The sequence below is a fragment of the Dipodomys spectabilis genome, unplaced genomic scaffold (genome assembly GCF_019054845.1).
Source record: "Dipodomys spectabilis isolate Male_0828 unplaced genomic scaffold, ASM1905484v1 ptg000783l, whole genome shotgun sequence".
Lineage (NCBI taxonomy): Eukaryota > Metazoa > Chordata > Mammalia > Rodentia > Heteromyidae > Dipodomys > Dipodomys spectabilis.
The window spans coordinates 28,627,065-28,771,243 of record NW_024871460.1 but is presented as its reverse complement, the minus strand read 5'-3'; positions in this window follow the sequence as shown (position 1 = coordinate 28,771,243).

Below are 144,179 nucleotides of genomic sequence, written 5' to 3'. Positions count from 1 at the left end.
AGTATTTTTTAAAATATTGATAATGTCTTAGGAAAGAAATATGAAAACAAATTTCTCTATGACTAAGCCCCATAGCCTATCTCAACATATAACTGCAAATTCCAAACTTAATACTTAATACTTTTTATCCTTCTATGTCTGACTCTCAGAGACTTTTTTGTGAGGTCAGCTATGCATTAAAAACATCTTTGATTATATATTATTTAGCATCCACATTTATAAACTGCCAGAATTTATCCTTGTCTGTCATCTTGCTGGAAGGATTCATTTTTCAAGAAGGATATGGTAAAAGGGGACAAGAAGCAGAAATTGTGAATGGCAGCAATAAATAATTTCATCACATCAAAATTAAAACAGAATGCTCCCAAACAGCTTTAAAGAAATAAGCAACAGGTTATGTTTCCATAATAAAGTACCAGGCTTCCCACAGTATATAGAATCCAACAAATCAATAAGATCATTTAAAAAAAACTCAGTAGAGCTGGGTGCTCTTGGCTCATGCCTGTAATCCTCTCTACTCAAGAGGCTGAGATCTGAGGATCGAGGTGGAAGCCAGCCCCAGTAGGAAAGTCTCAATGAGATTCTAATCTCCAATTATCCACTTAAAAACCAGAAGTGGTGCTGTGGCTCAAGTGGTATAGTGCTAGCCTTGAGCACACAGAGGCTCAGGGATAGTGCCCAGGCCCAGAGTTCAAGCCCCACAACTGACAAAAAATGTAAGTAGGAAATATGAGCAAAGGAAGAGTTAGGAAGTTTATAAAATATGAAACTGTATTACTTAATTCCAATAAGAAGAAATCCTGGCCATATTGCTAATTAAAGAAATTCAATTAAAAACAATACTAAGGTACTATTTTTAATTTATCAATTATATCAGTCAGGCTACAATTATATGGCAAGATAATTCATTGGAAATTTTAATAAATCTATCTTAATGCAAGAATTAGGTTGAGTAGATATTGAAGGACTAGAAGCAAGAGAAGAAGGATTTGGCTTCCATGGAGGTTACAATTCCTAGAAGCAATAGCCTTTTCATAGTTGTAGAAATAAATAAACACATCAGAATATTAGAATCAAAGTATCTCAACCAGGTAGTGTAAAATTCTGGGAAGAATCTCTGAGGTAGTCGATTGGTGCCAGGTGTCAGATGCTCAGGAGAGGCCCTTGCAGCTCTAGAACTTAGACCTCTGTGCTGCCGTGGTGTGCATATTTTCCAAAACCCATGCATTCAAGGCTTTGTAGTTATTGGGAAGAGATGCAATCATTAAAAAGTAGAGCTTAGTGGCATATTTTCCAATCAATGGACGCATGCCTTGGAAAGAAATCTGGGAACCCCATCTCTTTTCTCTTCTATTTTTTTGTCATAATGTGAATAGTTTTGTTCCATCATGTGCTCTTTCCAGGATGCACCAACATACACTCAAAGCCATAAGTCCAATTTGGTCATGGACTAAAATTTCCAAAATCATGAGCCAAAGTAAGCATTTTGGGGTTAAATTGACTTATCCTATATATTTGTGTAATGATAGCAGACCAGCACCAATGAAGTTCAGGCCTGCTGTGTGTAGGACTTCTGCACGTACTCAGAAGCTGTGTGCCCTCAATAGGCAAATCTCTTGATGTACTGCTATTACTGAATTGGTATGATAGTGTTAGTTTTAAAAATATGGAATAAATGCTAAACAGGAACTAACTTTCATGCTAGGGTAACCTCTTTTTGATGCTAATAGAATAGTAAGCCCACAAGGAGAAACAAGATCATTTTCCTCCTCCAACATTGCAAGGTCTTTTAGTGCCTCTTGTGTGAGCAGAGCCTAACATCTCCAAACAAATATATTCCAGTTGGAATATATTCACGGTTGGTTTGGGAACTAAAAGGCTACAATTTAATCACCAGCATAAGAAACTTTAAGTAAAGTTTGAGGTCAAACCATGACAATAATAATGGTTAGAAAAGATGAGAAGTAAGATTTAAATACTACGGAAGTTGTAATAGTTTTCCTATAGTAAGACTTGAAAATAACTTGAAATATCTAGTGTAGAGTATGAAAAGTAAAAACTTTATAATGAATGATATTACATAATTTAAAGTGAATTACTAATTTTGAATTTGAACACAGAGATACATGATATTTATAATGTTTTTATGTAATAGCAGAAAAGGAAAAGGTAACCATGAATGACACTACAAAAGTAAAAGAACAAATGGATACATATTTTCTAATATATGATACCTAAAATGATTGGAATAAACATATATCAATATGTAAACAATTAGCATATATTTAATGTATAATTTTAGTAAATATACACAGTATTTATATCTCATGATACATGCAGGCCAATTTGAAACTTGAAATTTTACCACATTATACTATCTATATCCCTATGCATACATAGTTTATTATGCTTCTTGTTAATAAATAGCACTCTCAGAAATATTAGCAGAAATCGGTAGGAACATCAAATGATGCCATTGATCATAACGAGAGGTAAATATAAGCATGTTGAAACTATATTTACTATCATTGTTCTCAAGACATATAGAATTATGAAAATTCTGGTTATAAAATTAGAGAAAACTCAGTCAATAAACCCAAGTCATTTTGTTTCTTCAAAGTTTTGAAGCTTTCCAATTATTTTAGGTTCCATTTCCTATAAAGTCTCCTGCCAGAAATATCAAAGAGAATTCTGGCCTCCAGTCACTTCATTGACACAATTGTCACTCACATGGAAGAGACACATCTACTTTAAATTCATTCGAATCACAATGCCCGGTAGAACTATTCACTTTGAGAGATAACTCGTGCTGAGCACTACAATTGTCTATTGCACAAATGAAGAGAACAAAGAAGGCTAAGACAGTTGAAAAAGCTGATATCAATATTAATTTCAATCAAAAGTGAGTCCCTTTACTAGAACTTTTAAACAATGACAGGAATGTTTCATGAGACATAAAATCACTTGTAAAAATAGCTAATGATTTAACTTTCCATCAAGATGCCATACATGGTGGCTTAGAAAATGTTCTAAAGCAAATACACAGCAGTAATAGGCAAAATTATTAAAAAGAGAAAAAATAGAGGGAAATTAACATGTGCTTTCAAAAGCTAACTACTAATCATCTATCTCATCCTACAACTCAAGTTCCATGGAGCTAATAGGAATTAAATGTGACCCACTATTAATATAGACAGACACAGACACACAGAAACATATTCACAGACACAGACAGACAGACAGACAGACGCACACACACACACACACACACACACACACACACACCATACTATTCACATATGCTGATCACAGCACTGGTGGGATGGAATGAATCACCATTCTGTGATACATTTGAATGTATTTGTTTTTAAAAAGTGGTACCCATTACCTTATTTTAAAAGAAAATCTATGCACAGAGAGGTTGGGGTGGGGGGAGAAAACCAACTTCTTCAACAAAAACCTAGGTTAAGACATCTGTGCAATTAGCAATCAGTTTTGAATTTGAAATAAATGAGCTAGGAGAAGGCACTCTGAGCTGGTGATTTAAGAGCAACCTTCACTGCAGTCACCAAAATGAGTGGGTGCCAGGTGAGGCCACTGATACGAATGTGAGAGAAGAAGGAAGAAAGAAGAAGATATCATTGAAAAGTAAAGTTGACACATTTGTGTTAAATGTGACACAAACACATGGGTGTGTGTGCACGGACACACATACACACACACACATATGCTGCAAATATGTTGCCATAATCTGTGGTCATTTATTATATAATCTTTTCTGGCATAGTCAGAATTTTTGGTTATTTCTTTATAGTTATTGTCTTCTGAATTTCAGTTTGGACGCTGTCCTAGACTTTTTTATATTTTAGTTTTTAATTTTCATGCTTGCATGCATAGTATATTAATTATACTAAATTTAGGGTATCATTGTGACACTTTCATACATGAATACAGCCCACTATGACCATATTCCCCCATTACCATTTCCTGTCCCTGTCTTTCTATATATTTCCTGTATCTTGATAGTGACTCTCTTCTCTCCATGCCTTTCTTATTTATTCTGCATGTAATACTTATTTTTCTGAGTCTAGCATATGTCATTTATCCTAATGATCTCTGGTCCAATTTCTTTTCTTGAAAAATAGAAACAAAAATAGTATGATTTAATTTATTTAAATTAAATGTCTGTTGATAGACACATTGGCTGAGTCCACAGCTTGTTTATTGTCAGCAGTGTTGCAATAAACAAGGACATATACGTATTTGTACTTAGATTCCTTCAGGTTTACATCCAGGAACTTCTATTATTCATTTCTGAGCAACTTCGATAGAGTTCCTTAGTGACTGCACTAATTTATATTCCCAGCAACAGTGCAGAAGAGTGAGTCCCTTTGCTCAAGACCTCAACAGAATTTGTTGTTCTGAATCTGTTATCAGAAATTCTATTATGACTAGGGAATTTCATTATATTTTTTCATTTTTATTTCCTTCACTGCTAAAAGATACTAGATTTCCTTTCAGGTACTTATTGGACATTTATGCTTATTTTGATAATTGTTTTAATTCATTTTCCTATTTATTCACTGCAGTATGTATTCCATTGTTGTTTTGGAAAAGGTTTTCTTCCATTCTTTTCACTCTGATAATTCTTTATTTTGTAAGAGCTTTTTAATTTGATAAAAAAAATAACATTTGTTAGTGTTTACTCTTACTATCTGATGTTTTAGAGTCATGTCCATAAAGTTATTGCCTCTACCTATATCATGAAATTTTGGCTTTATGTTTTGCTCTTGCATTTTCAAAGTTTCAGGTATACTATTAAGGTATTAAAGTCTGCTTCAAACTGTTTCTTTTGGTTTTGGGTGAGAATATAACTTTTAGCATGTGGGCATCCAGTTTTCTCAGCACTACTTGTTAAAACTGAAGAATTTTCCTCCACAAAGTTTTTGGCAATTTTAAATCAGATTAAGCTCTGTGAGTTATTTCTTATCCTCCTAATCTATTTCATTGGTCTAATAATTGTTATTGCCATGTTTTGTTACTATGGCTCAAGAGTATAAGTTGAAGTCAGATATAATACATCGTAAATTATTCTTGTTCAGGGTCATCAATAGCCATTGTTGTGCTAAGTGTTAAGAAAAAGGGAGAGGGAAACAGAATAAGTAATAGGGTGAGGGTGAGCATTAGATTTAGATGTAAGATTAGTTTTTATATGTGCATTGATGATTAGGGTTAGGAGTAGTCGTAGAGTTAGAATTCCAGTTTAGGTTTAAGATATAGATTAGTGTTAAGGGTAGACATAGAGTTAAGGGCAGGAGTATAGTTAGGGTTAGGTTAAGGGGTAGGGCAAGTTTAGGGTTACTTGAAAGGTTAGAGAGGTGGTAGGGTTATTTTCATGGTTAGAATTAGAAGTAGGATTAGTGTTAAGGGTAAATTTAGATTAGAATTAGGTGTAAATTTATGTTTAAGACTAAGGATAGAGACACAGAGTTAGGCTATAAATAGGCATAATCCTAAACCAATGCTTCTTTCAAAAGACATACTGTCATAGGACAATATCAATGGCCTTTTCTGTGCTGTGTTAAGGGAGATAGAACACATTAATATTTGGGTTAGTGTTAGAGTTGGGGTTAGATTTAGGCATAGAGTTAGTTCTAATGTTTTGAGCAGCATTGTGGTCAGGGTTAGTTTTTATAGTAGATTTAAAATTATATTTAGTTTTAGAGTATAGGGTAGGTTTATAGGCACATATAAGTGTATGGGTATGAGTATGATTAGTGTTTGAGTTAGGGGCTGGGGTAACATGAGGGTTAGGTTTAGGGCCAGGTTTAGTTATAGAGGTAAGGGTAAATTTGGAGTTATGAGTATGATGTCTGTATATACATACAAACATATCTATATCTATATCTATATCTATATCTATCTATCTATATATATATATATATATATATATATACTTTATTCAGCTGCTTGTTTTTTATTCTTGAAGACACTAATTTTCCTTTTTGGAAATTAGCCTTTTGACTTAGGGCTTCTTTTCTGTTTTCATTTTCTTGTCTCTCTAGTTGAGATATGCTCATCTATTAAGAAAGATGTAATTTCCATATTTTTGAGGAGTCATCTTAGTGAGCAACCTCCCTAATCCATAGTGTGAGCAGAGAGGAGTAAACAAACGACTACAAGAGCAACCAACAAGACAGAGAAACACATAAAAAACCAGCTACACCACCAATAACCATAGAACATAAAAAGTGCAATAATTTAGAATAAATTATGAAGCTAATTATTAAATATATTAACGGAATAAAGTAGATTTAAAGGAGATCTCAAATAGTGTAATATTTAGAAAGTCAAAATCAAAGTTCAGGAAGCTGGTATTCAAAGGGATGCAGTGAGGTCAAGGACAAAGAGGTAGACAAATGAAGAGAGGACGACAGGGAAATGCAGGCAAGAATCCAATGTGTATCCTACGAAGTTAGCAAGAGTGAAGGAAGTGGTGAGTAGGATAGAGATGCGTGAGAATGTGGAAAGGGGTGACAATGTCAAGACAGATTATATTCATAAACTGCTTCGTTAAATGGAAAGTCCTTTGTACAACTGGTTAACGATAACAATGAAAAATATGAATAAAGTTTAAAATATTAATAATGAAAATATAAAATGTTACACGGTGCCATGAAGGAGAAAGAAAAGTAAAGGGAAAGAATGTGCAGAAGTAGAAAAGATGATGAGATTTTTTTAATCTCAGAAAAAGTTGATGAACACATATGCAAAAAAAATTAGATGAAGGTAGAAAGAGAATAAAAATAAAAGTTAAAAATTATTAAAAACAGTAGCTACGGTCAGCCCTCTTGTACCCAAGAAGCTGATGCAAACAGATTCTATTTGGCTGCACAGTAAGACCTTCTCTGAAAAATACCACCATCTCCCACAAAACAACCACCTCCCAAGACAACAACAACAACAACAACAATAAAATACTAAGTGACACACAAAAAATAGCAGTAATAGGAAAAAATAAAATAATTTAAAAGAAAAGGCAAAGAATTTTAGAAAATCCTCTTCGGATCCTCTAGCATTAGAATCTACCAAGTTTGTGACAGAGGCAAAGGATACAATAGGCAGAGAATCATACAGAATTGGAGTGTCTTGGGTCATAAGATGGGCTGATGCTATCTTAGCTGAGGGCTGGGCCAATAAAGGGAATGTTGTTTTAGAGATGCATTTAAGCTAGACCTCTGGTCTTTGCATACTGAGAGAGCTGCTATTGGTGTAAGAAGCATTGTGTCCTGAGAGCTAAAATGTTTCACTCGTGCTCCAGAGGAGCTCCCATGACTGTGAGGGTATCAATGTCAAGTTGAAGAGTGCACTGAATGTCAGGAAACAAGAAAAGCCCTGAGTTCTGTCTGCATTAGAGAAGAAGACTGAAGGGAACCAAGCAAGCTGCCTGTCAGTCTCAGTGCTCTGACCTCCTTCTAACAGTAAACCACCCAGTAAGACGGAGAAACTGAAAAAAATGTGCTTCCTGCTAAACAGGGCCTCAGAGCTCTCCGACCCATATGTTCGATGAGGAATCGCTAGAATTTTGAAATAGACTGATTTGGAGCTTACAATCTACACAGTAATGCAAAGGCAATGGCTCTCTTGCCCACTATGATTTGACAGTCTGATTTCTCTATGTTTAAATGTCTCTGAATGTTTAAATCATACCTTTCCCCACTCCACAATTTTCCCCTCTTTGCTATCTCTAATCTAGATACTGGCAGTATGGCTGTCTCACGATTGTTCCTTGTTTTCAAGTCCTCTGAGTAGCTCAGTGTTGATCGATAGCTTCCTCGGCTTAACACCTGGATGTAGCATTCTGAGAGATGGGGAGGAATATAGTAGATTTCTTGTCCAACGCTAGCTTCCCATAGACAAGGGGTCACTGTCAGACCAAATACCTCCACCAGATTTAAGTTTTATGAGAACGGTGGCTTTATTCAGGATGTAAGTTTGCCATGCTGTTTGCCTTAGGGCTGTCAGCACTCTTGAGGCTTATGTTGTGATTTCCTTCCTGTAGGTTTCTTTCTACTAAAGAACTTGGGGTTAGGATTGTGTCCTGTTTTGTATCTGCACTTTGTTTTATCTTTTTGTTTACTTTTGAGTTTAAGCTGTCTTGTCATATGTCTTTCCATAAGTCTTCCTCTTTTACTTTCCTTGGAATATAGTTTCATCTTTGTTACTTTTAGTCTTCTCGTTTGTAGATTCCCATAAAAGAACCTCTAATCGAGGAAGTCTCTAGTTTCTTTAAAAGAATATTCCTTTTTTTTCCAAATTGAAATTTTTTAATATTGTAACATAACATAGTCAAGTTATTTTCTTTTTTAGAGAGAATTTTTTTTTTACTGTGAAGAGGTAAAATTGCATGGGCAAGATAATGAGTACATTTCTTATTAAGCATTGTAGCCTCCTCCTTTGTTTCCCCTTCCCATCCCTTCCCATCCTCCCCCCAGCTCATCCTCCCCCCTCCTTCCCTACCAAAGTTATAAAGTTAGTTTCGACCTAACGACTTGTACATCTCATTGTTGCAATGGGTCCACCTGTATCCCTATTTAGACGATTTGTTTTTCCCCTACCCCTCCACAAATTATACCAACATCATATACAAAGAAAGCAGGAGTTATACCGTGGGGGAGGGACATACAAAGCAACAAAGAAATAATCTTATAAATGTGTTAGAAACAATCGCATGAAAGGAAAAAAAAACATTTAAATACATAACTTAGGGTTCATTTTCCTAACATCAACTTATCTGATCTTTTCTGCTTGACTCAGACATACACTAGATATTGCAAATAAGGGAAGCCATGGGACCTATGTTTCTTTGGGCCTGGCTTACTTCACTTAATATAATTTTTTCCAAGTCTTTCCATTTCCTACCAAATGGGGCAATGTCATTCTTTCTGATGGAGGCATAGAATTCCATTGTGTATGTATACCACATTTTCCTTTTTTAGTTAATTGTGTTTTTACTTTTTAGCAATTCTGGAATCAGGACCTCCCATTTGCTAGGCAGGTAATCTAATTTACCCCTGGAGTCACATCCCTCTATGTTAATTGGTAGTCAAATGATCAACTTTTGTGAAGAAGATTTTTTTTAGGAGTTTTAAGTAGTTCCTTAATTAGTTACTCACTGCTGGAATAATTAAGATTTGACTCAACATTTAACAAAAAGGTTTTGTGGACTATTTCTCTTCAAGGAACACCCCACTGACTAAAAAATATACTTTCATAACTTGTCAAAAAATATTACCATTCAGAAAAAAATCAGATTCTGTCCTATTTTTTAATATAAAACTCCCCCCCAAACTACAGCTCTTGCTTATTTATTCTTTAAAAAAACAGGAATTGGAGAAGTGGTATGCAGAATTATTTTAAAATTATTGTTAGTTGGAATCACCATTTTAAGAGTATTCCAAGTGTTGGCTACAAATATAAACTTAGAAACTATACTTGTTCTACTTTATTTATTTTGGGTAAATAGTTGAACAAATAGAAAATGAACTTCCAAATTTCGCATATATGTTGTAGCTATTAGAGGAAGCATGTTTTAAAGAAACAATATCTATATTAAAGCAAACCCTGGATGTAAGGCAAAAACTGCATTGTTGCAAAATTTGCCTCCTGAAGCAATCTGCATGAAAACTTCAGTGTTGCTAAGACTACATCCTAATTGTAGAAAAGTTTGAGAGAGCTTTCCAAATATTTTAAAAGTGCCACTGCAGTACACAATTAATGTATCACGGGCAAATATAAGTACCCATTTTTCTAAATAAGTTCCAAATACAACAGAATACTTCAAAGCCTGTAGCCTATTATTGAATCAATATTCAAATTAAAATATATTGCACATGGATGCAAGCATCAATTAGGATGATATATTAACATATAAAAAGAAGTTAAAAAATTACCATCTATGATATCATTAATTCTAATATTGTCATTTCCAAGGACTGAAGAAATTTTGAAGTAGGAAACTTGGAACTGACAGGGAATACTCTAGGAAGAATCACCCTGAAGAGGGTACAAGTGAGGGAAGCTGCCCAGAGGCACAGTCAGAACCCAGTCCAAACCAAAGCACAGACTTACGATTTCTGTGTCTCTTGCACAAATCATGGCTTTAATGAGGGCTGGACCTTTTATTTTAGTCATGAAATATTTGATATGTATATAAAAAGCAGCTAATGTATGAGCAAATGTCTGTTTCCATTCTATATAGAGAGATATTGTCGTTACAGAAAAAGTATTTTTATACTTTGTAATAAATTGAGGGAAGGTAGTACATATTTAGATTTTACTTTATTTTTGGCTTAACTTTATTGCATATTGAAGTAAAACTAGTGTCTTTTCAAGATTAACTTTTCTCATTTATTTTTGGTTTGGGTGCTGTGGCTTTCACTTGTCTTATTTGCTTGCTCAGTGCTGGCTCCCTACCACTTGAGTCAGGTCTCCAACCCAGCTTTTTGCAAGTGGGCTGGCTTTGAACCCTAATCCTCTGATCTCTGCCTCCTCAGTAGCTAGGATTACTGGCATGAGCAACTGGTGCCCAACATTTGTAGATTTCTATATCTCAAGTGGAGACTAAAACTCCTCTAAAGGTACTTTTCATCTTTGATACTGATAAAATTCTACCTCAAATCATATTCATAATTTCACATGGATAAATTATGATCCTCAATCTTATCCATTCTTGAAATGTCAATTGACAACATTAAGCATGCATGAATATTTTTCCCAAATACCCATATCCAAAAGAAGCTTGACTTTCAACTACAGCACTGAAATTTCGTAGGTTTATATCTCTCAGATATATGATAAAATTTATTTTGACCTTTACATATATTATGTACAACTATATTCTTTTTTCTAAACTTATTCTACAAAATGTAGGTACATTTTCCAGTTTGAAGTTTGTATTTTTGTGTTTAATGTGCAATGTTTCTTTTAAAACAACACATGGGTGGTGGTTACCTTGAGTGGTAAGAACTGTTAGCAACAATGTATTTGTTATGTAAATTCATATTATTTTGCCATTTAACTTCAAAATTAGTACTGAAAGTTAAAAACAGCTTTACATCTTCATTATGTTAGTGAAAACAAAACTAATTTTATAAATTGGCTATTAATTTCCTTTGGTTTGCAATTATATAACCGCATGATTGCAATAGTATAGTTTCATTATATTATTACGAGTACTGAGAGTACATTCATTTTACATAATTTGATTTTTTTCTATAACGTATTAAAATTTTACACCTCCACATTTCACAATAGAAATTAAAGAAAGAAGGAGAGACACCCTCAAAAACTCACCTCAACTGTGCATTAAATATCAATTTCAAAAATCCAAACACTGAGACTGAGGACTGTCATTTCAATCTACCACTTATAGCAAACACAATTCTTAGCAGAAAAAAATTAGTGCTGGAGGAATATCAATATCAAACTTCAAACTCTATTATAAAGCTGTAGTTATAAAAACAGCTTGGTACTGGCACATGAACAGGCCTGAGGACTAATGGAATAGAATTGAGGACCCAGACAGGAACCCAGAGACCCTATGACCAACTATTCTTTGATAAGGGAGCCAAAATTATCTGATGGGAGATAGCCTCTTTAACAAATGGTGCTGGCAGAATTGCCTATATGTATATATAGCCAATATAATCATATATATATATATATATATATATGTAGAAAACTGAAGTTAGATCCTTTAATATCACCCCACATGAGAATTAACTCCAAATGGGTCAAAAACTTTGAGATAAAAGCAGATACCCTGAAAATACTACAGGAAGGGTTAGGCATACACTAGGACTCCTTGGCACAGGTCGAAACTTCCTAAATAAAGGTCCAGAAATACAGCAAATCAAAGTAATGGATTAATGGGATTGCATTAAATTGCAGAGCTTCTGCATGGCAAAGGACATAGCAAGCAAGATAAATAGAAAGCCCACAAATTGGGAGAAGATCTTTACTAGCTTACAACAAAGGCCTCATAATAAAAATATACCTAGAGCTCAAAAAATTAAACCCCCAGATAACAAATCCTCAAAGAAACAATGACCACATTAATAAATGGACTAAAGAATTAAAAGGAGACTTCTCCGAAGAGGTAATGAGAGTAGCCAATAGACACATAGAGAAATGTTCAACATCTCTGGCCATAAAAATAATGCAAATCAAAACCACACTGAGATTCTACCTCACCTCAGTTAAAGTGGTCATTATCACAAAGACAAATGATAGTAGATGTTGGCAGTGATGTGGCCAAAAGGGACTGTTACTACACTGTTGGTGGGAGTGTAAACTTGTTTAATCACTCTGGAGAGCAATATGGAGTTTCTCAAAAGACATAGAGCTCCCTGATGACCCAGCAATCCCACTTCTAGGCAAATGACCACAAACAAGGCCATACTAAAGCTACCAGCATAATGTTCATTACAGCCTTATTTACCATTGTTAAGATAGAGAACCAACCCAGACCCCTCAGTAGATGAATGGATTAAGAAAATGTGATATATATATATATATATATATGAATATATACATATATATATATGAATTCTACGCTTCCATCAGAAAGAATGACATCACCCCATTTGTAAGGAAATGGAAAGATTTGGAAAAAAATCATTAAGTGAAGTAAGACAGACACAAAGAAACATAGGCTTCACGGTTTCATTCATTAGTAATGATTAGTATGTGTCTAGGATAGTCCTCGCAGAGGATCACAATAGCTCAATAGCTGTGTACATATGATGCTAATCAAAATGAACTCCAAGATATGGAAACAAGAGGTTTTTGTTGTTGTTGTTGTGCATGTACTGTGTGAAGTCATTTCTTTTTTCTTTTGCCTGATTTTTTCTTTTTTCTTTTCCTTTGGTTTATTCCCTGATGTCACTGTTTTTTATTTTGGTACCCTGTGTCTTATATATATGGATATCTATCTATCTATCTATCTATCTATCTATCTATCTATCTATCTATCTATCTATCTATCTATCTAATCTATATGATTATCTGATTTGGGGAAGGAAAGAGGAATAAAAAAGGTGAGACAAATGACAGAAGATGAACCAATGCAACAATGCTATTCACAAGACACTATGTTGAAAAGGAACTTTACAACTTGCAAGGTTTGTTTGGGGAAAGGAAAGTGGGAGAAAAAAATGAGAGAAGGGGTAACAATGTTCAACAAGAAATATACTCATTGCCTTACTTATGTAACTGTAACCCCCCTTTACAGCATCTTTACAATAAAATTTAAAAAATGCAAACTGTTAGAAAACAATCAGTAAGGTTGATAATAGAGCAGTAGAAACATTATCATCTATAATGTAATGAATTCGGATGGAAGGAACAAAAAGATTGTAAGTTATTGACATATAATGCAATGATTTAGGTTGCAAATGACAGGAGGTATTTTTTAACTCCCCTAAGATAAAGTAGAGACTCTGACACTTCCTTTGAAATATTTATGAAAGTTGTGACTACATGATCAGCAGACTAAGATGTCAGGTTACCCAGGTCTTATCCCATATATGAAGAGATATGTAGCTTCAATTTATTGTAACTTTGAATTTACTTGCCACTGTATAAGAAAATCAAGAGAGAACTGAGCAATTCAGGCCTTCAAACAATAATACTTAGCATGCCAAAGAGCCTTTGAAAGTGGCTGCATCAACTGCAGTGGAGCCAATCTCATCAGTACCATAAGGAAAGAGGTTACCATTTTCATTTTTCCAGATTTGAGAGCCATGTAATGATGCTTTAATCCTAAATTTTTGAAGCACAAGATAGTATTAGTGTCTTGCAAGGGATGTTCTCTGGAGACACCTGAAATTGACATGGGTAATCACACTAAGATTTACTAGGCAAATGTATCCCAATAAAAATGATCAGCCTGCTAAACTCATAGAAATAAAATTTCCTATGTGCATTAGGGAATAGGATAGAATCAAAAAGTGCTGAGACACACTAGTAGAAAAAAGACCTGAGTATAACACATACTTTAATTTGTATAAAAAGCAAATTAGAATTTGGCAGTAAGACATACTATGGCAGCAAGCATTAAACTAAATGGTAAAAAGATAAAATCATTTTCTCTAAAATCAAGAATGAGACAAGGATGTCCGCTCTCTCCACTTTTCTTCAATATAGAACTGGATACCTACCAAGAGCAATAAGGCAAGAGAAACATAAACAGGTTCCAAATAAGGAAAGAAGTAAAACTATCCATCTTTGCAGATGACACAATACTGTGTTTAAAGAACCGTGTAGATTCCTCCTCCAAGTTACCTGAGCTGATCCAAAACTTTGGCAAAGGTATAAAATTAACCTCCTAAATCAGTAGCTTTTTGCACACCAACAATGAGAAGAGCAAGATTGAAATGAGGAAAGCAACTCCATTTGTAAGAGCCTCACAAATATCCCTAAGAATTAATTTAACCACAGTTGTGAAGGACCTTTATTATGAAAACTATAAAAAGTCTACCATACTTTTCTGTAACACAACAAACATTTCTATCAAGTCAAAAAAACAACAGAGAATCAGTAGCATGTGCACATGCACGTACACACACAGTTTAAAGTATCTATATATTTACAAAAATGTTAACAGTTGGCACAATCTATAGCATTAATGGTGAATTCTGATATAAGGTAAAAATCGTTTTTTGCACTAAACATAACAGAGTAAAGTATATTTGCTCAAGGTATTTGTTAAAGATAATGATTGATTTAATTGGAAACTCAACTGATTTACAACCAGCATTTCAGAGAAAATATTAACAGCCTTACAAAACAATAGGACGGTGAAGATACAACATGTTTATTGGGACTATTTATTGGGAAGACTTAAACAAATCCAAAGAACAAGTATACTGACAAGCAGTTCATAAAAGAATAAATGCCTGTTCAACTCCTTGCCTATGATAGAGCCATTTACCAACTGAAATGGTTAAACCTGCAGGGAGTTTCCAATGCTGAGACATCAACCGCAGTTTCTTCCATACACAATAAGAATTTACGCTTGTAAAGAATGTGTAGTCCTGACTGTTTAAGATCTGTGATGAATTGTGGGCAGCTCATTGGTTTGTTTTGACTATTAGAGTAATGTATATTTTCAGGAGGCTTAGCACTACCTCTATTTGCCTTAGTAGGATGTCATTGTAGATCTTATATTCTTAATTGAATGACTATGAGTCCTGGGTTTCTATTTATGACTTTGTGAAAGCACAAAACAGGCATATTCTCTGAAGGACTCCTAAGCATCCCCCTTTTGGATGGTCTCCATTTATCTCACGGTTACCTTAGGAAAGAGGAAATACAATTTCATAGGTAGACTTATGAGCAAAAGTCTCATCTTAACTTGCAAATATAAGTTAATAAACCTAAGTTATCATGGCATTAATCTTTCTGACAATAAAAAATCTAAAGTATAAAGTATTCCTATAGATGGTGACTGATGAGGACTAGAAACATTATGTATTATGGAAGTTAAAGAATAATTCTACTAAAATATTCTTTTTGGAAAATAACAAAATGCCATAATGTGTTTAATGCCTCAAGCAAAGAAACACATTACTTCAGAAAAATCAGATTTGATTTGGGCTTCAAGAATCCTTAGAATGCATTGATTTGTATGCCGGGTGCACTTCAAAATCAGCCCATAAGCTTTATGCCTCTGTAGCTGACATCATTCCTGACACTCTCAATGTCTCTGCTCTGCTCTCTCCACACAGAAATGAAAGGAGTTAGAATGAAATGCTAGGGAGTAAATTGTTTTTAAGGAAGAATGTAATATTTTTAGCACTCTCTTGACTAAGTTCAAAGTAATAAATAATACAACTTAGTTTTTCATCTTCTGGGGAAAATGTGTGGCTTTCAACATTTTCTCAACAAAATTTAATTCGCAGCTTAAAAGAAGTAAATCTCTTTCAAATATTTTCATATGTTATTATTTTTATATTAAGAAATGGGACTAATCATTTTATACAGAAGGTTAGTGCTCATCCAATTTCATGCAGTTATTGGTTCAAATCGCTGATGTAAAAATGCAAGTGTTAGTTATTTCATCTTTTCTAAAAATACAAACCACTGCAGGTCTAAGTAATGGCATTGGCTTATCTCTCAAACACAAGTATAACTCAGGGAGCACTGAAGCATTTCAGGAAGAAGGGGCATTTCCTTATGTAAAACCCTTAAGGTTATTACTGTCTTCTTTCTATTGTTGTTCTTCCTAATAAAATATTATCAATCATCACTAAACTGCTCATCTTTAAATTAAAAAGTATGGGTATTACTTCTAACACTTCAAATCTCCAAAGGGTAATTCATTTACAGAAAAATATGGTACTTAAAAGTGGTAATAAAATCATACCAAGTTACATTTTTTAAATGTAAACCTATTTCACTATCAACATAGTACATCCTAGGATGGAAGTCAGTATGAGATTTATGAAAACTTAATATGTATACAGGTTTGTAGTAATAAATAAAAGTTAATGTTTATAACATAATAATAGCTGCTTTCATTAGACAATTTACAATCTGTCATTCAATGACAGGGTTCAAAGTGTTAGCTTACACATTATTACTTTGTTTCATGTCATTGTTTCCTCCCTCCTTTATTCTGCTTTCCAATGCACAAGTACTGCTTCTCAATTCTTGATATGGGCTTGGCGATAGAACTTGCTTTGGCTAGTTGAATGTGAGCAAACATAGCATGTCATATCCTTACAGAAAAATTAAATGCATAGATGTTTCTTCCAGCTCTCTGATTTCTATTCTCTGCCATGAGAATGTTATGCTCTAGATAGTAGCAATTTAAGCCATGCTTAAATTAAAAAGACAAATGGAGTTAGCTCAGCCTAGTTGGACTAAACTGGGCTGTGTGTTTATATATATATGTGTGTGTGTGTGTGTGTGTGTGTGTGTGTGTGTGAGTGTGTATATATGGAATATATTGGTTATATGGGCTATATGCGCTATATAAACATATGGAATATATGGTACATGTATGTGTATGTATGTGTGTGATATATACATATACATACATATACATACACACACACACACACACACACACACATAATTCCTTTAGGATTTTGGACTATTGTTCCAACAAAAGCACATATTGTACAAGGGTGACAAAGCTATACCGTGGTAGATAGAAAACAAATGTACTCAACTTGCAGATTCAGACATAGTTTTCTCTCCTTTAAAACTTTGTATAATGTATTATTTGACATGGTTCTATAAAAAGACACCAGCATAAAATAAATTGGTTTGCTTTCAAGTAGGAACAAATGAAAAAAATAGAACAGAGAAGTAACATTTGTCTTTTTGGAGTTGGAAGACCCTCCATTTCCCTACTCAATTAGAAAAAAATCTCAGTGATAAAATAGTCTGAATATGAAACCAAAGCTAGAAAATTATGTGGGATAAGGCAAAAATTAAATCAATGACAGTATCTCTAAACCTTTACTAGAGGTTTATGTGGCCATAGCAAGTATTTCTAGTTGCAAAATATGGCTCAGGATAAAAGCAACAGTGCTGTCTCACAGAAGTATAGTAATTTTCAATGATATATTCATAAGTTCAGAGAGACAAATACATCTCAGAAAATATGGACATATCTATTGGCACACAGTTTTTAATCAAAGAGATAAAAGAAATCATAGGGGCTGGGAAGATGGCTCAGTGGTAGAGCGCTTGCCATGCATGAGGCCCTGGGTTCGATTCCTCAGCACCACATAAGCAGAAAAAAGAGCCGGAAATGGAGCTGTGGCTCAAGTGGTAGAGCGCTAACCTTGAGCTGAAGAGCTGAGTTCAGGCCCACGACCGGACCCCCGCCCCGCCCCCAGAAAAAAAAAAAGAAATCATAGATCTGACAGAGTTGCCTACTTAGATTTGAAAGTACACTGAATTATACCAACATCAAATACAATGTATAATTTGTGGAAGGGAAGGGCAAAAACAAACCGTTTAAGTGGGGATACAGTTGGACTCATTGCAACAATGAGATGTACAAGTCGTTATGTTGTAAAACAAACTTTACAACTTTGGCCTTGTGGGGCCTGGGGTGGAGGGGCGGGGGAGGGGAGATGGGAAGGGATGGGAAAGGGAAACAAAGGAGGAGGCAACAATGCCTGATAAGAAATGTACTCATTACCTTGCCCATGTAATTGTAACCCATTTGTACAGTATTTTCACAATAAAAAAAAAGAAAGTACATTGATTGGGCTGGAGCTATTGCTCCAGTGGAGGAGCACCCACGAACTTTACAACTTTGGTGGAGGGGGGCGGGGAGGATTGGGTGGGGGGGTAGGGGGGGAGGGTGTGAAGGGATGGGAAGGGGAAACATAGGAGGAGGCTACAATGCTTGATAAGAAATGTACTCATTCTCTTGCCCATGTAATTGTAACCCCTCTGTACATTATTTTCACAATAAAAAAATAAAAATTAAAAAAAAAAGCAAGTACGACACTCTAGATTCAAATTCCACCATTGCTAACAAAGAAAAAATATATTACACTGACTAAGATTTAAAACACTTGCACATGCACCTGTTCAAGGCAGAAAATAGGCCAGAATGGCTGTTTATAGATAGAAGATGATATATTTTACATAGATCTTTTCAGTAGAAAAGAGGCTTATAGGAATAAAAAGACCTCCCAGAAGCAGAGCAAAATCTACAGAGCTCAATGAACTGGGAAGGTACTTTTAGGAATCTGTGTAGACAAGGATTAGACCTTACTCCAAGAGAGCCAGTCATTTTAGTTATGGAATAGATTCAAAATGTCTAAAGCCCAACAATTACTTTCCTTTCCAAGTAGAAGATATTATTGCTATGTCAATACTCTAATTTGTCTTGGATGTATATGGTATTAAAAGCTAAAATACATGAATTACAGTAGTATGTACATCTGGATTCTAGACTTGCATTGAGGAGGGACGCAATTATAAGATATATTTTCAAGGCTGAGACTAGAACCCGAGTTCTTATGAACTAGCATTAATAGATCACTATTGTAATACTGAGCCACATCTACAGGCATGAATAAGATTTTTAATTATTCTTGACAATGTGCTTCCTTGTTTTTTTGATTTGAGATGTGGAAGAAGTACATATTTATAAGTTAGAATATAGAATATAGTAGAATGGCTACTGTGGCTATGGTATTATATAAGCAGAATGTATACAGATTGGAATACTAATAGACTACCCATTAAAATTATCCACATAACCTGCTTTGACCAGTAAATGTGAACCACCAGAATGAAGACACATCACCCTATATTTAAAGGCTTTGGAGCATAAAAACAAAAATTTTACTTAATTGGAAATCTACATATGTAAATTTGAAAACCTAAAAAAAGATGACCAGATGGCCCCTAGTATTACCATTAAGGCTGCTATCCAATTATTGGAAAGTTGTTTGGAAGAAATCATTAAAAATAAAAGTTAAAATGAAAATTGTCAATCAAATCTTTTCAAAACTTGAGCCACAACTTGGAGTAATTCAATTGCCAGTTCCTATTCATCTTTCTATTCATCTTCCTTGTACTTTTGACAAAACAATTGTAGATAATGTGAAAATCCAAGATAGGGACAAAGAACTGCCCTGAACAAAAGAGGAGAAGAACTGAAATCAATTACTGCAGACCTCAGCATCTTCAGAAGGCACGATATTATTTTTATCCCATCATTATTTTATCACATCATTCCCATAAACTTCATCAAATGAGGAGGAGATTAGTCAGTCCTACCTTGAAGCCTGAACCCTACCTATATGATTACAATAAACCGAAATTAGGTTTGAATTTCTCTGCTTTCTAAGAAGACTTTATCTTTACCTGTCATCTCTAATTTAATCCAAGCTGCTGAATTTTCTGGTAGGCTATTTTGCCTCCCATATTGCCTCCAAACCACCCCTTGTCCTTTAACCTTGTAAGTCACTAGGCTTTTATTGGTCTCTGATTCTTCACCAAAAGACGTTTTTGTTAGAGACATAAAATTTCCTAGTCCCATATAGAAAGATGAAAAGAGCACGTTAATTGCCTTGCCTTCCAGCCAAACTCAGTCTTCATTCTATCTTTCATGGAGACTTCTTCTAATTTAAATTCCTCAGAACAAGATCCAGTTTTAAAGATGCTCCAATTAACCTTTAGGCTTCTGATGCTAATAAAGTTCTTCACATGAACAAGTACAGAAGCAAAATCATTGCAGAAGAACCCTATAGATTAATACCCCTTTCTCAGAATGAATATGGTGTAATGCAATTTATAGAAAGCTCTCTTTTTTAGCAGAGAGTTCGTATCTTTGTCTTCTAACTCTGCAATATACCAATATTTACAGTGGAAAAGGAAGGGAGAATTAAATAAGGAAGAAATCAACTCTACTAATTTATGTAGGAGTTAAGAGCCATGAATTTCTACCTCTTGCTTTCCCAACATCTTTAACCAAACCTCAGTCCCTACTAATGAATATTGGTTATTTTCTTTTTAATATAAGCACTCCCTTCCTCTGGGATCAACTAACATTTAAAAATAACAAGAGTTCAAGTATCTCAAGAAATGTGAAATGATCCTTAATAATTCTCCACGCCTCAAAGCTTACTTACTTACTTAGGCTCACCCAGGGCTTTGTTATTGTTCAATATGTTGCTAACTATATTTGCCACTAAATTGAACAGGGTGACTTTAAAGATTCCTTCATCTTTCTAAAGCTATTAACAGAGCAAGGCCATAAAGTCTTTAATTGACATTTTAGTAAATACAAACAACTATTATGTAGTTATACCATGACATACCTTAAGTCCATAAAAAAATACACTCCTCAAAGTGGTTGATTCATTTCATCCATTCCTTTCCCAGGAAAGGAATCATTACAATAAAACAAGTTATTTTTAGAAGTCAATGGCCCTGGAAAAGCTTGTTTGTGGTACCCTCTCAGATACAGACTTAGAACACACTTCCTGAAGATGCTGGCCCCTTTTGAAGCATTAAAGTTAACATGGTTGCCAGGTGCTGGTGGCTCATACCTGTAATCTCAAGAGGTTGAGATCTGATGTTTGTGGTTCAAAGCTAGTTCAGGGAGGAAAGTCTATGAGACTTAGCTCCAATTAGCCATCATCAAATGGGAAGTAGAGCCGTGGCTCAAAATGGTAGAGCACTAGCCTTTAGCAAAAAGCTCAGGGAGAGTGCCTAGGCCCTGAGTTCAATCTCTAAGATAGACAAAAATAGTTATGTAGTTATATAATTCTCAATTTATCCAACTTTAACAAATCTTGGAAAGATACATTTTTATAATCTTAGTAGAGTTACTGACACTCTGCTTCTCAGAAATACTATAGAATAGCTCTTTTCCAACTGGAGATGCCCATCTGCCTGTGTATAGGAGCTACAACTGACACCTTTATTGACAAAGTCAGTACTTTTATAGTAGACACTTCATCCACATACTTTTTACTCATGCTATGCCAACATGTTTAAAAGTCTCCCAAACACATTGCCTTTCCACATGGGCTCAGGGTACCTATAATAGAATTAATCACTTCTTTGAATACAGAGACACCCTCACTATTCTCTTACTCTCCAATAGTGGAGTGTGTCATTGTCTACCAGCCAAAGAAATATTCTGAAAACTATCAAATGAACTGTTGGTTACCTTTGCAACACAAACACTTCTATTTTGAGATGACTCATTTAAATAGAAACTTGCTTTGCCATATTTTCCTACATGAAATACTTATAGCCTACTATGAAATTAGTGTAAACCACTGAACTAATCATTTTTCCAAATAACACACATTGGCAAAAAGGAAAGCACCATTATTTACATTGACTCCAACTAAGCTTTGAAGTCTGGCATGTGAACACAATCTAAAAGTCCTATAGATTTTTGACCTACACTACACCCCAGTTGCCAATTGTTGTATAATTGCTATCCTAATATATACAATTGATTCCCTACTGAGACTACTTTTTTCCCTATTATTAGCCCACTACAAGATGACTGACATTATATCTCTGGGGAATCACAGATCTGATGCTGCTGCTAAATATAGCTTTCTCACAGTTTTCTCCCTAAAGACCCTGACTTCTTCTCTGACTGATACAAGCAATATCTGACAAATGCCTCTCAATCTGAAAGACAAATGTCTGCAAAAGAGTAACATAATTTTCATTTAAGTGAGTGAACTTACAATTGGTGCCATCTTTTGACTTTATTGCTTGCTTAAGTCTAAATAACTAGGACATACAGAACATAATCCAGCAGTTAAATGACAAGTGATTTTGCTCTGGATTCTAAAAAATGACAAAAATGACTTCCCATGTAACATTTGTAAATGTAATTACACATGTTTCAGTAAATCCTCTTACATGTAATTTTTTGCAACATTTGAAATGAAGTTTGTACTGACATCTGGCTTTTGACTATTCAGACTACTTGATGATTATCTGCTTAATTATTAATACTATCCACCTAGATGTGCTGATGCAATAACAGTCATGAACAGACTAACAACTGAAGTTATTCCATTTTGGCATTCTTAGATTAATAGGGTGAATCAGATCAAGGGTTTCCTTTTACAGCCAGGGCAAACCACTGGGTCACAAAAACTCTTAGATACTCACTAGATTTTATACTTCCTAATTTTCCCAATCCTCAGGACAAATTGAATGTAAAGCAAACACACAAAAGACAATTTGAAAAAATTTCTAGTATCTGGGTGATGGTGGACTCATGCCTGGAATCCTAGCCACTCAGGAGGTTGATGCCTGAGGACTATGGTTGAAAGCCAGCTATGGTAATAAACATAGCTGTGCTGGTAACCTTAGTATGGCTTTGTTTGTGATCATTTGGATAAATGCCCAATAGTGGGAGTGCTGGGTCATAGGGAAGCTCTATGTGGAGTCATACTGCTTTCCAAAGTTGTTGAACAAGTTTACACTCCCACCAACAGTGCAGTAGGGTTCCCTTCTGTCCACATCCCCTCCAGCATCTGTTGTTATTAGAGTACTTGATTATAGACATTCTAACTGGGATGAGGTGGAATCTCAATGTTGTTTTGATTTGCATTTCTTTTATGGCTAGAGAGGTTAAGCATTACTTCATGTGTCTGTTGGCCATTCTTATTCATTCTCAGAGAAGTTTTCTTTAGCCTACTTATTTATTGGGCAGTTGTTTCTTTGAAGATTTGTTGTTGGGGAATTTAATTTTTTGAGTTCCAGGTATATTTTAGGTATGAGACCCTTGTCTGTTTATGGCTAGTGAAGATCTTCTCCCAATCCTTGGGCTTTCTATTGATCTTGCTAGTTATGTCCATTGCCATGCAGAAGCTCTGCAGCTTCATGCAATCCCATTTGTCCACCTTTTATTTGTTGGGTTTCTGGGTTTCTATTAAGAAAATTTTGGCCTGTTCCAAGGAGTCCTAGGGTTTCTCCTATTCCTTCCTGTAATGTTTTCAGGCTGTCTGCTTTGACTTCGAGATCTTTGATCCAATTGGAATTGGTTCTGGTGCAGGATGGAATTCTATGCCTTCATCAGAAAGAATGACATTGCCCCATTTGTTAGGAAATGGAAAGACTTGAAAAAAGTTATATTAAATGAAGTAAGCCAGGCCCAAAGAAACATAGGTCCCATGGTTTCCCTTATTTGCAATAACTACTATATGTTTGGGGTAAGCAGAAAAGGTCAAAAGCTTTGTACATATGACTATATAAGATGATGTTAAGTGAAATGAACTCCAAGATAGGAATACAAATATCTTTTTTCTTTCTTACTATTGCTTCAAACAATTATAATGTTTCATGTGATTTTTTTGTTTCTTTGTGTGTTCCTCCCCTACAGTATAACCCCTGTTTTCACTGTATTTGATGTTGGTACCCTGCATCTTGTATATAAGCTTCTCTAATTCAGGGAGGGGAAGGTAAAAAACAATGTAACAATGACCCATTGTAACAATGATATGTACAAGACACTATGTTGAAAACCAACTTTACAACTTTGGCTAGGGGAGGAGGTAGTTGTGGAAGCGGGTGGGAATGTATGGTAGGGGGAAAACAAAGGAGGAGGCAACAATGTTCAGTAGGAAATGTATACATTACCTTGTTCATGTAACTGTAACCTCTATGTACAGTATTTTTACAATTAAAAACATACAAAAAAGCCAGCCCAGGTGGGAAAATTTGTGGGACTCCTATCTCCAATTAACCACCAGAAAACCAGAAGTGGAACTGTGGTTCAAAGAGATAAAAATTTATCTGAAAGGGAAAGAAGGATGGCCAATAGACACATGAAGAAATATTCAACCTCTCTAGCCATAAAAGATATGTAAATCAAAACAACATTGAGATACCACCTCATCTCAATTAGAATGGTTATAATCAAGAACTTTAATAACAAGAGATGCTGGAGGGGATGTGGACAGAAGAGAACCCTACTGCATTATTGGTGGGAGTGTAAACTTGTTCAACCACTTTGGAAAGTAATATGGAAGTTCCTCAAAAGTCTCCACATAGAGCTCCCTTATGACCCAGCAATCCCACTTTTGGGCATTTACCCAAATGATCACAAACAAGACCATACTAAATCTATCAGCACAACTATGTTTATTGCAGCATTATTTACCATAGCTAAGATATGGAACCAACCCAGATGCCCCTCAGTAAATGAATGGATCAAGAAAATGTGGTATTTATACACAATGGAATTCTATGCCTCCATCAGAAAGAATGATATTGCCCCATTTGAAAAAATTATATTAAGTGAAGTAAGCCAGGCCCAAAGAAACATAGGTCCCATGGTTTCCCTTATTTGCAATGACTAGAATATATCTGAGACAAGCAGAAAAGTTCAGATAAGATGATGTTAGGCAAAATGAACTCCAAGATAAGTATTCGAATGTTTTTTTTCTTTCTTGAGATTGTTTCTAACATATTTATAAATGATTTCTTTGTTGCTTTGTATGTCCCTCCCCTACAGTATAACTCCTGCTTTCTTTGTATTTGATATTGGTATAATTTGTGGAGGGGAAGGGAAAAAACAAATTGTTTAAATAGGGATACAGGTGGACCCATCGTAACAATGAGATGTACAAATTGTTGTCTAAAAACGAACTTTACAACTTGGGGGGCGGGGGAATTGTAGAGGAGAGGTGGGAAATATGAAGGGGAAACAAAGGAGGAGGCAACAATGCTTGATAAGAAATTTACTCATTACCTTGTCCATTTAATTGTAACCCCTCTGTAAGGTATTTTCACAATAAAAAAAGGGATAGAGTGTTATCCTTGAGAGAAAGAGCTCAGTGATAGTGCCCAGGGCCTGAGTACAAGCCCCAAGACAGACCAAAAGTAAAACAAAATAAAACAAAAAAATCTCCAGCAAGAAATTTGTCAAGAATCTGGACTTAAATGGCCAAAGCATTGCTTCCCTCTTTATCTGGAGTACTCCCAACAAAATACATATACCCTTTTAGAAATAATTTTTGCCTATTAGCCTTTCTACATGTTTCATTTCAGAGTTGAATGAGTCTTGTAGAGACAATTGTGATACAATGACACTATGGCTGGCTATGTAGGAAAACTAACTGCCATGAACAACATCAACATGTACTATGAGTCATGGTCTTCCCATCTTTAACTGACAAATCAACACCCTCATCCATCCTTTTTCCCAGAGACCTGATGTGCATCAAGATTTTTGGAAAAACAAAAACATATGCATCACCTGAATGGGAGAGACTGTATGGAGCATGGCTTACCATTTATACTGGTGTAAAAAAGTAAAAGAAAGTATGTCTTGTATTCCCAAAGTCTGTATCAATTTCTATATGAGGTGGAAAGTTTTATTTTATGTTTTGTTTTGTTTTTCCAATCCTAGAGCTTGAACTCAGGGCCTGGGCACTGTCCCTGAGCCTCTCTGTGCTCAAGGCTAGCAACTGAGCAACAGTGCCACTACCAGCTTTTTCTGTTTATGTGGTACTGAGGAATCGAACCCAGGGCTTCATGCACATTAGGCAAGCAGCCTACCACCAAGCCACATCTCAACCCTGTGAAGTGGAAAGTTTTAATGTTTTTCCAAAGACTTGAATCTAGTCACATTTCCACCTACTTTCCCCTTAAATTTTTCTCGTCTTTGATAATATATAATATAGATTACATACGTCTACAATATAGTTTATAGATTTTAAGCATATATATATATAGACACACACACATATATATACCAAAAACTTCTTTTCACTTTAAGTAAACTACACCCTTGTTATTTATTGAAAGCAAGACTAAAGCTTGCTTGCCTTAACTTGCTCTATTCTTTTTTTTGTATTTCTCCTTAATGTCTTCTCATTCAAATTGCCATTCTTCACCTAACCCTTTTGATGTTTTCAACAATGCTAACACAAATCCTGGACCGGCTTGAATCACACATATAACCACTGGTCTCTTTCACTAATCAATCTGACTGTTGTATATATCAACATACAGGTGATTCAGAAAAATTTGAACTAATTTTCACTTTTCTTAATAAAAACAACTCTCTGGCAAGACCGGTCAAATAGCGTATGGTATATATAAACAGAAAAGAATAATCACTTGCCCTCTCCTGCTAGTAGGTTTATTTGTAACTAAGAAGAATTTTATGAATAAAAGGTAATTTCTTTATGTAGCTAATGTTACTGAGTGGTTAAGTCTCCCTTTGAAACTCTTTTTAGGTGAAATACCAAGATTGCATTATAATCCACCCCCAAGGTGTGAAAGCTTTGATTCCACAGATTAGGTACTTTAAATACATGTCATTTTGGGAATATATGAATATATACATATACTATAAATATATTAATAATAAATGTTTCTATATAGGGAATCTATCAAAAATATTAAACATATGTACTATATATTATAACATATATTGAAATTCTAAAATAACTTGGTGAGGAAATAAGACCAATCTTCATAAACACCAAGGTCAGACTGTAAAACATTCCTACCTGGCATTTCAAGTTTTTTTACTCTTACAGTCTAAGGACATATGTAAAAATATAGAAATATAGATACCAACATGAGTGATGGATATTGTGAAAGGCAGCAGCAAATCTGTAAATCCTCAATTCCATTCAGAACTTGTTCCTAAACAACAGTGGTCTTTTCATTTATATGGCAACAAGTATGGACATAACCAATTAATTGCCTATGGCCATGTGGATTCAGATATCCAGTGCCCTCACTCCTTAGACATTCCACTTTGTAAAGATAATCACAATCTTGCTCTCTTGTACTAAAAATAATAGCATATATTTGAAGGATCTTAGGAAACCCAGTTATGCATCAAGGATCTAACATTTCTTCAGTGATAAGGACCCCTTTTCCAAGTATTTCAACTTATAATTTCAAAATAATGATTCTAAACTTTCCAAGATAATAAAATAATGAATAACATATTCAGTCTTGGGAATCATCCAAAAGTCAACAATTTTGCTCCATTTACTTAAAGTTGTCTGTCTCAGATACATTGCCCAGAAAATTGGAACTTGCTCAATCATTGCCAAACAATTCTTTTCCATGAGACAGACTGGGAAACTTGTGTCTTGTTTACAACTTAATTTTATATTCTCCATCAGAAGCAAGGCAATGTTTACTGAGCCCATTAACTCCCAGGAGTGGGTGACTGGTTCAATGAATATGAATCAATGTGCATAGGTGTCTAATTTCTACTTGCTCATTTTTCTAAGATGTTCTTCTTTCCCTGTGCACCCGTCTTATATCACAACTTCTCCACTCATCTCTCTACAAAACCAACACAGATTCTCATTTGTAAAGCTTCCCAGACATTTAAAAGTGGGAGAGAAATGTAGAAACCCATTTAAAAACGTTAAATTGGTATGAAAATAATTTACGGTGGAAAATAGTTGAGTATCAAAAGACTATTTCTCAACAACCTAAAAGAACAAACTTCTAGGAAATCAGCCTATCATCAATTTCTTCTTCAGGCTGAATTTTCTCCCAGAAAGAAACCAAGAGCAAACTTTCTATAATTTCCTTTCCAGTATGGATAGATGACCACAAAGAAGATAGAAACAGCCCTTACCTAGGTAAACAAACATTATCACAAGCTTCCTTGACTTAGCCAACTGACTCATCTTTGCTAAACAAACCCATTTTGTCTCCTTATACTCTCTTCCTTTTTCCTGCTGCCACTTCCTCCTCAACTAAGCTGGGTATGCATATGAGTCTCTAACCATAATCATTTAAGGGCCTTCTTGCTTTTCAAGTACTAGTAGTTCATACAAATAAGTGTTTTACCCCTTCATTAATCTCTTTTGCACTTTGATTTGCAGGTCACAGTATATGGACTTGAGAGGCCACACACAAAAATTTCCTTCCATCAATTTTCTTGTCCATCAATGATGACAGAAATAATGTATGTCACATTATTTTCTTTATAAATAACTGTGAAATGCATATTTTGATACCAGGAAATAATTATAATCACTAACTTTAATGCCTTGAGAACATATATGTTGGATTATATTTGCTCCTTTACCAATATTAGAAAGAAGGAATTTGAAATCTGTTATTTATTTCTAAGGAAACTTGTTTTTGGTCAAGGAACATAGTAAAAATTTTGCTTAAACAGTTGATATATATTCTCAGGACAGCAGTGCTCACCTTTAATAGTTCTCAAATTCATTTACTTATAACTATATTTCCTGCATTTTCTCTTACTAAACATCTGAAGAAAAACTGATAGATTTATTTTTAATGCCTGAAAGAAATCCTAAAATAGTCCATTTCAGCTGCTCAAACTGATGAAATTTCACTTACTTCCATCCGTTGACAAAGTCAACAGTAAAACTTGCAGCAAATCTAGAAAAAATAGCCACCAATTTAAAGGCCCACAGGGTCACATGTTTATTTTATAAAGGAATAAACTAAGGGTAAAAACATCATGAAGTTATTTGAAAATCATGAAGTAATAGTTATGTCTACATTTCTTATTAAAATGTAGAGTTTTAAATGGTTAAAGGACATATTTACATTCAAAGTTTCGATTGAGTCATATGATACTTTGCTGTATGGAACAAGAAAAACACAAACAGATGACTAAGGTACACAATACATGTGCTTATAGAGGGTACTTAGCAACCAAAGAGGATGAGTAATGATTTTATATGCTAAGTTTCTAGTGTGAGAGGTTACAGCATGAGCAGGGATGAGGAAAGAAATAGAATAATGCTGATGGCTTTGCAGATCACTCATGCTGACTGGAAATCAGAATGTTGGATGATGACACTGTCTAAGTCATCTGAACTGGGAATCTTGCCATGCATTATGAAAACACAATTGAAAGTTCTTTGAACTTTGATTATTGCTAAGAGTACCTGCTTTACTCACTATAACTTCCTGTGACTTTGATCCATCAAATTGACTTGGAAAACATGTTATGTTAACTGACTGTTATAACAATGTAACTGGGATAATCTACTTATAATTAGGACAGTTATATTTGGGCTCTCATTAGCCAGGTTTTAATGCATTACTCATTGACTATATTTCTAGAATCATGTTGGAGACTTGATTGAACACAACTGTTCACCTCATGGTTATAGAGAAGAAGGAACAGAGGGAGAAGAAAGAGAGAAAATATAAATCATAATATCAAGATCCCTCTTTACGGCCTGCCCCCACATAACTGAGAGTTACTCTAGACTTCACCATTCAAAGGTTCTGACTGTTCAAATGGCACCATGAGTCAAGGACTTAGATCCTGTGAAAGACTTAAAGTTCACAACCACTGACCAAAAAAGATAAGTATCAATGGGGTAAAATATCCTAGTTCCAGAGGAAAACAGCTGGGATGTCAAATTTCAGGATCTATTATAGTTATTGTTGTTGTTGTTGTTATTATTGCATCAGTCAGAATGAGTAGTCTCTGACATGATGCCAGTCTTTTTCCCAGCAAAGCAGAAAACTCTCATTGGCTCTTTAGTAAAAGATGAATGCTTGCAGTATAAATGGTTTTTGTACTAGTTCCAACCAGAAGAATATTTAACTATATCTTATGATGGCATTCAGCAATATGTGTCACATTCCTGTAACTATACTTCCACATGACTAATTCACTCTATTAGGCATTTAGTCTCTTAGTTAACATTTTACATTTTAAAACTCAATCTCATTTTTTTCCTTATTTCTCAATCTTGCGTCAATGACAATTGAAGCTAAACTTAAGTTTCTGTGGCTTGCATAAGTACTCCTCAAGTCTTATGCTTTTACTATTCTTTTTTTTAAATTTTATTTTATTGTAAAGATGCTGTACAGAGGGGTTACAGTTACATGAGTAAGGTAATGAGTACATTTCTTTTTTTTTTTTTTTTTACTATCATGTATTCTCCATTTTACTAACTTATTTTTTTATATTGTGAAAATACCGTACAGAGGGGAGTTACAATTACGTGGGCAACATAATGAGTACATTTCTTATCAAGCATTGTTGCCTCCTCCTTTGTATCCCCTTCCCATCCCTTCCCCCGCCACCCCCCCCCCCATCCTGGCCAAAATTGTAAATTTCGTTTTTCCAACATAAGGACTTGTACATCTCATTGTTACAATGGGCCCACCTGTATCCCTGTTTAAACAATTTGTTTTTTCCCTGCCCCTCCACAAATTATACCAACATCAAATACAATGAAAGCAGAGGTATATATACACAATGGAATTCTATGCCTCCATCAGAAAGAATGACATTGCCCCATTTGTTAGGAAATGGAAAGACTTGGAAAGAATTATATTAAGTGAAATAAGCCAGGCCCAAAGAAACATAGGTCCCATGGTTTCCCTTATTTGCAATAACTAGTATATGTCTGGGACAAGTAGAAAAGCTGTGGTGTTAAATGCATTGTTTATTATATACTGAATTAATTGAAAATATTTTAATTATGCTCCCATATTCTATGGTTATATTTTGATGTTAATATTATCTTCAGAAAAAGAAGATATACTGGATGTCTAATGAATTGCTAAATAAAATTTAGATTTGTTTTAGTGTACTATTGCAGCTAAGTATATTAACATACAATTTGACATAATTCCTGAAGACTCATGAGACTCTCATTCATAACTAATTTGCATTTTAAGCATTTATATCTAATGTTAATAACTCTCTCCAATGTGTGTATGTTATGATATTATATATATTTGATTTTTTTGTGTGTGCCAAACCTGGATCTTGAACTCAGGGCCTAGAAACTGTCTCTGAGTTTTTCTGCTCAAGGCTAACACTCTACTATTTGAGCCACATCTCCACTTTTGATTTTTGGTTCTTAGTGCAGTCATTAATATAGCTTTATGTGGTATTAACTATCCATTCATTAGGCAATATAGAGTTGTTAATTTGAAATTACCTACATATTTATAGGAAGGCCTCATTCTCTAGGCCAGAAAAAATTGGAAATGTCAACCTATGTTAATTTGGATAGCACTAATATTGAATTGATCTTGAGATAATGAGAACATATTTTTCTTATCTAAACTTTATAAAGTCTTGGCTGCTTTACTTTTATTTAATATGCATATTTCAATATATAATTTAAAAAAATGTTTTGTCAGTTGTGGAGGTTGAACTCTGGGCCTGGGCACTGTCCCTCAGCTCTTCAGCTCAAGGCTAATGTTCTAGCACTTAAGCCACAGTGTCACTTCCAGCTTTTTCTGATTATGTGGTGCTGAGGAATTTGACCCAGGGCCTCCTGCATGCAAGGCAAGCACTCTACCACTGAGCCACCTTATACTTAAAAACTTTTAATATACTTTTATATACTTAAAAGCCCATATATTTAAAAACTTTTATGTGAAAATGTATGACAGAATTTCTCCACTAATGGTAGGCTGCATCACAGTATTGATTTCTTTTTTGTTATTTTCACTGCCATTTACCCAGAAATTATCACAGTACTTAACAGATAATCAATAATATATCAATAATGAAATTCTTACTTAATTGAATAACATTTAGTTTATGCAATTGCCATATGGTTGATAGTAGTTTAATGACATAATAATAAATACATATATATGAGTAAAATATCTTGTTAATGTACACATGTTATTTTAAAGGGAAAAAAATCAACACAATGTTACATATCCCTAGTAACAACTTGGTAACAACTGTAATCAAAACTTTTTGGGGATTTAATTGTAGTGTTGTAAATTCAAGAGAGTTTTCTGACCCAAGATATTTATTTAAACATATTTATCACTATACTTCTCCCAAATCTCCTTAGAATAAGAACCTAATTTATTAGGAAATATAAAATAAAAATACACTCATACAAACAATCTACTGGTCTTAATTTAGAACACAAATATTTATCCTCCATGTGAATACTTTCTTTCATCTCCTAGAGATTTTTTATACATCATAATTTATACAGGGATCTCATGAACAGGGTAACTATCTCAATGAAGTAAGGAAGCTCTCAACCCACTTCCCACCGTGTAAGAATACAAGTCAGAAATCTCTAACCTCAAAGCAGGCCCTCAAACAGCCTCATGTTCTCCTGTTCAAAGCCTTCAGAATGCTGAGAAATATACTTTTCAGTTGATGGTACTGTGTATAGCTCTTTGAGCTAAGCCAGTCTTTTCAACATGTTGTAAGTCCTTACTCTCAAGAAAACTATGCAATGTAAAAGGGAATTAAGTTTGACAGAATATTTGGATCTGCCTCTGTTAGTGAGAAGCATAGAAGGCAGAGCATAGAGGAAACATATGAACACTCCACAATCTTCAAAGACAGTGAGTAAGATAGATACTTACAGGAACTTATGGATACTTTGGTTATGGCCAAGCAGATGCTTTACTATCCAGCTATCTTCTTCAGTCATCAAATACAGACTTTACTAATATTTATTTCCCATTAGAAGCTTGACTTTCAAGGCTCTATATTACACAAAATAACTCTGATCTTAGGGTCACTATGAAGTGCACAGTGTGCAGGTAAAGTTACTTCAGAAAATATTAGCTACAGATGGAACTTTCAAGTCCCTTCACTGAAAGATGTTGTACCATGAAATAGTTATAATTTCACTTTTGTAGCTCAGGCGGATTTTACATCCTGTCTCCTGTATTACTAGCCCTTGAAAGCCAGTGAAGATGCTATGAGAGGCACAAGTTATTCCATGAAGATGTCAATATGGAGATAAACCACCAAGGCCAATGGTGGAAGACAATAATAGCATTACGGTCCTGGCCATGTGAATGGATTTTTGAAAAGTAGATCCTGTAACCTGATGAAGTTATTCTAGCTATTACAGCTGACATCATAAGGGAGGAAAAAAAAGCAACAATGAGCCCCTCCAAAACTAAAAATGTATGAAAACATCAAGTAAAGATTGTGGCTTTAAGGTACATTTAGGTATAGCTGTTACACTGCATTAGAGAACTGGAACTAATGGCTGTCTAAACTTGCTCCAAAGCAATGGTCCAGAGAGCATACATATAGCTCTGCCAATAGAAGTAAGTTTCATCTTAATGTGAAATCATTTGCATGAAAAATTCAGCTATATTATGAATATACTCACATTAAACAATACATTCAGTATTATATTTATCAACAAGAGTTGTCATTTAAATATAATTCAATTGTACAGTTTTGAATAGTTCTGTTTTATAATCCCCTAAAAATAGTTTACCCTTTTCACAATGCATGCAAAGCTCTATACTGAAGGCAACTAAAAATATTTTGAATAGATTTTTCAGAAAATTTTAATGCAAGATATTACACTAAAAATATCAAAATAACCAGGTGTAGGTGGCTCACATCTGTAATCCTATGTACTGAGGAGGTTGAGATTTCAGGATCAAAGTTTGAAGCCAGTCCAGTCAGAGAAGACCATGACATTTCTTCTAATGTAAATTTTATTGTAAAGGTAATGTACATAGTGGTTACAGTTACATACAGTGTTACCCTCCCCCTCATTTTCTCTCACTTCTCTCCCACCAAATTGTAAAGTTCATTTTCAATATAGTGTCTAATAAGTATCACAATTGAATTGATTGAGATTCCTTTATCCAATTAGCTGTTAAACTCCAAAATTAGAGCGGTGGTTCAAGTGTTAGCGTGCTTTCCTTGAGCATAAAAGCTCAGGGACAGCATCCAGGGCCTGAGTTCAAGCTCTAGGACCAGCAAAAAGAATTAATAATTTTAAGTTCATAGGCCAAGGTTAAACAACCTCTAAAATTATTTCAAAGTGTTACTCAAGCTAAAAGGGTTGTGTTTAACAATATTTTCACTATATTTTAAATTGAATACATAACAGAACATAAAGATAATTTTTACCAACCACAACATAAATACAAAATTACTTCACTTAACTCATGAGCCTTGCATGAAAAAGTTTGCCAAATACTACTTTAAATATATTGCCCTCATTTTCAAGCTTAGGAAACTGAAAACATTCAACTAGAATTGGAAAAAAAAGAACAACTTGAACTCAAGCTTTTTAAAATTCCTGGCCTATGCCCTTTATGATATATTTTTACCTCTTGAATAATTTAGCCTTAAGAAAAAAATCCTTTGATCTTTGTATCACAGTATGTTTAAAATGCAATTATACTACCAGTTTGGGTCAGTTCATGCATCAAAATTGAAAATGAGTTCTTTTTTCTTGTTGAGTCTAGATATAGTCAGTGTCTTTGTAGGCTTAGCAATTCCCTGCTCCGCAGACACCTGATACTCATTAGACAGAAGAGGATTTGCCTCTAGTTTGGTTTTGATCAAAGTCAGTCACAACCACAGTCCACTCAGGAATATAAGGTAAATCCACAGGTAATGTTCCAAGTTTTATGCTGTTAAACCCTGGATTGAGACAGCTTTTGTGTGAGCTTTGTACACCTTAAAAAAACAGCATTTGTTCTGAGTTATAAAAAAAAAGAAATCTTAGCACATATAAGTAAAAAATGCATTCTGTAGTTGTAACCCAATTGTAAATTATATTTCTGAATAATACCACCAAAAAGGTATTTTTTTCATTTTTCTCAAATTAAATGACTAATAATGAAAGCCAATATTATAACTATCTTAAGGTAAACCTATTCTCAGATGTCTACTAACTTTCTATACTTTTTTTTTTATTGTTGTTGGTCATGGGGCTTGAACTCTGGGCCTGTCTCAGAGCTCTTCAGCTCAAGGCTAGTGCTCTACCACTTGAGCCACAGTGCCACTTCTGGTTTTCTAGTGATTTATTGGAGATGAGTCTCATGAATTTCTCTTGCCTGGGCTGGCTTTGAATTGTGATCCTCAGATCTCAGCCTCCTGAGTAGCTAGGATTACAGGCGTGAGACACCAGCACCCAGCTTCTAGACTTATTCTATTCTATTACTCTAATTTATACATCACACACATATTACAAATATCATATATTTAATATCACATTTTCTTTATCCTATCTTTATTGTACACATAGTGGTTTTATATATCTTGGCTATTGTAAATAGTGCTGTTATAAACACATATGAAAGTTGTTATCATCAAGAAAACAAACAACAAATACTGGCAAAAATTCTGAGGAATAGAACTCTATACCCTTCATCTACTTAGGAACATCTGGGATGGTTTCATATCTTAGTTATGGTAAATAATGTTGCAATAAACATGGTTGTGCTGGTAGCTTTATTATGGCCTTAATTGTGGTCATTTGGGTAAATGCCCAGAAGTGGAATTCCGAGGTCATAGGGGAGCTCTATGTTTAGCATTTTGAGGAACCTCCACACTGCTTTCCAGAGTGGTTGAACAAGTTTACTCTCCCGTGAACAGTATAGTAGAGTTCTCTTTTGGCTACACCCCCTCCAGCGCTGTTGTTATTAGATTTCATAATGGCCATTCTAACTGGGAATCTCAATAAAGTGGAATCTCAATGTGGTTTTTATTTGCGTTTCTTTTACGGACAGAGATTCAATGATCTCTTCATGATTCTACAGGCCATTCTTATTTCCTCTTCAGAGAAGTCTCTCTTTAAGTCTTTAGCCCACTTATTAACAGAGTGGTTGTTTCTTTGGGGATTTGTTGTTGGGAATTGTTTTTAAATTCAAGGTATTATTTAGACATGAGGCCTTTATCTGTTGTGTAGCTAGTCAAGATATTCCAATCTGTAGGTTTTCTATTTATCTTACTAGCTATGCCTTTTGCCAAGCAGAAGTTCTGCAGTTTCATGTAATCCCATTTGTCCAACCTTTCTTTGAAAATGTGGTACATATATACAATGGAATTCTATGCTTTAATGAGAAAGAATGACATTGCTCCATTTGTAAGGAAATGGATATACTTGGGAAAAAATCATACTGAGTGAAGTAAGCCAGACACAAAGAAACATAGGCTCTATGATTTCTCTCATTACAGTAATTAGCTTATGTCTAGGATATTCCTAGAAGATGCACAGTATAACTCAATAGCTATGTACATATGACTATATATATATAAGATGATGCTAAGTGGAATGAACTCTAAGCCATGGGAATGAGAGGTTTTTGTTGTTGTTGTTTTTAATGTACTGTTATAAAGTGACTAATCCCAGAAGCCACATTTTGGAAAGTTGGAATATTGAAGTCTTTATTATATAGTTAGCAGGCTGCAGGCAGCCAGTTGTTACAAAGGCTTACAACCCTCAAAAACACTTAATACAGTTAGGAATCAGGCTAAAGAGAAATAAAGAGCAAAAAAAGTACCAACAAAGCAATTCAGCTTTGATGGAGAACTGAATTGGGATGACCTGATGACTGGAGACCAGTCAGGAGAGCCAGGAGACCAGACACAAGACAGAACACAGGAGATGATCACAGAGGGGCATGGGTATACTTAATGGCAGCTGGGCTGGTCCAGGCCTAAATAGAGGGCAGGTCCTTAGGAAACTCCCAGTCCCAGGCACTAGACTGACAGGTTCAGTAACCTATCAGCCAAGTGCCCACCCCTGCCTCCAGGGACTGGGCATGTCCACCATCTGGGAGGCAGGTGATGGGAGGCAGGTGATGGGAGGCAGGTGATGGGAGGCAGGTGATGGGCAGGAGCTTTTCCTTCCCCCAGCATGAAGACAAGATACCAGACCCTATCATCCACCACGTGGCCAATATGGCACTGGACAGACTTGAACTCCTTACTTCATTATTATGTGATTTTTTTTCTTCCTATGTTTTATCACCTATTGTCACTGTATTTGATTTTGGTACCCTGGATATTGTATATACATTTATCTGAGTTAGTAAAGGGAAGGAGAGCAACAAAATGTGAGACAAAGGATAAAGAGGGAACCAAGGTAACAGTGATACTCACAAGACACTATGTTGGAAATAAACTGCACAACTTGGTGGGGGGGGGGCGGAGATAGGGGAAAGAGGAGGAAGGGAAAGTGGGAGAAAAATGAGGGTGGGGTAATATGTTCAACAAGAAGTGTACTCCCTAATTTTTGTATGCAACTATAACTCCTCTGTATATCATCTTGACAATGAAATTAATTCTTTTTATAAAAGAACTCTATACCCTGTTGGTAGGAATGTAAATTAGTCCTATCAGTGTAGATTTCATTTTGGAGATTCCTTAAAAATCTAAAAGCATAGCTGCCTACATGTTCTTGGAGATATAGTCAAAGGAATTTGCTTCTGTTTTCTAACTTCATTTACCTGAATATTTTTATTTTCAGATTACAGGAAAGATCAGAATAAACAATCAGGAAGTGCACTTTTCTGCTTAACAGCAATCTAGTAAGGATATCACATGCTTAAAGAATGATTTGGAGAGTTCATGGTGAAAGATAGGGAAATTATTTCAGCTTAAACAGGAAGATTTCTGGGACTCAGTAGAATTAAGTGCAAACATACTTTATTTGAGAGGGACCAAGATAAGGGCATATTTTTTTGTGTGTCCCGTCGTGGGGCCTGAACTCTGGGCCTGGGCGCTGTCCCTCAGCTCTTCAGAGCAAGGCTAGCGCTTTACCACTTGAGCCACAGCACCACTTCCAGCTTTTTTCTTTTTGCTTATGTGGTGCTGAGGAATCGAACCCAGCAACTCATGCATGCAAGGCAAGTGCTCTACCACTAAGCCACCTTCCCAGCCCCAAGATAAGGACATTTTAAAATTGTTTTTATTGTTATCATAAAGGTTATATACAGAGGAGTTACAGTTAGGCAAGTCAGATAAAGAGTACATTTCTTTCTGATGTCACCCTTTCCCTTACTCTCTTCCAGATTTTCCCTTCTGTTCCCACCCACAAGTGCAGAAGTTCATTTTCAACACAGTACTTAATGAGTATCACTGTGGGGGGCATCTTTTGACAAGGGATTAAAAATTTAAGTGGGAGGGACCCCACTCTTCTAACTTTAAATTAACCACAGCATTTCTATAATAAAAAAAATAGCTGAACCTAAATTGTCAAAACCCCTTTCTATTTCCTCTTTCTGCTAAGGTCAAGTTGAGTTGCCATCTAACAAGATCATTAAGTAAAAATATTTTATCATTAGCTGGAAGAGGTAACAAGGTTTTGAGCTGGGGAAAAGCCTTCATTGGTTTAAAAAAATGTATGTATTGAACTAGTCAGGTTCAGTGAGGAAATGCATTACATTGTCATTAAATTGGCCTCAGTTGGAGAAAGGACACTGACAATTTAATTAAAGTTATTAGGCTATGATAAGAAACTGTATGACATTTTGAAGCAAAAATCTTTCAGAGTTTGGAAACATTTCTAGGTTCAAATGACCCTGATAAGTTTAACAAGACTGGCTGAAACAAAAGCAATTACATAACTTACAGCTGGCATTGGCATCAGGCATCCAGAAAAATGGGAGATTTTGTTGAACTAAAAATAACAGCTGGAAAATATGCAGTTGGTTACAGGTGGAAACAAATAAAGATGTCATCCAGGCAGACATAAGAGCTTCCAGGAAAAAGGTATAGCTATATTATGTAAACAGGCAAGACACTAATTAGCCTGAAGTGGAGCACTAACCATAACACCAAGCTCGGGCTGAGACATCTATTCTACTAAGTAGTAGAATATTCACAGTCCTTTAAAAGACAGGTTCTAAGAAAGATGTTTGGTCATTCACAGTGGAAGCCAAAGGAAAATATATCTCTAAGATTAACTGAAAGAATCCACCACTCCCCGTGGAAAAAAGTCATATTGTGATGAAAAAATATATTCATTAAAAATATTTCCAACCTATCAATTAAGGCATCAATTATTGGAAATGAACAAGATTTATAAAAATGATACATATAGTAGATGATCATCCCAACAATGGTGTTTCATGAATTGTCTATCCATGTAAAAATAATAACGTGAGCCATGTACCAGTACCTGCTATCTGTAATGCTAGCTACTCAGGTGGTTGAGACCTGAGAATTACAGTTCAAAGCCAGGCTGGACATTCTTATCTTCAATTAACCACCAAAAACCCAAATGTGCTGGGTGCTGGTGGCTCATGTCTGCAATCCTAGTTACTCAGGAACCTGAGATCTGGTTCAAAGCCACCCAGGCAGGAAATCCATGAGACTCTTATCTCAAATTAATCACAGAAAAAGACAGAAGTGGAAAATGTGGCTCAAGTGGTAGAGTGCTAGACTTGAGCAAAAGAGCTCAGGACCACATCTAAGCCCAGAGTTCAAGCCCCACGACTGGCAAAAACAACAACAACAAAAATCCAGATGTGAGCTATGGCTCAGTGGTAGAGTGCTAGCCTTGGGTGAAAAGCTCAAGAGACAATTCCCAGACCTTGAGTTCAGGCCTCAGCACCAAGGAAAGTAAAATACATAATATCATTCAAGGAATTGTCTCTGGATTTGACTGTCCAAATATATTCATACCTTTTCTTCTCAAATGTTGAACATGTATTTGTCTGTTTTGGAGTGCATACAAATAAAATTGCATAATGTTACTTTCACCTTTTTAAATGTAAGTTACATTGTTAAATACTGTTTGGACATCCATCCTTGGTTTATGAAACTTATTTTAGCCCTTTTTAATGCTGTTATGATTCAATCTGTGCATCAAAATTTACTTATATATTTTACTAGCAAGTGATATTTATTTTTGCTAGATTTTTTTAAATGACAGTGTCCCAATGGATGTTGGTACTTTGGATCTTTTTTGTGACTTACATCTGAAAGAGTTTTTACACACTATATCTTGCAGTGGAGTTTTTTTTTTTTAATTTTATTTTATTTGAGAACATACTGTACAGAGGGGTTACAATTACATGGGCAGGATAATGCATACATTTCTTACCAAGCATTGCAGCCTCCTCCTTTGTTTACCCTTGACCTCCCTTCCCAGCCTCCCCCCTCCCCCCCCCACCCAATCATACCCCCCCTCCCCCCCCACACACCGACATTGTAAAGCTGGTTTTGACATGACATTTTGTACTTCTCATTGTTGCAACAGGTCCACCTGAATCCTTAAGCGATTTGTTTGCCCCCATCTCCTCCACATGTTATATTGACATCAAATATAGTGAAAGCGGGGGTTACACTGTGTGGGAGGGACATACAAAGCAACAAAGAAATAATCTTATAAATGCGTTAGAAACACATGCATGAAAGAAACAAAAACATTAAAATACATATTTGAGGGTTCGTTTTCCTAACATCACATTATCTGATTTTTTCTGCTTGACTCATACCTATACTAGATATTGCAAATAAGGGAAACCATGGGACCTATGTTTCTTTGGGCCTGGCTTACTTCACTTAATATAATTGTTTCCAAGCCTTTCCATTTCCTAACAAATGGGGCAATGTCATTCTTTCTGATGGAGGCATAGAATTCCATTGTGTATATATACCACATTTTCTTGATCCATTCATCTACTGAGGGGCATCTGGGTTGGTTCCATATCTTAGCTATGGTAAATAATGCTGCAATAAACATTGTTGTGCTGGTAGCTTTAGTGTGGTCTTTTTTGTAAACATTAGGGTAAATGCCCCAAAATGGGATTGCTGGGTCATAGGGGAGTTCTATGTGAAGTCTTTTGAGGAACCTCCATACTGCTTTCCAAAGTGGTTGAACAAGTTTACATTCCCACCAACAATGAAGTAAGGTTCCTTTTCTGTTCACATCCCCTCCAGCATCTGTTGTTGTTAGAGTTCTTGATTTTTGCTGTTCTAACTGGAGTGAGGTGATATCTCAATGTTGTTTTGATTTGCATTTCTTTTATGGCTAGGGATGTTGAACATTTCTTCATGTGTCTATTGGCCATCCTTCTTTCTTCTTCAGAGAGCTTCTCTTTAAGTCTTTCGCCCACTTACTTATTGGGCAGTTGTTTCTTTGAGGATTTGTTGTTGGGTGGTTTAATTTTTTGAGTTCCAAGTATATTTTAGATATGAGACCCTTGTCCATTGTATGGCTAGTAAAGATCTTCTCCCAATCCGTGGGCTTTCTATTGATCTTGCTAGCTATGTCATTTGCCCTGCAGAAGCTCTGCAACCTTATGCAATCCCATTTGTCCAACCTTTCTTTGATTTGTTGTGTTTCCGGGTCTCTATTCAGAAAATTTCGGCCTGAGCCAAGGAGACCTAGGGTTTCTCCTATTCCATCCTGTAATGTTTTCAGAGTGTCTGCTTTGACTTCAAGGTCTTTGATCCATTTGGAGTTGATTCTGGTGCAGGGTGATATATAAGGATCTAGCTTTAGTTTTCTACATGTAGTTAACCAATTTTGCCAGCACCATTTACTGAAGAGGCTCTCTGTCTTCCATTCTATTGTTTTAGCTCCCTTATCGAAGATTAGATGGCTATAGGTCTGTAGGTTCATTTCTGGGTTTTCAATTCTATTCCATTGGTCCTGAGGTCTTGCAGTGGAGTTTTTGTGTACAGGGTCTATGCATATGACATTTCAGTATAAATAGATGGATATTGGTAGCTCATGCTTATAATCAGCTATTCAGGAGATTCATGCCTGGAAAGATGGAGTTATGGTGCAAAATCAGTCTGAGAGAGTCTCCACAATTGCATCTCCAAGTAATCAGAAAAAGCCAGGCTGGAGGTATGACCCAAGTGGTAGAGAACCAGTGGTGATCAAACCAGATAAGCTATGGCAAAGCCCAGAGTTCAAACACTGGAAACTTTAGTACAAATTTCCTAACTTTTTCAATGATAGTGCAGAGCTAATCCTAATAAGCAAGATGGTTTAAATTTTAAACTTGGGAACTGTGATTCACCTATCTCACTGTAATGAGCAGAATCAGTTAGCTGAGGAAATTTTCTTGCAAACATATCCTTTGTCTAATCTCGTTAGATAGCTATACCATCGACTCAGAAACAATGGCTTTGTACTTCCCACTCAGCTAACCCCTATCATTCCATAAAATGATGGGCACATTTCTATTAATCCAGCCAACTGCATCTCTCTTCAGTCAATCACATCCCTCAATCATACTTATTCTTGCTGATTGAATGTGTATCCTGCTTTCTTCTGATCTCACACTTTGAGGTAGCATACTTACAGCTCTGCTTTATGTGTCCTTTGTTCTCCTGTCACTGACCTTTAACATTGCTACTACAATTCCATTGCAATGTTATCTCAGAATGAATACTCCTGCTAAATAGGAACATGATCCCATTTATGCTTGTCAAACAGCTAAGATAACAGTTGTACACTACTATGCACAGCTCTTTCTGCCTCATAAACTTGTTTCTCTGGAATGGACTTGAATTGAAATCCTCCTGACCTCACCTTCCCAAGTAGCTAGGGTTATAATCTACCTCACCTATCTTATAAGGCTAGATCCTTAAGAACAAGAGTTTTATTTATTGTTATTTCTTTATTGTCCTTAACTCGGAGAATGACTGGCTTATGATAAAAGTTACAGGTAAAAGTATTTATGACAACATTAATAATTTAAATGTCGAATTTCATTGCTGAAGATCAGGATAGCATTTATGGCGAAAGTTATTCTTTAATAACAGGGAGCCATTTCTATTCAGTTGACCTGTAGGAGAAGGCAACTCTTGTAATATTAAAGGACAGCCAGTGATAGCACTCACATTCAAATATATAGCACTGCATTAATGAATAGCAGTGATCCTTTAGAGCTTGTTGGGTAGAAGATAAGACTAACAAATGAGAGACAGATTCACTAACTGGAACTTAACTTAAATAAATAAGTAGAAAATTCTATTAGTTTCATGGATATTAAAATAGCAAATAATACACAGGACAGACAACCAAATTTGAACTTCAAATAAGCAGGGAACATATTAAGCTCAAAGTATATCCTGTGCATTATTGGGTACATATTTACATTTAAAAGGTCACGTTTTTAACAAGGATTTCTGCATTTTGGCTGGCAATGCTATTCAGTATGCCAAATTAAATTGGAAAAAGAATTAGGAAAGCCTTGGAAATACACTTGAAATCTAGCTGTTAGCTACTCCTGAGATCTTCATAAGTGTAATTAGAACCTCTCTATGTGAAAAAAATGTTTCTGAGAATCCCAAAAAGTCTCTAGAATTTTAATAGGGTTCTTTTTCATGCAACCTCCTCTCTCTTGAATTATTGTTTTCTGCTTTGTGTTTTATAGTTGCTCTCTCTGCCCCCCCCCAATAAAGTTAATTGTTTTTTGAGAGATTTTTATTCCATTTACAAATGAAATTTTATCAAAATATGCATTTATTTTTTCTGTGTTGTATGATTATATATACATATATATATTATTATTAAAGTATTGGTTCCTAAATCAGGTAATGAGTATATTTCTTTTTGGGGGCAATGTTACTCCTTCCTTTGCTTTTCTCCAGTTTTTCCCTTTCATCCCTGCCCACAAGTTACATAGTTCACTTTCTATCTAGTGTAAATACTGTTATTTAGAAAAGATAAAACATGAACTACATTTTATGTTCTAGAATTTATGTATTAAGAGAAATTTTCTCACACACATTGATTTGCCTAGAAATCCAAATATAGTCTGTTTTCATTGATTTTCCAACATAGTAGTATAGAACTTGAATAGAACTGTACTCCTTTAAGCCAGTATTTTTGTAGAAGGGGCCCTTTGGTTTAGCCTCCCAGCAGTCAGGACTTACGGATATGGGCCACAGCAGCAATATAGCTTATATTGATCTTCAAATTTGATTCCCTTGCCTCTACTCAAGAGTTATAATACCTGGCAGTGACACAGTTTTTAAGACCTGCTTTTAGGGTTGGGAGCATAGCTCAAGAGGAAGAGCAGCTGCTGTCTAGCAGTATAAAGCCTTGAGTTCAAACTCCAGTAACACAGAAAAAATCTGTTGACACACATATAAAACAACAGGAAATCATAAAATGGTTTAGTATATCAGAATGCAAATCAGGGATTTCTTTATTAACATAATCCTACACTTTCAAAAACAGCAACTATTAACTTTTTCCTTTGCCATAACACAGATTCTCAAGATTCCCAGAGCAAAAGCTTTCATGACAGAATCTTCTATAAAATCTGAGTTATTAATATAAAGGCAGTTAAATACCATGTATGCCAAAGCATGGCTTTCTAGCCATTTTATCAAACAGTAACAACACATACCATCATCCTATCAATTCAGACAAGAGATCTTTGATTTTAATGGTACCATCCTTGATAGCTTGTTCACAATGGAGAACCTCTCCATTCACTTGGTTTCCAATCATTTCATCTTCTACTTTTGGGATCCATCATTTCAATAGTAGACATGGTTTTTAAAAAGACCAAATGGTTTATCATGAAGCAGATCTCCCAACTTTAGTTTTTGACATGCTTCTTCAAAATCCTGTTATGACCACCCAGCTTGTACCGCTTTCTTCCATTATTCCAGGGACGCTCAGCTTCATCCTGAATCAACTTCTACTGAATCTTTCATAACCACTTTGTCTTCATGCTCTGTTGGTACTGCATCTGCAGAGAACCTGGGGCAAAGGTGAACACATCCAGGCCAGATTCTCTCACTGAGAAATGAAGTTGTTCAAAGACCTGAGGGAAGACAAGACAGTGGTGTTCTTCCCTTTGCTCGTCCCTGGCCAATATCCTTCTTAGCTATAGGCTCCATAGCTCCAGGCTCTGATTGCCACCTGTGCTGTATATTTTCTTGAACATAGGGCGGGAGAGGGGGAGGTTAAGTGTTTAACTCATTATATTATGGTAGAGTGAGTTTAAATCCTTGATTCCGGATGCATTTTGTTTATCTGATTTTTTAAATCTCATTTTCTTATTTTTAAATAAGAAAATGGAAAGCATGTAATGACAAGAGACAATACATCCTCCATTTTTCAAACATGGAACTATTTAAATCTTTCTTGTCCTGTGTTTCAATGTGTCTAGATATCATCTTTTGTAATTACAAAAAATCAGAATTAATGTTATTGTGTATACTGTCTGACTAAGCTGTTGTTTTTATTTTTCTTACAAAGGTGATGTACATAAGTATTGAGAACATTTCTTTTTGGATAGTGCCACCCTTCCCCCATTTTCTCCCATTTTTCCCTGTCTACCCCCTTTCTAAATTCTTTAAGAGCCTTCTTTCTATCCATTTTATGTTTTCATGAGTGGTGGTAAGGTTTTTTTTATGCTTTTGTTTTTGTTTTTCTGCCAGTGATGATCATCCATGAGGATTTTTCCTAAGATGACCAAATAATTTTCACTATGCAATACAACCCTTATGTACCAGTAAGTGGTCCAATGTCTTAAAATGCTTTCCTTAATATGATTAAGCTCCTTTCCATGCCTGAGATTCACCAATTCTGGTGCTGTCTGTCATTTAAGTGAGGACTAAGTAAGACAGGGTCTGATTTTGTGTGTCTGCTTGGAGTGATTTCCAATCTTATCATTCCCCAAAATAATACAAATCAATTGATTTGACGTTCTCTATGACTTATGTCTGTGAGATTTTGCGGAGACCAAGGACCATATTTAATTCTAGTATGTTACCCAAAAAAGAACTTGCTGGTACTGGTTCTTTATCCATCTCCAACCATGCTATATTATGAAGGTACATAAGGAAAAACTTGCCATCATGATTTAGCTAAAAGAATAAAGGCCATGTTTGGTGGCACATGTATGTGGTCACAGCTACTTCTTAAATAAATACAGGAAAATCATAATCTGAAGTCAATTGTGGCAAACTTAGCACAAACCTCTATCTGGAAAACAAGCTAAAAGCAAAATAATGAGGCCAAATTGCTTGCTTAGAAGTTTGAGACTTTAAGTTCAATAATATTAGCAGATAAATTATTAGATCAAAATATTTGGGGGTATTTAAATAGTATACCAAGTCGTTAAATGTCTACATAGATACAACACAGATTTTGAGTTTTAATACAATGTAAGAAACATCTTGGATTCTAACTAGAATTGTGCTATTTTGATTTATGTTAAGTTCTTAGAACACAAGACAAATTCATATTTTGTTCACTTATCCCTGCACTTTGAATATCGGAAAATGGAGAAAATAAATGGATAAAAGGTGGTAAAGGGGAATTGAACAAATCATTTTGACATTATGAGACTGAGATAAGAAAGCTGATATACAAGTCTAGGAGCCCCATCATTCATATACTTTTATTTCCACACATTTGCATACATCCACAATGTACAAACATCACTGATAAAAGCTGCAAAGTTTACATGACTATTGCCCATAGAAAAGGTCTTAAGGAGCTCCCAAGACAAATTTATGTTCCTTCCCTTTATATTTGGATTAATATAAGAGTTCTGAAGTCAAGAAGTAAAAGATCTATGAGGAATTAGATTTTGGAGTTGATTTTCTAGTACATATATTTTTTAAATGTTTGAAAAATTATATTCCAGTCAGATTTAAACAACAATGTCTGATTCCATCTGCCACAGATCAAAAGTTAATATCAAAAAAAATCTCATAGCCTTTTGTCAATGTCACTTTCTTACATTACATTTCTAAGAACTAAGCATGTACTTAAGTAATACAAAAACACATGAAGTAGTTTTGCATAGATTTTTTAATTACCTTTCACTGTCGTGATGCTTGCTGATTTTATAGAAAAGGAAGCTAAAGCTTAAAAATCTCATACTTAGTATGTCACAGAAGTTGAAGTGGAATCTAAATCTTTATACTCCTAATTTAGCTTATTTTTTCTCTTACAGTCTTTCTACAGTGTTACAAATTAGACAGTGACTGAGTTGTTTGTGCTAGTGATTTCAAAATACCGTGTTTAACCTGTCATTTTCTACAGTGGGAAAAATATTCTTGTGCTTTTCTTTTTCCACATTACGATTTCGTCATGTTCCAAGAAGTGATCAAACACTGCTTAATAAAATCATTAGTTTTTCTTATTAACATAATGAATGCATACATGCAGATATGTTAAAAAAGAGATATTCTATCACAGGGACAAATCTCATGTGTTAACTAAGAAGAGAACTCTAAAAATTAACCAATGGTCTATTATTCTACATTTCTTAGCATTGTAATATTTTATTCGTACCTGCTTGCCTCAGTCACATCTGAAGGAAAAAAGTTATGTTTTATGCTTCCTTATTCTCTCCAGAACAATGCAAATGCTGACGCATATAAAATTGTTCAGTGGAATTTATAAATATATGCTAGTCACAAACTGACCTGTGTTCTGGATACCAGCCACTTGAAGATGGCAGAAGCTCTCCTTTTTTAATCTAAATATTTTATTTTTTGAATATTTTTATGATAAGTACTTGTACAAGAAATTGTCATTCAACGAAGCAGTTTCTGAATCAGTGTATCTTGAAACACTCTTATTTTTAATGCAAGGAATTATACTGAATTTGCTACCTGCTCTGATTTCATTTCCTTTATTCTCTCAACTAGTTCCAAGAATTCCCCCTATGGTGTTCAAAGTCTTCTGTACTGAAGCACTTATCCACTTGGAAAGATGACATGTAGATTTATATCCAAAACTTGCAGCACATTAAGGTCAGTGATTGAGTAAAGCTGAGCTGACTGGAAGTCTAAAAATCCAATATGCCTGCTAGAGAAGTAGACTAAGTAGAAAAGAGTGAGGAGAGAAGGTTTAAGTCACTTAATTTTATTCATATTTAGTTCTTGAACCTCTCTGGCTGTGGCTCTTGCACTCAATCTTTTGGGAAATTTACTAAAGGAACATAAGCATATTCCATTACACCACATGATGATTGTAGTTAATCAGCCTCTTTTTAACAGTTTATAATATACGACATTCTTGAAAAACACCAAAAGAATGAATGTAAAAAAAATTCTCACTACAAAAGCAATAGTGTAAGATGATTCATGCATTAATTAGCTAGATGTAGTCATTCTACTATGTGTATCATCCCAAAGAGAGATGCTGTACATTTTAAATAATACACAATTTACCTGTTCTTGTAAAAAAAAAAAAAAAAGAAGAAAATCTGCAATGCTTTTAGATTTCTTGAACAAAGTACCTTTTAATTATTTAATCCACTCCTGGGTTTGATTTCAACTAACCAAAAAGCAGACCACTTCCTAACGAACTCCAATTTGCTTAATTAGCTTAGTAGACATATGGAGTTTGAAAATTCACCAAATCATTATATAAAAAGTAAAAAGCTATTTTTGTAGCATACATGGGGATCTAGGTCAGGGATACATATTACATTTGTCTACATATCATTTTGAAAATAATTTGATGTTATCTGTCTCATTCTTTTTATTTTATTTTATTTTATTTTTATTGTGAGAATGCCATACAGAGGAGTTACAATTACATGGGCAAGATAATGAGTACACTTCTTATCAAGCATTGTAGCCTCCTCATTTGTTTCCCCTTCCAATCCCTTCCCGTCCTCCTCCTTCCCCCCCCCCACCAATCCCCCCCAACAAAGTTGAAAAGTTCGTTTTCGACATAAAGACTTGTACATCTCATTGTTTCAATGGGTCCACCTGTATCCGTAGTTAAACGATTTTTTTTCCCTTCCCCTCCACAAATTATACCAACATCAAATACAGTGAAAGCATGGGTTATACCGTGGAGGAGGGACATACAAAGCAACATAGAAATCATCTTATAAATATGTTAGAAACAATTGCATGAAAGTAAAAAAAAAGACATTTGAGTATTTATCTTGGGGTTCATTCCCCTAACATCAACTTATCTGACCTTTTCTGCTTGACTCAGACATACACTAGTTATTGCAAGTAAGGGAAACCATGGGCCCTATGTTTCTTTGGAACTGGCTTGCATTTTTTTTTTTTATTGAGAACATACTGTACCTAGAGGTTACAATTACATGGGCAAGATAATGAGTACATTTCTTATCAAGCATTGCAGCCTCCTCCTTTGTTTACCCTTCACATCCCTTCCCAGCCTCCCTCCCTCCCCCCACCCAATCTTCCCCCCCCCAAAGTTGTAAGGTTTGTTTTCGACATGACAACTTGTACATCTCATTGTTGCAATGGGTCCATCTGTATCCTTATTTAAACGACTTGTTTTTCTCCTTCCCCTCCACAAATTATACTGACATCAAATACAGTGAAAGCAGGGGTTATACTGTGGGGGAGGGACATACAAAGCAACAAAGAAATAATCTTATAAATGTGTTAGAAACAAATGCATGAACTTTTAAGGGGACCTCTGAAATGTGATTTTCAATGTTTCTTTAAATTTACAATTACATAGTTGATCATCTGAATGTGTGTGTGCCTATGTTTTGAACATTTTCATTGTACAAGCCTTCATTAGTAATTCTATCAGCACTAGTTCAATAACTTAAAATCATAATATAAGGAAACAGTAGAAATCACTATCAATAGTGTATCTGTTGCCACTCTGGTGCACAATTGAGCTGTAATTAGTCTGACTAATGAGCTTTTCTGTGGTTTGGAATGCTCAGTAACTACTTTTCAGGAGGAAGATTACCAGTCCTATTTTTCCTGACCATCTCTAAAAGATTTTAGAATCCTTTTGTTTTTCACATGGAAGTTAAAGTTCAGTGGGAGGCCAGAGACAATCTATTCATGCCAGTCTTCATTGTAATACCTAAACTGCCTCCTCTATTGTCACTGATGGCTTCATGAAGAGGAGGATGCTTTGAAACAAACAAACAAACAAAAAAACCAAACGCTGAAACTTATTATTATTCTCCCTCTGTAATGCCAAATAATGGAATAAGTGTTTTTTCCTCGTACATGGCATTTTTCTTCTGTAGAACCTAACTGTATTGCTTCATTATCAATCACTATACAAGTCTGTAAAACAAATGAGAAGGTAAATATTACTCTTTTCAACATCTGAGTAGCAGAAGGGTTGAGCTTAAGCAATTTATTAGAAGTAAGACAGTGACTTGTTGATAATCTGTTGAAAATAAGAAAACCTGACAACATGATTTCCAATTCTGTGTTTGTAAATTAAACTGTGTGGTCTAGTATATTAAGAACCAACATTGTATTGAAGCTCATTAAAAGGGATAATAAAACTTAGCAAAGGACTTCTTACTCTCCATAATGCTCATGTTAGGTGACTTGAATATATTAGTAAGAAATATCATGAAATTTGTCTCAGGACATTCTTTTGTCAATTCTATGTACAAACTTGGAGGAACTTGCGTTGCTGCAAGCCTCTGAAGGGATTTGTGTGTTAGGACCCTTCTTTGTACCCATGTGCATATTATCGTATCCCTGTCAATTAAACATAGGATTGAACTCTGTTGTTGTTTGCTTATCTCTCTGTTGAAGGTCTGACTGAAAATGTATCATTCTCCTCCAAGCAGTTTGCATGGGTCATAAATGCTGCTCTTCACTCTGATTGTGAAGAATCCAAATAATAATCTAACACTTGTGCAGTAGAATGTACATTTTAAAGCCTTGAAAACAAATACTTTTTACTTCCAAGGCCCTGCTTCATGGCTTGTATGTAGTATTTGTTCAATAAATTTAACTGAATGTTACATACATATTAGATGTCCAGTCGAGAAGTAATGTTTCTTCTTTTCTTTACAATTTCAAAATTATAGCATCATTTTCCTCTAATTGTTGGAGGGAGGATCTAGTAGTTCAGATAAATAATGAATTGGGGCTGTCAGGGGGAAGGGGAAACAAAGAGGACGCAACAATGCTTGATACGAAATGTACTCGTTATCTTACCCATGTAATTATAACTCTATACTGTATTTTCACAATAAAGAAAAAAGAAAAAAAGACAACCAAAGAGATATTGTTCCTTGATGTGTGTTAAAAAATATCTACTTCTAAAAAATATCTACTTCATCAAATATCTATTTCTCCAGGATAAAAGTCTCAGCACTGTAGGTACCTTTTATATGTTTACTTTTATTCTTTGGATGTGCATGAGCTGTATACCTGAACATAGACTCAAAGTTACTCCTTCATCCTAAAACAAATTACATAGTCAAGAATTGAGAGAATAAAAGGTCCTGAATTTTTAAAATACTTTTTGCAAAAAAAGTTCTTTATATAGATAGGGTCTCTCAATGTTGAAATCAATATATAGCCTGGCTTGATCTATTGATTCCCTAGGGATCAGGCTGAGTTCTCACTTAGGTGTGTGCATCCATACCTGGTCCCAAAATAATTTTCGCCATAAATTTTTTTGAGGTCTTTTGTGGAGAATATTTTCTGATTTTTTGAAAATATTTACAGTAAATATTTTACTTCTTTCAAATGATTGCAGTGAATTTCAATGGTTATCTATATCATTGGCTAGCTTGAACTTTTATTCAAACTATTACTGTAAATATTCAATATTACTATGATATTGACACATACATATATGTATGTACATAGTGGGTGAATATACATACATGTATGTGTGTTTGCAAAATATACATATATATGTTGTATGCATATATGCACAGATAGATCATAATATTTAAAATTTTTCTGATTATAATACTTAGTAGCATAGTTTACCTAAATTTGCAGAAAGAAAAGTTTGGGTCTCGAAAATAAAGCATAATTGACAGTCATATCCTTTCTATTCAATAAAATTCATTACCTGCAGGAATATATTTTAGATTTCACATATAGAAATTCTTACTACAAATTAACTTTTGAAAAGCTATTTGGCATTAAGCTTTCTATCTATAAATATTAGATAGACATCATAAGTTGCCAAAATGAATGCATTGTTTTTACATTTACATGCTGGCTGTTTGCTTCCAATAATAACTGATTATAGAGCATAAAACATAGCTGAGGAAGGAACCTTCAAACCCACTGGGGACCCCATTGAATATGGTACTCTGATTCTCCCTAATATACAAAAGACATAGAAAGCTGAGCAGAAAAGTGACTATTTCCTCTGGAAAGTTTCTTTTTGATGAAGTTTGTTTTTGTAATAATCTAATGTTATGTCATCAACTTGATATCATGGTAGCAAAATATTATATCTAGTTCCAAACTTATTAACTTGTCTCCCTTCAAAATGTGTTGAATATTACTTTGACATATTATCTATACATTTAAAATATTTTCTTATCTTGTATTTTTAATTCATCCCTAAGGAAAAGAAAACTTAAATATAGGAAAATTGCAACATTTGGAAAGAAACTGAATGCACACACCACTGATACTTATCTATAATTTACATTCACAAGTAAAATGCTTTTCCACTTATTGGCTTTTATTTTACATTTGATAATAGTTACAGCCATCTTTGCTACCTGGTTTTTATGTAGAAAGCAAGCCTCAATGAGAACTCCAGAGATCGCATACTATTACACAGAGGTATAGCTTTTCAAGGTTTCATTCCACAGGAACTAGACTCTCAATGCCAAAAAAAAAAAAAAAAAGCAATTTTAAAATGTAGAACCAGTAAATTTCTTTTCTTTCTTAAACAAAAAAACCTTTAATATACCAAATAATCCTTGAGTACTTAACACAAGGAAATTAAAAAAAAAAAGACAGCAATCTTTAAAATGACTTTCGTCATCTCAAAGATGTGGAGAGTAACAGCTTCCCCTGGTTATGGACATTGTGAAAATTAGGTGGGATTGAGCATGTAAAAACTGAGACAGTGGTCTGGCACATGCTCAGTACATAATAAAGGGCTCTGTTTTTTTTTTTTTTAATTGCGTGTGAGGAAGCTTATCTCTCTTCCTTTTTTCTCACTTTAAAAAGTAACACATAGAGTTAGAAAATTTAAACAATTCTATGCCTCTGTGTAGTCTTTATGCCCCCAGTCAAAGCAGAGAACATTTCCATCTTTTAAAAAGTTACTGCATCTGCTTTTCTGGAGCAAGGAAGCGTGGTTCTACTTTTAGAAACATAACTTAAATTCATTTTAAAATTTCAGACAAATGAAATCCTACAATGTGTCCTTTCAGCCTTCTTTTGTTCCGTGTGTTTTTTACAACTTATTTATATCTTTGTGTAGGAGAAATTTGTTCATTCTTATTGCTGAGCAATAATTCATTGTTTCCATGAGGTTATTATTCATCCATCAATATATTAATGGACAGAAGGATACTTGTCCAGGTTGGGCTAGAATAGATAAAGTTGTTATGGAGAATTTTTAAACCAAGGACTTAATATGTTTTGGTTACTTTTTGGTGACTATATAGAAATAGAATGTGTGTGTCATATGTTAAGCTGTGTGTTTAATTTTGTAAGAAACTGACAGTTTACCTAAAAGACTACACAGTTTTCCTTCTTTTCCCACAGTATATAGGAATTCTAGTTTCTCCACATTGTAAACAAAGCTTCACAAAATCAGTTGTCATTTCCTGGATCCTAGAGTCTTATAATCGGCTATCGTATAAGTTTAAGAAATCATGAGATGGTTTTAAATTGTAAGAGTGATATACCAGAGGGGTCACAGTTATGTAAGTAAGGTAATGAGAGATTTCTTTTTTTTTAATTTTTTTTTATTGTGAAAAAAACTGTACAGAGGGGTTACAATTACATGGGCAAGATAATGAGTACATTTCATTGTTACCACTTCCCTCATTTTCTCCTACCTCCTCTCCCCCGACTCCCCACCCACCTTTAAGTTCATTTCCAACATAGTGTCTTGTGATTAAAATTGTTGCATTGATTCAGTGCATGCTTGTCCTTTGTCTCGCCATTTTGTTATTCTCCTTTCCAAATCAGATAAACATATCTACAAGACATAGGGTAACAAAATAAAAAAACAGTGCCAAGGGATAAACCAAAGAGGGAAAACCAAACAATGGAAAAATGAACCAACTTCACACAGGATATTAAAAAACAAACAAACAAAAACACTTGTTTCCATATTTTGGAGTTCATTCCACTTAGTATCATCTTACATGGTCATATGTACATAAATATTGAGCTATTGTGATCCTCTGCTAGGGCTATCTTAGACATATACTGATAATTACAAATGAGGGGAAACATGGAGCCTATGTTTTTTTGCGTCTAGCTCACTTTACTTAATATAATTTGTTTCCAAGTCTTTCCACTTCGTTAGGAGTGTGGAGATGTCATTCTTTTCATTTATTTATTTTTTTCAGTCACAGAGCTTGAACTCTGGACCTGGGTGCTGTCCCTCAGCTCTTTACCTCAAGGTCAGTGCTCTACCACTTGAGCCAAAGGGGCACTTCTGGTATTCTTGTGGTTTATTGGAGATAAGAGTCTCATGGACTTTGCTGTATGGGCTGACTTTGAACCACGATCCTCAGGCTCAGGCTCCTGAGTAGCTAAGACTACAGGCATGAGCCCCAGCACCTGGCTGGGAGATGACATTCTTTCTTTCTTTTTTTAATACATTTTTTATTATAAAGATATTATACAGAGAGGTTACAGTTACATGAGCAAGGTAATGAGTACATTTCCTATCCGTTATCTTCTCCTTTGTATTTCCTCTGCCCTGCCTTCCCACCCATTGCCACAATTACACTGCCCGCTCAGGACTCCCCCTACCCTCCCCACCTAAATTGTAAACTTCATTTTTCAACATAGTGTCTTGTTCATCTCATTGTTACAATGGGTCAAACTGTATTCCTATTTAAGAATTTTGGTTTTTTTTTTCCCTTTCACTCCCCAAGCTAGAGAAGTGTATATACAAGATGAAGGGCACCAACATCAAATACAGTGAAAACAAGGGTTGTACTGTGGGGGAGGAACATACAAGGAAACAAAATATCACATGGTATATTATAAATACATTAGGAACAATAGCAAGAAAGAAAAACAAATCTTGGGTCCCTGTCTTGAGGTTCATTTTGCTTAACATCATCTTATATGTTCAAATGTGCATAGCTTTTGATCTTTTCTGCTTATCCCAAACATATAGTAGTTATTGCAAATAAAGGAAACCATAGGACCTATGTTTCTTTTGACCTGGCTTACTTCACTTAATATAATTTTTTCCAAGTCTTTCCATTTCATAACAAATGGGGAGATATCATTCTTTCTGATGGAGGCATAGAATTCCATTCTCTCTCTCTCTCTCTCTTTTTCTCTCTCTCTATCCATCTATCCATCTATCTATCTATCTATCACTTTTTTTATCCATTCATCTACTGGGTTAGTTCCATATAGGTAAATAATGCTGCAATAAACATAGTTGTGTTAGTAGCTTTAGTATGGCCTTGTTAGTGATCATTTGGGTAAATGCCCCAAAATGGGATTGCTGGGTCATAGGGGAGCTCTATGTGGAGTCTTTTGAGGAACCTCCATACTGATTTCCAAAGTGGTTGAACAAGTTTACACTCCCACCAACAATGCAGTAGGGTTCCCTTCTGTCCACATACCCTCCAGCATCTGTTGTTATTAGAATTCTTGATTATAGCCATTCTACATGGGGTGAGGTGGAATCTCAATGTTGTTTTGATTTGCATTTCTTTTATGGCTAGAGAGTTTGAGCATTTCTTCATGTGTCCATTGGCCATTCTTATTTCCTCTCTTTTTAAGTCTTTAGTCCACTTATTAATCAGGCAGTTCTTTCTTTGAAGATTTGTGGTTGGGAATTAATTTTTTGAATTCCAAGTATATTTTAGATATGAGACTCTTATCTGTTGTATGGCTAGTGAAGATCTTCTCCCAATCTGTAGGCTTTCTATTGATCTTGCTAGCTATGTCCTTTGCCATGCAGAAGCTCTGCAGCTTCATGCAATCCCATTTGTCCAACCTTTGATTTGTTGTGTTTCTGGGTCTCTATTGAGAAAATTTCAGCCTGTGCTTAGGAGACCTAGGGTTTCTCCGATTCTTTCCTGTAAGGTTTTCAAGATGTCTGCTTTGACTCCAAGATCCTTGATCCATTTGGAGCTGATTCTGGTGCAGGGTGATATATAAGGATCTAGCTTTAGTTTGCTATAGGCATTTAACCAATGTTGTCAGCACCATGTACTGAAGAGGCTGTCTTTCTTCCATTCTATTTTTTAGCTCCCTTATCAAAGATTAGCTGGCTATAGGTCTGTGGGTTCATTTCTGGGTTTTCAATCCTATTCCATTGGTCCTCAGGTCTGTTCTTGTGCCAGTACCAAGCTGTTTTGATTACTATGGCTTTGTAGTAGAGTTTGAAATTTGGTACTGATATTCCTTCATCACTATTCTTCCTGTTAAGGATTATTTTTGCTATTCAGGGTCTTTATTGTTCTATATGATGCTTTGAATTGCTTCTTCTATTTCATTGGGGAATGCGGTTGGAATATTGATAGATATTGCATTGAATTTGTAGATAGCCTTGGGAAGTATCGCCATTTTCACAATGTTTATCTTTCCAATCCAGGACCATTGGAGGTTTTTTCCATTTCCTAAGTTCTGCTTGGATTTCCTTTTTCAGGTTTATAAATTTCATCATAGAGGTCTTTCACTTCTTTAGTTAAGTTAATTCCTAAGTATTTTATTTTTTGTGGGGCTATTACAAAGGGAGTTACTTTCCTGATTTCAGCAAGGCTCTTCTCATTGTTGGCATACAGAAAAGCCATTGATTTTTGAGGGTTAATTTTATAACCTCCTGCTTTGCCAAAGTTTTGGATCAGCTGGGTAACTTGGGAGTGAAGTCCATGAGGTTCTTTAAATACAAGACCATGTCACCCAGAAACAGAACAAATCAAAGAAAGGTTGGACAAATGGGATTGCATGAAGCTGCAGAGCTTCTGCATGGCAAAGGACATAGCTAGCAAGATCAATAGAAAGCCCATGGGTTGGAAGAAGATAATCACTAGCCATAAAACAGACAAGGGTCTCATATCTAAAATATACTTGGGTATATATACACATATATGTACATATACATACACATATAAATATACACATCTGTCCACAAAAACAAACATTCTGAAAGTGAAAGGCTGGAATAAAATATATCAAGCAAATGGCTTCCATAAACAAGCTGGAGTTGCAATCCTAATATCAAATAAAATAGACTTCAAATTAAAATTAGGAGCTGGGCACTGGTGGCTCACACCTGTAATCCTAGCTACTCTGGAGGCTGAGATCTGAGGATCACAGTTCAAAGCCAGCCTTGGCAGGAAAGTCCGTGAGACTCTTATCTCCAATAAACCACTAGAAAACTGGAAGTGACACTGTAGCTCAAGCGATAGAGTGCTAGACTTGAGCAGGGACAGTGCCCAAGTTCAGAGTTCAAGCCCTAGAACCGACCAAAAAAGCCACAAAAACCAAATTAAAATTAGCAAGAAGAGACAAAGAAGTTCATTAATTACATAGTGATAAAAGGATCTCTCCTACCAGATAATATAACAATTCTAAATATCTATACACCAAATGCCAGAGAACCCAAATTCATCAAACAAACACTATTTACCTTAAATTCACACGTAGATCCAAACACATTGATAGTTGGTTACTTTAACAAACCACTTTCGCCTCAGGGTAGATCAACCCATAAAAAACACAACAGAGAAACCTCAGAAATAAACCATTGCCTGTACCCACTAAAATTAACAGACATCTACACAATATTCCACCCAGCAGCATCAGAATATACATTCTTCTCAGCAGTACATGAAACATTCTCCAAAACTGACCACATTTTATGTCACGAAGTAAATCTGCAAATTGAGAAAAATTGAAATTATTCCCTGCATTCTCTCAGATAAGAATGGAATAAAATTACAGTTCAACATACAAAACCACTACAGAAATTTCTATAACTCATGGAGACTGAACAACACATTGCATATCATTAGTGGGTCATTGAAGAGATCAGAAAGGAAATTTAGATGTTCACGATATTTAACAAAAATGAACATACAAAATACCAGCTTCTCTGGGTCACAGCAAAGGCAGTATTCTGAGGAAAATTCATACCTCTGAGTTCCTATATTAACAAATTGGAGAAATCTCAAATCAACAATTTAATGATTCAGCTTAAACTCTTTGAAAACAAGAAACAGCTTAAACCCCAATCCAGTAGATGGGAAGCAATAATTAAAATTAAATCAGAATTAAATGAATTAAAGTCCAAAAAAAACATAGCAACTATCAACAAAAACAATTTGTTCCTTGAAAAAATTAACAAGATACTTTTTATGTGATCATTGATTATTTAAAAATACTGTATGTATGGGGCTGGGAAGGTGACTCAGTGGTAGAGTGCTTGCCTTGCGTGCATATGGCCCTGGGTTCCATTTCTCAGCACCACATAAGCAGGACAAGCCAGAAGTGGCACTGTGGCTCAAGTGGTAAAGTGCTAGCCTTGAGCTGAAGAGCGGGACCAGGCTTAGAGTTCAACCAAACACACACAAAAAACTATATGTACATCTGTTCAATTTTTTTGGTTTATTTTGGTTAGGACTATTGCTCTTTTATTATTATAGCATTTATTATTTTGCAAATACCAGATTTTTCACTAAATACATGCATTTTTTCCTCAACTTATATTGGCCCTTTTTATTTTCTTCAGGATTATTTTCAAAGAGCATCTTTTGATGCTCTTTGATCCTTTGAATAAAGTTAAATTTAAAAATGTTTTCATATGATTTCTACCTTTTAAACATTCCTATACAAACAGAATAACATTAGCTGGTGGTTCACATTGCTAACCTCCCTACTCAGGAGGCTGAGATGTGCGCACGTCCAGTCCAGGCAGCTCAATGTGACTCATCTCAAATTAACTACCAAAATCCAGAAGCGGTTGTATGGTTCATGTAGTACAGTACCAACCTTCAGCAAAAAAGCCAAGCAGGAGTACAAGGACCCTAAGCCCCAAAATTGACACATACACACAAAAGAATAGCATCAACAAACAATAACATTAGAGAGGTTGCTGAGAATTTTTTCCTAGTATGTTCCTTAAGTAAGGAAATACTGCTAATATCTGTATCTGACTGATGTCTCTTACCTATTCTCACAACAAAGTACATGTTCCTTTCTCACATTTCCTTAAAGCATTGAAAGAAAATGGACATTGAAATAAAATAGGTTCTCAAAAAGTGTTCCACCTTTTCAGAATTGTTTTGATTATTTCAAGATTTTGTATTTTTTATGAATTTTACAACCCATAGGACAATTTCCTAAACAAAATACACAAATACACAAATATTTTTACTAGTACTTTTTGACTAGTATTTTTGAGTAGACTCTAGACTGATTTTAATTAATAAAAGCTTTCCAAGTATATTTGCCAATTTATTAACTGTTCATAATAATATCTTGATATATAATAATAACAGAATTGATTCATATCTTTTATCAGTTATAGTATAATTTCAATGATACATTGAACAAGTCTTGTATCCATTTTGCTAAAATTATTTTGTGTCTAATGCTATTGTAAATGGTATTTTGAAATTCTTGTGGTTTCTTTTTTCTTCTTAGCTGCCAGTATATAACTTGTAGGAAAAGCAGATCACCTTGTACTCTAGCCACATTTTGTTCCTATTTAATGAGCCCTTGGAATTTTCCTCACATACAATAATGTCACCTACAAATAAACATAGTTCATTTTCAATTTCCAGCAGCTGTGATCTTTATTTCCTTTTCTTTCTATTCTACTCACATAACCTGCACTCTACCATTTACTAGAAGTTGTAAATGCAGACTTTGTCTGTTTTCTAAATTTAGGAGAAAATAAAACATTTACTCTTTCTCCATTAAGAATGATTTTTAACACTGGCTTTTCATGTCCTTCAACAGGTTAAAAACTCCATTATATTACTGTTTTTCTAACAATCTTAATAGGAATACATAATCAATATCAAATGTTTTTTCAGGATTTTGTGGGGAATTCTGTAGTTTTTCACCATTATTTTACTGATAGTGAAGAAGGGATTAGAAAGGATAAAAATGGAAACAGGCACCTCTGGACAATACATTATTTAGATGAGAAGTGGCTTTAGATTTATTTTACAAATGATTTAGGCCAGGACTTCTTAATGGAGAATGGCAACACAAGGGAAAAATGCAGTGCCTTTCTAGTTCTCTGATGACTGTGTGTGGATACAAAGCATCTAAACATGAGGAAGGCCTAGATTAAATTCAATTTCCAATGATACATGATAAATAATAGATAGATATGAGAAATCATAGGACACTTAAGTTGAAGTTAGATTAAAACACTGGAATTAAAAGAAGAGGTCTTAGCTTAGATTTACATTTGAGAAGTTTCAGAAACAGCTGGTATTCAAAACCATTCTAAACTGTCTGTTACCTCAGGGCATTGGTACTTTCTTGTTATTCTCTCATGTCCTACTTAATTTTCCAAGTTCCACATTCCCTGTCTTAGCCTATCTGTTTCTTACTTAAACTTTAAGGTATGACTTAAATATTTTCTTTCCAGGAAGTTCTTTCCTAAACGCTCTCTCTGAGTATTCATATACATGGCATGCAAGGCCAAACAAAAGGCTAAAGAATTTAAAAGTGTAGAGAAAAACAGGAAATAACCAAAAACAATTAAAAATGGGGGGGGGGTTGGGCTGATATCAAACTTCAAGCAGATTTTAACATCTAGAAGTCAGTTGAGGACAGTAATAAATCAAAGCATTACAGTTTCACAGAATCCACAGCATTAAGTGCTGTAAAAAGTAATATGTAAACAGATGTTTCCAATGCATTTAAAAAGACAAGACTAAAAAGTTTCCCACTTTTTAATCAGCTGTTTTCAGCTTTACCCTTTGAAATCCTTCTGAAGAAGCTTCACCATTTGCACCCATGACCAGTAAAAGAAGTGAGTTTATTTTTCTTTTATGTCATATATATTTTCTTTTCTTTTCTTTTTTGGTTGGTTGTGTGGCCTGAATTCTGGGCCACTGTCCCTTAGCTCTTCAGCTCAAGAGGAGCCCTCTACCACTGAACCACAGCACTACATCTGGCTTTTTCTGCTTATGTGGTGCTGAGGAATCAAACCCAGGGCTTCATTTGCTTATTGTTAGAGAGATGATATTCAAAACTGAAGATTTACACAATTTCCTTCTAGGAAAGGAATTAACATATGTTGAGAAAAAAGAAACATTATTTTGTATTTAGCTAAGGTAACTGCAGGAAAATAAGTAATTCAAATAAAAGATTTAAGATTTTACGTATTGATGATTATCTTTATTGAGGTAACCAGAAATCTTGGTTCCCTTCTGTGATAAATACATTTTTAAATTAGGCATTAAGATTCAAACTACTGTTGATAGAAATAAGCACGGTGGGATAAGAGACCTTTCTGTTATAAATGAATCTGGATACACTGCTTCCTGCTCTAAGTTCAAAATACTCAGACTCCCTGGAGCCATAATTTTAAACCCCACAGGAATGACTCAGCTCTTTATCTTTTCAAAGAAAGATGCAGAAACAAGACTCGTAGTTTTAGTGTATGGGACTCTGGTGTTTCTGAAAGGTTAGTTGTATAAATGTTTAATTCACTTAAAGATACATCGACAGTTACTTTTATTAGGCTTTATGCTCATGTCAGAGTTTCTGAGGTGCTTTAGCACCTTGTAAACTGTGCTCTAAATGTTACTCTTTTTAAATATCTGGCATATCCTATGAAGCAGAATTCAGTAGATAATTGTTTTAGAATTAGTTTTTCCTAAAAGGGTGTGTACAGTTCTTATTTATCTGTATATATTTGTGAACTTATTTAAAATCACTTTTCAAATTTATAAATAGCATCTTATCTCCAACTAAGGTAATCTTGAGTTGTTTATAAGGTAATACTTGACAAATACTGGAAAACTTGATTGAAAGGGCTCTTTTGGAAGCTATTAGCCATAATAATAAACTGGTATTCTGAAGGTCTTATCAGTTTATTGATATATTTGAGGGAAAGAAGAATGTGATGTTTCTTTATACTCTCCAAGGGAACACTTGTGATACCAGGTATGTAAGTCCCTTTCAAATCTAGACAATTTTCTGACAGCATATGTGTGTTCTACAATTCCACTGAGTTCTGACACTGTTAGCTTGGAGTTAGCATCAGGTTCACAAGTTAAGGGCTCAGTCCTACAAGACTGTCCCTACTTCAACCCCAAGTATGGGCCTCTCACATTTCTGACTGCACAACTATGAGCTAGCAATTTCCAAGACTTCCTGTTTGGGTTTGATCACTTTTTTGAACTCCTCAAAGGCATCTGAAAAACACTCTTTTTCTGAAACCTGGGAAAAATGACTAAATGAATTTCTTCTTATACAGAAGCTTAACTGTTTCTTGCTGTTATTTGAGTCACTGTTTTGGGGAAGGGAAAATCTAGTTTCATCTCTCTCTTTCACCGCAGTTATATCATTGACAAAATCCTGTTTGTCTCCACCATATGCAAAATGGTTCTCAGCCCGATTGTTAGGAGTTAGCAATAATAATAATAATTAATAACAATATGATCACCAACTTCTTACTCACTGATATATGTTGGCTGATTTGTTAGTATAACAGTGATATTGGTTTTGGTTGCTGTTAAATTATCCCAGGAAATTAAATTTTTGACCCCATAATTTAGGTTTAATATTGCTCTGGTATAACTTTGGTCATTGCTCTGAAATCTATGGCATCATATGTTCTAAGCTTTGGATTTTAGCAGTTTCAAACAAGACAGGAGAATAAGGACATTTGTAATTCTTAAGAACTCACTTTTTCCTTGCTGTATCTCAAAGACTCTATTGACAATGAAATGAGAGGCATACCAAAACACATACTATATATAAATGTATGTTAGATATTTTAATTATTAATTATTTATACTAGTATTAATATTTAAAGGAATCTGAATTTTCCTACAATTGCAGGACTTTAGTATAAAGAAACTCATTTTGATAGTAACTATTTGAATTGTATTAGATCACTGGCCTCAACTTCACGTCATACCACCTTAATTCTCTCTCAAGACTTCCAAATGCATTTCTGCAGTGTTTTTTTTTTTTTTTTTTTGTGGAGGGGGAACTTCTTTAGCTCATATGTAGGATTTCTTAAAGCAATCTCAGAAAGCATGGTCAAGCTTAAATGATCCTCATTGGTTATGTCCATTATTAATCCATCATACCATGAAGGTAATTTCTGTGTCCTTCTAAGAAAACTGATCATTTAACATGATAATGGATCACATACTTCTCAGAGCCGGAAACCTTGAGATCTAGTCAAAGAATGAAAATTACTTTCTTAGAGAAGAGCTACACACACTATCATACTTTAATCCAAACATTGAAGAACTCTCTTTTTCAAAGCATTTGGAAACTACTGAGCAGAGAAATAGTGTCTAATTAGGCAGAAGCAGTCTTGTAATAGAAATGATGAAACAGATATTAGAGATTTTGCTGCTGTTGTACTTGCTATTATTGTCACTGGGTTAAGATCCAAACCTGGGCTTTGCATATGTTAGCTAAATACATACCCAGACCTGAGTTTTGGTATCTCTAAGACAACTGAGATTTTAAAGCCTGATTTGAAAAATGTAGTACAAAGCAGAAATAAAGAAATCTGTGCAAAGTTTCTTTGTAATCATAGTTAAATCTTAAAGATTTACATGTATAACACAGGATTCTGGAAAACTTAAAGAAAGGAGAACTAGCAAGATTCTGCCCATCTTTAGTGAAAGATCTTGATTCCAAAGTTCACTTACCTTCTAAACAAGTCCACTCAACAGTAATGACCAAACATATGCTTAGGACTAGGATAAGGAAATGAAAAAAACCCTAAATGAGTTTAAACTTTAACATGATTAATCATCTGGGAACAATTCAAATGAATGCTATATCCTTAAGAAGCATTGCATAATTTATAGCATTTACATTTTACTGGGCATGTCCTGAATACATTGAATTCAATAACTGGAAGTCTAACTCAGAAATGAGTTAGAATTACACAGCAATAAATTAAAAATAAAAACATTTGTAATAGATAAAGGCCTTGAAAAGGAAGGACTATTTCAACAGATATATATTTCAACAGCTACAAATAAACTTCCGAAAAACCAATTGGAGGTCTAAGATTAGAAAATATATTTGAAATTAAAGAACTGATTGAATGGAATTAAATTTAAGAATTCAAGGAAAAACAAATAGCTAATAACAGAAATCAAAGAAAAAATTATTACACAATGAAGTTTGGAAATGTGTAGAACATACTTAAATATGAAAAAATAATACTAATTCAACAAAGAATGAAACACTATACTATCAAAACAAGTCTTTTTTAAAACACAAATAAATGTAGTGATCTAAAAATTCCAGTAAGATCAGAGAGTTCCTGCTCAATAAATATGAAACAAGTATGACCAGGTACATCATAATCTCTTTGGTCAAAACAGAGATAAAGAGAAAAGCTTAATGCCAACCTGACAAAAGATAACTTAATTAATTAATTAATTAATTTTGTCAGTCATGGGGCTTGACCTCTGGGCTTGGGCGCTGTCCCTCAGCTCTTCACTCAAGGTGAGCGCTGTACCACTTGATCCACAATGCCACTTCCGGCTTTCTGGTGGAGATAGGAATCTCGAGGACTTTCTTGCCTAGGCTTTTTGAACCATGATCTTCAGATCTCAGCCTCCTGAGTAGCTAGGATTACTACAGGCCTGAGCCACTGGCACCTGGCCTAACTTAAATTTTTTTGAAGGCTATAGTCAGGATGAGGGTGAATTCTTACTTAGATTTTATATGGGAAAAAACTCAAATGAAATATGCAGTCATTGCCTATTTTTGCATAACAAATTGCTTCCAAATTTAGCAATTGAAAACAACCATCGTTTTTTGTTGGTTTGTTTTTTGTTTTAAAGCTTAGTCACTACCAGGTCAAAAATGTTGTCACTACTTAGCTGGGTTGTCTGATTCAGTGTCTCTTAATATGATGTCTTCTATTTTAAGGCCTCATTAGGAAAGGCTCTGCTTCTAAATTCACTCAACTGTGAAACCACCCCCTTCCTGGGGTTAGGGGCTAGAGAGAGAGAGAAGGAAGGATGCTTACATATACTGAGTTATCACCATGAATCCCACGTTTGTACAACTTAAAAGATACATTAAAAGCATTTAAAATAAAAGAAGAAATAGAGTTAATGATCAGAGGAGACTTTAAGAGAATAGAGAGCAACTACTTTTATATGAATAAAAACTAGCTTTTTCTTAAGTAATCATTACTTTACATGTTTTACACAAATTGCTTTTATAGTTCACTTAATAGTGAATATGAAAGAATAATGATATAGAATCTAGATGAAATTGAATGTGAGTCAGACCAAAGAGGTTGGTCTGAATTTGAGTACCTTCTACTAACAATAAATGTTAAAAAAGAAAGAATGTTATATTTCTTCATGTAAAGTAAAATAGAGATTATTTTCAATATGAAACCCAAGAATTTGGAGATTAAATTGACCTAGAAGAAGCTGGGAAACTATTAGAAATGGATTCCATTATTCATGTAGTGAATCCCTGTAGGTTAAGCATAAAAGTCCATATGGAAAATACGAAAAAGTACCAATTTAGCAGTATAGTTAAGTGAAAGAATTTATCCTACATCCTGTTGCTGCAGGAAATAATTTAGACATTTTTCCAGGTTTTCAAATTATCTTTAAGTAATTGTACAAATGAGTTGACATTTAACTAACCAATTTATAAGTACAATGACTCTCAAACAAAGGAATACTACTAAACCACCGTAATTACCCTTGCACATTTAATGCTGTTTCAGTTTGTCAATTATCCAGTCCTCCATCTTCCATTTAGTCTTTTATTGACTGATTTGATATTGGATATGAAACACTAATTTAAGTCATTTTCCTGTCTACTAGTATTGAGCAATATAGTTTGTCAACATCAAGTGCTCAAAGGAAAACAAACAGATGAAAATTATTTTTTCACTATTTAATCTGTTGATTTTATATCCATTATTAAATATTTTTACTTCAAAATAGAGAAAAGTCTTTTATAATGACAGTGTTATTACATCTGGGTGTGCTGTTGAACCAAAGTGAGAGTTGTAACTTTGAGTGTATATGTTGAGTGACTAGGGTCAACTCGATTCATTATAATGTTAATGTAACATCAATCCAGAATGCTAAGAGTCTCCAAAGAAGGGGTTAACATGCATTAGTCCCTAAAATAAAATGCTTAGTTTTATAAGTGGCCAATTTATATTTTCTGATCTCAGAATAGATCAAAGCTGTGTGAAGTAGGTTAAGATCTAGAAACAGAGGACTTCCTAAGACACAGGTACAGAAATAACTCAATTTTAGGTCCTAAGCAAACACAGACAGATGTAGTATAAATAAAGAAAGATTTCATATGGCTTCTGTAATATCTGAAATCCTGAAAAATGCCATGTAATTGAGGAATAAAATTGTATGTTAGAAGCTGGATGTTCTTAATGCAAAGAAGAAACAAATATCTCTACAAATACTGTTTACTTCATCTAAGATCTCATTTATATTTCTCAATGTTAACTATTATGGATTATAGAAAATTGCTCTGCAAGGAAGAAAAACCATTTGAATCCTTATCTTGGGGTTCATTTCGCCTAATGTAAACTTATCTGACCGTTTCTGCTTGTTTCAGATAATACTAGTTATTGCAAATAAAGGAAACCCTAGGACCTAGGTTTCTTTGGGCCTGGATTACTTCACCTAATATAACTTTTTCCAAGTCTTTCCATTTCCTAACAAATGGGGCAATGGCATTCTTTCTGATGCAGGCATAGAATTCCATTGTGTATATATACCACATTTTCTTGATCCATTCATCTACTGAGGGACATCTGGGTTGGTTCCATATAAGATGATTTCTTTGTTGCTTTGTATGTCCCTCCCCCATGCTATAACCTCTGTTTTCACAGTATATGATGTTGGTATAATTTGGGGAGGGGAAGGAAAAAAAACAAATTGTTTAAATAGGGATTCAGGATGACCCATTGTAACAATGAGATGTACATGATGTTATGTTGAAAAAAGAACTTTACTACTTTGGCTGGGGGGAGGGCATGTGAGGGCAGGGATAGTAAGGGGAAACAAAGGAGGAGGCAACAATGCTTGATAAGAAATATACTCATTACCTTACTCGTGTAATTGTAACCCTTCTGTACAGTATTTTCACAATAAAAAACTTATTAATAATGATAATAATAAAAAGAAAGTTGCTCTGCAGAACCACAGGTGGTTTAAAATGAAGAGAAAGAATCGGATTGAGAAACCATCCAGAAAAAATGAATGAGCTGGTTAGTGTCTGAGCCACATTTTTCTTTACAGATCTGGGAAATAAGAATAAAATAGAGGCTATTACTTAGATGCCAATTAACTGGAATTTGAAAAGAGGAATGTTCCAACACAGTTTTGTCTTGGGTAACTGAGCAAGCAGTAGGGAGTTAATGTAGAATTCAGAAGGAAGAAATTTTTATGCCAAGTAAAGGTATGGCAGGTTCCAAGATTCTGGAATAATGCATATACTGATTTGATTTTGTGCTAAAATACTGAAACACTATCTGAAATCTGGAAGAAAGAAGTCTACCATAAAGAGATAAATGCAAGCAATCATCATTAGAAGGCAAAATTGGAACTAGGTTCACCCTTATGAAGAAGGTAGAAGACTATGTATGGGATTACATTAAATAACATCTGCAGAAAGAAGAACTCACTGACATGCTAATATAAAATGGGTAGCTTTAAAATATCTGCTCAATCTCTAATTAAACAAAGGTTAGTTTCTTATTTGTCATTCCTAAACTTGAAAAAAGAAAGGACTTAATCAGCCATGTTGACCAACTATATACTATATCAATATTCCTGGAATGGCGACAGGATCCTCAACTAGTGGGTGAAGTGAGAGAGGAAGGATGGCTAGCCCTCTATCACCCTGAAGGACCATGAATTTTCATTAAGGTCCTTAGGTTTCCTATTAGCGTTGTGTGTTGGCTACCTTAAAGAGAGCCTGTGAAAACAGCAAGTTATTTTAATGACTCTGGTATGACTATTAGACTTTAATGTAGTCTTTAGTGGTATGTTGTGTTTTTAACTAATTATAATAATCACACAGGAGTGGGAGGAGTTTCATTAGGGAAAAGGCAAGAGAATATGACTAATATTAAGCATGCTTAATAAAGAATGCTGAAGCACCAAATATGCTAGAGAGAATGATTTTTATGAATATTATAGGAAAAGAGGTATTATGCAATTTACTCTTAAGACAAGAATGAATAAAGGCGGTATCTTGGACATTCAATTTTTGACAAGATATAACTAATTTTATAAAATTTTACATATTAGCATAGGACTTTTGATTATCTGACTTCATTTTATAGTCTAAATAATTTGATATGTTTATATTTTTGTTAAGAAAGGTGGGCTATGCCTGTAATCTACCTAATCAAGAAATTGAGATATAAGGATCACAATTCAAAGCCAGTCTGGGCTGGAAAGACCATAAGACTCTTATCTCCAATTAATCACCAAAAAGCCAGAAGTGAAGTTGGAGCTCAAGTAGTAGGGTCTTGACTGAAAATATTAAGGAGCAGTTCTTAGGCACTGAGTCCAAGCCCCAGGATCAGAACAAAAAAGTGAGAGAAGCCGGGCGCCGGTGGCTCACACCTGTAATCCTAGCCACTGAGGAGGCTGAGATCTCAGGATCACGGTTCAAAGCCAGCCCGGGCAGAAAAGTCCATGAGACTCTTATCTCCAATTAACCACTAGAAAACTGGCAGTGGTGCTGTGGGCTCAAGCGGTAGAGTGCTCAACTTGAGTTGAAGAGTGCAGGGACAGCGTCCAAGTCTAGAGTTCAAGCCCCATGACAGACAAAAAACAAAAAAAAGAAAAAAAAGGAGATAACTGATTTACTAGGGTATTCTTGTATGTATGATTGCTAGCAAGTTTCTCAAACTAGAATGAATCAAGTCAAATAAATTAACTGCCTAGTTACAAACACGTATAGAAGGAATTTGTAGCATAAGACAAAGTCCAATCAATGAGACTAGATTAGGTTAAAGAAATTAACTTGAGTTAAAATATTTACATGGCGTAAACTGTTACAAACTATAATTCAGAAAGATAATTTTTCACTAATTGATCCATTTTCCTTCTTAAATAGAGGACTAGCGACACTGAACACTTACCATTCACCTCAATTTGTTCTGCTATGGAGTCCACTAGTCATGTTAGAATAGAAAAAATATTATACTTAAGGGAAAATAATTGGTTACTAAAGAAATAGCATTCTTGTTGATATTACTTTCTACCAAGATGTCTGGCATCAAATATTGTTTGCCAACCAGAAACTGTGTTTTCAGCTGTTAATCAGATAATGTGAAAACTTTAATTCTAACCCAACACTGGCTATTGACAGATACTGGTAGGATATAGCAAAGTTTTCAATCATGTGATTATAAGCTAAAATTATATGCAAAAATTTAAGATCAAATGAAAATATGGTAGCTCAGGAATGATTGCTATGTAAATTTTTAAATGGAGATCAGTATAAACAATACAAACAGCATTATTATTAAATTTAGAACTTAATACTTTAGAACTTAAGAACTTCAAACTCATAAGTAGCAAAAATATGAAGATCTAGCCTAGTTGTAAGATTTTGTGCTGGATTCTAAACTGCTGACAGAATCTCCTTCTTTGCATATTATGAGAGGGAATGTTCCAAATTTTAATTTTTTGTCCTCCTTTTCTTTTTTTTTAATTTTTATTTTTTTATTGTAAAATACTGTACAGAGGCGTAACAATGGGCAAGATAATGAGTACATTTCTTATCAAGTATTGTAGCTTCCTCCTTTGTTTCCCCTTCCATCCCTTCTCATCCTCCCCCTGCCCCCCACCCAATCCTCCCCGCTCCCCCGCACCAAAGTTGTAAAGTTCGTTTTCAACATAACGACTTGTACATCTCATTGTTGCGTAAATAAAATTAAATATTCCAAATGTTTTCTAGTTTGTTTTTCACTGTCAGGAAATAGCATGTCACTGATTTTTCACATTATGTTCCAAATTTTATTTTAAAATATTACTACAATAATTCATTTGTTCATTCCTTATCCAGAAGAGTTTATAACATTCCTAGTTATGTGAAAGAAAAATAGTGATTTTGACATTTAATAAAATTCAACTAGTAAGGAAAACGATAATATTTCATTGATTAGAACAATAACAAAAGACCAGAAATGTATGATGTACACATCAGAATAGAGTTGTATGGAATTTTTTGTCTCATATAGGAGTGTGAGAGAGAAAATGTCCTCAAGTTGGGCCTATGTCATTTTGTCTTTCAAGAATTTGGGGAGGGGAATGGAAATAACAAAATGCTGAAATAAGGATACAGGATGACCCATTGTAACAATGAAATGTACAAGACAGTAAGTTGAAAAGGAACTTTATAACTTTGCCAGGAGAGGGTGAGGGGTAGAGGGAGGGCTTGGGAAGGTGGGGAGGAAAGGGATGGTGAGGGAAAAATAAAGGAGGGGGTAACAATGATAGGAAATGGACTCATTACCTTGCTCATGTAACCCCTTCTTACAGTATCATATATATGTATGTATATATATATATATATATATATATATATATATATAAAACAAAAAAAATAAGAAATGAGAGCTGACAGACAATCCACAGCCTTCAATATGTAGCTCCCCAGGTCTCATGGAGAGATACTCTATAAATTAGATAGACAGTATGCAAAAGAGCCTGGAGTCAGCTTGGAAAGTGTAAATTGCATTTTTGCATACATTTTGCATACATTGTACACAAATTATTGTTCCCTATCAGCATATCTCTATTTAAGTTTAGACTTGAAATTCTGCTTCCCAGATAACTGTTTCCCAGTGGATTATTCATAGAAATTCTTGGCTTTTGGTTAAGTTGCTTTATTTGCTTTCAGAGTATAAAGACATTTTATGATTTTAAAATATTATATATATGTATCACCTTTATAATTGAGGTATTTCAGATCTCTTTAAAGCTAATTTTACATATCTTTTTCACCCTGATCCTCATCTCTAATCCTTGAATATTAGTATTCTACTAAAAGGACTATATGAAGTATATTTTGAATTAAAAATGAACATATAGAATTGTGGTGTGTATCAGAGAAATCTACTTTCAGATATTGTCTGAAATACAAAATTATAGCTTATTTATTATTCACTTGACATTGTTATTATATATTGTACATGTTTAACAAAGTAGATGTATATGGCTGTTTTACAGTGCTTTTATTTTGCAGAATTGCACTTAATTAATATGTGACCACTTATGTATTGATGACAATTGTAATTCATATATTATTATTTATACAATTTGTACATTATATACTATTTTCATTAACTACAAATATTGGTAAATAAATACCTTTGTACATATGTGGTAATGTTGAGATGTATCTCTGTTGGATAGAGTTGCAAGTTGCTGTGAAAACCCAAATGAGATGTACAAGTTGTTATGTCGAAAAACAAACTTTGCAACTTTGGCCGGGAATGGGGGGGGGGGGGGGTAGGGGGAGAGGTGGGTGGGAGATGGGAAGGGATGGGAAGGGGAAACAAAGGAGGAGGCAACAATGCTTGATACGAAATGTACTCATTACCTTGTCCATGTAATTGTAACCCCTCTGTCCGGTATTTTCACAATAAAAAAAACCCCACACATTTTAGCCTTCCTTTCATTCATGTGTGGCTACATGTACATAAAGGAATCTGAATGGAATTGTATGTACTATAGCCAAAGTAATGATTTTGAGTAGCAATCCTTCTCTTTCTACTCAATCCACTAGATTAAAGCAGTCAATGACTATATACAAATGATCCCAAATATATGTGTGTGTGTGTGTGTATGAGAGTGATAATATATATTCTCTTTCTCTATGTATAGCCTGTGTTGCAGAGTAATTACATAGAATACTATACACTTCAATTTTCAAGTATTTCATGAGTGAGGAATATATTTTTCTCATGTTTTAGTTAAGTAAGACATAATATATTAATATGAGGATATTAAAATTAATTTCTGATTTCTTTAACCAACCACAGAACTAATTTTAAAGGACTTTTTAAAAAGTCTGTTACCATCATCTCTAGCACCTTTACTGTTATTTAAAGCAATGATTATCTTCTTGGAATAATGCAGTGGTACACTGGTAAAAGGCTTAACTCAGTCCCACTCATTCATTAAAATGATATTTTTGAACGGCCACATTCCAAATGGAGGATTTCAATTCATTTAAAAGGAATGGTTCAGGCTGTGCCAAGGAGCCCTAGAGTTTCTCCAATTCATTCCTGTATGTTATCAGAGTGTCTGCTTTTACTTTGAGGTCTTTGATCCGTTTGGAGTTGATTCTGGTGCAGGAAGATATATAAAGATATACTTTAGTTTTCTACAGGAGTCTAACAAATTTTTCCAGCACCATTTACTGAAGAGACTCTCTTTCTTCCATTTTATTTTTTTAGGTCCCTTATTGAAGATTAGGTGGCTATAGATCTGTGGGTTCACTTCTGGGTCTTCAGTTCTATATGTCTGATCCTCAGGTCAGTTCTTGTGCCAGTACCAAGCTGTTTTGATTACTATTGCTTTGTAGTAGAGTTTGAAATTTGGTATTGTTTTTCCTCCAGCATTGTTCTTTCTGCCAAGGATGGGTTTTGCTATTCGGGGTCTTTTATTGTTCCGTATGAATTTTTGGATTGCTTCTTCTATTTCATTGAAGAATGAGGTGGGGATGTTTATGGGTATTGCATTGAATTTGTAAATAGCCTTTGGCAGTATTGCCATTTTCATGAGGTTGATCCTTCCAATCCAGGAGCATGGGAGGTTTTTCCACTTCCAAGTTCTGCTTTAGCTTCCTTTATCAGGTTTTCAACATAGAGATCCTTCAGTTCCTTAGTTAACTCCTAGGTATTTAATTTTTTGTGGGGCCATAACAAAAGGAGTGCTTTCCTGATTTCAGCTGTGCTCTTCTTGTTATTGGCATACAGAAAACCCATTGATTTTTGAGGGTTATTTATATACCCTGCTACTTTGCCAAAGTTTTGGATCAGCTGGAGTAACTTGGGAGTGAAGTCCATGGGGTTATTTAAATACAAGACCATGTCACCCAGACAAACAACAAATCAAAGAAAAGTTTGACAAATGGAGTTGCATGAAGCTGCAGAGCTTCAGCCTGGCAAAGGACATAGCTAGCAAGATCAATAGAAAGCCCATGGTTTGGGAGAAGACCACCACTAGCCATAAAATAGACAAGGGTCTCATATCTAAAATATACTTGGAACTCAAAAAAATTAAATCCTCCAAAAACAAAACCTCAAAGAAACAACTGCCTGATTAATAAGTGGGCTAAAGACTTAAAGAGAGACTTCTCTGAAGAAGAAATAAGAATGGCCAATAGACACATGAAGAAATGCTCAACTTCTCTAGCCATAAAAGAAATGCAAATCAAAACAACATTTAGATTCCACCTCACCCCACTTAAAATCAAGAACTCTAATAACAACAGATGCTGGAGGGGATGTGTCCAAAAAGGAACCCTACTGCATTGTTGGTGGGAGTGCAAACTTGTTCAACCCCTTCAGAAAGCAATATGGAGGTTCCACAAAAGACTCCACATAGAGCTCCCCTATGACCCAGCAATCCCACTCTGGCATTTACCCAAATTATCACCAACAAGGCAATACTAAAGCTACTAGCACAGTTAAGTTTTTGTTTGTTTGTTTGTTTTGGGTCCGGTCGTTGGTCGTGGGGCCTGAACTCTGGGCCTGGTCACTGTCCCTCAGCTCTTCAGCTCAAGGCTAGCGCTCTACCACTTGAGCCACAGCACCACTTCCAGCCTTTTTTTTTTCTTGTGTGGTCCTGAGAAATCTAACCCAGGGTCTCATGCATACAAGGCAAGCCTCTACCACTGAGCCACCTTCCCAGCCCACAGTTAAGTTTATCACAGCATTATTCACTATAGCTAAATATGGAAGCAACCCAGATGCGCCTCAGTAGATGAATGGATCAAGAAAATGTGATACATGTATACAATGGAATTTTATGCCTCTATCAGAAAGAATGACATAGCCCCATTGGTAAGGAATGAACCCCAAGATAGGGACACAAGTGTTTTGTTTTTTTTTTCCCTTGCCATTGGTTCTAATGTATTTATAAGATATCATGTGATTTTTTTGTTGCTTCGCATGTCCCTCCCCAGAGTATAACCCTGTTTTCACTGTATTTGATGCTGGTAATTTGGGGAAGGGAAGGGAAAAAACAAATTGTTTAAACAGGGATACAGGTGGACCCATTACAACAATGAGATGGACAAGACGCTGTGTTGAAAAATGAAGTATACAATTTAGTAGGGGTGGGAGGTAGCTGAGGAGGTGGGAGGGAAGGGATGGTAAGGGAAAAGTAAAGGAGAAGGCAACAATGATGGATGAGAAATATACTCTTTACCTTGTTCATGTAACTGTAACCCCTTTGTACAGTATTTTCATAATAAAAAACTTAATTAAAATAAAAAATTATATTAAGTGAAGTAAGCCAGGCCCAAAGAAACATAGGTCCCATGTTTTCCCTTGTTTGCAATAACTAGTATATGTCTAGGATAGCTTTTCTAGACAAGCAGAAAAGGTCAAAATTTATGTAAATATGATCATGTAAGAGGATGATAAGTGAAATGAATCCCAAGGTAGGAATACAAGAGGTTTTATATTTGTGGCTGTTGTTTTTAATGTGCTATGTGATTTTTTGTTTCTTTTGTATGTTCTTCCCACATGTTAAAACCCCTGTTTTTACTGTATTGAATTCCGGTACCATGCATCATGTATGTACTCTTTTCTAATTTGGGGAGGGGAAGGGAAATAACAAAATTCTGAAACAAGGATACAGGTTGGCCCATTGTAGCAATTAGATATACAAGACTCTATGCTGAAAATGAACTTTACTACTTGAGGGGGAGACAGGAGTTGGGGAGTTGGGGAGGGAAGGAATGGTTGGAAAAAAACAAAAGAGGGGGTACCAATGCTCGATAGAAAATACACTCATTACCTTACTCATGTAACTATAACCCCTCTATATCTTTAAAATAAAAAATGTAAAATAAAGGAGTGGTTCACAATTTCTGGAATTCTGTGACTAAAGTTATAACACCTAGAATTTAGAAAATATTCGTTAGATTGTCTTAAGATATTAGAATTAGTATTACAAATAGAGTCAAGATTTTCACTGCATATTAATAAACTGAAAGAAACAAAAAAGGTTAATGAATAAAAATGTCTAGCTAAAATATAACTTATAAAAATATAACTATGTTTCAGGCAAAATGAACCATAAATAAAACTTGTATCATTATTCCTTTCATCAAAATAACTACTAAGGCAGCCTACACATTTGAAGAATAAACACAAGCCCATGTTTTTGTAGCATAAAAAAGTCCTCACTGTTCTCTTTCTAAAAGTTAAATATTGTATACTTTGCAAGAAAAAATTCACTGATGCCATTTTTTTGCATATACTGAGGCAAATGTTTCCTTCTCTGGAGCATTTGATAAATAATAAGAACTCCTTCAACCTTGAAAGCAATCTGAAAGCCATAAGAAAGATAAAGCTTTAAAGCATTATCAGTAGGCACTGCCTGCTACCCGCTCAGAACTATGGCAGTGATTGATGTTCAACAAAGTTATTTGACCTGTAATTTCAGAAAGAGCTTAGTAACCTTAGCCACTGTATTCTACATGGCTCATTTTGCTTCAGAACATAATTCACCATGTTTATTTTTACAGAAGAAACTCAATGAGTGTTCTTACAGAACTCTCCTTTCGAAACTCACTGAGATCTCACAACATACTCTTGGTATTAGTGGAATCCTGACTAATTGCCTGGAAATAATACTCATTTGTCAACAATACAATATACTTCTCTGAGAAATGGAAAGTTCAGAAAGAGGATAGGTGATGGTACCATATAACATTATGAATGGATTTATACTAAATTAATCTTTTGTGGCTTTGTTTCAGAATTCACTTGTGACTCACAAACCCTCTCTCTCATAAGATAAGCTTCTTATCATATTTTGAATTTTGTTACCACAAAATGTTAGAGAAAAATGTGTCTTAACTTTCCTAGTATATAAATGAGTCAGATGAAAGGGAATACAAAAAAGCAAAGGACACAAAGTTCAGCCTTCAATTAAGGGATTATATATGGCACTGAAATTGTGTGCTTTGCTTTTCTCCTAGACATCATGAAGAAAACTGTTCAACAAAGTATCATGATTACTGGTAACTTATCAGCCTTGTAGAATCATTATTTGTCATTGTCATTTCTAATAAAGTTTGACTATTGTTTTATTTTGATGATTTTACAAAATATCCTATGTTTAAGGTGATTTGGAGTTTTAAAATAACCTGTTTACCCGTTATGACAGCAGTCAAAAATAAGGTAGGTTTGTTTACTTCTTTGGCACCTACTTTTGTACTATGATGTTCACTTGTATATTTACTTTAGATATTATTTCAAATTACTTTGGGAAGTTCATCTTAATAATCACATGTCCACAGAAGTTAGAGAAATGAATGGATCCAGCAACCTAGGATTTCCTTTCTTTTTTTGGGGGGGGGGTCCGGTTGTGGGGCCTGAACTCTGGGCCTGGGCGCTGTCCCTCAGCTCTTCAGCTCAAGGCTAGCACTCTACCACTTGAGCCACAGCGCCACTTTCCGGCTTTTTTCTTTTTTGCTTATATGGTGCTGAGGAATTGAACCCAGGGCCTCAGGCTTGCAAGGCAAGCTCTCTACCACTGAGCCACCTTCCCAGCCCTAGGATTTCCTTTCATAACACTCTTCAAGTCCACAGTTTGATGTTTTAATGATTATTACACATGTCCCAAAGCCAACCTACCTGTAAGTATTCCACTCATTTTAAGACTCATGGAAAGTCATGAACAGAAGCGTGGATCAACACAACGTGGTCATTTTGAATAGTTATATTAAAATGCATTATGAATAGTTACTCCTCACAATAGTGAAAAGAATTTGATTCCAGATTCTTTTGGCTTTGATACCAGGCCAAACTAGAGCATTGTCACTGCTAAGAAATATTGCATACATCTGTTTCTTTTGTAAATATTTGATGCCACTTTATAGATACAAGCTTACTTTAAATAAAGTAATTATTATATTCGACCCTAGTCAACATATACTGAGTTGCATACAAATCACATTGCTACTTTTTAAATTAATTGTCTTGAAAAGAATTTTTTCTGGCATTAATTTAAATCTCTTGACAGACACACAGCAGGACAAATCCTTTCGCAATTAAGGATGAGCACATCATATAGTGAGCTGCAGCCAGCCATCTGTAGATAATAAACATTACCTATTCTCTAGAAAAATCAGCCCTTTAATGGCCCACTGCAGCTAATACCTCAGTCCCTTTGTTCTGACAACATGACCCTTTTTTGTTACCAAATCATTCCAGAAGTATCCTTTTTTAATAACAAATTATAAACGTGAAAAACAGGCAGTAGGAAAATAGGGTGTCATTTCCTTCTACAAAAATAAAATATTACTTTTTTTTAATTTTATTTTATTTGAGAACATACTGTACAGAGGGGTTAGCAGGATAATGCATACATTTCTTACCAAGCATTGCAGCCTCCTCCTTTGTTTACCCTTCACCTCCCTTCCCAGCCTCCCCCTTCCCCCCCACCCAATCATACCCCCCCTCACGCCCCCCCACACCGACATTGTAAAGCTCGTTTTTGACATGACATTTTGTACTTCTCATTGTTGCAACAGGTCCACCTGAATCCTTAAACGACTTGTTTGTCCCCATCTCCTCCACATGTTATACTGACATCAAATATAGTGAAAGCGGGGGTTACACTGTCGGGGAGGGACATACAAAGCAACAAAGAAATAATCTTACAAATGCGTTAGAAACACATGCATGAAAGAAACAAAAACATTAAAATACATATTTGAGGGTTCGTTTTCCTAACATCACATTATCTGACTTTTTCTGCTTGACTCATACCTATACTAGATATTGCAAATAAGGGAAACCATGGGACCTATGTTTCTTTGGGCCTGGCTTACTTCACTTAATATAATTTTTTCCAAGCCTTTCCATTTCCTAACAAATGGGGAAATGTCATTCTTTCTGATGGAGGCATAGAATTCCATTGTGTATATATACCACATTTTCTTGATCCATTCATCTACTGAGGGGCATCTGGGTTGGTTCCATATCATAGCTATGGTAATTGCTTTACAAAATGAAGTATTTCTGAAAAAGGCTCCCTTTGGAAGGAAAAAATGTTCTTCTGTTAGATGACTGTGTAATTAAAAAGGATGGTTATCTGTTATAAATACTGGAAGAACTATGTACTTAGTTGGAGAAGAAAGCCCTGGATAGTGGAGCCATCAGCATTGCTATTCACTAATACTGACTTGCAGTCGTTTTGAGGTAATTATTTTCATAGACAAGTACACCTCCTCATCTGCACCCCACCCTTAATTTAGAGTCCAAGCATTGGTTTGGCAAAGCTTAAGTTCTGGCAATCTCATTCTGGCTTCACATTCCTAGTATTTTCATGAGCTAACGGAAATTGTAACATATGGCATGCTTTGTCACACTCCTAGGTGATTTCATCTGATTTTCTTATTACTTTCCATCAGTCTCTAGCCATGAGCTCATGACATTGAATACTGTGGTAGGCATGGCACTGAACTGAACCAGGTGGGATAAGCTCACACTAATCCTGAAAATTCTGTTATTTGTCCCAAAAGAAATATATGTTAGCATCACTGTTACGAAACATCTTTCCTCATGTTACCTTAGACTACAGTAATAGCAAATGAAGAAGATACAGGGATACTCTTTAACTAAACATAAAATAAGTTGACATATTTGTGTCTTGCCTGTATTTATTTAATAAAATTTTATATTTTGATCTAACAGTTTAACACTACAAGAAATAGGGTAAGAATTTATTTTCTGCATTTTTATTTATTAAAATCTAATAATATGGCTGGATACCAGTGGCTCACACCTATAATCCTAGCTACTGAGGAGGCTGAGATCTGAGGATCACAATTTGAAGCCAGTTCAGAAAAAATGAGTGCAATTTTTTTGAGCCCTGTCTCCACTCCCCCCACTCTGTCCTAATTTTTCCCTCCCATCCCCACCTACAAGATGTACAGTTCATTTCCCACATAGCGTCTGCTGAGTACCACTGTTGTATTTGTTCACCCTTTGTTCTATCTTTTCTGTGTCCCTTCCCTTCCAAATACAAATAGTAAAAAAGTTAAAAAAGAAAGTAAAAAATGTCTCATTTCCCTTTCTTAGAGTTCATTTCATAAAATATTACTTTATAGGATCATATGTACATAGCTATGGAGCCTTTGATAATCACTCCTATGCATATCCTCCTTTGACCTCAGTGTGGGAATATCTAAAATTTTATATAATTTATCATGCCCCAGTGTGTGTGTGTGTGTGTGTGTGTGTGTGTGTATATGGCACACACACATATATATATACATATATATCATTCAGTGTATTTATGTAGATTTTTGTGCCACAAAATTGTAACATTATTGAAGTAAAATTTGAAAACCTGTCATAAGACCCTTTGTACTGTTTTTTGTTGCTATGCCTGAGATTAGACAAGATAATCTCTTATTATATTATTACATTCAAAATATATATTTGAGCACTTTCTGTATGTCAGATTACATGACATGCATTGTTAATATATGGTTGTTCAAGACAGATCTGGCACTACTACCCTGGTGCTGGCACACAGTGGAGAATATAGACACATATAACTATAAGTGTATTGACAAGTGTTAGATATGAGTGTAAGTGTAAGGTATTAATATTTGCAAACAGGCAAAAGTGTAGATCTAAGCCTGACACCGATGCCTTGTGCTATAATCCTAATGATTCTGAAAACAGATCTGAGATCTCAGTTTAAAGCCAACTTGAACAAAACACCCAGGAGACTCCATCTCCAATTAACTAGCAAAATGCCAGCCTGGAGGTATGGCTCAAATGGTACAGTCACACCACGAGTGAAAAGCCGAGCCAGAGTACAAGTCCCTAACTTCAAGTCTGCTAACATCTGCAACACATAAAATTTAAATAAATTGAATGGTATTTTTATCCTGGAATATTTAACAGTATATATCAAAACTAAGATTCTAATCAATTATTAAAACTAAGAATAGAATTCACTGATATGCTGAGATATACATCAGAGGAAATATGAGCAGTGTGACCTAATCTTAACCTAATTAATCAGGTAATTATTAATCATGTATAATTTGCATCAATTATGCAATAGCTCCATTTACAAATAAGATCACATTCTGTGGTACTGAGAGTGAAGACTTCGGCATATAAATTTTAAGAGAACGCCAGTTAACCCATAGCAGCCATGATGTTTATACTATTTTCCAAAAAAATATTGCATTCTTTTTGAAAATATTTATTTTATGTGAAAATACCATACAGAGGGGTTACAATTACATGGGCAAAGTAATGCCTTCTCCTTTGTTTCCCCTTCCAATCTCCTCCCTCCCCCCTGTCCCCCTGCCCCACCAAAGTTATAGTTTGTTTTTCGACATAACGACTTGTACATCTCATTGCTGCAATGGGTCCTCCTGTATCCCTGTTTAAACAATTTGTTTTTTTCCCTTCCCCCCCACAAAGTATACCAACATCAAATACAGTGAAAGCAGGGGTTATACCATGGGGGAGGGACACACAAAGCAATAAAGAAATCATCTTATAAATGTGCATTCTTAATATCAAGTGTTGGAAAGATTATGAGAAAGTGGATTTTCTATGGTATGACGAATGAAATTCTACATTAGAAAATTACATTTGGGAAAATAATTTTTGGCTGCATTTTTAAAAAGTCAAAATGTGCTCAATTTCTACTTTCATAGCTAAAGATGAATCCTAAATGAACACATGGGTAAATGAACATTGATATTCAGTTATCACTGAAGCAATTATGTGAAACAATAAATTATTTCTCAAATTAATCTATGTTTCATCATTTGCAATCCAATATAAAATTTTCTTTGTCAGTCCTGGGCTTGAACTCAGGGCTTGGTCACTGTCCCTGATCTTCTTGTGCTCAAGCCTAGGACACTACCACTTGAGCCATAGTGCCACTTCTGGCTTTTTCTGTTTATGTGGTACTGAGCAATTGAACCCAGGACTTCATGCATACCAGGCAAGCACTCTATCACTAAGCTACCTTCCCAGTCCATAATCAATATACTTTTAATTTCCACTTGTTAATTGTTAAAAATAAGAATGTATTTGATTTTTGTTACATTGACTTTTCATCCTGAAACCTTGCAAAACTCATTTAAGTCTCCACATATTTTTGTACATCTGTTAGGAATGTATAAAGAAACAATCAGTATATAGTAATCCCCTGATACTTATCAAGGATGGTAAATCATGACTCAGTTACCAGCTGCAGAGACCTGAAGGCTGTCAGGAGTACAAACTTGTTCACCCAACTCACATGAGAGATATTTTAACTGGCTAAATATAGAAACTCCCAGTAAAATAAAAAAGAAGGATGGAAGGAAGTAAGGAAGTTTAATTTTTGATATGTCCAAAAGACAGAAGCCTGAGAAGATAGGAAAAGTCATAAGTTTGGTGACCAACGCAATATAATACTTGTACTTGTGAGGTGGTTAAGCCAGCCTGGCTCACATAGTGAGACTCTGCTCAAAAATAAAACAACAAAGAAAAAGAAGACATGGAAAGAAGTTTTACAACTGATCACTTGAGCAGAGAAGAAATTTTATTTTTATTAAAACTAATTCTGGGGGCTGGGAAGTTGGCTCAGTGGTAGAGCACTTGCCCTGCATGCCTGAGGCCCTGGGTTCAATTTCTCAGCACCACATAAGCAAAAAGAAAAAAGCCAGAAGTGGTGTTATGGCTCAAGTGGTAGAGCGCTAGCCTGGAGCTGAAGAGTTGAGGGACAGCGCCCAGGCTCAGAGTTCAGGCCTTTCGATCAGACCCCCAAAAAAACAAAAAAAGAAAAAAAAACTACTTCTGTTGTTATATACTGTTGTTTTATGTATATCCATTCTTTTGCTTTTGTATTTTCAAGTTGCTGCTTCTTATTTTCTTTGAATTAATTTTATTTTAAATTTTTAAATAATTTTATTTGATTCTCAATGATTTTTATCCCTTGAATCTCAACAAAAAAATATAAAGAAAATAATAGGCAATATGACTCCTCTGCAAGTTCAACTCTAATAGCTAAAAACAATGATATCAAAGTGGGTAGAATGTCAAAGAGCTTAAAACAATGATTTCTAAAATGATCTGTTAATTCAAGATATAGAAATAATCTGTCAAATAAACTGAAAAAAAGAAGAATATGAAAAAGCAATTCAGTAAAGATAGATCTTCTGAAGGTTCTAAACACAAAGTAAGTGTTCAACAAGAAAATGAACAACTCAATTAAGTGTTTTTACAATATGTTAGATAATGTAGAAGAAAAGGTATCAGAACTTGACCAAAAGTTGATGAACTATAATATTCAGATACAAATAAAGAAAAAGAGTGGAAAGATTCATGAGACATTGTTGAATGACCACACAGGATCAGAATTGAAAGTTAAAGGTCTAACAAAAACAATTCAGTAAAATAATAGCATAAAAATTTCAAAATCCTAGTAAATGCATGGGTATTCAGGTATGGTACACATTCAGAACCTTAACAGAAATTATTAAAAAAGACACACTCCAACTTGTTCTATACTTAAGCTGTCTAAAGTACTAAGTGAAGGAATATTGAAGGATTCAAGACAGAATTGAAAAGTTACATAAGAAAGACAATACATTGGTGTAATATTAGTAATTGAAAAAAAATTGAAAAGAATTGAAAAACAACAGAATTGTAAATTATCTATAAGTCAAAGCAAAAAATCTCCAAGGGAAATATAAGTGCAAAAAAGTGAATTAAAATATACCTTTTCAATTGTGGGTTACAACTAAGGTAATAATGACAAAGAAATATATACCACTAAATGCTTGCTTTTTATTCCATTATCATATATCAGGTTTATGTTGCTATGCTTTTAAAATTCTTCCTAATTTTATATGCATGCATTTGTTATTCTTACAAATTAGATGATTTATTATAATATATGTATATATAATAAGTTTAAGATTTATGTTAAACATTGAATCTATATTTTATTTCTGTTTTTCAGAATAGAGTCCACATGAACCAATTCACACTAACATTTTGTGTGAGGGATACATAATCTATTTTGTACATCATACCTATGGCACAAGATGTAATCAAAATGCATATGATATTAAATACCTTAAATATGAGTTTATTGAAGAACCAGTTTCAGTTCAGATTTGTGAAATTAGAAGAGGCTTTTGTTAATATTTTAATAAAGCTTGGTCTTCAACTACTCTGCAGGACACTCAAAAAGTAATTGTTCCTATAGTTTTATATGCTAGACAACACAATGTTATTGATATAATACTATGAGTATCATTACTAGGCACTCTTTGAAGGTCTAAAGGGAATAGTAAAATATGTTCATCCATTTACCAAAAAAAATCTTATTAGGTTAATTTACAAAGCAGAAAGATAGCTTAAGTGAAATAAGAGAAGGTTCTAGCAATATTGTTCTGATGTGATAGGAGTTTGAATATAGTGAGAGCAAAGCAGAATGGAGGGACCAAAAGAATTCTTTAAAATGAAAACCAGGACTTGGTATCAGAATGTCTACTAAAGTAAAGGAACATAAAATATATCTAATAGTTTCAAGTAGGGGGGGACCCTTGTGGAATTTTTAAAATAAATAATGAAATATTATATGGAGAAGACTGAATTTACTTGAAGAATTTGTGGTACTACTAACTACACGGCCAAGTGAATGTGTGATATAAGTGATTTAAGAGGAAGGTCAGGTTGGCAATACGAATTTTCTAGATTTTAAGGTCAAAATTTTGCACAATATTTTACTTTATTTTCTTGACAGTACTAGGGATAGAACTGAGATGGTGCTTTACCTAATGAGCCATGCTTTCAACCCTACTTTTGCTATTATGGAGATGGCAGTTAGCAAACTTTTCTGTCTAGTCTGGCCTCAAATGATCATCCTCCAGATTTCAACCTCCTGAGGAGCTAGGGTTATATGCAAAAAACCACAGGTGCCTAGTTCTGGTCATTTTATTTTGTCTAATGCAAGCTACATAATCCATAATTATCTTATTTAAATTGTTTTTAATATTTATCTTAATTGAATTAATTTCAATACTAATCTAATTAGTTATTATAGTTTTGTGTGCTAGACAATGGGCATAGTTACTCGGCACACTTTGAAGATCTGAAGGAAGCAGTAAAATATGTTCATCCATTTAAAAGCAGTGAATTGTCTGATGTACTATTATAAAGTGCTCTGATGCTAAAGATCAAATGACAGCTTTGTGTATATCTTGAAAGAAGCTTAAAAGCAGTGTACTGACTGAGGCCATCTCCTCATCTAATTCATTCAGTCAAGGAACTATTGCTCATCTCCTGTTCTTGGTAAAATGATGTGCTCTGAGGAAGTAAGTAGATAGGACTTAGTCCTTATTCACAAGAATCTTGAGGGGCACAAAAAGCAAAACACAAATACCCTTAACACAGTATACAGACAGTAAAAAGGAGCCTTTCACAACATGTATGTGGAAAAGTATGTGGGTAATTCTACTACGGAGAGAGGAAAACTGTGAAGTTCAAGTAAAGATTAGTTAAGATGCAAAAAAGAAGGATTTGCGACTTGAAAATTATATGAAGAACCAAGTTAGTAAATTCCTAGTATTTGGAGGTGAGTACATAGTAAAAGATATGCCAATAAAAAAGTTATAATCATTTATCAATTAGCAGGATGAGAAAAAGAGAATATGATATAAATGCTACTGCTTCCCAAATCTTGGTAAAAGTAATGTTACAAAAATGTAAAAGAAAAGATTGAGGATTTTACTTATTCATTTATTTATTTATCTGTTTATTTGTTAAACAGATGACAGGACAAGATCATTCATTTACTTCTGAGTGTACTGTTTTATAACAACTTTTGATTAGAAACACACAGCATTACTCTCCTTACATCTTTCTGTATTCTCTCAGAAATTTGGAAGAATATAAGGTAGACCTATGCATTTCAAAAAGCCACAGACATATGGAAATTAAAATAAAAATGATGAATGAAACTCCCTAGTAAATGTGTGGAAGAAGAAATCAAGTATACATAGAAATGACACAACAAAACTCTTGTATACAAAAGAGCAAGAAGACCTGGTACCAAAACAGAAACAAAGCAAAAGTTTTCTCTATTTCTGCTCTTGTATTGCTTACATAAGCAGAGATCCAGAAAAGATTTATAGTATTTACAGTGTTAATAGCATCCTAGGCTGAACTTAGTAATAACTCTGGTGTATCCATTGTATTTGAAAAATTAAGGTAACTTTGTCAGAGGCTTTTCAACAGAGGTGTAGGGGCAAAGACATCATAGAAGGAAAAGAGAAAGAAATAGTGTTTTATGTCTAATGCTCAAACATGCTTGTTACTCATTTTCATAGATTATTTTGAACACATAAAGCTTTGTATAATCTTGGGATATCGTACAAAGGCATGGCTTTTTTCTCTACTCCCTGTTTGTCTATTGGAATAAGGCAATAAGGAAAACTATCAAAGCCATATCATAATCTATTATACTAACATAAACAATGTCTATAATAATGTCAGACTCTTGAATTATAACCAGCCAAACTCCCATACCAAATAGAGATCCAACATGCTTAGGGTTAGTTATGACTAAATAATAACAAGGAAGTGCAAATTGAGGTTTAACTTATTTTTCTGATGTGTATTAATAAATCGGAATTTGTAAATCTGTTTTACACATTTGAAAGGCTAATTTTAGTGAGTAAACAAAACGAATTTCATATAATCAGCCATGCTAAACACAAACCTTTCTTTAACTTATCTCAATTATATTATTGTGCAAATAAAATACAGAATAGACTAAAATCCAGAGTCAATGAACACTTTAAGATATTTTTAGATTACAAACCAAATTGCTAATCTTCCACATTTTATGTTATATTTTCTTTTGCTTTTATGTCCTAGGAAAACTATTTTCTTAAGTAGAAAGTTATTGAGGGCCAATGAAGTTTACATCCAATTACTTATTACCCAGACCACAGACATGCGATTTTATATCTTTGAATATTTGAAAACACAAAGTCATAACTTCTCTGCTGGAAATCATGAATGTAAATGACTTATTAAAATACAATATATTATTTAGTATTATTTTCAGAGGGCTGGTTCAAAGCTGCACATTAACAAGCATCACGTAGTTTGAAATCAGAGCTGGAGGTACGGGGGGAGTGGGGAGTGCATTGTGCCTGGAGCTAAAAATAAACTTTCTCTTCTCTCCTTTATTTTTTTCTAGATAGTTCCTCCACCAATCAAACCTCAGGATATTAAATTCTAATCATGTTTCAAGATGGTAAACAAAATAACAATGGAAAAAATGATGGGTTTATTTTTTGAGAGAATTTTATAGATTAAGGTCAATGGTCACAGAAGGTCCTTAAGTTGTCTTCAGTTTCAAAACTATATACTTTTAAGTGTGCACAAATGTATTTATACAGTTTTGCTACTATAAGATACGTTAGCATCAAACTTGCATATAATAAGAAATACTTCTCTTATGTTTTACATTGCATATGTGCAATCAGTCCTCATAAACATTTTCATTTCCTTTTTGCTAAGTTAGCCTCTTAATGCAAATTTTGACACTATCATAATTTTAATTTCCAACAACAGAACAATTGACAGGTTGGTTATTATTTTCACTTAGAAAAAAAGATAAGAATGACACACTAAAGGTATTTGTCTTAAATGACATTTCATATAAATTTACTCAATTATTAGAAAGTCTTTTGTGACCAGATTCCTTCAAATGGCAACTTGTTTTTGAGATTTCTACCTTGATTCCTTCCATCTTTCTTTCTATCCTTCCTTTCCTTGCAACTTTTCTAGCTTTTCATTCTTTCTCCTTCCTTCCTTCCTTCCTCCTTCCCTCCCTCCCTTCTTTCCTTCCTTCCTTCCTTCTTCCCTCCCTCCCTCCCTCCCTCCCTCCCTTCCTCTCTCCCTCCCTCCCTTCCTTCCTTCCTTCCTTTCCTCCTTTTTCTTTCTTTCTCTTTCTCTCTCTTTCTTTCTTTCTTTCTTTCTTTCTTTCTTTCTTTCTTTCTTTCTTTCTTTCTTTCTTTCTTTCTTCTATTCTTCCTTGCTTTCTTATTATTTGTCTTACCAATTGTATCTTTTTAAATTTGGATTAAATTGGACATGACAACTTGTACTTCTCATTGTTGCAACAGGTCCACCTGTATCCTTAAACAACTGGTTTTTCCCCATCTACTCCACAAGTTATACTGACATCAAATATAGTGAAAGCAGAGGTTATACTGTGGGGGAGGGACATACAAAGCAACAAAGAGATAATCTTACAAATGCGTTAGAAACACATGCATGAAAGGCGGGAGTTGCAATCCTAATATCAGATAAAATAGACTTCAAATTAAAATTCGTGAAAAGAGATAAAGAAGGTCGCTACATACTAATTAAAGGATCTCTCCTTCAGGAGGATATTACAATTCTAAATATCTATTCGCCAAACAATGGAGCACCCAAATTTATCAAAGAAACACTACTTTCCCTCAAATCCCATATAGATCCAAAGACATTAATTGTTGGGGATTTTAACACACCACTCTCCCCACTAGATAGATCAACTCTGCAAAAACTCAACAGAGAAACCGCAGATCTAAACAGCTACATAGATCAACTAGACTTAACAGACATCTATCGAACATTTGACCCAGCAGCATCAGAACACGTTTTTCTCAGCAGCACATGGAACATTTTCTAAAATAGACCACATTTTAGGCCACAAAGCAAACTTGTCTAAATTCAGAAACATTGAAGTTATACCTTGCATTCTCTCTGACCACAAGGGAATAAAATTAGAACTCAACACCAAAAGCCACCAAAGAAAGTCCGGTATCACATGGAGGCTGAACAACACACTGCTGAATCATGAGTGGGTCATGGAAGAGATTAGAAAGGAAATTCAAATGTTCATGCCATTCAACGAAAATGAACACACAAATTAGCAGCTCCTCTGGGACACAGCAAAGGCAGTACTCAAAGGCAAGTTTATAGCTCTGAGCTCCTACATCAACAAATAGGAGATATCTGAAACTAACAATTTAATGACACATCTAAACCTCCTTGAAAAAGAGCAGCAAGATAAACCCCAATCCAGTAGACGGAAAGAAATAATCAAAATTAAATCAGAATTAAATGAATTAGAATCCAAAAAAACTATAGAAAGAATCAACAAAACAAAGAGTTGGTTCTTCGAAAAACTTAACAAAATTGACAGACCCTTAGCAAATCTTATCAGAAAAAGAAGAGAACACACCCAAATTAGTAAACTCAGAGATGAGAATGGAAACATCACCACGGAAACAACCAAGATTCAGAACATTACAAGGGAATACTTCTCAAAACTTTATGCTAATAAGTTTGACAACTTGACAGAAATGGACCTCTTCCTAGCAAATATTGACATGCCAAAACTAAACCAAGATGAGTTAAACTATCTTAACAGGCCCATATCAACCATTGAAATAGAAACAGCAATAAGAGTCCTCCCAGCTAAGAAAAGTCCAGGACCAGATGGTTTTACAGCGGAATTTTACAAGGCCTTCAAAGCAGAGCACACACCAATTCTCCTCCAAGTCTTCAATGAAATTGAAAGAGAAAGCTCACTACCGAACACATTCTATGAAGCCGTCATAACCCTCATCCCAAAACCAGGCAGGGACTCATCAAAGAAAGAAAACTATAGACCCATTTCTTTGATGAACATTGATGCAAAACTTCTCAACAAAATTTTGGCCAATCGACTTCAACAATTCATCCAAAAAATCATACACCACGATCAAACAGGATTCATTTCAGGGATGCAAAGCTGGTTTAATATACGCAAATCAATTAATATTATTCATCACATCAACAGGAACAAGAATAAGAACCACATGGTTATCTCAATAGATGCAGAAAAAGCATTCGACAAGATCCAACACCCCTTTATGATGAAGGTTTTGGAAAAATTAGGAATCCATGGAACATTCCTCAATACAATAAAGGCTGTATATGACAAACCTACAGCCAGCATTATACTCAATGGTGAAAAACTAAAGCCATTTCCTCTTAATTCAGGAACAAGACAAGGTTGCCCACTCTCTCCACTTCTCTTCAATCTAGTATTAGAATGCCTAGCTACAACAATAAGACAAGATGCAGACATAAAGGGGATCCAAATAGGGAAAGAAGAAATAAAACTCTCCCTCTTTGCAGATGACATGATCTTGTATTTAAAGAATCCCATAGACTCCACTCCCAAATTACTCAAGCTGATTCAAAACTTTGGCAAAGTAGCAGGTTATAAAATTAACCCCCAAAAATCAATGGCTTTTCTGTATGCCAACAATGAGAAAAGTGTGGCTGAAATTACGAAAGCAACTCCATTTGTAATAGCCCCACAAAAAATAAAATACCTAGGAATTAACTAAAGAAGTGAAGGACCTCTATGATGAAAACTTTAAAATCTTGAAAAAGGAAATCAACACAGAACTAAAAAAATGGCAAAGCCTCCCATGCTCCTGGATTGGAAAGATTAACATCGTGAAAATGGCAATACTTCCCAAGGCTATCTACAAATTCAACGCAATACCTACCAAAATTCCAACCTCATTCTTCAAGGAAATAGAAGAGGCAATCCAAAAATTCATATGGAACAATAAAAGACCCCGAATAGCAAAAACGCTCCTCAACAGAAAGAACACTGCTGGAGGAATATCAATACCAAATTTCAAACTCTACTATAAAGCCATAGTAATCAAAACAGCTTGGTATTGGCATAAGAACAGACCTCAGGACCAATGGAATAGAATTGAAAACCCAGAAATGAACCTACAGACCTATAGCCATCTAATCTTCAATAAGGGAGCTAAAACAATAGAATGGAAGAAAGACAGCCTCTTCAGTAAATGGTGCTGGCAAAATTGGTTAACTACATGTAGAAAACTAAAGCTAGATCCTTATTTATCACCCTGCACCAGAATCAACTCCAAATAGATCAAACATTGAACTCAAAGCAGACACTCTGAAAACATTACAGGATGCAATAGGAGAAACCCTAGGTCTCCTTGGCTCAGGCCGAAATTTTCTGAATAGAGACCCGGAAACACAACAAATCAAAGAAAGGTTGGACAAATGGGATTGCATAAAGTTGCAGAGCTTCTGCAGGGCAAATGACATAGCTAGCAAGATCAATAGAAAGCCCACGGATTGGGAGAAGATCTTTACTAGCCATACAACGGACAAGGGTCTCATATCTAAAATATACTTGGAACTCAAAAAATTAAACCCCCCAACAACAAATCCTCAAAGAAACAACTGCCCAATAAATAAGTGGGCGAAAGACTTAAAGAGAAACTTCTCTGAAGAAGAAAGAAGGATGGCCAATAGACACATGAAGAAATGTTCAACATCCCTAGCCATAAAAGGAATGCAAATCAAAACAACATTGAGATATCACCTCACTCCAGTTAGAACAGCAAAAATCAAGAACTCTAACAACAACAGATGCTGGAGGGGATGTGGACAGAAAGGAACCTTACTTCATTGTTGGTAGGAATGTAAACTTGTTCAACCACTTTGGAAAGCAGTATGGAGGTTCCTCAAAAGACTTCACATAGAACTCCCCTATGACCCAGCAATCCCACTTTTGGGCATTTACCCTAATATTTACAAACAAGACCACACTAAAGCTACCAGCACAACTATGTTTATTGCAGCATTATTTACCATAGCTAAGATATGGAACCAACCCAGATGCCCCTCAGTAGATGAATGGATCAAGAAAATGTGGTATATATACACAATGGAATTCTATGCCTCCATCAGAAAGAATGACATTTCCCCATTTGTTAGGAAATGGAAAGGCTTGGAAACAATTATATTAAGTGAAGTAAGCCAGGCCCAAAGAAACATAGGTCCCATGGTTTCCCTTATTTGCAATATCTAGTATACGTATGAGTCAAGTGGAAAAGGTCAGATAATGTGATGTCAGGAAAACGAACCCTTAAATATGTATTTTAATGTTTTTTTTCTTTAATGCGTGTGTTTCTAATGCATTTATAAGATTATTTCTTTGTTGCTTTGTATGTCCCTCCCCCACAGTGTAACCCCCGCTTTCACTATATTTGATGTCAGTATAACTTGTGGAGGAGATGGGGACAAACAAGTCGTTTAAGGATTCAGGTGGACCTGTTGCAACAATGAGAAGTAGAAAAATGTCATGTCAAAAATGAGCTTTACAATGTCAGTGTGGGGCTGGGGGAAGGATTGGGCTGGGGGGGGGGATGCTGGAAAGGGAGGTGAAGGGTAAACAAAGGAGGAGGCTGCAATGCTTGATAAGAAATGTATGCATTATCCTGCCCATGTAATTGTAACCCTTCTGTACAGTATGTTCTCAAATAAAATAAAATAAAATTAAAAAAATAAAATAAATAAAAAAAATAAATAAAATACTATCTAAGGGTTCATTTTCCTGACATCACATTATCTGACCTTTTCCGCTTGACTCATACATATACTAGATATTGCAAATAAGGGAAACCATGGGACCTATGTGGGGGGGGAAGGAGGGGGAAGGAGAAGGATTGGGATTGGGTGGGGAGGGGGGAGGCTGGGAAGGGAGGTGAAGGGTAAACAAAGGAGGAGGCTGCAATGCTTGGTAAGAAATGTATGCATTATCCTGCCCATGTAATTTTAACCCCTCTGTACAGTATGTTCACAAATAAAATAAAATTAAATTAACCAAAAAATTGCATTAAATTCATATCAAATATTTGCTAATCCTCCAGATTTCAGGTATAAGTTAAAGTGACTAGAAAGAAAAAAAATTTTAATTACACTGTATTTTTGAACTTTGAAAGAGCTGCATATAATAGAAGATTACAGCAGACAGCTTACAAGAAAATATGTATAATGCATAACGCATCATATTTACATGGAATGATTCATTCTTCTCAATGCAATAAATTGAAAATCATTGTAAAACTCTCAGACTAAGAAGTGAAATCCAGACCTTCATATAAGGATGCAAAATGCGTAATATTAGAAAGAGTAAAATTAGTCCATATGGCTGAAATGTCCAGATTTGTGAACAGAGGTTGGTCAGTACACACGTAGTTAAGAAAGCTAACTGCTATGTTGTGAAATTTGTGATTTTCCTGTTAATTATGGGAGTTGCATAATTAGGTTTGACTTAAGAACCTAACTTGTAGAATTATAGCCAACATGAAAAGTGAAAAAACAGACTATTATGTGGGAATCATCCCTAAATTCAAAATTTAGATTTCTGTGACACAAAACGAATCCATGGTGGAGCCATGGAAATGACTGTGGGGAAGATTTTGAATTCCCAATACTTTTCAACCACAAAATCATCACCAACACAATTAAAATCCAGTGGAATACTATAATCATTGTGCAAAAAATAACCCTGTATTATTTTCTGTTCTCAAATTAGTCTTCTAAACAGATTGCCAACCATGAACTCTCTACCCTGTACACTCCTCATACACAGAATATGGAATCACCACTGTAGATACCACAACTTAGGTCAGGATTGGGTGTAGCATAAAAAGGTTATCTTCAACCTGCTTTTTCAAGGTGGTTCTTTCTGCTTCTATAGTATGTACTTCATGCATTTCAAGCTATAGATCAGAAATATTTTTTCACTCTTGTTTTCCCATATATTAATATGCCTGCATGAAAAATATTATTGCTTTTGTTTCCAGAATTTTTAGTTTATAGGGAGTTCTATCTAATCATCTAATCAATATCATCTTAAGATGAGAAAAACAGACTCACAACATATAATGTCTGGATCATTATAAAATAAGCACTAAAACAAAATGATATTTAACACAAGCTAAGATGCAATGATTCTCAAAGTTTAATTTCATCATTCTAAAAATGTGTGTAATCCATGAACTATATGGTCTTGGTAGGCCCTGGCAAAAATATGTGAGCCCTTACCTGAAAATAAATAAAAGGAAAAGGCTAAATGGTAAAACATCTATCCAGCAAACACAAGGCTCTGATTCCAATTCTAGTATCACCAAATAATAATTGTAATGTTTTTGTAAACAACTCAGGAAGGTTGAAAAAATAATATATACTGACACATTTCGCAAGCTGCAAATGTTATAGAAATGTTAGTTATTGGATACTGTTATATCTAATGGAGAGGTCTATAGTGCTTTATCTTTACTTTAGGGAGATCCAGAAATCCTACTTTCCAATTTTTATTTCATTTTTCAGGTTTCAGTCTTTTGCAGTTCTTCAAAGAGCTTGACAAAAGATGTTTTAAGTAAAATAAGAGAAACTAAGGAGGGGAATAAAAGAAACCAACTTATCTTTTCTAAGACAAGTACACTCAACAGATTTAAAGGTAATTATTGTAAACATTTCTAAAGATTGTTCTAATGAAAAAAGTGAAAGTATTACTATGTGACTGAAGATATAGCACCTACTAGTTTTATGTCTATCCTTGTAGTTTCTTTCTGTTCTATAGAACTATAAAAAAGCAAATTAAGTAGTTAAAATAAAGTTTCAGGAATAATCCAAACTACTACATACATCTGATTCTTGACCAAGGGTATAAAACCTTAATTGGATAAAAGGTAATCTTCTTTACATGCAGTGCTGGAAAAATGAACATTCATTTGTAGAAAACTAAAACTAGACCTCATTTCTTAATCTGTACAAAATTAATCTTAAAAATCTTCCAAAGACTTTAATATAAAAGGAAACTGGAAATAGTACATAAAAAGTAAAAATGCCACTTCAGAATCTAGGTGCAATAGGAAGAATTGAAAGAATATTTCATCATGCTGAAATGTTACTGCAGATAAAGAAAGCAATAAACATAGTGAGCAGACAGCCAAATTAATGAGAGAAAGTCTTTGTCAGATATATACTTATGAGGAATTAATATCTGAACTATATAAAGAACTACACAAAGTAATCCTCTAGAAAGTAAAGTCAATCAACATAGGTTAATGATCTTAACAGAGACTTGTCAGGAGCTATATAAAAATGTCCAATAAATATAAGAAAAATATTCAACATCCTTAGTAATTAGAAAAAACAATAAAATCAACATTAAATTTGATATTTATCCATTGAAAAGGGCTATCATCAAAAAAAAAAACAATAAGCCAGGCGCCGGTGGCCCACGGCTGTAATCCTAGCAACTCAGGAGGTCAAGATCTGAGGATCGCGGTTCAAAGCCAGCTGGGACACAACTGTCCAAGGGACTCTTAACTCCAATTAACCACCAGAAAACTGGGGATGGTGCTGTGGCGCAAGTGTTACAGAGTGCTCTTCTTGATCTGAAGGGCTCAGGACAGCGCGGCCAGAACTTAAGCCCCATGACTGCCAAAGAAAAAAAAAAAGGCAAGCATAAAGCTAAAGGAACTTTTTATTCACTGCTGGTGGGGATTTAATTCGTGAAGCCATTATGGAGCTCAGTATGGAGCTTCCTCCAATAGTAAAAAACAAACTCAAGCAGCCATATCATTTCTGGGTTCTTTACCCCCAAATTCATTATCAGCTTACTATAGAAATACTTGCATGCCCATGTTTATTACAGCATTATTCGCAATAGCCAAACTTTAAATCAGCCTGAGTGCCAAACAACTAAAGAGTACATAGTGAGAATGTGTCATATATGTACAATGGAATTTTATTCAGCCATAAATATTGTCATTTATGGGCAAATAGGTAAAACTGGAGCCCGTTATTTTAATTAAAGGTATCACGTGTTCTCACATAGTTAGAATCTGAAAAAAAATTAAGAAAGAAAGGCATGAAAGTAAAAGGTGTGAAGATATGGTGGGGAAAGACATGAAGGAGTCATAAAAGTAAAAAAAAAGAGTTATAAAAAGGGTGAATATGTTCAAAGTATACTGTATGCAAGTACAGAAATGTCAGGACATAATATATTGATTTGTATAATTAAAATATGCTAATAAAAGACATAAAAAAGCAAGAATTTTTCAAAGCAGAAATATCCAAGCCCAGGGAGGATAACTAGTGAATACTAAATATTTAACAATGTATTTAAACCAATTCTCAACAGTCTCTTTTGGAAGATAGAAGACAAGAGAATACTTCTTGACTTACTCTATACAGCCATCATTTCAAAAGAAATGACATTATAAAAATTAAAACACAGGCAAATAAATAGTATGAACATAGATGCAAAACCTTCAACAAAATATTAGCAAATTGAATCCAACAATTTATAAAATTAATTATTCAAAGCTAGTCCAAAAATCAAAATTTAGCATTATTTTATATCATATATATGCAAGAAAAAATGCATCATACTATAGATAAGACAATTTAAATTAAAAGGAAAACATTTAACATAATCAAATATTCATTTTAATAACCTCAGCAAATTAAGAATAGAAGAATTTTTTCTCAACTTGGTGAAGAATATATATATATAAAATATCAGCTTTCATTATGTTTATTCATTAGAAAATCAAAGCTTTTCTACTAAAAACAAGTATAAAGCAAGGCTCTCCCTTTTTGCTACTACTTTTCATTATTTCATTGGAAGCCTTAGCAAATGTTAGACTAGAAAAGAAAAAGATTGTAAAAGAAAAAAATGACTCGTATTGTTTTCTAAATTATATTAAGTGAAGTAAGCCAGACCCAAAGAAACATAGGTCCCATGGTTTCCCTTATTTTCAATAACTAGTATATGAGTAGGAAAAGTACAAAAGGTCAAATGCTATATCCATATAAGATGATGTTAGGCAAAATGAACGCTAAAATAGGGACACAAATATCTTTTTTCTTTCTTGCTGTTGTTTCTAACATATTTATATTGTACCATGTGATTTTTTTGTTTCTTTGTATGTTCCTTCCCCATGATATAACCCCTATTTTCACTGCATTTGATGTCAGTGCTCTGCATCTTGTATATACACTTTTCTAATTCAGGGAGGAGAAGGGAAAAAAAATCAAATGCTTAAATAGGGATACAGTTTGACCCATTGTAACAATGAGATGTACAAGACACTATGTCACTATGTTGAAAACGAACTTTACAATTTAGGCGGCCGGGGTAGGGGTGGGGTGGGGTGGGGGGGGTAGTTTTGGAGGTGGGAGGGATGGTAGGGGAAAAACAAAGGAGGAGGCAACAATACTGGATAGGAAATGCACTCATTACCTTGCTCATGTAACTGTAACCCCTCTGTACAGTATTTTTACCATAAAAAACCATATTAATAAAAAGAAAAAATGAGATTTTGTTAATGATGTACTTGTGGAAAAATAAAATCTCCCAGAACTAAGCAGTAATTACAGTTGGTTAATATATGCTATAGATGGGATATTTATGTTTATTTAAAAAAAATCTTAGGTTGATATCCTAAATTCAAACTCATGGTATTGGAAGATTAGGCCTTAGATGGTTTATTAATTCATTAGAACCTAACACTTACACGTGGGAGAACTCCCTTACCACTACTGTATTGGGAGTAGGAGGCAATAACACCACCATCTAAGACCCAGAACACAGGCTTTCACCAGTCACTGAAATCTGATAGCATCTTGTCAGTACTTCTCAGCTTTCAGAATTGTAAAACATTTCTCTTTTCCAGAAGCCACTTCTTAGTCTACAGTTGTCTGGAATGTCAGCCTGAACTGATTAAGGCAATACAATGCTTGATAAGACATATACTCATTACCTTACTCATGTAACTGTAACCCCTCTTCTGTACAGTATTTTCACAATAAAAAACTTTTTAAAAATAAAAGATAGCTACATAAATGTAAAGAGAGTCTATGTTCATAGATAAGAGAACCCAGTTTTGTCGAGAGGTCAGTTATTTCAATTTGTTGTTTAGCAGCAACATAAGCCCAAGCTGAAAAAATCCCGGCAGAAGGTTTTGAGTATTGACATGGGGATTGTAAAATTTAAATGGTTAAGACTCAGATGGGAAGGGGAAACAAAGGAGGAGGCTACAATGCTTGATAAGAAATGTACTCATTATCTTGCTCATGTAATTGTAACCCCTCTGTACAGTATTTTCACAATAAAAAATAAATAAAAATTAAAAAAAAACAGACTATCCAACTTAGCATATAGAAAGAGGCTAGCGCACTGGCACAATACAACCTAAAGACTTCAACAGATAATAATTTAAAGATTGTGGTATTCATGAAATAGAAGAGAAATAGATCAGTGAAATGAATGCAGAGCACAGAAACCAACCCATAATAAATACAGGCAAATTATTATGACAGAACAGTAAAGGAAGCACAATGAAGCAAACGGGTCCTGTCTACAAATAGGAGTGAAATAACTGCTTAGTTAAGATAGGAGTGACTAAAATACCTTTGAGTACAGTGATGGCTTTTTAGATACAACTTCAAGATAACAACCTAAGAAATAAATCACTATTAAGTAGGACTTTATCAAAATTAAAAACTCTGATTTTGTCAGCTTTAAATCAGCCAATGGCCTAATATTCAGAATATACAGAGAGCAATTCCATTAATAAGTAGGGAAAAGTGCTAACTAGAAACTTCACAGAGGAAGCAAAACTGGTCAACAGACACATGAAGGAATGCTGAACATTTCTGTCCATAAAAGAAATGCAAATCAAAATGACACTGAGAGTCCATCTTGACCCAGTTAGAATGTCCATTATCAAGAATAAAAACAATAACAGATGCTGGCATGAATGTGGGTGAAAAGGAACACTAACATACTGTTGGTGGGAATGTAAACTTGTTTAACCTCTCTGGAAAGCAGTATGGAGTTTCCTCAAATAAACAAAACATACAACTGTCCTGTGATTCCAGCATTCTACTTGAGCATATATCCAAAAGATTACAAACTAGGATGCAGTAAAGCCACCTGCACAACCATATTCATAGGAACACTATTCAACATAGCAAATACATGAAATTAGCTCAGATGCCCCTCAATGGATGAATGAATCAAGGAAATGTGGCATATATATCCATCCATTAGAAAGAATAATATTACAACATTTGCAATGAAATGGAAGGCCTCAGGTTGGGTGGGTGGGGGGATATGTTAAGTGAAGTATGTCAGGCCCAAATAAACAAAGAGAGTGTATTTTTTCTCCTACATGGAAGCTAGAAAGAATTTATAAATATATGTGAACACGTTGGTATAGTATACAAGTGTACAGAAATGTATTCACTGAAATATGGTAGATTTAGAGGAGAGCGCAAATGCTATAATTTCTTAGAAAGACTAATACACAGTCCAACAAAATAAACACCAGAAAAATGCTTACTCAAAAGAGGAAGGGGTGTGTCTAGAGGAGAGAATAAACCAGTGAAAAGAGGAAAGATTAAGGGAAGGATTGGGGTTCGGAAAGATGGAAGACAATGTTGAAGTTGTGACATTGATCCAGATGCTTTGAATTTATGAACTGCTTTGTTAAATGGCAACTCCTTAGTACAATTAAAGATAAAAATATGGTTATATTAAAAATTAAACATCTCTTCTTTGAAAGACTATGTGAAGAGAATGCAAAAGAAAGTCACAGACTGGAGAAAAAATATTAGCAGAAGATATATCAGATGAAATCTCTTGCCCCAAATATACAAATATCTCTGAGTAGTAGAAATATGCAGCTACATATATAAAAGGGAAAATGATGTATTGAGAGACAGAACAAAAAACCCTCTAGTCCAATTTATAACTCAAAATAAAAATATATTTTGTGAAAATATCATAGCCTCCTCTCATCAGATAACTACAGATCATGCCAAACTTTTTGTCCTATTGAGAGTGTCAAATAATACCACCATTATCTTCTTTGTCTCTTACCAGCTAGGTAATAATAAAATGTATTTTACCAATATTCAGAATATTTGATTTAAATTATATTCTGAACTATGTTTTATAAAAGATTGGCACTTCATACCAACATGTTTGTCTCATGAAAATGAGTATTAACTCCCAACTAATCAATTAAATGTTGTATTGAATTTTGTGTGAATAAAACCTCTTCCACTAAATTTTGAGAGAGTATCATAAAAATATTAATGTGTGTTAAAATGGCCTGTGTTGAACTAAGGATACTACCTCGTGGTGCAATTGCTATGTAGATTTTCTATTTATTTTTTATAAGACTTTGGGCCTAGGCTTTGGATGCTGTACACAATTTCGGAGCAAAGAAACTTTATATGAAAGAAGAACTCATATACAGACGTCTTATAATGAATGCTTTAAATCGCTGTTGAGTCCTGTAAATGAGAAGCCCTACTTTCTTTACTGTCTCTTGAGACCTCATTAAGACAGAAAATATGCTTTGAGAGCAACCCAAATCATATGCAGAACACATCAGCCCTTGTATCAGGAAGGCCCACCACAGATGAAAATACAGTAACTTCACCTAGGAAGTAGTATTAGCGCTATATGTGAGTGCAGTGATCTTTCCCACTAGGGCTACCAGCTCCTGTTTTTGGATGTGGGTCTTACTTAATTGATCCTCTATGTTGGTCTTTGATAACATGTACTTCATTATAATCCAGCACACAGAATGACAGGGTATGAGATTCATCGATGAATATTGAAGCAAAAAGACATTACAGTTGAATTATTTTCTGAATCCAAATGTTATAAAGGACAAAGCAAACACTATCCAGACATTGGTTCACATTTATTTTTAATAATCTGAGAAAATAATTTGTTATCATCCTAAATTTTACAGACATTTAAATTTCATGATTATTAGCAAAATCTCAAGGTACGATAAATATTTTATGATATTCAAACTCAAAGGGAATTTGTCGATGTTTTCATTAATCAAAAATGTGTCACAGAGGCAAGAAACTAGTTAAGATTCTTGGAAAAATGCTTTCCCTAGTATTACTGTTATATTCAGAAACCAAACCCTTGAATATATATTTATCAGTCATAACAGCAGACATTGCATAGAAAGGTGAATAATAGTGACTTTGCATTAGAAAGGGTGCATAGTTAATGAATTTCAACACCCCCCTACTTAAAGCACAGAAATTCTTTGTCAAATAATATTAATGTGCTGCATACAAGTGCTGTATGACAGTGATAATATGTGCTAAAGTTATGGTTATTATTGCTTTACATAATTATTTAATACTCTATTTAGTATATATATGGGTGTAAATATACAAATAAATAAATAAGTAATGTTTATTTAAAAATTTCACACATTTTATGAATGTAAGAAAATGGCGCATTAATCTTTATCCAAATCAGAATGGTCTAAAAAGAACATACTACCTCAGTTAGATTTAAAATTGATCTGTAAGATATACCATTATTTTTAACTAAAAATTAGTTTTCCATTAGAGGAGGTAATTTTTTAAGTATTTAGGAGAGCACTCACATCTAGAAATTTCAAAAAGAAGATAATACTTCCCCCCAAATGATCTGAAGCTCTGGAAAAAAATTCAAGTAATCCACCAAAAATATTTAGAATTAATAAATGCATTCAACAAGTTTGAAGATATAATATTGATATCTGTAAGTTAAGTTTTTCTGTATCCTTAAAATTAATAACTAGAAAATATAAGGAAAACAAGGAGTTAATAACATATCTCTAATCCAAGCAGGTACTTATCAGGCTGATACATGAGGGTTATAATTCAGAGCCAGCATGAACAGAGAAGTTTGTGAGATTACCTCTTGAATCAACCAGTCCAAATGTCAGGCTATAGTTGTGGCTAAAGTGTTATAGCAGTAGTCTGAGTGACTAAACTGAAGAAGAGTTAAGGATCTGAGGTAAAAAATTAATATATGTACATATATATTTATGTATATATACATATATTATATATATATGGTCACACTAGATTTTGAATCATAGGGTTCATTCTTACTGAGAACATCCTCAGAGAAGATATAAGAATGTAATATATCATATCATATAAGCAAATGCTCACTAACGAGCTATTAATTGAGCACCAAAGAAAAGAATAACTAGATGACACTATAGTAATATTAGAAATGAATCAGTTGTTACTGAGACCAATTCATCAAGGACTTCACTTATATGTAAAAGATTTGGGATTTGCTTGTGTGTGTGTGTGTGTGTGTGTGTGTGTGTGTGTACATGCATGCATACAGATGTCCAGCTGTGTCTGTGTTTGGAAGAATAGGAAGGTAGAACAGGTTGAAGGGAGAGCAAGACAGCTATAGAGAACCACCAGAACTGCTAATAACAATACAGATCAAGAAAGGGACCTTACATACTTGCATTTTATGACCAACACTCAAAGCACAAAGCTTTCACTTCAATATATGTTCATACTTCTCTCATATTTTATGCTCCCATTCTTGACTATCTCAGAAAACACCATGCTCACATGTACCATGCTTTATGCTATACCATTTAAGCATTTCTTAAAAGATATTGATGCCAAGTGCTACCAACTTCTTCTTCTTCTTTTTTTTTTTTTGTTGGTCATGGGCCTGAACTCTGGGCCTGGGCACTGTCCTTCAACTCTTCAGCTCAAGGCTAGCGATCTACCACTTGAGCCACAGTGTCACTTCTGGCTTTTTCTGCTTATGTGGTACTGAGGAATTGAACCCAGGGCCTTATGCATGCAAGACGACACTCTACCAATGAGCCACCTTCCCAGCTCCACCAACTTATTTTTTTATTGTGAAAATACTGTACAGGGGGGTTACAATTACATGGGCAAGATAATGAGTACATTTCTTATCAAGCATTGTAGCCTCCTCAACTTCTTTTCTACAGAGCTTATTTTTCAATGGCATTCTTTTCCTTCTTCTTTTCTTTTTAATAAGGTTTTGCTTTGTGAGCTGGGGTTGGCCTTGAATTCACAATCCTCTTGTCTCAGCACTTCAAATGCTGGGATTATAAGGCATGGGCCATGTCACATGGCATTCCCAGTCTTCTTTAAAAATGTCAACAGGATTAATTTCTTTTCTGCCTTCTTCATTTATTTTATTTTTACATGATCTTTTCTGTCTTTCCATATTTGTATCTTAGTTTTCCTCTCATTATCCCAGTTATATTGAATTAAAGTACATATGTATGATATCATTAATTGTATCTTAAAATATCCTACTGTCTAGTAAATTCACATTGTGAAGTACTCATAATTTGAATCCCAGGATGATAATAGAGGGACAATTCTGCTCAGAACTGGTGGGTTTGGCCTATGGAAACAGAAGAATATACTTAGTGAGGTGCTCTGTCTAACTTCTGAGGTTACTTTATATAAAAACTGAAGCTACTTTGGGTTGTCACACACTTTTGGTTCACTAATTCTAGTAAAATAAAAGTTACAATATTAAGTTCTAGGATATACCTCAATTACAAAGCATCTGCTTGGCATATTTGGGGTCCTGAGTTCAGTCTCTTGCATTACACACACACACACACACACACACACACACACACACACACAAAGCTTCCTTATTTGTTCAGTAGCTCAATGTAGCAAGATGTAGAGTAAGAAAGATCTCCAGTTCTCCTTGTCATTATTGACCTTAAAATTGGACTCTGCATTCCCATCCATTAATTGAAATGCTAAACTATAATTTCACTAAAACTACTTTAAAGAATTGATCCAGAAATGATGCAGAAATGTCCAACTATGCCCAGCTATGTTAGGTTGGATTCCTAACCCACAGAAACTATATGAGACAACAAATCTATTTTTGTTGTTTATTTTAAAAGATGAAAATTATTGAGGTACCCTGTCACCGGAAACATGAATGGATGCAAACTTTAACTCCTGCTGCTGCATAATATAGAGTTAAAACATGGGAACACCTTTGGAAACAGATGGTAGCCTCTGACAAGATGCTGGTAGAGACCTCACTGGTCTTCAGGTAGTCAAGGGCTTTACATAGTTGTGGGTAAACTGGATAAGGACTTTTGGTAAATACTTAAAGGATTGCTAAGTAAAAGCTATTGAAAATTGGAAGATGAGGCCATGCTTACAGGTCCAGGTTGAAAACCCAAGAATTTTTTACCTAATTTTGTTGGATCATACAGCTAAGGAGACTTTGTATTAGTTACACTGACAGTGAGCAAGAAGGGGATAGGTTAGAAAATGTTCAGTCTTTCTAGGTGAAAACAGTTAAACAAATTACGAAATGAATTCAACACACATATCCAGTCCAGTATACTATCAGGAAAAAATGTGGCTCAAAGGTAAAGTTAAAGGTATGAGTATAATAACTTTAAGTATCCTTAAAAAATATTCAGTCAGAATGTTATTTAGACAATGAAAGGCTGAACTTCTGAAATTATTTTAAATTCTCTATGTCTCTCTGGGTGTCTCCTTGTGTGTGGGGGGGGGGAGGTCTGTGTTTCTCTGTGTCTGTCTCTTTGTGTGTTTGCCTCTTTGTGTGCCTATCTCCCTATGAGACCACCAACACTCTGCTAGAGTGTGCCCATGCCCTTCTGTTCATCTGCTCTTTGTCTATCTGCTTGTCTGTTTGTTTACTTATTCAATATAGCTCTGCCAAATTTTCTTACTATTGTGAGTTGTTCAGAAATTCTTATTCTGTGATGGAAATCAAAGACCCTAAGTGAAGAGTTCCTACCTTTTTTTAAAAGACAATAAAATAATATTTTTAAATTTTTATTTTATTAATTTTTATTTATTTTGTTGTAAAGGTACTGTACAGAGGTTACAGTTATATAAGTAAGATAATGAGTAAATTTATTTTAGAACATTGTTATAAACATTATTACTCACCCTTTGTTGTCTCCCACTTTCCCTCCTCCCCACTTCTTCCTCCCCCCCATCCCGAAGTTGTAAAGCCCATTTCCAACCTAGTGTCTTGTAAGTATAACAGTTGCATTGGTTTACCCTTTGTCCTTGTTTCACCATTTTGTTATTCCCCTTCTCCTCCACAAATTTGTATATACAAATCTATATACAAGAAGCAAGGTAGCAGAATGAAAAACAGTAATTAACAGGGATAGAACTCCCCTATGATCCAGTAATTCCCTCCTAGGCATTTACCCAAATGATTACAAGCAAGGCCACACTAAAGCTACCAGCACAACTATGTTTTTTGCAGCATTATAGCTAAGATATGGAACCAACTCAGATGCCCCTCAATAGATGACTGGATCAAGAAAATGTGGTAATTTTATATATATATATATATATATATATAAAGAATATATAGAAAGAATGACACTGCCCCATTTGTAAGGAAATGGAAGGACTTGGAAAAAATCACATTAAGCAAAGTAAGCCAGGCTCAAAGAAACATAGGCTCCATGATTTCCCTCATTTGTAATAACTAGTATTTGTCTAGGATACTCCTAGCAGAAGATCACAATAGCTCAATAGCTATGTACATATGACCATATAGGATGATGCTAATTGAAATGAACTCCAACATATGAAAACAAGAGGTTTATGTTGCTGTTGTTTTTAACTTTGTTGTCATCAATGTACTGTATCAAATTCATTCTTTTTCTCCTCCCTCCCTCTTTAAAGGAAAATTTCACTAAGCCTTACCTCTGTCCGGTGACAATAAGATTTTTTTAACTGCAATAGGATAAAATTTTTGGATTTTTAAGAAGTGAGTTGTATCTTGAGATGCACATGATTATCATCAGAAGTCAAATGGTAAATTGTGATAGAATATCATTTGGGATAATTCGTTAAACATTAATAATCAATTATCGAATTGTTATAATTGGCATATATTATAGTATATATGTTCTACATAACCATTATAATTAATATATATATATAACATCTGTTCTACATAATTATCTATTTTAAATGTTACTTAGTCCTGTACTTCATATCACTGTTAAATGGCTTTTCTAAAATGAAAATTTGATTATTGCTTTCTGTGTCAGTACTTTAACTCAGGGTTTAAATTTAGGGCCTTGTAATCTCAATATTTTGCTCATGGCTTGTGCTCTAATACTTGAGCCATACTTCTAGTTCTGGCTTCCAACCTTCATTCTCAGATCTCGGCCTCAAGAATAGTCAGGATTATGGGTGTGAGTCACCAGAGCCTTCTCAGTAAATTTGAATTTAATTCTACATAAGCTTGCTTAGTGTAAAAGACAAATATTCAAACTCTGTAGTTTGTTGTATGTTATTTATTTAACTTCCCAGGTGCCATCTAGATTTTTCTCTCCAGGCTCATGTTTCATTCTCTTTCATAAATTCTATCTGAAAACTTAATAAGAAATCTTACAATCAGAATTAGCCTCAAGCTTCTTTGTCAACAGAAATTGTAGCCATATTTTAATATAATGTTTTCTTCTATTTATTTGTTTTATCAAGTACAATTTCACTTAAACTGTCATATACCAACTGCACAATCACTAGTCTATGTAGTGTCTCCCACATTTCTCCCTTATAGCTTGGATGTACCTTTAGCAACTCTACTAACTTTAGTGACATTGCTTACCAGGAAGACAATGGATTCCCTTTTTGGATATATAAGCCAAGGACTAAGAACACAGAATCTCTCATCTCTAATTTGGAGAAAAATAAATAAGCAGTGTTAGGTTTAGAAAAGACAAATTGAATTCATATTTGTCATTAATTAAACTTGTGTTTAGACAAAAACTTTATGCACTTGGATTTACACAAACGTGCAACTAACTTATGAAGAAAAAATGAAATAACTGTTGTCTTTCATCCAGGCCTGGTATTAAATACTAAAGTCAAAAGCAAGTTATGTTAAGATTTATGAGAAAAAAACCTTATTTCTTTTCAAACCCTGAGAATTTGAAGGTAAAAATTTTTTTCTTCTTTAAATTTTATTATCAAGTGATATAGAGGATTACAGTAACATGTGTCAGGTAAGGAGTACATTTTTTATTTTAATACTTTTTTATTGTAAAAATACTGTACAGAGGGGTTACAGTTACACGAGCAAGGTAATGAGTACATTTCCTATCCAGTATTGTTGCCTCCTCCTTTGCTTTTCTCCTACCATCCCTTCCGACCCACCTACACAACTATACTCCACCCTACCTAAATTGTAAAGTTCGATTTATAACTTAGTGTCTTGTACATATCATTGTTACAATGAGTCAACCGTTTCTCTATTTCAGCATTTTGTTTTTTCCCTTCCCCTTCCCAAGCTAGAGAAGTGTATATACAAGATGCAGGGCATCAACATCAAATACAGTGAAAACATGGGTTATACTGTGGGGGAGGAACATACAAAGAAACAAAAAAATCACATGGTACATTATAAATACATTAGGAACAATAGCAAGAAAGAAAAAACCACTTGTGTGCTATCGTGGGGTTAATTTTGTTTAACATCATCTTATCTGGTCATATGTACATAGCTTTCGACCTTTTCTGGTTGTCCCAGACATATAATAGTTGCAAATAAGGGAAGTTATGGGATCTATGTTTCTTTGGGTCTGGCTTACTTCACTTAATATAATTTTTTCCAAGTCTTTCCATTTCCTAACAAACGGGGCGATGCCATTCTTTCTGATGGAAGCACAGAATTCCATTACATATATACTACATTTTCTTGATCCATTCATCTACTGAAGATTATCTGGGTTGGTTCCATATCTTAGCTATGCTGCAAAAAACATAGTTGTGCTGGTAGATTTAATATGGTCTTGTGATCACTTCGGTAAATGCCCAAAAGTGGGATTGATGGGTCATAGGGGATCTCTATGTGGAGTCTTTTGAGGAACTTCCATACTGCTTTCCAAAGTGGTTGAAAAGTTTACACTCCTACCAACAATACAGTAGTGTTCCCTTCAGGCCACATTCCCTAAAGCATCTGTTGTCATTACAGTTCTTGATTACAGCCATTCTAACTGATGTGAGGTGGAATCTTAATGTTGTTTTGATATGCATTTCTTTTATGGCTAGAGATGTTGAGAATTTCTTCATGTGTCTATTGGCCATTCTTATTTCCTCTTCAGAAAAGGTTCTCTTTAAATCTTTAGCCCACTTATTTATCGGGCAGGGTTTCTTTGAGGATTTGTTGTTGAGGGATTTTTTTTTTTTTTGAGTTCCAAGTATATTTTAGATAAGAGACCCTTATCCATTGTATGGCTAGTAAAGATCTTCTCCCAATCCATAGGTTTTCTCTTGATCTTGCTAGCTATGTCTTTGCCATGCAGAAGCTCTGCAGCTTCATGCAATCCCATTTGTCCAACCTTTCTTTGATTTGTTGTGTTTCTGGGTCTCTATTACAAAAAAGTCAGCTGGTGCCAAAGAAACCTAGGATTTCTCCTATTCCTTCCTATAATGTTTTCAGAGTGTTTACTTTGACTCCGAAGTCTTCTTGTTTAAATCGTCTCTGCTGCGAAATCTGAGGTTATTCTAATTTCCCTTTATAGATGATTGATCTTTCCACCTTGACATCTTTAAGGATCCTTTCCTTGGTCTGAATTGAACCTGTATGGATTATAATGTGATGGTGGGATGTCCTCTTCTGGTCTGGTCTATTTGGGATTCTAAAAGCTTCTTGTACCTGAATAGGCCTATCTTTTTGCATGTTTGGGAAGTTCTCTGCTAGGATCCTATTAAATAAATTTCTTAGACCATTAACTTCTGTCTCTAGATGGTCCTTTACATCCATTACCCTCAGATTAGGCCTTCTGCTAGTGTCTTCTAAATGTGGAGTAGATCTATCATATCACTTAGATTTGTCTTTTAAAGTTGTATATTCTTTCTCTATAATATCTATGTTGTCTTCAATCCCAGAGAGTTGATCTTCTGCATGGTCTAACCTACTATCAAGACTTTCTACTTTGTTTTTTTATTTCCTTTCCTTCTAATTGGTCAGCTTTGATGGCTTCAAATTCTTTGTTGGAGATTTTTTTTAGATCTTGTATGGACTTCTTTACTTCTTAATCTAATGTTCAGTGTTTATTCTCAAATCCCTTAGTTGATTGTGTATGGGTTCATTGAACTCCCTTTCTTTCTGACAGGCTCCATTCAGCATTCCTTTTGTGGTCACCCTGGATTCCTTCAGCTGTCTGTTTATGGATTCCATGAATACCTCTATTGATCTTTGTATATTCTTATCCTTCTCATTCAATTCCTCTTTGATTTGCTTCCTCATGCTCATGCCATTGCTGTAGTTCTCTTTGACTTTTCTCAGCCTGCTCACGCAATTCCTGTATTAATCTTTCATTAGCTTCCTCATGCTCAGGAGATTCCTGTATTAATTTTTGGTTAGCCTCATGATGCTCATGAAGTTCCTGTATTAATCTTTGATTAGCCTGGTCTTGCTCCCTATCATGCTCACACTGAACCCTTTGAGGCTTCCAATCTTTTCTTTCACCATGTTTACCAGTAGTGTTTGTAAAGTTTTTTGGGAACCCTCCTGTGGATTATTCATTAACTGTTTTGTCACCTGATTATCATGAGGGGAGTTGAGATACCTGGATTTGCCAGGTATCTTGTGTTTCTCCAGCTTGTTCTGCCCATTTGGTTTGAAAGTAACACCAATTTCACACTAGAACACTACTTTAAGGCAAGCACCAACCAGAGTCCTATAGTTGCTCAGTCAAAATGGCTGCAGACACAATCTAGTTTAACAGAAACAATCTATTCAACATCAAACAAGTATGAATTATTAGGCTAAGAACATCACAGAGGGATTCAGTAAACCAGAAATTAATAGGTTTAGGGAGAATTTGGGGGAAAAATAGGATTAGAGGCATGTGGAGAGGTAAAAGGAAAGAGTAAATTTAACCAAGTCTTAATCTCAGAGAGGTAATGGATAGAACAGAATGAAAAGAGAGAGAGAAAGAAACAAGAAAAAATGAGAAAACAAAAATTTAAACTTAAAAAAATTAAACACTTAAAAATTATGTAATATAAAGAAATAATACTGATAGAAGAAAAGGATAGAATGAGAGGAGAGAGATCAAAAAGGAAAAATGAAAAAATAAAAAATAAAAAATTTTTTAAATGGAATACTTAAGAATTAGGTAGGTATAAAGAAATCATACTACTATTAAAGAAGTTAAGCCTAAGAGGTTGTGAATTGAGTAATCAATTTCTGAATTAAGTATGTACACAATTATATATAAGTTCTAATAATCTACAACAGGTATATATCTGGGGATGAGCTGGACAACAATTAAGTCACACACAAAAATAAATAAATAAATAAAAATAAAAGGACCAGATGGTTAAAAGAGATTTTAAAAACAACAACAACAACAACACACACACACACACACACACACACACACCTAACATAAAAATCATGAAAGAGGGACCAGGAAGGTGGTTCAGTGGTAGAGCGCTTGCCTTGCATGCCTGAGGCCCTGGGTTTGATTCCTCAGCACCACATAAGCAAAAAGAAAAAAGCCGGAAGTGGTGCTGTGGCTCAAGTAGTAGAGTGCTAGCCTTGAGCTGAAGAGCTGAGGGACAGTGCCCAGGTCCAGAGTTCAAGCTCCACGACCGGATCCCCCCCAAAAAAAATCATGAAAGAAAAAAAATAGAAAACATTTGTTTTTAATTTAAAACAAATTGGGTCGAAAAAACAGTTCTTTGATTTTTGTTTTTTGGTGGGGGGTGGAGGGGAAGATCTTGTATCTCCCTTGTGTCTATGACCAGTCTCTTGGTGGAGTCTCTGGTTTGCTTGTGGTGTTTGGTTATCCTGTGGCTTGATTGGTTTCTTAAATTAGTTTGAGCAGGCAGAAAAAAGTTCTGCCTTACTGAGGACTTTGTGATCCTCCCAGGCTTGTTCAGTGGGAGGGAGATCTGCTTTGAGTATCACAAAAGAGGGAAATGGCTGTTTCCTCTAACTTGGGAGTTCCTATGATGAGGATAGTTCTGGGTAGGGTTGAGGCCTATCAGCAATCAGTAGCTCTTCCCTGAGGGGCTAGCTCCTGAGACACTCACAGAGCCCAGCCTGGAGCCATTCTCGGGATTTATATTTACTGAGTTTCAATTGTTTGTGTTTTACCCCTCCTGCTGCTGGGCACACTTCCTAGGCTGCAGTGGGAAGGGGCAGCCTCTGGCTCTGTTTACCTAGTGAAGAAACTCCAGGGGCTGCAGTTCCCTCTGCAAGGGCAGAGCGACTTTCTCCTGGGTGGAGCTGAGCCTGGCAGGTCAGGTCAGGTTCCTGTGACCTGGTGAATGGCTACTATAGTTTTCTTCCAAGGAAGGCCTGAGTTGGAGCTAGATGCTCCCCCCAGGCCTTTGTCAATATCAAAGATGGAGTTCTTCTCCAGTGGTGGGGGAGGGGCTACCTTCCACGGTTGTGAGGAAGAGGGAGGATGTCTTGAGGGTACTCACCGCAAGCCTCTTGGTTTCTGGGCCATCCCTAATCTGTGACCAGCAGGATGAAGATTTCTGTTCCTTGTCAGTTCTTGCTGGTGGTGTGTAGAATCTACTTGCACACCGCCTCTGGCATCTTTGTCTGGGGTTCTCTCTGTTGATATCATGGCTGCCACTGCTGTAAATACTGGCAAGTGCTCAGATCTGTCTCCTTGACCAAGCTGCCAGGACTTTTACTCTCTAGCCAAACTCTCTGTACTCTGATGGCACACTTGGTGTGATTCTCTAGCCTAGGACTGTTCACTGGAATGCGAAAACTGCTTTCTATGTGAGAGCTTGTTTAGCCTCCAACATCTCCACCATCTTCCTGTGGACTCAGTACATTTCTTTTTGAGCAGTGTCAACCCTTCCCTCATTTTCTCCAAGTTTTTTTCCCTCCAACATCCCTCTCCCCAAAGTTGTATGGTTCATTTCCAACATAGTGACTAGTGAGCATCACTGCTGAATTGGTCCATCCTTTGTCCTACCATTTCTGTGCTTCCCCATCCCCTCCTCAAGTCAGATAAACTTATATACAAGACAAAGGGTACAAAAATCCAAAACAAAGGATAATCTTATGAAAGGATCACAAGGGCTCAATAGCTATGTGAAAATGATAATATAAAATGATGCTTATCAAAAAAGAGCTGCAACACAACACAAAAGGTTTATCTGTTTATGATTATTTTTTCTCTTTTATTTTTAAGCGGGGGAGAGGGGAGAGAGGGGGTCCAGTCATGAGGCCTGAACTCTGGGCCTGGGCACTGTCCCTCAGCTCTTCAGCTCAAGGCTAATGATCTACCACTTGAGCCACAGCGCCACTTCCGGCTTTTTTCTTTTTGCTTATGTGGTGCTGAGGAATCAAACCCAGGGCCTCAGGCATGCAAGACAAGTGCTCTACCATTAAGCCACCTTCCCAGCCCTACTTTTTCCTCTTACTTTGGTTTATTCCCTTTTGTCTCTATTTTTTAATTTCTGTATTCTCTGTCTTGGAAAATCCTTCATCTTGATCCAGGCAGCTGGTTACACAGGTCTATAATCCTGCCTATTTAACAAGAAGAGATCTAAGGATCTGGGTTGGAAGGAAAGTCCTTAAGAATCTTTATCTCCAAATAATTACCAAAAAACAATGATCTGTAGAACTGGGGTGGGTGGGGGAGAAGTAGGAGAAAAATAATAGTGGCCATAACAAATCTGAAAAGAAATGTACTCATTACCTTTCTTATGTAGTTGTAACCATTCTATACATCACCTTGACAATAAAATTTTAAAAAAAATAATTTTTTTAAAGCCAGAAGTGGGGCTGTATGGCACAGTGCAAGCCTTGAGGAAAACAACTTAGAGATAGCACCTAATCCTCGCAGAGAACATCTCAGGGACAGTACCTAATCCCTGAGGAGAACAGCTCAGGGACAGCACCTAATCCCTGGGTTTAATCCACCGGATCAGCAATAAATAAATAAGTAAGTAGATAGATATCATTTATATCATTGGCCCAGAAATCTGTACTTTTTAAGTACCACAGAAATGGAAAACAACTCATAATACTAAACTAAAATTCAGAAAACTTGAGTGCCATTTTCTTCTCTGAAAGGAATGAAGAATTTTGTTTTCTAGCCTCTTAAAATTTTGGTACTGTGAATTTTTTAACAAGTTCTTTGCAGTAATATAAGAATTTACCTTGGAGATAAACAAAGGAGAAAGTAACAATGCTCGATAGGAAATTTACTCATTACCTTACTCATGTTACTGTAACCCCTGTACACTATTTTTATAATAAAAATCATAAAAAGAATTTAGCTTATTTGCTTCTCTCTTGAAAAAATAAAAGTACAAATCTCATTACACTATGCCATACACTAGATGACATATAATTACTCCTAAATTACAATGTTATAAAATAATGTCTATAAGATATAGTTTTTATGTCTATAAACTATTCATCATTGTAATTAAAGCACATTGATTCTGATTAATGTTTCTTCTACCTTCTCAAGAGAAATTTTATTTTGAAATGCTGTATTAAAAATAAACATGGGGGCTGGGAAAGTGGCTTAGTGGTAAAGCGTTTGCCTTGCATGCTTTGAAGTCTGGGTTGGATTCCTCAGCACCACATAAGCAAAAAAGAAAAAAGCCGGAAGAGGCACTGTGGCTCAAGTGGTAGAGTGCTAGCCTTGAGCTGAAGAGCTGAAGGACAGTGCCCAGACCCAGAGTTCAGGCCCCACGACCGGACCCCAAAAAAAAAAAATAAACATGGTATTAGAAAAAGTTTTATTTGACATTTGAAAAGGGTGTTTTTCTAAACACATCTCCATTTATTGCCCTTGAGTGAGCTCTATGTTGAAAAGGAGAACAAAGAAGTTACCAGTGATTTATTCAAGATCTCCTGCTGTTCAGGCTCACTAACTCAAGTGTTAGTATTATTGAAAATTGTGTGAAAACTATGTTGAAAAGAAGGAGAACAAAGAAGTTAGCAGTGATTTATTCAAGCCCTCCTGTTGTTCAGGTTCACTAACTCAAGTTTTAGTATTACTGAAAATTACAAAGTTTGGCAACATTTAGTAAACACTTTTGACTGGAAAAACATTCTAGAATAATTATTTAGTGTAAGCATACAATAATACAGCAGAAAAGGCAAAAAACTATAAACAAACTCTAAAATAAGTAGTTTCATTATTAGTGAGTTTATTTGGACACAAGATCTTGAACCTACTTTGTAGAAAATGAGCCAGGTAAGATCTTAATCTTATTTTGAAGGACTACAGAGTGCAAAACAAGAAAAAAAGATAAGCAGGAATTATTCAACTTCCATAATGAACTCACAATCAGAGAGCTGTGTTAATACAGAAGGCAGTAACCATATACCTGGAGAGGGAGAGGGAAAAACCATACACTGGACTTTGAGTCATGAAATGAGTTGTTTATTGTCATCAGAGCTATAGTGCCACAGATTCAACCAATCACTGCTCACTGAGCTTTTATTTTACATCTGACATTCTGGTAGATTTTTGAGAATACAGTAGTGTACAAAACAAAATTCCCATTGTCATGAAACATGCACTTTGTTGTGCATGAAAAACAACATATGTTTTGTATGGACAAGTGTAAGAGTAATAAAGGAAATGTAATAGGTTGATGGGAAAGAAGACCATAGGAACCATAAGACTGGTTGCCCAGAAGTGAATAAAATGATATTTAGAAGGATATCCATACATAGTAGAGACCAGACAAATGCTTTGTATAAACTCATGAATGAATGAATAAACAGATGAAGGATGAAGAAATATGGCCCTGTTAAAGGCAAGATTGCAAAGATCTGAGTTGGTCATTTAGAATGTACATAAGGAATTCGTGTCCCTTTTATTGAAATGGAGTAAAGTTCATCACAAGTTTAGTTTATAAATTGTAAGTGAGGAACCACACACTTTATGATGTTAGTTAGTTGGAATAATGAAAGATGATGGTGGAGTTACTGAATACCATTAGGATAATTATTCAGAAAATGTTGTACTAGCTAGACACTGATGGGTCATATCTGTAATTCTAGCTACTCAGGAGGCTGAAATCCAGAGCACTGTGATTTGAAGCCAGCCTGGGCAGAAATGTATGAAAGACTTCATCTCCAATTGATCAGGAAAAAAACTTGGCTGAAAGAATGACTCCAATTGTAGAGTACAAGTGTAACAAGCAAGCTGAGCCAGTGCACACCCCTGAGTTCACGATCTGTTACAGACCAGAAAAAAAGGAAGAAGAAATGCTTTTATTGAATATACACTATGAACTGTATGCAGAGATGCTGTTTTATATTTTCTTATTTGATTTCTATTTCTATATAACAGAAAAACAAGTTGGTTCTCCATTTTGTAGGAAGCAATAGCTAGGTGTGCTTCACTGATGTAAACGCCTATAGCAGAGCCATATTGAATATAAAGTATCATCAACTGTTATGATGCCTCACTGAGCATAAATCGCTTGTAAATATGGGTTTTGGGAAACAGAATATTTACATAAAAAGTTTCCTCAATAAATAAACAATTAGTTTCATAGATGCCACAGCATGGAAAAATTCTGAAAATATGTTCCTAGTAGCTATACAGCATCAGAAGAAGCAAATGCAATCTCTATCACTAGAAAGCAGGATTGTAGTTACCTAGCATAACTATTCAGTTGGGGTTCATTGCTAAGAGGTATTAGTAATTTTGTTACTGAAAACAGTTAATATTTTAATGTGATAACTACATAAGTGGATCTACTTATCAAAAATAACCTAAATAATTACTTCCAAAAGACACTTTATGTATTGTCTTTTACAAATTTGACTGTAACATTTTTAAAAGGAAGCATTTAGTATATAGTTTTTGTGATATTAGCAATAACTTTGAGTAGTTCAAAGAATAAAAACATTTTTGTACTTGTAATTAGTTCACAGAACCATATTGAAAAATATGTACAGTTATGAACCTTTTCTCTTTACTATATGGTTTATAGCCAGTTAGAAATATTTGTGAAATCATAGTACTTCGAACAATTTGTCCAACAATAATTGAGTCAAAAGCTTTCTTGGCACTTACTGTTACTATTAGTATGAAATTTTCTTACAGATTTTGCAAAAAATAATTAAACTAATCATCTATAGAGAGTATTGGCTGCATTCAAGTCTTAGTAATGTTTTTATGACTTCATACACAAGTAGCAAATGAATTCCAAGATAAAGACAATAACTTTTTTTATATAAATCTTTTTATCTTTTTGGTTAGTCATGGGCCTTACAGGCTTGGGTACTTTCCCTGAGCTCTTTTTTGCTCAAGGCTATCACTCTACCATTTTGAGCCACAGTGCCACTTCCAAAGACAACACCTCAACTAATTTTATTGTCTACGAAGACAGGCAATATTGGCTCAAAGAAGATTTCACTTGATTCAAATTCATTTTTATATTTTATACTTAAGTAATAGTTAAGTGTGTTATGGTCAGAGGCTCTTCTTTTCTATTTCTATGGAGCTTTTATATAAACCAACACATAGAGATGTGATCAACATTCTTTTATTTTGTAAGTACTGAGTCTTGAACTCAGGGTTGTGAATCTGCTCATCTTCCTTGCTGATGTCTTACCACTGGAGCCATGCTTCCGGAAGCCATCTTTTTGCTGGTTAATTGCAGCTGGACTCTTACTGATTTTTCTGTTTGGGTTAGCTTTGAACTGTGCTTCTTCCAGTTCTCCGATTTCTGAATAGCTAGGATTATAGGAGCCAGTTCCTAGTTCCTGGCTTGATTGGCATTCTTATTGCCATGGTGTTCCTGTCCCCAAAATAAGTTGTAGAGAAACCAAATTAAGAAGTAGTTTCTGAATTTTTCTAATGAGAGAAGTTTCCTTAATTACTTGAGAGACTCAGTTACATCGCATGGATTTGTTTTTCAGACCTAGGATTAATAGTGAATTTTGACATATTGGGATATTTAATGACTAATTATAATCTAAATGTTCATATCCTCAGAATATTCCAGATCTCATAATAGGAACATCAACACTTCCAAAGGGAACATCTTTGTCTAAATTAGAGTAGAAATGAAAAGGATGGCATAATCTGCAACAAACTAACAAGCTAATTTGACAAGTCACTAGTGTTACTTCAAATTGTTAGACCTTCTGTTTTATGGGGAAATTTTTCTGCCCATTCTGTCCATTTATAATTAGGCAGTAAATTCAGGCCTGAAATGATGTTAGACACAAATTATATGTTAAAAAGTCCGATGATTGCTTCACTTTAATTTTGCATGTAGTCCACCGTTAGCTTGCTAGCGATAATCTCCTGGCCTAATTCTGCATCTCTCACAGTGTTTCTGAGCCCATCAGCTCTAGGTCTCCATTGTAGAGAGGAGGAAAACATACACTAGGTGAATCAGTTCTGACAAGGGCTTTGTATAAAATATACTTCCCTCTGATAGCTACAACAGTGGACAAATTACTTTGGCAAAAAGCCTTACATGAGTGAATGTGAATAAGAGACAACAGCCAGAAAAAGAATTTGTATGAGGCGATTCTTCACTTTGAACATTATTACTATTTCCCTCACAGTATAATTAGAACTATTGCATTGCTAATCTAATTAACAGTATGGTATGTATTATTGTCTTTATTTGTATTCAAAAGAAAATTGCTTTAAATGGGGAATTGTGTATTTTCTACTTGTGGTTTCCCATCAGTAGGTAGTTTTATGACTGAGAAATTTATGCCCTACCTTCTACTATCTTAAAAGTCTGTGGCCCAATAGCATCCAGAATAGAGAGCTGGCAAGTTGAATGAAGCATTCATGGTTGCTGAGCAGGTTTAACTAGACTCTTCCAGAACAGAGAAATAATAGTATTTTTAGATATGTATTGAGAAAAATCAATTAAGTGTACTAACATAATTTAAGAATACAATTCTTGTATAGCCATTCCTAGATCATAATGAAACATCCTATTTTTCTTAGTAATTTTCTAACAGTATTATTTCTATCTTAGATATTCAGCATAGTTATTCTTTAGGTTTTAAAAAGTGACAAGTCTAACTTTACTTTAAAATGCAACATCTTTTACAGATAAAATTAGACAAATAAAACACTAACTTTGTCATTTTAAATGTTATTTTTATTATTTTGAAATTAATATAAATATGTAAATTTATAAACAAGCATTACTTCTAGGTCCAAAATAAAATAAATATATTTAGAAATAATTGAGTTTATGCTTATATCTTCATTGTGGAGATAGTGAGATAGTCATTTAGTAGATTGGAACATTAGTCCCAACCTCATGAGTCATCAGGATGAATACTTAGTCCTGGATCTTCTACAGAATTAATGGAAGCTAATAAATATTGTTAAATCTTAGTTTTTTTATTCTAAAAATAAATTGTATCTAGAATTGTTAAAATTAAACAAAAATCCGGGTGCCTTTGGCTCATTCCTGTTATCTTATTTACTCAAGAGACTAAAATCTCAGAATTAAGGCTCAATGCCAGCCTGGACAAAAAGTCCAAAGACTATAACTCCAATTAACCAGCAAAAATACTGACCTAGACACATGCGAGTGATAGAGCACCAGTTGTAAGCCAAAAGACCATGTGAGAGAACAAAGGCCTGAGTTCAAGCCCTGTTTTTGGCAAAAAAAAAAAAAAAGAAAGATTCATGTTACATATTGTTAAAATGTGCTATAAATGGTAATAATCAGGATATTATGGTGTAATATAAGGATGGAAAATGTAGAACAATAAACAAATATACCTAAGAAATAGGCCATACATGTAGAGTCAATTGATTTACAAAAAATGCATAAAAATAAATAATAAACAATTAATGTTCTTATCTGGAGTACCTTGCAAAGTCTGTGTTAAAACCTTGGTCCCCAAAATTGGATATTTACATGTGAGCCAGTGGCTCACGCCTCTGATTCGAGTTACTTAGGAGATTGAGATAAGAGGATTGGAGTGCAAAGCCAGCCCGGACAGGAAAGTCTATGAGACTCTTACCTCCAATAAACCACCAGAAAACCAGAAATGGTACTGTAGCTCCAGTGGTAGAGAGCTTGCCTTAAGCTGAAGAGCTAACCTACAGGCCAGAGTTCAAGCCCCATAACTGAAAAAAAAAACCCAAACGGATCAAAGTCTATATTTCGTACTTGAGACTTTGAAATCACTTCAGAGAAGCAGGAAAAAATTTTAAATGTAGGACATAGGCAACAAATTTTTTCTTAATGAAGACTGCAGTTACTCAGAAAGAGTGAAAATTTAAAAACATTGTATAAAATTAAGAACTTCAGTCACACCAAAAGAAACAATCATCAGAATCATCACCTTCATCATATAGAATGAGAGAAAATATTTTCCATTTATTCATCAGATTAAGAATTACTGCATAGACCACATGAAGAGTTCCAAAACTTCAACAATCAAAGAACAAGTATTTATTAATGAATTGGCAAAGGAACTTAATATACAGTTATCAAATGAAAAGTACTAAAGGCTAATAGATAGGTGAAGAAATAATCAACGCTTATCCTTAAAAAACAAAAAATCAAATAAAAAATATACTAGAGTTTCACCTTGTTTAGGTCAAAATGAAAACAAACAAGAAAATATGTTGAGGGATGGGGGAAAGAAGTCCTTATTCACTATTGATAAGAACATAAATTTACTGAAGCCAATAGAGAGTCTTCTCAGATAGAACTACCATATGATACTGCTATACCACTCTTTGGCATATGTTCAAAGGAATTAAGACAGAATGCAATAGAGATACTTGCATAGCTATATCAGTACTGTTCATGTTTACAGGAATAAAACAATGGAATCGGCCTATGTACTCATCAATTGATGAATGCTGGTAGTATTGTTTAGCCATAAGGATGACTGAAATTTTGTTATTTGCAGGAAAAACAAACAGATCAATGTGTTAGGTGAAATAAGATGGACAGAGAAAGATAAATATCAAGTATTCTACATGTGGAATCTAAATTTTAAAAATATTAATATTGTCATTGGAATAAAATAATAACTGGTGGTGGGAGGTAGAGAGGTGAGGAAAGGTAAAAGTTGAGTGTGAAAGAGGGATGAATATGAATAAAGTACCTGACATATATGTATGTAAACTATCAATGAAATCCATTAAAGTTGTTTGAAAAGAAGAGGGAAATATGAGATCACAGTAAAAGACAGGAATTTGATTAAAGTATATTAATTTCATATATAGAAAAATCATAATGAGTAAATTTTATACAATTAATATGTTCAAATAAAAAAAAACCTCAGTTTCCAGCGTGACACAATAGGGAAGTTCATGAGTGTTTAAGAAGTGGAACCTAGGGGAATTCTGCAAGTCATTGAAGCCATGTCTTTGAAGGGGGTTGGGAGAAATCAGCCCACTCTTCTTTTTCTGTTCCTCAATTTTTGGCCATGATTTTGCTCTAATATATGCTCCATTAAAAAGTAGAGAGATAATTGTGCACAAAAATTCTAAATATAATTAAAAATAAAATTATTCTCTTTATAAGCTGATTATCTCAGGTGTTAGTTACAGCAATCATCAGAGACATTTCTGAAATATTTGAATTTGCAAAAATAAAGATCTCTAATCTTTATCCTATTTTATATATAAAACATTAAGAAGTGAATTAAAGCATAAAATATAAGAGAAAAATACGAAATATAATACAGAATAAAGGAAACATTGTTGATTTTGGATCTCCTCATGTAGATCACAGAAAGAATAAACTGTAAAAGAAACACATCCCCATAGACTTGTATTTTTTTTCCAGAAGTACTTGTAAGAACCAATCTGGTAACAATGGGACATCATGACAGAATAAACCAATTATGGCCTTGCATATAATAGAAAAAATTAATAATACCTACAATGTCAAGAGTGAAACTCACAGATATCATGCAGAGTAAAGGAAAACAAACACAAGATAGCCGCTGGCAAATTGATTTAATCTAGAAGTGATGAACTATCTGGAGACATGGAAAGTTCCTCTTTCCTGATTGTGGAGTAAATACATTTATAAATGCTCAACCAACTATTAAAAAGCATACATAAGTGAATTAGACTAAGTTTTATTTAACAGGAATTATCTGTACATTTATTTTATAATTAATAGATTAGATGTGAGTTACTGTTTAATGCTTTTTAAAAGTATTCAAGTAACTGGAAATTAAACAGCTGGAAATGAGCTTAAACCTCATCCAATAATGTTATTCCTGTAGTATCAAGTGCTTTTGTTCTCAACTATTAGATTCATCTTCTCAAATATTATTAACATTCTTACATGGATATACTATAAATTATAATACCAACAAGGTAACTTTCTATTGAGTCTGAAGAAGCTTAAATTTTTGTGAAAATTTCAACTAAGTAACATCTTGTCCTGATCCAAAGGATTTTGGAGAGAAGATAATAATAAAAATATAATGTAAACAGGTATCTAACTAGCTATTGAAGTGGAAATAACTTTTAAAGCACAGTAGTAACTTGAAATACAAATAACACAAATAAATAATGACCAAATTAATATTTTCTCATAAATAACACAATGGTGATCAAATTATTTCTTTCTCACATTACATTGAAAAATGGAAATATAAGCCAGGTGCCAGTGGCTCCCTCCTGTAATCCTTGCTACTCAGGAAGCTGAGATCTGAGGATCATGGTTCAAAGCCATGACAGAAAAGTCCTCATAAGACTCTTTTCTCCACTTAAACATTCAAAAACTGGAAGTGGTGCTATGGCTCGAATAGTACAGCCCTACTCATGAGCACAAAGATGCTTAGGGACAGCACCCAGACCCTCAGTTGAAGCCCACAACTGACCAAAAAAAAAGTAGAAATACATTCTATGTATCTATTTTTAAAGTATTAATTAATAGAACAAAATTGGTGGGGAAAATGGAACAATTTACCTTAATCTGTTGTGAGCTTACTTGGTAACGATATTCAATTCAGAGAGAAAAATAGCTGTTCTCTCTAAAAGACATTTAAAAACTCAGATAGTCATAGCTAATAAGGTTTAGAACCTTAGCTTTAAGGCAGAAGTTAATAATATAAATCATTGTTATATCTGTATATCTGCTATATCTGTGTATCTGTTATATCTGCTTATTCTCTCCTACACATGTGTGTGTGCTTATCCATTGACAATTTACTGTAGTGAATTTTACCCATAAGTTCTTTGAACTAGAAATAGAATACTTTGTTAATCATAATTAATATATAACATACTATTTCAATCTCAGTATCACCACTAATAGCTTCTCAAAATCTTTTTCTTTTTTTTTTTTTTGGGGGGGGGGGGTCCGGTTGTGGGGCCTGAACTCTGGGCCTGGGCGCTGTCCCTCAGCTCTTCAGCTCAAGGCTAGCGCTCTAACACTTGAGCCACAGCACCACTTCCGGCTTTTTTCTTTTTGCTTATATGGTGCTGAGGAATCGAACCCAGGGCCTCAGGTTTGCAAGGCAAGCACTCTACCACTGAGCCACCTTCCCAGCCCCTCAAAATCTTATTAATTAACAATTCTGACATTTTACTTATAAAGCTTGTATGCATTTAATGATGTCAATGTTGATTGCTCTCTTTCCTGTCATGGAAAAATATAGCAAAACCAAAGTTTTCTTTGTATAATATTTACAAGTTTTTCTTACACCATGAATTTCTGGTACTGTGGTTTATTCTTTACCACTATCAAAACCTTTGTGCCCTTTAAAGGCATAAAATACAGCCTCAGAATGTCAGAAATGAAAATGGACAGCACTGCAACAAAATTTTCTGTTATTTGCACATGTTGGTATTTGGCATGGTGATTAAAAATGGGTAGGAGAAGCCAGGCACTGGCAGATAATGCCTGTATTCCTAGTGGCTCAGAAAGTTAAGATTCAGTCAGACGCCAGTGGCTCACGCCAGTAATCCTAGCTACTCAGGAGGCTGAGATCTGAGGATTGGGGTTCAGAGCAGGCAAGTCCGTGAAACTCTTATCTCCAATTAACCACCAGAAAACCAGAAGTGGTGCTGTAGCTCAAGTGGTAGAACGCTAGACTTGAGCTGAATTGCTGAGGGACAGTGCTCAGGCCCAGAGTTCAAGACCCACAACCAGAAAAAAAAAAAAAAAAAAAGAGGTTAAGGTTGAAAACATGGTGCACTGAAGGAAAGTTCACTCTCTAAACTAATAAGCAAAATGTAGGTTTGGAGATGTGGCTCAAGTGGCAGAACTCCAGTTTAGTAACCAAGCTCAATGTGAAGTCCTAGGTTCAAACCCCAGTAACACCAAAATAAGTAAATAAATAAAAATAAGTAGCAAAAAAAAATAAAAGAATACTGGAGCCATAGCTCAAGCAAGGAGAGTGCCAGCCTAGCAAATACAAGGCCCTGAGTTCAAATCCCAGTAAATAAAAACTAGACTAAAGTAAATATAGTAGTTCAGAATACCAGGATTCTTACAGTCCAGAACTTCAACCTAGCTTCAATTGTCTCTCTGATCTGTAGTTTATGATCTACCTGCTGAGGTTTCACATTACACATTGTTCAAACTAGGGTCCATAAAACCTTTGTTACATACTTGCTGGTAGTATATTGAATGTTTAATAAATGCTCTAACATAATTTTCAAAAAAAATTTTCACAAGATGGTTACTGTCCAATGGAATAAAAAAAATTATATGCTAGGATTGTCATGGCAAAAGGCAAAACTAAATATGGAATGAATTCTCTAAAAGAACTGGAAGTTTCATGTAATCTAATTCAACTTTTCATCTCATTTATTCCAAAATGTCATCTCATCTAATTTGTTTCAAAATATTAGGTACCCATAAAATATTTACAATATATTATATAGTAAGTCAATATTGATTTTGAATATCAAGGAACAACTAACATTTTCTATTGAGATTATGTAGTATATAGCTTCATAAATATGCTAAATAGTTCTGAGAATATTAGGGAGTGAATTGGAAAAGAAATAGCAGGGCACCGGTGGCTCACTCAGGTAATCCTAACTTCTCATGAGGCTCATATCTAAATATCGAGGTTCAAAGCCAGCATGGGCAGGAAAGTTTTTGAGATTTATCTCCAATGAACCACTCAAAAAGCTGGAAGTGGAGCTGTGGCTCAAGTGGTGGTGAGCAATAGCTTTTAGCACAATAGCTCATGGACTGCACCCAAGTCCTGAGTTCAAGCCCCCAAACTGGTATACCCTCCAACTCCCCAACCTCCCTACACAAAGAAATATGTAAAAATTTTAATTACATTAACTATCAACAGAGCACTTTACAATACATAGGAAACAAGTTAATTAGGTATGTAACTAAATGAGTAATGTTTAAGTTTTCTAGGGTTGTTAAAATAAGGAGATTGCATATGATAATTTTAAGGATCCTTTATATATATTCAATATGTATGCTTGAATTGATAAATGAACTTTATATTAATAATAATGGTTAAATCCACATTCAGAATTACTTCCATATGTATTAGGAATGATGTGGTGTTAGTTAATATTTTAGTAGTATACATGGATCCTTCTGACATTCAGCTGAAACTTCATACAAATAGTGTTTGGCTCTGCTGATGGAGCCATCTGTCCAGAAAGCTATAAAACCAGGTTCCTCACTACTTATAGTCATAAATTATTCAAAGCCATGTACTTTCTAAGACATAAAAATATTTTCAACACATTTGAGAGAGATACACAAGAATAAGATGATAAAGTTCCTTTTCTATTCTGTATCTTAAGAAAGTAAAAATGTTTTCTTCTGTTGGATCGATTTTATTTTTCATTAAAACAAAACAAAACAAAACCTGGGTTTACTAGGAGTTTTAGATTGGAATTCAGATTTGGTACTGGATTTCTGTCTTTAGACTGGTAATGATAGGTCTATTCTTAATATGACATTATATTAAAGAAACAGATGAGATAGTGAATAGGAGAGAGCTTACTAAAGTATATTAAAGTACATATATTTTGTAATTATTATTACTGTGACCATTGTAGTTTTGGACTTATTAGGAATGACAAAATACTTCTTATTTTTAAGATCTTTGAGTAATTAATATTCTCTTCCTTTTCTGTAGCAACATAAAAATTTAAAATATCTTCCATTCTATTTATTGTTGGATTTTATTAGAATCAGTAGAAGCCTGTTTACCTTCTCTCCATTCTTATATTTCACACATCTTGGGTTAAGGATATATTTTCTTTGTCTTCTGTACATTTCCAAAAGTAAGATGAAGGGTATAAAGAAATAACAAGTTGATATATGTGTTCAGCGATTTTTGATTGAACTTAATAGCTCTTTAAAAAAGATTACAAATTGAAACCATTTAAAGTAGTATTTATAAACTTTTTACTAAAAGAAAAAGATAAAACCTATTAGATACAAACACATTACCATGTCCTATTATTGAGTTGGTCTTTTATGCCAAAGACAAGACAAATATGAGTAAAGGGCAGGCAGGGTAGAAAGAAGCTTGCCATTAATAGAACCAACACAACTCTTTAAGAAGCAGATGACATGATTGTGTAGTTAAAGAACACCATGGACTCCACTCTCAAGTTACTCAAGCTGATTTGACACTTTGGCAAAGTAGCAGGGTATAAAATTAACCTTCAAAAATCAATGGCTTTCCTATATGCCAATAATGAGAAGAGCAGCTGAAATCAGGAAAGCAACTCCTTTTGTAATAGCCCCACAAAAAATAAAATACCTAGGAGTAAACCAAAGAAGTGAAGGACCTTACAATGAAAACTTTAAAAGCTGATAAAGGAAATTAAGCAGAACTAAGAAAGTGGAAAAACCTCCCATGCTACTGGATTGGGAGGATTAACATCGTGACAATGGCAATACTGCCAAAGGCTATCTAAAAATTTAAGGAAACTTCCATCAATATCCCAACCTCATTCTTAAATGAAATAGAAGAAACAATCCAAAAATCCATACAGAACAATAAAAGACCCAAAGAGCAAAAACAATCTTTAGCAGAAAGAACAGTGCCGGAGGAATAACAATACCAGACTTCAAACGCTACTACAAGGCCATAGTAATCACTTGATACTGGCACATGAACAGACCTGAGGAACAACAGAATAGAACTGATGATCAAGAAATGAACCCACAGACCTATCGCAACCTAATCTTCCATAAGAGAGCCAAAAAAAAAAAAAAAAAAAAAAGAATGGAAGAAAGACAGCCTCTTCAGTAAATAGTGCTGGCAAAATTGGTTATTCGCCTGTAGACAACGAAACTTAGATCCCCATATATCACTCTGCACTGCACTAGAATCAACTCCAAATAGATCAAAGACCTCAAAGTCAAAGCATACATCCTGAAAACATTACAAGAAGGAATAGGAGAAACTCTAGGGCTCCTTGGAACAGGCCAGAATTTTCTTAATAAAGACTCAGAAATACAACAAACCAAAGAAAGTTTAGACAAATGGGATTACATGAAATTGCAGAGCTTCTACATGACAAAGGACATAACTAGTAAGATCAATAGAAAGCCCACGGACTGGGAGAAGAGCTACACTAGCTGTACAAATATACTTAGAACTCAAAAAATTAAATCCTCCAAAAACAAATCCTCAAAGAAACAACTGCCCCAGCAAGTGGGCTAATGATTAAAAGAGAGACTTCTCTGAAGAGGAAATAAGAATGGCCAATAGACACATGAACTAATTCTCAACTTCTCTATCCATAAAAGAAAGGCAAATCAAAACAACATTGAGATTCCTCCTCACCCCAGTTAAAATGGGGTGCTGGAGGGGATGTGGCCTAAAGGGAAACCTGCTGCATAGTTGGTAGGAGTGTAAATTTGTTCAACCACTCTGGAAAGTAGTATGGAGGTTCCTCAAAAGATTTCACATAGAGCTCCCTATGAACCATCAATCCCACTTTGGGGCATTTACCCAAACAATCACAAACAAGGCCATACTAAATCTCCCAGCACAACTATGTTTATCACAGCATTATTTAGCATAGCTAAGATATGGAACCAACCCAGACATCCCTCAATAGAAGAGTAGGATCAAGAAAATGTGATACACACACACACACACACACACACACACACACACACACACACACACACACTCAAAATGGAATTCTATGCTTTTATCAGAAAAAACAACACTGCCCCATTTGTTAGGAAATGGAAAGGCTTAGAAAAACCATATTAAAAGAAGTAAGCCATTCCCTCCCAAAATTAAGTCTCACGGTTTCCCTTGTTTTCAATAATTGGTATACGAAAAGGATAATCTTATCAGATGAGCTGAAAAGCTCAATAGCTATATACATATGACCTCATAAAATGATCCTAAGTTAAATGATGTAGACACAAGAGGTCTGTCTTTGTTGTTATTGTTTTAAATATACTATGTGATTTTTTTTGTTTCTTTTGTATGTTCGTTCCTTTATAATATATCCCCTGTTGTCGCAGTACTCGATTTTGATATCTTGCATCTTGTATATGTATTTGTCTAATATGAGGAGGGAAGGGGAATAACAAAATGCTGAAACAAGGACACAGGATGACCCATTGCAACAATGGCACTCACAAGACAGTATATTGGAAACGAACTTTACAGCTTTGGGGATGAGAGTTTGGGGGTGAGGGTGTGTGTAGGAGATGTAGGAGGGAAGAGATAGTGGGAAGGGTAACAATGATCAAAAAGTAATGGATTTTTGTGCTTGATTTCTAAGAAACAAAGAGCCAGGAACAGTGAGTTCATGACTGTAATCCTAGGTGTTTAGGAGGCTGAGATCTGAGTATCTCAGTTTGAAGCTAGCCTGAATTGAAAAGTCTGCTTAATATCATCTCCAAAATAACCAGCAAAAATGCTGGACTGAGCCAGGGGCCGGTGTCTAACGCCTGTAATCCTAGCTACTCAGGAGGCTGAGATCTGAGGATGGTGGTTCCAAGCCAACCCAGGCAGAAAAGTTCGTGAGACTCTGATTTCCAATAAACCACCAGAATACGAGAAATGGTTCTGTGGCTCAAGTGGTAGCACACTGGCCTTGAGCTGAAGAGTTGAGGGACAGAGCCCCATGCACAGGCCTAGAGTTCAAGCCCCAAGACCGACAAAAAATGGTAGACTGGAGGCCTGGATCCAGTGATGAGTACAGCCTTTAGTGAAAAATCAAGAGAATAAAACAGCCTAAACTCAAGCCTGAGGATTAGCAGATACAAAAATAGAAATGTAAAAACACAATAATAAAGTTTTTTTTAACATTTGACCATTAAATCTTTAAAATTTAACATGAAATATTCAGCCTCTTAGCAATTACTGTATTATAAAACTATTAAATTTGAATATAATGCTCATAAATAATTTAAACTACCATTTCAAATTCATGTTTATATCATTTTTTCAAATGATTTATTTTAAATATCAATTCTTTAACTTCACAAAAAGGAATGAAAAAATTCAGATATAAACCTAGTCATCTCTATTTATATATACATATTTATAAAGTCTCAGAAACATGATAGTAATATGTTAAAAGTACACTTATAGTGCTAGGAATATGCCTTAGTGGTAGAGTGCTTACCTAGTATGCACAAAGCCCTTAGTTTGATTCCTCAGCACCACATAAACAGAAAAAAACAGAAGTGGTACTGTGGCTCAACTTGGTAGTGCTAACTTTGAGCCAAAAAGAAGCTCAGGGTCAGTGCTCACACCCTGAGTTCAAGACCCAGGACTGGTAAAAATATACACATACTGTTGTAATTATCAATCTACAAGTAACCAATATAAATAGTTGATAAAATGATGGCTTATTTTATCATTTATCACTGACCTGCAGTACACAGAAGAAACGTTAGTTTTTTTAGATCTTTATTGTATTCATCTGGAAGGTGACACCAATGATAAGAAGAGTTGGCATCATGGACAGAATCAGAAAGTACAACTGGCAGAACATTTACTCTGGGAGAAGTTCCTGACAGCCCTGCAGGGAGTGGAGTGTGAATACCTTTGTCATGGAGAGGGTCATCTCTCCTATTCATCTTGAATAACTTTGTAAACAACAAGCTGGGCAGTTGTCTTTTATATGACTTCAAAATATTGTCGATTCACATTTCAGATGTCATATATGTTATATAGATTATACATGTACATATATATATATATATATGTATATAATTATACATTCCACCAGCTTCCTAAAATATCTTAATGCAAATTCTGGGAAAGATGGATTCACTAGTCCATGTTTGTCCTGTCCCTTTATCCCATCATTGCTCTGCTTCCTGTCCACTATATGGTACTGTGAGGTTCTTAAAAAGAGGTAGCGCAGTAAGAACCACACCCCGTACGTGGTATTCAGGTAAGGGGTAGGTTTATTCAGAAGACCTGCTGGGACCAGGCCATGTTGGCCCTCCATGTGGCTGCGAAATGCTTGAGAAAGAGCTGGGAAACAGAGCTGGGAAAGAGAGCTGGGAAAGAGAGAGCTGGGAAAGAGAGAGAGCTAGAAAAGAGGTAGAAAAGAGCACCTGGGCCTGGGCTAGGCCTTATTTAGGGTATGGGTGGAGAAAAGTGTGGCCACATCGAATTCAGATGTGACCACAGTAGATGCAGATGTGACCTCTTCCAGGTGTTCCAGTTGCCTAGGTAATGCAGGTACTGGGCGGAGACTTTGCTGTGAGGAGGGTGGAGTCTGTTTGCCATCCAGGAGTGGGCATTACAGGTACTATGGCACAACAGGACTCACTGATCTATTACAGTAATGTGAAGGTAGAAATGGACATAATTTCAGGCTTTTACAGAGTCTAAAAAGTTATCTCTATGGAGGGCTGAAAATGCAACATGACCTTTACAAATGAAGAATAAAGCAAATTTTAACTGCCTTCAAAGCCACATTCTATAGAAAACACTACACTTCTAAGCAAAGGTTTCAAAGATCAAGATGTAGTTCCAGATATATGCTAAAATTTGATACTAAATTCAGCTTTATAGAAGTCTGTTTGATTTCTCTACAATCTTATTAGAAATCCTAGAGAATTATTATTATACCACAGTTTCATTTTAGATATATATTTTAGTAATACTACTGTGTAGCACATTATTAAATTTTGTCTGCAATTTTAATGATAGTGATATCTCAATAAGAAAATTAAGACAAATATATTCAGGGACATAGATAAGTAGAAATCGGTCTCTTCTTGCTCTGAGATGTAATTGTGGTTACTTATATGCCAGGTTTGCAGCAGTCTAGTCAGTCCCAGTCTTAGAGCACTGAAACCACACCCACATCTTGACCTGTCAGCAAAATAGGAGTCTGATCTTCAATTTAATATGGTATTACCGGGTATTGAAGAATCCGTAGCTTCAAGGCTTATTTTACTATAATAAAAATTATTTTTCTTCAAGTTTATTTCTTTCCAGAATTAAACATTGGTTATCAGTCCTGTCCCTCACTTGGATGCAATTTTAGGATGAGAAAATACAAATGCACTGGAATTATTTCCTTAAAATCTTTGACTATTACTTTGCTATGTCTATATCCAACGTTTGCCTCTATATTAATTACAGAAATTTTATCACATTCTTTGGGCTGAAAGCTTACGAGGCACCCAAGAGACTCCAATGACAATTAGTTTATTTAAAATGAAGGACAAACTGTTATTGGTGAATATTTATAACATGTATATTTAACTGCTGTTGAAGCATACTATGTTAGAAATATGATTCTAATGACCTAGGTTCTCCCCTGAGCTTGCAAGTGGCAGGTGAGAGTCTTTGATGCATGGCAGTAAAGCTATCATCAACCTCCTGTTGTTTGTTCTTAATAAAGTACCAGTGATCACAGAAAATGAAGGCAGCAATATCCAAGATATATATATACATATATACTATATATGTATACATATAAAATATATGTATACATATATAATATATATTATATATAATAAATATATATAAACATATGTATACATCTGTGTGTGTATACATATATATTTTATACTCTGCACAACATAGAACAGAATAGCTAATATTATTATGTGATACAACCCTTCAACCATTACTATCAGATTTAAAAGAAACACAATTCAGGGAAAATTCGGCAGCACTATTAGTTCTAAGAAACATTTTAATTGATGTCTTGAATTAAAGTCTTCCCATTTAGAAATCAGGAAAGCAACTCTTTCGTAATAGCCCATTAAAAAATAAAATACCTAGGAGTTAGCTTAACTAAAAAAGTAAAGGACCTCTACAATGAAAACTTTAAAAACCTGAAAAAGGAAATCAAAGCAGAATTTAGTAAGTGGAAAAACCTCCCATGCTCCTGGATTGGAAGGATCAACATCGTAAAAATGGCAATCTACGAATTCAATTCAATACCTGTCAATATTCCAACCTCATTCTCCAATGAAATAGAAGCAGCAATACAAAAAGTCATATAGAACAATAAAAGACCCTGAATAGCAAACATGATCCTTAACAGAAAGAACAGTACTGGAGGAATAACAATACCAAATTTCAAACTCTACTACAAAGCCATAGTAATCAAAACAGCTTGATACTGCTCACAAGAACAGACCCGAGGAACAATGGAATAGAACTGAAAACCCAGAAATTAACCCACAGACCTATAGCAAACTAATCTTTCTTAAGGGAGCTAAAAAAGTAGAATGGAAGAAAGACAGCCTCTTCAGTAAATGGTGCTGGCAAAATTGGTTAATCACCTGAAGAAAACTAAAGCTAGATCCTTATATATCAACCTGCACCAGAATCAACTCCAAATGGATCAAAGATCTTGGAGTCAAAGCAGACACTCTGAAAACATTACAGGATAGAATAGGAGAAACCCTAGGTCTCCTTGGCCCAGGCCAAAATTTTATTAATTGAGACCCAGAAACATGACAAATCAAAGAAAGTTTGGACAAATGGGATTGCATTTGCTGCAGAACTTCTGCATGGCAAAGGGCATAGCTAGCAAGATCAATAGAAAGCCCACTGATTGGGAAAAGATCTTCACTAACCATACAATGGACAAGGGTCTCATATTTAAAATATACTTGGAACTCAAAAAATTAAATCTCTCAACAACTTCTCAAAGAAACAACTGCCCGATTGGGCTAAAGACTTAAAGAGAGCCTTCTCTGAAGAGGAAATAAGAATGACCAATAGACACGTGAAGAAATGCTCAACTTCTCTAGCCATAAATAAAAGGCAAATTAAAACAGCATTGAGATTCCACCTCACCCCAGTTAGAATGGCTATAATCAAGAACACTAATAACAACAGATGCTGGAAGGGATGTGGCCAAAATGGAACCCTACTGCATTGTTGGTGGGAGTGTAAACTTTTCAACCACTCTGGAAAGCAGTATGCAGGTTCCTCAAAAGACTCCACATAGAGCCCCCTATGAGCCAGCAATACCACTTTTGGGCATTTACCCAAACAATCACAAACAAGGCCATACTAAAGCTCCCAGCACGACTATGTTTATCGCAGCATTATTTAGCATAGCTAAGATATGGAACCAACCCAGATGCCCTTCAGTAGATGAATGGATTAAAAAAATGTGGTATATCTATATATGAATATATAGTATTTTGTGTATATATATATATATATATACTATATAAATAGTATATATATTATATATAACATGGATATATATACATATATACATTATATATTATATATAATATGTATAATATATACATATACATGTATAATATATACATTATATATAATATGTATAATATATATATTATATATATGCTATATAGTATATACTATATATAGTATATATAGAATATATACATATTATATATATATTATATATAGTATAATATATATACATATTATATATAGTATATATACATTTTATATATACAATAGAATGCTATGCCTCCAGAAAGAATGGCATTGTCCCATTTGTTAGGAAATGGAAAGACCTGAAAAAAATTATATTAAGAGAAGTAAGCCAGGCCCAAAGAAACAGAGGTACCATGGTTTCCCTTATTTGCAATAGCTAGTACATGTGTAGGACAAGCAGAAAAGGCCAAAAGCTGTGTACATATGACCATATAAGATCATGTTAAATGAAATGAACCTCAAGATAGGGACACAAATACCTTTTTCTTTCTTGCTATTGTTTCTACTGTATTTATAATGTACCATATGATTTTTGTGTTGCTTTGTATGTTCCTCCCCCACGGTATAACCCCTGTTTTCACTGTATTTGATGTCAGTGCCCTGCATCTTGTATATACACTTCTGTAATTGGGGGGGAGGGAGGGCAAAAAACAAAATGCTTAAATGAGAATACAGGTTGACCCATTGTAACAACGAGATGTACAAAGCACTGTGTTGAAAACAAACTTTACAACTTCAGTGTTGGGAGGGGGGGTAGTTGTGGAGGTAGGCGGGAAGGAATAGTAGGGGAACACAAAGGAGGAGGCAACAATGTTCAATAGGAAATGTACTCTTTACCTTGTTCATGTAACTGTAACCCCTCTGTACAGCATTTTTATGATAAAAAACGTACAAAAAAATGTCTTCCCATTTATCCTGATGAGTTTGGTTTCGTACTGAGAATTTGAAAGAGGCTAAATATATTAAGGATATATTGAGAGATGAAATTTAGATAGCCAACACTTTAGGATTTATGAATTATAGTGACTACAATTAGTAATAATGTATAGTTGATGAAGACAGATTTATGTAGACCCACCACAAAAATGATAAACATATGAAACAAGACATAGTACTAAGTTTTAGTAATTAAATAATCTATATATATCAAAATATTATGTATCACATCACAAGCATGTGTTTTAGTTGATCATTTTATTTATAGATAATGCTTTTTCATGATGGTGATGATTTTTATATGATGTGATAATATCTACACTAGTTGGTATGAACTAATATGTTACTGTAGTAATGATTTGTATTCATCTGTTGATTGATAATTACGAACCTCTTAATATGCCCATTGACCATTTGCATATCTCAATTTACCAAATCTCTATTCAGTTCCTTTGTCCATGTTAAAATGGGTATTTCTTATTTTCTTACTATCACTTCAGTTCTATTTATATTTTGGACAAACATCTTTTATTAGATTAATACCTTGCCTTTATCATGTTTCATTTCATGGGCAATCCCTTCATTGTGCTGATTGTTTCCTTCACTGTTCAGAAACTTCTTAGTTTTATGGTATTTCATTTGCTTATATTTTCTTTTGTCATCTGAGCTTCTAGAGTCATAATCTCCTTAAAGTAAATTTTATAAAAATGCCAAATTTAATGTAATGAAATTATTTCTATGATATTCTTCTGGGAGTTTCAGTTATGTGATTGTTTCTTTGTTTCATTTTTATTCAGATCCTGGGGCTTGAACTCAAGGCCTGGACACTATCCTTGAGATATCTGCTCAAAGCTTGTGCTCTACCATTTGAGCCAAATCTCTACTTCCAACAATTTCTTAACTTTTAAGACTTCAGTACATTTCATTTGATTTTTTTATATAACATGAGAAGAATGTATCTAACTTCATCCTTCTGCAAATGCATTTCCACCTTTCCAAACTTTTTTTAAATTTAATTTTAGTGTCAAGGAGATGTACACAGGGGTTGCCATTACACATGTAAGGTCGTCAACTTTGTTACCTCCTCCCTCATTTTTCTCCCCATTTCCTCTCCCAGTCCTTCCCCCCAAGTTGTACAGCTCATCTCCAACATATTGTCTTGTGAGTATCACTGTTGCATTGGTTCCCCCTTTGTCCTTTTTCTCATCATTTTATCATTCCTCTGCCCTTCCCTAATTCAGATAAATTTGTATATACATTTATCCAAATGTCTTTAGTTGAAGATACTATTCTCTATTCTCTGTTCTTGGGACAATTGTTAGGAACCAATTGATCTTAAATCTGTACATTAATTTCTGAATTTATATTCTATGACATTGTTCTAGGTGTCTGGCGAGGGATTTGTTTAGGATCTTTAATTTCTATAACTTTGTAGGAGAATTTGTGATTGGTATTGTAATGTTTACTGACCTGTTTTGTGGTTGTTGTTGTTTGCTTAAGTTTGCTTTATCCATTAATGTATTTTTTTGTGGTTCCATATAGATTTTAAGCCTAATTTCTGCTTAAAATTATTGAGTTGGGGAAGTGGCACTATGGCTCAAGAAGTAGAGTGCTCACCTTTAGCTGAAGAGCTCAGGGAAACTGCCCAGGCCCAGAGTTCAAGCCCCATGACTGACAAAAAAAAGCCAAAAAACAAAACAAAAGAAGTCATTGAGTTGGTATATAGATTTTATTGAAGGTGTAAATTAGCTTAACTTCATTTATTTGACGCATGAAAACAAGATACTTTTGTTTCATCTCTTCAGTTTCATTCACTAACCATCAAATTTGAAGTATACATTCTGAATTCCTTCAATTAATTTTAAGTGTTTTGTTATTTTTAGCTATTCTGTATGGTGCTTTATTGACTTCATTTTCAGATTGCATATTGTTCATGTATAGATGTGCTACTAATTTTTTTCCTGCTATGTATACTTGAATTTTGATAAATTCACTAACTTTAAAAGTTTTTGGTGGTGTATTTAGGATTTTTTGAGAAGTCTGTGATAAAAAAGTTGAAGTCTTTTAAATATTTTTCTGAATATAATGAGATGATCATATAGTTTTTGTTCTTTATTCAATTAATAGGAATAATGAATACCCATTATTTACCTGTGCATGTTAAATCATCTTTGTAGTCCAAGGATAAATTTTTAACCAATAATCTTTTCCAATTTTTCCTAGCATTTTGAGAATATTATTTTTGTTTGGTTTTGGAGACAGAGTTTCAATAGCCCAGGATCGCATTCCAGGATTCTCTTTCAACTTCCAAAATACCAAGGTTACAGGCATTTGCTGCTATGGACAACTGTGAGGACATTTTTCCTATATTTTCTGCAGGGATATATATTTTTTGTTATTACTGTGAAAATACCGTACAGAGGGGTTACAATTACATGGGCAAGGTAATGAGTACATTTCTTATCAAGCATTGTTGCCTCCTCCTTTGTTTCCCTTCCCATCCCTTCCCATCTACCCCCCCACCCTCCGGCCCCACCTCCCTCCAAAGTTTTCTTATAATTTTCCTTTCTTAGGGTTTTATTATCTAGCTTTGTAGTAGGTTCCATAATATAAGTTTTGAAGTAGTCTCTCCTTGTAAATTTTTAGAAGCATTTTGAGAAAGATTGGATCTATGTTCTTTAAACATTTGCAGAGCTAATCATGACCTGAACTTTTCTTTGAAGGGAAATTTAAAAAAATTTAATATCTTCATACCTTGTTGATTGATTCAGATTTTTTATTTCCCTTATATTCAGTATTGGTAGGTTGCATGCAAAAAGTTAGTCATTTCTTCTAACATCAAATTTGGGAGGATATAATTATTTAGTCCTCTATGTCTCTGTGTTTTTGTGACATCATTTGTAATGTAGGTTATTAGAGTCAGTATGATTTTATATTAGTCTTCCTTGTTTCTTAGTGTATTTAATATATTCTTAGCGTATTTAATATATTTGATTTTATCTTTCTAAAATTTGTTAATTTTCTTTATGATTCCCATTGTTTTTATAGTTTCTATACAATGTTTTACTCTGATCTTTTTTTTTCCTTCTAATTACTTCATTACTCCTTCTACGAACATGGTGCTTAATTTTGTATTTACTATTATTATTATTATTATCATTTAGTTCCTTCAATTGTCACATTCTTATGATTTGTGATCTATCTTAATTTTATATGTAGGCATTCATTACTGTAAAGTTCTTAGAACTATTTCTGCTATATTCCATAAATTTTGTTGAGTTTTCGTTTTCATTTATCTTGAAGATTTTTTTTTAACATTTTACCTTTTATTGTCTTTGCTAATGCATTGGTTTCCAAGAATATGTTAGTTAATATTTGTAAATAGATGATTCTGCATCAGGTTTCCTTTTTCTTCAGTTAAAGAGCTTCAATTTATTTAACCTTGTCTGCTGAGTTTTTACCACCACTCTAGAAATATCTGAGTGCCAAATAGGAGGATTAAAAAATACATGAAAGCTATTATGTTTCATTCTCTCTTTTAGAACAACAACTTCTTGAATTAAAGTGTTTTCTCATTTAGAATTTTAGATGGCTGTATACTCTGCCATTGTTTTCCTAAAAGTTCTTTATTCTCCTCTCAAATAAGAACAAAAGGACCCTGAACCTCTCTCTTTCTTTTGATACCTATGTACATTTTTCATGCTATTGTTAAACACATAGTCACTTCAATGGTATTTTTTATTCAAATTCCCTCTCCAGTTGCTTCTATTTACTACTTGTTTAGAATCTTCTGGTAATTGCTGCAGATACCTATCTAATTTTATAGTATTATTTGGTGAGTGAATCTGGATTAAAGTTTATTCTACCTTGCCTGAAATCAAAATCCTCATAGTTCATCTGAATTTTAAAATGTTACATTTTAGTATTTGCCTTGTGAAATGTCATATACGTACTTTAAGTGAATTGGAAGTACTTATTGCATATCAACTAAACAAAACTTAACTGGATTTTTCAAGCTGAAATAGATAAATTATTATTAGTTTATCCAATCTACTTAGCCAGGGATGTCCAAATTTAAAGGAAGTCACTCTAGCCCCATGGATAAGATCATTTCAGTGCATTTGGTTAGACTGGCCTCACTATGGAATGTTGCAGCATGTCAATTAAGGTTTAATTGCAGTGTGCACAGCTGGATGAGACAATGCCATTGAAAGATATACAACAACTTCTACACACAGATTTGGAATTCAGTCCTTGCAAACCACTCTGACGGAAAAGAAAATAAAGAGGTGAGGGAGCTATTTTTCAGTGCCGACTGATCCCTTTTTATTCTCCTAGGGGATTTCCAAATTTTTAGAACTCTCTTGGAGAATTGAAGGCTTCCAGACTTGCTGTTGCAATGTGCATTTCACATGACAAGTAGAAGGTAGTCCCTGGACATCTCTGACATAAACCAGTGTGCTAGAAGTGATGCCAGTGCCAAGGCAGGGAAGTCATGCACATCTAAGGAACACCAACAGCTGCTCTGGGCTAATGAGTTTGAGAGGAAAATGTGCAGGGCACACCTAAGACACACAGAAAGTTTACAAGGTTCACTCCCGTTCATAGGTCATGTCTTATTTTGTTCTCTAAGGCACTTTGAATTTCCCAGAAATGTCATAAAAGAGCATGATTCTTTAACATGACAAAATCTTTGAACATGACAAGTAGTAGCCTATGTGAAATCTCAAGCTACTGTGAATCTGTCCCTGTGAAAAGCATTGTGGTGATATGGGTCTGTGCTAGTGTTTGTGTATGTTTATGTGTGTGCATGTGTGTGTACTGGGTAAATTTTAGATCTATAAATTTATATATTATTAATAAGGTTAGCATCTTAAAAGGTAAAAATAACATTTCTGTTTACTGCCACTAACTGTATTAAGAATGAAGATGAGTATGTGAGGAGACAGATTAAATAAAAATATTACTATAGATTATATAATCTTATAGATTATAATTCTAACAATAATTGTGTATAATTATTTTGGAAAATTTATAAATTTATATGTTTACAGCTACATAAATTTATATTTATACTTTTATATTTACATAGCTATAAATTATATAATATATAAATTCATAGTTTAACAATATGTTTAGATATATTTCTTTTACAAATCTTGGGGCATTTTACAGCTTAAAGTTTTTACATAAGTGCATTCTTATCCTTACTCTCTGGATAAATGTATGTTTATATTTTATATATATTAATTTATGAATAATGTACATTTATATATATATACACTTATATGTGTACCTATAGTCAAAAATTTACAGCCTGTCCTTTATAAATGTTTTTCTCCAAATATACACTCCATTTTATGGTAGTTTTAATGAAATTTTTAGCCTAATAATTTTAATTTGTTTTTAATGTTCATGAAAACCATATTTGAGCCCCAAATAACCCACTAATAAATCATGAACCAGTGTTAATTTGTGTTCATTGATAGTTCAAAATACTGAAAATTAGAAAAAGTAGAAGCCTCATTGCTCCTCTTAAATATGTGTGCAGTGCATGTCCTTACAAACAGTTGGAGTAGATAGCATCGTGTCTGTAAATATTTCTTTTAAAAAAGAGTACTCCTTCATCCACTGTGTTCCTCAGATGTTTATAGACTCATTTTGCCAAGTGTCATCTTTAATAATTCACTGCTTTAAGTTGAGACATTCATTCCAAAGCTTGACATTAACATGAAATCACCATAGGAAGTCCAATATGTGAAGCTATTTATCACCTTCACCTTCTTTGATATGTCAGAATGCTTTTCTTTGAAAAGCTAAAAGCAAATTAGGAGGGAGCAGAAACCTGGTGTCAGGTAAGGTATACTGGAGAGGCACTATGGGAACTTAATAACACCAAATGCTATTTTGATTCTGGATTCTGCTAGAGAGAATGTGCCAGTAAACAATGTCGTTTAGTTCCAAGATTTGCTGTTAGGATAAACACCATTATGAGAGGACAGAATGAGCATTGCATAAATTTTATATGATACTTGGCGACCACATACAAAAGCCTAGCAATACAGGTCTGTCAAAATGTATTGGGATACATGAGATATTTGAGTGAAGTATTTTCTTCTTCTCCCAAATACTTCCATTGTAACTACCTGCAAACCTTAAAACAGACCTCCAAATCAGACATGCTAATGAGTGGATCCTGGAAATACGCATAAGAAAACATGTTAGACTGTTTTAGAAGACATTTTGCAGAGCAGCAAGTGTTAGAAGTTGATAGGCAGTTTAAAAAGGATTTAAACCATTCCTTGATCTGTTGCAGAGGAACTCTAGTCACCTAAGAAGTTCTGTATTGGCACATTTGAAGCCTGTCACTGATACTATCTTGGTAACATCCCGTCAAAGGGTATTCTTTATCAACTGAGAGTTAGGATCCGCTAGTGAATTCACCTTATCTTTTATTCACATTGTAGAAAGGTGTGTATATAAGACAACTATGTTCTAAACATGTTCTGATAGAAAACTAAACCATACTATGATTTTTAAGTGAGTAACATAAAGATTCCCCTCAAAATATTTCTAGAATATTTGTCCAGAGCAAATAGACTGAAAATTATGGAAGAAGGACATTGTTATCTGTTTATTGACTTTAATCACTACTATGCTTTTGACAAGATCTTCCTGCATAGCCAGTTCTTCCACATAGCTACTATATTTCCATATTTTTTTAAGTTGGGCTAAGCATCATGCTCAGTTTTCATTTGTTTTATAAATATCCCCCGAAAGATTTTCCTCTCTGAATTTTCTGATTGAATGCTCATTCCTCACAGACTAGCAACCTGCATAAACCATGAAGTACTTTAGAAATCACCCACTTTGCTGGAGTAATAAAGAGAAGCGACATCTTTCTTTGCAGTCTCAGACTCTGCTTTCATCTGGACCTTTTCTCTTCAAGAAATACTTGGAATCACCTGAGATCTTGTGGATACGTTATAAAACCAAGGGCACAAAGTGATATTCTTTTTTATTTAAATTTTATTTAAAGGTGCTGTACAGAAGGTTACAGTTACATAAGTCACATAACGAAAACATCTCTTTTGGAACAGTGTTACCCCCCTCCCTCACTGTCTCCCACTTTTTGATAGGTTCTTATCTCTGCATTATGGGAGTAGCTGGCAAGTCACTTCTAAGTATATAACCAGAATGCAGATTTTTGTTTTGTTTGTTTTTTAGTTACAGCGCCACTCCGGCTTTTTTCTTTTTGCTTATGTGGTGCTGAGAAATCGAACCCAGGGCCTCATGCATGCAAAGCAAGCGCTCTACCACTGAGCCACCTTCCCAGCCCCTTAATTTCTTTTTTTTTTTAAATATTGTAAAGGTGATGCACAGAGGTGCTACAGTTTCATAAGTCAAATAATATACATTTCTCCTTGAACACTATCACTCCCTCCCTGATTTTCTCTCAGTTTTCCTCCTTCCCTCCTACCTTCTCCCCTTCCCCCCAAGTTGTATAGTGTGCATCACTGCTGAATTGGTTCACCCAGTCTTCCTAATTTCTATCCAGGAAATGCTGTAGTTCTCTAAGATTGAGCTCACCACAGCTCCACCTGTCACCACAGTGCTTTGGTGACAGCCCTTTCCTCATATGTAAACTACAACAGTAACCAAGCTTTAATGACATCCTGCTTTGTGGCTGCTACATCAATCTCCAAAAGACAAGATTTCTTACCATAAAGAAAAGATCTTGGAAGTGGTGCTATGGCTCAAGTGGTAGAGTGCTCACTTGAAGCTGAAGAGCTCAGGGACAATGCCTCTGCCCAGCGTTCAAGCCCCATGACTGACAAAAATACATACATACATACATACATAAATACATAAATAAATATAAAAAAGGAAAAGAAAAAAAGGAAAGATCTTTACCATACAGGAAAAATCTATTTCATATCTCTGTCTTATACCCTACCATCCTCTGGTAGTTGTTCGGGGTGTAAACTCATGGTCTTATAATGCTTGATAGGCAAATACTTTATCACTGAGCCACAACTCTAGTCTATTTTACTTTACATTATCTTTCAGTTAAAGTCTCTTTTTTTGCACACCAGAAATGATTTATAAAACGATCAAAAAATCAGAAAAAAAGATCAGCTTCATTAGTACTTAAAGAAATGCAATCACAACAATGACACAGCTGTCATTCAAACTCAGATTACAAAGACTGTTGGTGCCCACAGTACCTTAGCTGTGTACAGTACCTTCACAGTGAGTGCCAAGGAAGTTTTTTGTTTGTTTGTTTTTTGTTTTGGTCCCAGACAAGCACTTAACTCGGTACCTGACACTTTTGCTCATTGGCTAGCATTCTCTCAACTGAGCCATGCCTCCTACCTCTGCCCCCAATTCAGTTTTCTTGAAATTTTTCAGTCATATGTTATGCATCATACATACATCTGTACATATGTCTCTATTTATATATAACTGTATTTACATATAGACATATAATAGAGTGGTATATATTTGCCATGTCTTTCTGCCATCATCATACATGTATGTATATGTGTATGTATACATATACATATATGGGTATACATAAGCAAAATAAGTAGCTACAAATGCCTTAAGCACTGTGTGTATCGTGAAACAAATGTGTGAGGCTGGTGGGGGGTAGAGGGTAGAAGGGTGGGCAGGGTCAGATCCTAGAGCCTTTGACAGTGCACGAAGCGACCTGCTTGGACTTTGTTGATAATGGGGTCCTCTGAAATTTTTCAAGCAAAGTGAAGATGAATTCAAGCAAATTTTAAATATGGATGAAATCTGGGTGTAGTAGTATAGGTCAGCAATCCTAGCTTATGGGTGACTGAGATAGGGTTATTTCAAGTTCTAGACCAGCTGAGGGTATATAATTGAGTCTCTTTTGCTTTGCCTGATGCTGTACTCAGTCCTTCAGAAATCCTATGTGTGCTTTCCAAATAGCTTTGAATATGTGTGAACTACCACACTCAGATTTGTTGTTGTTGTTTTTGTGGAGATGAACTCTCACTAATATTTGACTATGAGACACCAATTACCATCTTCTGAGAAGCTGAAATTCAGGCATGAGCCACTGTGCCTGGTCTTCAACAACACATATTTAATACATTTATATGTACATCAAACTATGATAGGGGCCTCACATAATTTGAGTCACCTGAATCATCACCTCAGTCAGTAGCCATCAATGAATTTGCTTATTTCAAAATCTCAAAAATGCAATCTATATTTCACCCAGAACATAGGTTATCTTTAAAATCACTACATGAAACAATAAATGGAAGGTTATGAAGAGTGTATATGTATGAGTGTTAGTGAGAAGCTAAACTGGATTTAGTACTGATATGTGTCTGCTCACACAGAGAATATGATGGGGTTTTTTTTAAATCAATGAACAACGCACTTCTGCTTGTTGTACCATTTGCATTAATACTGTATTGCCTCTCTCAAGTGCATTTTGTGATAACAGCGTGAAATGCTTTTCATTAAGTTAAAGTGTGCTGGTATTAATGTAATAGCCGATGGCATTTCTAATTTGAGAGGCCCGCAGAGTTAGTTTTACAGGCACATTTTCCTTAGCAACCAAAACAGGGCTGGAAGATATCTATGGGAAATTGCTTCTCCTCAGGCAAGAATTCATCCCTTTGGCCCAGTAGATTCTTTATAGACTACAGAAGTCTAAAAACATAGCACCCTTGCCACTTCTCTTCAGGAAGCAACACTGGAGTGTATAGTTACACAATAGCATTTTCCAGGATTTTAGTACTAACTAGGTTAATATAGGAACAAAGCATTCTGAGAGCAGATGTTTCTGGAATTTTTTTTATGTAAAATAAAGATTAAATGTTTCATAATTTAAAAGAAAGGAAAGATATTTTGCAGTTCTGCCTAAGATATATTATAATGAAAGAATGTATAATGTATCTATGAGACTGATATCATCTTAACAGTTATCAGAGTTAATCTTTTTGATAACAATTCATTTCAAAATTGTCCCAACACTTGAAAAGCTTGAACTGTGTATGTTATAATAGCTCCATGCACAATTATGTGCTCATAAAAGTTTGGGAAGCTGATATAAGACAGCTCAAAGCAGCAGTACTTTTGTGACTTACTTATTATTTTTACTCGGCATAAGAATACAGAATACAGTTCAGATTTACAATCTGCTTTAATGAGCATCGAGGTCTGTGGCTGTTTCAGTAACTTTGCTCTTTGTTTCAGAAAAAGAAAAAAGAAAAGAAACTATGCAATAGAGTAGGCACTATTTTTCTTCTTAATGAGAAAAAAGCTGTGTTATTGAATCTTTCCAAGCCATGTGCAGTAACAATTATTGAGGAACATGTAATATATGGAATGCTAGAGTAGGCTTTAGTGAAAGTCATAGGCTAATGAGAAGTCTTTTCTTGGATTTCAAGGACCCTATGGATGTCCCTGAAATAAGGAATGCATGACAAAAGGAATTAATAATATATGTAATTATAGAATATCAGATAAGAAGATGACTAGTGTTGATGTTGTATATTCAGGAAAACTTATTCGTATAGAAGTATACAGTAATTACACATCTTTTTTTTTTTTAATTTTATTTTATTTTATTTGAGAACATACTGTACAGAGGGGTTACAATTACATGGGCAGGATAATGCATACATTTCTTACCAAGCATTGCAGCCTCCTCCTTTGTTTACCCTTCACCTCCCTTCCCAGCCTCCCCCCTCCCCCCCACCCAATCATACCCCCCCTTCCCCCCCCTCCGACATTGTAAAGCTGGTTTTGACATGACATTTTGTACTTCTCATTGTTGCAACAGGTCCACCTGAATCCTTAAACGACTTGTTTGTCCCCATCTCCTCCACATGTTATACTGACATCAAATATAGTGAAAGCAGGGGTTACACTGTGGGGGAGGGACATACAAAGCAACCAAGAAATAATCTTATAAATGCGTCAGAAACACATGCATGAAAGAAACAAAAACATTAAAATACATATTTGAGGGTTCGTTTTCCTAACATCACATTCTCTGACTTTTTCCGCTTGATTCATACCTATACTAGATATTGCAAATAAGGGAAACTATGGGACCTATGTTTCTTTGGGCCTGGCTTACTTCACTTAATATAATTTTTTCCAAGCCTTTCCATTTCCTAACAGATGGGGCAATGTCATTCTTTCTGATGGAGGCATAGAATTCCATTGTGTATATATACCACATTTTCTTGATCCATTCATCTATTGAGGGGCATCTGGGTTGGTTCCATATCTTAGCTATG